Source organism: Sminthopsis crassicaudata, chromosome 2 (assembly GCF_048593235.1).
Source record: "Sminthopsis crassicaudata isolate SCR6 chromosome 2, ASM4859323v1, whole genome shotgun sequence".
In the NCBI taxonomy this organism is placed as follows: domain Eukaryota; kingdom Metazoa; phylum Chordata; class Mammalia; order Dasyuromorphia; family Dasyuridae; genus Sminthopsis; species Sminthopsis crassicaudata.
This window is the reverse complement of record NC_133618.1, coordinates 364,195,816-364,339,994: the sequence shown is the minus strand read 5'-3', so window position 1 is coordinate 364,339,994 and position 144,179 is coordinate 364,195,816. Positions and strand designations below refer to the sequence as shown.

The 144,179-nt window shown below is 34.2% G+C and overlaps 3 protein-coding genes across 5 annotated transcripts in view; 2 read left to right on the top strand and 1 right to left on the bottom strand.

The window, feature by feature from the left end:
* The window catches only part of ZCCHC10 (zinc finger CCHC-type containing 10), a 12,480-nt gene extending 3,557 nt beyond the window's left edge, over positions 1 to 8,923 (top strand). Inside the window, exons 2-4 of the mRNA XM_074291017.1 lie at positions 5,366 to 5,527; positions 6,194 to 6,235; positions 6,915 to 8,923. Coding sequence (XP_074147118.1) covers positions 5,366 to 5,527; positions 6,194 to 6,235; positions 6,915 to 7,182 — 472 coding nt within the window. The 3' untranslated portion in view covers positions 7,183 to 8,923. The remainder of the gene's footprint in view (positions 1 to 5,365; positions 5,528 to 6,193; positions 6,236 to 6,914) is intronic.
* A 23,103-nt stretch (positions 8,924 to 32,026) lies between these two features.
* Positions 32,027 to 104,331, top strand: AFF4 (ALF transcription elongation factor 4). Of its 3 annotated transcripts, none has more exons than XM_074291014.1 (22): positions 32,030 to 32,166; positions 66,639 to 66,731; positions 67,283 to 67,409; positions 69,242 to 70,051; positions 71,574 to 71,618; positions 72,551 to 72,637; positions 76,466 to 76,499; positions 78,075 to 78,123; positions 83,302 to 83,356; positions 84,815 to 84,852; positions 85,194 to 85,356; positions 86,175 to 87,092; positions 87,998 to 88,086; positions 90,550 to 90,781; positions 96,272 to 96,366; positions 97,431 to 97,494; positions 97,601 to 97,737; positions 98,015 to 98,086; positions 98,950 to 99,043; positions 99,898 to 99,941; positions 101,643 to 101,863; positions 103,100 to 104,331. In XM_074291014.1, exons 3-22 carry the CDS (start codon positions 67,287 to 67,289, stop codon positions 103,225 to 103,227), a joined length of 3,498 nt encoding a protein of 1,165 aa, XP_074147115.1. In that variant the 5' UTR covers positions 32,030 to 32,166; positions 66,639 to 66,731; positions 67,283 to 67,286; the 3' UTR covers positions 103,228 to 104,331. The 3 variants fall into 3 exon arrangements, with proteins under 3 accessions (XP_074147114.1, XP_074147115.1, XP_074147116.1); XM_074291015.1 differs by having other exon boundaries at positions 32,038 to 32,166; positions 66,623 to 66,731; XM_074291013.1 differs by lacking the exon at positions 66,639 to 66,731 and having other exon boundaries at positions 32,027 to 32,166.
* A 5,632-nt stretch (positions 104,332 to 109,963) lies between these two features.
* LEAP2 (liver enriched antimicrobial peptide 2) lies at positions 109,964 to 111,515 on the bottom strand. The gene is made up of 3 exons (XM_074291016.1): positions 111,459 to 111,515; positions 110,796 to 110,935; positions 109,964 to 110,080 (listed from the first exon to the last, which is right to left on the bottom strand). The coding sequence occupies exons 1-3, from the start codon at positions 111,513 to 111,515 to the stop codon at positions 110,044 to 110,046; spliced, it is 234 nt and encodes a 77-aa protein (XP_074147117.1). The 3' UTR covers positions 109,964 to 110,043.
* Positions 111,516 to 144,179: the final 32,664 nt, after the last annotated feature.

Sequence of the window (144,179 nt, the reverse complement as noted above, 5' to 3'; positions counted from 1 at the left end):
TAATTTGGCTAAAACATAGATTGTGAGGGGGAGTAATATTGAAAGTATGGAAAAAGTAATTTGGAGAAAGGTGGAAAGGCTTAAGTGCTAGGCTGAGATTTTTTTTTTTTATTTTTTTATTTTTTATTTTTTTTTGTTTTTTTTGTTAAAGGTGAGTTTCTGGATGTTTTTAAAAGGGATACCAATTAGTATGCTGTAATACATGTAAGAGGGTTTGAACTAGTTAGGTGACTATCAGTGAAGATGAAAATGAGGCTATGGTCATAAAACTGGGAAGACAGTAGGGTCCTAAATAGAAACTGGGAAGTCAGTTATATTGAAATGATAATTGATCTCTTGGGAAATAATGAATTTACTAAGAGAGAAAATATAGAGAACAGAGAAGGTTCAGTGAGTCCTTGAGACCAGAGATAGTTAATAGCAAAGAAAACTAAAAAGGAGGGGTCAAATGGGAGTGAGAGATCTGGGAAGGAGATGTTATATTGAAGAATGAGCTAGTCTGTTATGGGCCAGAACTCTGAAACAAGGATTCTTACAAGGTGTTAAGTCAGTGGAATTGATAAAGACAATGGTAGTTCAGTACATGTTCTATAAGATTTACACCTATGATAAAGACAGCATATAAGCTGGAACAAATTCAGCCAGAAGCAGAACTAGGGAATACTGAGCCTGTGGTGGTCCTCCTGCCTCCACCACAGAAAGCAAGACACATTCTGGAGGACCTCAAGAAAACTGGCCTGTGCCCCAGACAAAGAGATAATAAAGGTTTTGGACTTAACACTTGGCTGCACTTGTGGTGATTACTGAACTGAAACAAAGGTTGCTACCAGAGACCCCCAGAAAACCGAACCAAGAAGAACATTACACTGGCCAACAAAGTTAAAATGTCAGGTTAAATAGGAGTACTGAAAAAGAGGACATTGCATTTAACAATTTTTGTTTCTAGATGCCTGATGATGAAACTTATCTCTTTTATCCTATAAAAGGATGGTGTTTAAACAGATTATGAGTATAGAATGAAACATACTGTTCCCGATTTGACCAGTGTGGATTTGTTTTGTTTAACTATACTTTGTCACAGGATGAGGATTATTAGGAAGGGCAGCTAGGTGGCACAGTGGATAGAGCACCAGCCTTGAATTCAGGAGGACCAGAGTTCAAATCTGGTCTCAGACACTTAATACTTCCTAACTGTTGTGACCCTGGGTAAGTCACTTAACCCCATCCTCAGAAAAAAGAAAAAAAAAAAAAAAGAGGATTATTAGGAAATGAAAAAAAAAATCAGTAAAACTGATGTTCATAAAAGTGAGTTCATTGTTAACCTTGAAGAGAGCAAATTTTATCAAGTATTATGGGTAGAAGCCAGATTGTGAGAAGTTGAGAAACAAGGTGGGGATAAGTGAAAGTATTAAGTATAGATGACTTTTTCTAAGAGTATGGCACTAAAAGGGACAAAGAGATCCAGAAAATAGCTTAAGAGTATGGCACAATCAGTGAAAATTGTTTTAAGCATTGCAGAGATATGAATAGGTTTTGAGCATGTCTGTATTGGATCCATCTTAAATCTATTTCCCTTTGGGTCAACTGCATTTTTTATTCTTCATACTAGTAGAATTCCATGGCTTGAAACTGTGTATTATTATCTAGAAGATTATTAAAATTAAAAGGATAAAGTGGGATTTTTTTGGGAGGTGGGGTGGAGTTCAGGAAATTGAGATTTCTGTAAGCTCTGCACAGTTTAGATATTTTACAGTTTTCTTCAAAAGAAATTCACTACCACTTTTTTTTTTTTTTAAAGCTGGATCCATTCAGTCAATATTGTGATTGTTCAAAAGTAGACAAAGAAAAAGTACATCATATCTAGATCCTTTAGTTCATGTAAGAAACACAGAAAAGGAACTTTTCCCCCTTCCCTTTAAAAAAAATGTGATAACTTCCACTCTGCATTATTTTTTATTTTCTAAATATATTCTTGTCCTTTCCCCTCCCATTCCCAAAGAGATTCTCTTGTAACAAATAATTTTTTAAAAGAGAGAAAGAAAAAAAAAAAAGCAACCAAGTTCAACATAACTAACCAAATACTTAATAATTTGTGCAATGTTCTATACTCTTACTCCCTGCTGAAAAGGAGGATAGTGAATTTTCTTCTCTTTTCTTCAAAGCCAAACTTAATTATAATTTTTGAACATTCAATTTCAGAGTTGTTTCTTTGTTAATTTGCTTGGTTCTTTTAATTTATATTGAGCTCATCAGTCTATATATTGGTTTTTTTATTTTGCTTATCAATTAGTATGTCTTTCTGCAATTTTCATATTTGTTTCTGATAGCATAGTTATGTGCTATTACATTCCTATATCAGAATTTGTTTAGCCATTCTTCAATTGATGGGAATCTGTTTTGTTTCTAATTCTTTGTTATTTCTAAAGGCACTGTTATAAATATTTTGATGTATATGGAATCTACCTTTCTTTCACCTCCTTGGGATAAATTATTAGTGGTAGAATCTCTTGAGTCAATGGTATGGACATTTTAGTCACGTTCATAGCATAATTCCAAATTGCTTTTCAAATGATTAGGCTAATTCACAATCCTACCAACAACATTGTATTATTTGGGAGGTTTGTTAGGGAGGAGAAGTTTTAAAATAGGGTTGTGAGAGTGTTTTTTGGGGGGGGCGAAGGGGGATTGGTGTATTTAATTTTCTGACTACTTTTTGAATACTTTGCAATCCCATTCTATTTTTAAGAATCATTGATAATCTGTTTTAAATCCAGTCACCACGAGAAAAAAGAAATTGGTTTGTAGATTTCAGGCAGTTGGGGTTAGCGTGACTTACCCAGGATCACACAGCAAGTAAGTATTAAGTCTGAAGCTGTATTTGAACTTAGGTCTTCCTGATTTCAAGGTTGGTATTCTATCCACTTGTATATTTCTTTTGACTCCATATGTGTATGTGTATGTATATATGTATAATTCAGATAGATTTTTGTATATAGTTGTACGTATGTTGTTTCCGTTAGATTTCTGGTTTTTGCCTTTTTTTATATACTTAGCACAGTTCCTGGCACATAATATCTACTTAATAAATACTTATTGACTGACTTAACTCCTTAACCTTTTTTCTTTGGATGTTTTCTCTCCCCAAATTTTACTGTGTATTGTATGTATTTGTATGCATGTTGTATATTTCAGATAGACTCTTTGAAGTTGAGTAGTCTTCTTTTTACTTTATTTTTGGTCTTTGTAACCTTATCTCCTGACCCAGGGCCTATAATGTAAGTGTTTAATAAATGATGGTAGTGATTAGGTGTGTGCCTTTGAAAATGTGATATGCTGTAGAGAATCATCTGGGAAATCATTCATCCTGTTTTATATTCATCAGGTGCAATTTAGATATGTACACTAGCCATACTCATTAATATCTTATAGAAATAAGAAGACATGTAAGTCAGTAGTTAATGATGTAGTAGAAAGAGTGCTGGATTTGTAGACAAGAACACCTGTACTCATCCTGGCTAAGCTACTTCTTATTTGTATACCCTTGGACAAGTCATCTCTAAACTTTAGTTTCTTCATCTGTAAAATGAAGGATTAAATGAAGTCTGAATTCCCTTATAGTTATAGATCTATGATCTTATAAAATCTCTTTAGTCACACCTCTCCCCCCCTTTTAATTAATTAATTTATTTATGTAGTCTTTTGGTGATGCCATCTATGATCTTTTCCATTTATAAGGAATATTCATCTGAAATATTTTAAAAATCAGTCTCTGAGTGCCTTTAAAATTATGCTGCTTCTGGTAGAAATGTTTCCCTTGTGTATTTGGTCAATTGTAGCCATTCTTCCCAACTTCTATGAATATGTTCTTTTCGATGAGTATAGAGATATAAAACATAAACAAATCTGTTTCATCTCATGTCTGTTGTCCACTTAAGGTTTCCAATTAAGTATTTATAGATAATATTATTTTGGCAAGCTGGGTTTGCTTTCCACTATTGTCTTACAAAACAGTGTTAGAAACTTGTCATCTTTAATATTTTGTAAATGAGTTTGTACTTTAGTGTTTAATATAGCTACTCCAAAATGAAAAAGAATTTTTCAGTTCAAGTGTTTCTTACATTCTTTTACATTGGCTAAACTTCCATGAGAATTATGAAAACCACAAAGCTGTCTTTTGTTCATTTTTGTTCCTTTTGGAATCAATAACTTATGTATGTCAGATTAGAGACACTATAATTGGATTTTCTTCTTATTTTGATTCTTTATTCTAGTTAATAGTTTGTTGTTGTTTTTTACATATACTCTAACCAATCTGATGATCCACAAGTTGCTTATTTTGAAAAGATTCTCTTGTGACAATACAAGAAATGACAGACTTTCTAAAATATGATAGATTCCATTGTTTCTTATTTCCTATTCCTTTTGGTTCTCTTCTTGAAGAAATTCATGATATACTGGCACAAGGCTTCTGAATATTCTACGGAACTTTGACCTCTTTGATTTTTAATCCCAAACCATGTTTTTTGACATTTCTCCATCCCTCCATGGCCATGCAAATATTGAAGTCACTGAGTATCAAATTACATGTGGATTTGGTTTAGATGATCATGTCAAGTTCCTCAGCAAATTTAACTACTTCATCCTCTGTAACAGATGTTGGTATATAAGCTACAATTATCTTCATGGTCATCTTTTTGCTTATATTTAACCATAAGCACTATACAGTGAGTTGACCAGAATTGAGGTTTCTTGGTGCTTTTGGGCACCTGATGAAATCAACTCAACACACTCCTTTATTTGTCTCCAAGGAAAACCTGTGAGCCACCCTTCCATTTAGCTGCAACTTATTTTTTGTCTTCTGGTTTCATTTATAGTGAGAATGTCAATATGAATATGAACCAGATAAAAGGTAGGTTTTCCTTTAGTATTTATGAATATGTCACATTTAACTGTTTTGCTCATTGCTCATCACCTGAGACAGTCTTTAACATGGGATTCTCACATAAGCTTTTGGAAGTCTGACCAGCCTGGGAGAAATGAATAAATTAAAATCTTACCATATACTATCTGTTTTATGAAGGTAATTTAAATATTATAGGTAATTTAATGGCCTTTTTCTCCTAGAACATTTTAGTAGAAATGAAGATCAAATATTTTATTGGAATGCTTCTCCTCTCCAAAAAATTGTATTTGAAAATCTTTACTGGCCTTGTTGTGGTAATACAAATGATTGCATCAAGATGAAACTTAATTAGAATTCTAGAAATGTGTCCCTTAAAATTTCTTATTGATTAAGTTTAAGGGCAGGTCGTTTCATATTTGTAAATCCCATCTTATTGTTATCTAATATGTATTACTTTTGTAGGGAAGCAAATAAACAACATGTAAGATGTCAGAAATGTTTAGAATTTGGACATTGGACATATGAATGTACAGGAAAAAGAAAATATTTGCATAGACCTTCAAGAACAGCAGAACTTAAGAAAGCTTTAAAAGAAAAAGAAAATAGATTCTTACTACAACAAAGGTAAGTTTACTCTATCAGTTATATAATGTTAAAAAGGATACATAATAAACATATGTAATATGCTTTCTCTAGATTGAATATTCCTATAAAATAAGGAATGTATAGAGAAACTAAGATGTGAAATATAATCCTTTTTTCTATTTAGTGAAGATCATGAGTGAGATACTTGTGAGCTTTTTACCATTGCAAAATGCTATTGACCTCTAGGTTCAGATTTTAAAGAATAGAGTAGTAGGTAGTTAATCAGACTCATTAGTGGTTTTTCTTTATTGGCACAAAATGAAAAATGCCATAAAAGAAATGCTATCTTAAGAACATCAGGGATATCTTTGTATTTGGGGGCTTAATAGATAGTGGTTGCAACTTCTGATAAAATGATGAATGTATGTATTATCCCTCACTCTTAGTGACCAAGACTGATCCATTTCTTTTTTTCTGTTTGTAACTTTTTTTCTCATATTACTTTTTTCCACAACCTATAATAGAAAATTTCTGTTCAATTTTAACAAAATATCTTATTTTCTGAGTGCACAACTGTTTTTCGCTAATGTAAATCTAAGTTCTTGGAATAATAGGAGAGTGTTTGTATATGTTGTTGTAAACATTTATTAATGGAAATTTCCCCCCCCCCCCCTTCTCCCACCGCTCCATGTTTATTATTATTAGCATTGGAGAAACTAATACAGAAAAAAGGACCAAGAAAAAAAGGTATGTTGGATTTAGGAACATTGTATAGAATGTTTTAGAGTGACTGGAAGAAGATTTAGGAACATTGTATGAGATGTATTATAGTGACTGCAGGAAGAAAGAGCAAATGGCTAGAAATATTTAAATATTAAGCATTAGAATGTCTTTAGACCTGCTTTTTTCCTTATCATTTTTTTCCCCCTTTTCTTCCTTTTCTTTTTTTCTCTTTCTCTGTTTTCTGTTCCTGTTTCCTTAGGAAAGATACAAATTTTTAATTTAGAATACAAAGCTTTTAATTGTTCATGACTAGCACCCTTGTGTTCTGATATAGTTAAATCTAAGAATATTAAATATTAATTTTGGTTTTTTTTATCTATTTATATATATATATATATGTATATATATCAAACCTTATTTGGTACATTAAAATATTACTATAATATTTGACTATAGAATAAAATTCATTGTTTTGATTCCCATCCATGAAAGCTTAACTATTTTAGTACCAAGAGGAGACTTAATTAAAGAGATTTAAAATGATCCTGTATAAAGTAATCCCAAAGCATGGAATCCTGGGATAATATCTCAGTATTCTCTAATATGCTTAAGAGGGCTTATTTTTCTTGAACATATAAGAAACTACTCTTTTATGTGTTTAAATAATAGCTTTTCCCCAGTCTGATCTTTCCTTATCTAATAGGTCTAAAAGTGTTACCAGTTCCAGCAGCAGTAGCAGTGAGAGTTCAGCCAGTGATTCTTCATCAGAGAGTGAAGACTCCTCTACCTCTTCTTCCTCTGATGATAGTGATACTGAGGAAAGCTCTTCTACTTCATCATCATCACACTCCTCAACTAGTTCTTCCTCTTCCTCTGATTCTGAGTCAGATTCCAGCTCTTCTTCTAGCACCAGCTCTAGCACAGATAGCAGCTCTGATGATGAACCACCAAAGAAGAAGAAAAAGAAATAGAATTGCTTTAAGTATTTCTGATCATTTAGAACTGGTGAATTTAAAAATGCTAAAGTATTTCTCAAAAGAGGAGTTGGAATATGTTGTGGCCAAATAGATTAACTTGTCAAAATTTCTATAATTCAAAAGCTTTCTAAATGTTTCACATTTTAAGGACATAAAGGTTATTAGTAACAAAGTATGTATGTAAAAAGTATTTTTATTTTAAGACGAATTTTGTTTTTGTTTTTGTTTTTTTAATCTCAAAAACATATCTTTAAAATTTGATCAAAGCTGAAATCTAGTAAATCTGGTTTTTATGTAATAAAACGTGCAAATTTTTTCTCTTTGTGAATAAATGCCATAACTTGTTTATATGTTGATATTGTATATGCTAACACTGGTTTCACTTGTTCTCAGAATAATCCTGTAAAATAATTGGGAACAATGAGTTTCTAATGGTTTTGGCTAAATATGACTGTATTAATCACATTGAATACAGTGTTACTACTATGAAGGTATCATCCCATTGTTAACAATGTTATATTTCTAAGTTTATTCTTGGAGGGTTATTTCTGTGATATGTTTTTTTTTTAAACCTAATGTCAGAAAGGAAATGTATTAAGATCTGTATTAATCTAATCTAGTAGGTATTTTTATTTGTGGGCAACAATTTTCAACTTGCTAGGGTTTCTGTTTTATTCTGGTTGCTAAATGCTCAGAGCCATACTATTTTGGAGATAGAATGTCTGATAGGAAAACAATTATCTTGAATAAAGTAAAGGGAGAAGAAAAAGAAAACTGAAATTATTTAGTTTAAATCTTGGTGCCTTTTGCTAAAAATATATGATAATAGAAACAACTGGCTGCATGAAAGGTTGAATTAAATATTTTACTTAGGCACTTAAATAAATACACACACACATTATATAATCTGAATATGTTCATTGGGTGAGAGAGTGAGAGTGTGTTTGTATGTACACTAAATTTGAAATAAGATGCTAACAGAGTTACCATTCCAGAAGAATGACAGATGGGAGGGAAAGGGGTGATGAATGGATGAAATAGAAGTTTTTTTTTTTTTGTTTTTTTTATACAAAGTTGAAACAAAAAAGTTGCCTTTTAATTTCAAAGTACACAAAAGGAAGATTCTTTCCCTTTACTATTTTTGCAATAATGTGTTGTTGCACAATTCCCAAGGTACTGACATTATAATTATAATAAGAGTGTATTTTGGATACATCCAATATGTTTACATAAACAGAATGTGCACATTGAAACCCAGCATGAAAGATGCAGGTTAAAAATAAAATATAGAATTATACTTCTTACTAGATAACAATTTGTTGTGATGAGTTTAATCACTTGACAGTCATTTATCCTGTGATGTAATGTTTTAAGTTGATTATTGATGGTATTCCCTTTTTTTTCAGGAGGGGGGTTTCCAACATTTGTGAGGGAAATTTCAAATATCCTGATTTTTGTTTCAATATAATGTAAACTATGGATATTAAACTATTTTTATATTTTTATGAGAAAGTAGTATAGAGTTACTTTTAAATAAAATGTGCATCTATTTAAATGTTGAAAAAATAAGTATCTTGTGAGTCTTCAGGAGTCTGTAATTATTTGTGTGTTTTATAGATTCACTTGTAAAGATTGTAAATAAATTACTAGAACATTATTTAAAAGTGATGTTAAAGAATGTATCAGTTAACAGGGAAATAATAAATTATCAAACAAGCACAATTTACTAAACTAATGTTCTTTGTAGGTGCAATTATTATTAACAGCCTTAAGTCTGAAAAGAGTTGATACATTGTAAGATTTAAAATGAAATGAAGTTCCCTGCTCTTAATTGTAAATATTCTTTTAAAAGTCAACCTTTTTATTTTTATTTATTATTATTTTGGGAGGGAGTAGAAGGCTTGAAGTTTGATATGTGACTATAAGGGCTAGACCTTTAAAATTAATGTCTAGGAAAGACACTGAAATTGATTTAGGAGTTTTTAGCTTACGAAGACAAATCTGTAGAGTCAAAGGCATGAATTAACAGGCAATTCATTTTTTAAAAAATTTAATAATAATAATAATAAATAATAATAATAAAAATTTTAATTTTGAAAGCACATGCAAAAATAATTTTCAACATTCACCCCTACAAAATCCTGTGTCCCAAAATCCCTGTATTTTTCTCCCTCCCTTTCCCCCACCTGCCTTACCTAGATAGCAAGCAATCCAACATATTTCAAAATATGTGCAATTCTTCTATACATAATTCCACATTTATCATGTTGCACAAGAAAAATCAGATCAAAAAAATGAAAAAAAAGCAAACAAAATAGATGCAAATACTATGTTATGATCCACATTCAGTCCCCACAGTCTTCTTTCTGAATGGATCTCTGTCCATCATAAGTCCATTGGAATTGGCCTGAATCATCTCATTTTTGAAAAGATCCCATCCATCAGAGTTGATCATCACATAATTTTGCTACTATTGTGTACAATAGTGTAGAGAGCTGTCGTCTCCAGAAGCTGCCGGATCGCTCTCTGGGAAGAGATCTGCTGTGTCTACTCAAATCTTTCCGACAGATTCTTCTTCCTGTAACGAACCGTTGTCTCCAGGCAGTTGCTGTTAACTCTTGTCCAGAGAAGTGACTTCCCTTCCTGCAGAGAGCCCCGTCAAGCCTGATGCAATGCAGAGTCTTCTTCTATCTCTGGGTGTCCTCTCTTTTATTCTCCCAGAGAATGGGCGTGGGATAATGCAAGGGCTTCTGGGAAGAACCACTTCAGCCAATGAGCTTGCTCCTTCTATCAAGTCAACCTGAGTTCTCACCTTGTAATTGTCCAGACAACCTGAATTCTCACCTTGTCACTGTCCAGACAACCTGAGTTCTCACCTAGTAATCTTAACATCTCCCCCTTTCTTTTGATTTAGAACATAGGACAGTCATGACCTTGAAACATAAATCCATCAATATGGGAAGTATTACACATAATTACATAAATTACATAAGCACATAGTAACATAGTAACATAATACATTCTAGAAGTATATAACAAATAACATAATCAAATAATCATAAATTGAAAATTTATAAATGTCCATAAGTCCATTGTCCATTAGTCTCATCTTGTGTGAGGAAGTCCAACGATTCCTGCTGGTTTTTAAAGTTCTTTAACAGTCTTCTTATTATCCATGCTCTTTCAGTGTCAGATGTTTCTTAGATCTTCTCCTTTATTTTGAGGTCTTTCTCTTTTTCTGTCTCTCTCTGATGGACAAGGCAAATATGACTCGTTGGCACCCATCTGATTCCTTCTCCTGCTGAAGAAATACAAGCAAACCCTCTCCCCCAGGCAGCCAACCTATATAATTTCCTTCTATTTACCACTTTTTAAATCTCTTCTCATCATCTGGCAATTACATTGGAATTGTTTGCACTGAACACAGCCCTGTTGGTTTGAAAGGCCTGTATTCTCCCCAAGTGTAATCCATTTTTGCAATCGGATTGCCTTTTGGCTCACTTATCAGGTAATCCCGTTCTGCCATGTGATTGCTTTTCTGCTGGTTGATCAAATCAGAGTCCTGACCTTCTAAAGACTCTTTGGGTATAACATCAGCTGCCATCATGCCCCAAGTCTTTTTTGCCTGGGGCCCTGGACCTGGGCCCCTCATCCCATTTCCCTGAATTATTCTACACTCTGATGCCCAATGGAGTCCTCTGTTGCATTTTGGACATGGGGTTTTAGGTCTTCTTTCACCCTGTCTTCTCACTGTATCTCCATACCTACACTGAGCTCTTAGATGTCCAATTTTTCCACATTGAAAACATCGCCGAGTTTCTCTAGAAGTCCCTTGCCAGGAGGGACCCTGTCTTTCCACGTTCATCATTGTCCGGGTGTAAAAAGCATTTGTTCCCACTGTAGCACAGCGTCTTATGATCTCCTCTAAAGGAGCATCTTTGTCTAATCCCCATATAATTCTTTTGCAAATCTCATTGGCATTCTCCTTAGCCAGATGTCTGGTCATTATTTCTGTAGCTGAATTTTCTCCAATAGTTCTTTTGACAGCAGTTTGCAAACATCCCACAAAATCTGCAAAAGGTTCATTGGGACCTTGCTGTATTTTAGTGAAAGCCTCTCCACGATCTTTCTGTCCAGGAAGGACACCCCAAGCTTTTATTGCAGCCTTAGCAATTTGTTCATATATTGTCATGGTATAATTAATCTGTTCCGAATTCTCTCCATACTGACCTTCACCAGCTAAGTGCTCAAAAGTGAATTGTGTGTTAACTCCTATTTCCAAATTGCATCTGACTTGAATTTTACATAATTCATGAAATTCCGCAAGCCATAATAAATTTTCTCCAGGTTCCAGACATGTCCTTGCTATGGATTTCCAATCATTCGGGGTTAGGACTTCATAAGACAAACCATCTAGTAACATTTTGACATAAGCTGATGTAGCCCCATAAAGGGTACAACCTTTTTTCAAATCCTTAATTTTATTCAAATCTAAAGGTGCATATCTTCTCCTTTTTTTACCTACAGAGTCAATCTCTTCAATCACAGGATATGCATGTATAAAATCACTTATATCCTGTCCTTCTCTCTTAGCTTTAACCAATGCTTTTTCTAATCTTGTCATAGGCTTAGGCTGCTTCACAGGCAATTCTGTTTGTGTTTCTGCCTCTTCCCCTCTTTCTTCCTCCATCTCTGAAGGTGGGGTTGATGTGGGCCTGTCAATAATCTGTTCTCTAGGCAGGGTTGAAGCTTCTTCAAGAGAATCATACCATAATTCCTCATTTAAATCCTCTTGCTCTAGGGAAAGATCTTGATCTTTCCTTTTTTCCTCACACTTCCTCCTCTGTTCATTTTTAGAACTTTTCCTTCTCCTACAACTTGCTTGATAGTTTAAGGCTAATTGAACTATGTTGTAGATATAAAATACTTCTGCAGAAATTGAACGAGGCCCATTTTTTGCATGAAATTTTTTCATTTCATATCCCACTAGCTTCCATTTATCTACATCTATCTTTTCTTCCTCTAAGAACCAAGGGGATGTGCGTCTTAATGCAGCCAAGAGTTTAGCAATCTGTACCCAGGTTACAAGTAAACTCTGCTCCTCAATTATGTTGATTATACTCTCTATAGTACCACTCCTGAATGGGGGTGGAGCTGAGGTTGCTTCTGGGGCTGGGTTTGAGTCGGCTGAGGTCCAGGGATTGAATATAGCTAACATCTGCCCCATTTCAGCTATAAGAGATTCCTGGTTTAGCCCTTAACAAGTTAAGTTCCTTGTTTATCTATTAGCACGCTCACTTAATCTTTAACAAAGTTTCCTCGTTACTCACGGTTCTGTGTCAGAGAGACTGAGATCTGGATGGGAGGCTTTTCCACTGGAATCAGGACCGTGTCTGTCCCTGTTCGGGCGCCAAATTGCAAAGGTCTGGTCTAGCTCCTCTTGTCAGGATAAGTAAAAGTCCTTGCCCCACGTGTGGACGCCAATTGTAGCGAGCTGTCGTCTCCAGAAGCTGCCGGATCGCTCTCTGGGAAGAGATCTGCTGTGTCTACTCAAATCTTTCCGACAGATTCTTCTTCCTGTAACGAACCGTTGTCTCCAGGCAGTTGCTGTTAACTCTTGTCCAGAGAAGTGACTTCCCTTCCTGCAGAGAGCCCCGTCAAGCCTGATACAATGCAGAGTCTTCTTCTATCTCTGGGTGTCCTCTCTTTTATTCTCCCAGAGAATGGGCGTGGGATAATGCAAGGGCTTCTGGGAAGAACCACTTCAGCCAATGAGCTTGCTCCTTCTATCAAGTCAACCTGAGTTCTCACCTTGTAATTGTCCAGACAACCTGAATTCTCACCTTGTCACTGTCCAGACAACCTGAGTTCTCACCTAGTAATCCTAACACAATAGTTATATTGGTTCTACTCACTTCATTTAACATTAGTTAATGTAAGTCTCTCTAGACCTTTCTGAAATCCCTGTTAATCATTTCTTACAGAACAGTATTTCATAACATTCATATATCATAACTTAGCCATTCCCCAACAGTTGGGGATCCACTGAGTTTCTAGTTCCTTCCCCCTACAAAAAGGGCTGCTACAAACTTTTGCACAGAACAGTCCTTTCCCCTTTTTTATGATCTCTTTGGGATATAAGCCTAGTAGAGACACTGCTAAATCAAAGGGTGTGCACAGTTTGATAGCTATTTGGACATAGTTCCATATTGTTCTCCAGAATGGTTAGATCAGTTGACAACTCCAGCAGTGTATTAGTGTCCCAGTTTTTCCACATCCCCTCCAACACATTTTTTCCTTTCTTCTTAGCCAGTCTGAGAGGTGTATAGTACTACCTCATAGTTGTCTTAATTTGGATTTCTCTAATCATGATTTAGAACATTTTTTCATGTGACTAGAATTGGTTTTAATTTCATCTGAAAATTGTTCATATCCCTTGACTACTTATCAATTAGAGAATGACTTGTATTATTATAAATTTGAATCAATTCTTTATATATTTTAGAAATGAGACCTTTACAGGAGCCTTGGATATAAAAGTTTTTCCTGGTTTTCTGCTTCCCTTCTAACCTTGTCTGCATTGGCTTTGTTTGTACAAAAACTTTTACATTTAATATAATCAAAATTAACTATTTTATACTTTATAATGTTCTTTAATCCTTCTTTGGCCATAAATTCCTTCCTTCTCCACAGATCTGAGAAGTACTTTTCGCTTTGTTCTCCTAATTTGCTTATAGTATCCCCTTTTATTCCTAAATCATTAATGCATTTTGGCCTTATTTTGGTATAAGGTGTTCCATATTGGTTCATGCCTAGTTTCTACCTTATTGTTTTCCAATTTTCCCAGCAATTTTTGTCATTTAATGAGTTCCTATCCCAGAAGCTGGAGTCTTGTGAACCTAACCTAACATATTCCACTGATCAACTTTTTTTTTTTTTTTTTTTTTGCTGAGCCAATTGGGGTTAAGTGACTTGCCCAGGGTCACACAGCTGGGAAGTGATAAAGTGTCTGAGGCCAGATTTGAATTTAGGTCCTCCTGACTTCAGAGCTGGTGCTCTCTCCACTAATCAATCTAGCTGCCCCCTAAACTACTCTATTTTTTTTTTTTATTCATTTTTCCAAATTATTCCCTCCCTCCCTCCACTCCCTCCCCCCATGGCAGGTAATCCCATACATTTTACATGTGTTACAATATAACCTAGATACAATATTTGTGTGTAAATACCATTTTCTTGTTGCACATTAATTATTAGCTTCCAAAGGTATAAGTAACCTGGGTAGATAGAGAGTTAAACTACTCATTTCTTATCAGTACCAAATGATTTTGACGACTGCTGTATTGATGCTGTTTTATAATATAGTTTTAAGTCACCTTCATTTGCCTTTTATTTTCATTAATTTCCTTGAAATTCTTGACCTGTTGTTCTTTCAGATGAATTCTGTTATATTTTCTAGCTCTTAACAGGCAATTCTTTTAAAAATGAGGGAGTCATGGATACAGCTAGATGACAAGTGGATAGAGCATTAACCCTGAAGTCAGGAGGACCTGAGTTCAAATTTGACCTCAGACACTTAACACTTCCCAGCTGTGTGATCCTGGGCAAGTCATTTAACCCCAATTGCCTTCCTTTCCTATCCCCCCCAATCCTGAATTACATAATTTCTTAAATTCCTTCCAACTCAAAATTTTAAGGCCTCTCTAAGACTATGAATAGTAATAATGGGGTAAAAACAGACTTTTTGAACACAATATTGAATATCAAAACCAAAGAGCAGTATTTGAAAGCTACAGCCTTGGGATAAATTAACAACAATCATACAATAGGTAGTCAAGTAAGGAATTCATTACTAGCTCCCTCCTGACCAAGCATAACCCAAACTGAACAGGTTCAAATATGATTTTAGATAAGCACTCAGATGACAGATCTATAATGAATTACTAAGGGGAAATAGTGTTATTCAGAGGGACAATTTAAGCTAGAAGAAGACCCATCACGAATATAGTACTAGATGATGCATTTTAGGTCTGGTTTATCAACCAAAAATTCTTAACCAATCAATAATATTTGTTGAAAGAGTAGTAGGGTGTAGTACATCAGAAGCCTGCTTTGGAGTCAGTTGATCTTAGATTCAATTGCTATGTCTGTCAGGGGCTGGCTGAATAATCCTAGGCAAGTCCCTTAACTTCACAATATTCCTGGCATCTCTGAAAACTAAATTGCTGAGAAGATGCAGATATGCTTTGGTTAAAAGAAATTCCTTCCTGAGGGGCTTTGTATTACTCTGTATTAATCACTTTGCTATGTGTTGAACAGGTTTTAGAGAAAGTCTAAGTCAATCTCTGTTCTAAAGGAGCTTACAATTTAGTCGAAGATATAAAAAAGATGTGAAACAGTGAAAAATACTTGAGTCAGTATATAAGATGTCAAAAATTGAAGGAAATATAGAGATTGCTTAATCCCTTTTTATGGGATTTTATAGGTGAGGAAAGCCTAGAAAAAGTCAATTGTTTTCTATTATAACTAGTGACAAGCAAAACTTGAAGTCTGATTCCCTTGTCTAATACTTCTTCAGTAAAAACAGATTTGTGAGCTCTGGAAGATACAAGGGAAAGACAGAACTATGTAGGAAATACAATGGCTTGTATATTATTGTTGTTCAGTCAATGGACCATATTGTCCATGGAGTTTTCTTGGCAAAGATACTAGTGTATCTTTGCCAATGGATTAAGCAGGCAGAGGTTAAGTGATTTGCCAAGCTAATAAATGTTTGAATCTTCCTGACTCTGGACCTAGTATTCTTATCTACTGTGCCATCTTGCTCTCTCAGTGTATGTAACTACTACTAGCTAAATTGCAAGCACTCTCCAATGCCCTTGAAGCTATAATTCTTGAATTTCTACATGGCAACACCCAAGTTTTCAAAGTGCATCCAAATATGAATGAAGACTTCCTTTAAAAAGCAGGCTAAAATTTTGTCTATCACAAGGACAAATATATTAAAGAATGTAAGCTTAAGCTTAGTGACTGCTTTTTTGTATTTCTTTGTATCTTCAGCACTTAGCATAGTACCTGGCACATGGTAGGCACTTAATAAAACGCTTATTGATTGAGAAAATTGCTTTTTAAAAATGCTATTTAAGTGGCAAACAAATAGGAAGAACAGCAAAAGTAACATGGGGTTAATGGCAAGTATTATAGGTCAACATTTAGACTCAAAATGTATTTCTTTTTCTAGGTCCTCTTGATTTGGGGGGGTAGCCCCCTTTAAGATTCCTTTCTGATCTCCAACCCCCTTTGGGACTGACCTTTGATTTACAAGATCTGGTCAAAACCACCCTTTTGTATTCCAAAGGGAGAGATTCATATCTGAGCTAACTTGGGCTGTACCCAGCCCCCATTCTCATGATCAGCTCAAGTTTCCTAACCCCCACCTGGTGGGTTCTGGGCTTCAAGGGACTCCACCCATAGGCCCCTTCAAGCAAATAAAAGAGCCACGCTGGAATCATCTCTCTCGGCAGAGGGTCAAAACATGCAAGCACCACGCTTCATCATCACAGACTCTCTATCTGCCACTTATGGTGTATTTCTTTCTCTAACTCCTTTTAATAACCAGAGTTTAACCTTACTTCCAAACCCTACAATAAACCTTTTTTTTTTTTTTTTTTTTAAATCAATCTAAGTTTTTGGGCCTGTAAATTCCTTTACAGGGGACTCTCGCGACGCCACTAGACCTCATTTAACTCTGTATCCTTGCACTGAATCCAAAGGGGTTGCAGGGGAGCTCCATTTGACTCCCTGTACCCCAAAACTGCCACTAGACCTCAATTAATCCTAATTTTATTTAGGTATCCCTTAGCTAGACCTCGTCATTTGGCTAGACCTCATCACTCTGAAATAATTATTCTGTCCAACAATGCAGATTATGACCTTTCTGTGCTCTTTCATCTTATATAGCTATTTTATCTGAGAATTCATTCAATGTGCTGGGGACCTTCCCCTAAAATTTGATATTACATGGATAGCAATAGTACACAGACTATCCCCAATAATTCCTCTTTTTAAAATTGGCTGACATTCCTTTTCTAGCCATATATTATTTCTAGAATGACAACCCCCACTCAACTTCTCTTGAACAACTCTTCATTGGTAAAGTATTAAAATGTTAAAGATACAGTGTTACTTATACATAGAAGCATTTTTCTATTACTTCTTGGAAGGCCCTAAACTTTAATTCTTTGGAAACTTATTCCATGATTTGCAGCCAGGTAGTATGTTTTTAAAATGGGGCTTTGCTTCAGAGAGGTGGTTGAGATGATTTGTAAGAACAGTGCAGGACAATTCTCCCAGAGGCAGTCTAACTCTTTCAGTTTAATTCTTGTTCCATTGCCTACTATTTAAGTGAATTGAAGGAATAACTGTTATCATAGTCTGATCCTTGTGATTTTTTTTCCCCTATGTAGATCCTGAGACCTGAACCTTCTTGAATGATAATGATCTTTTTTTATTAGCAGGATTCCAGATATTGACATGTGCAAGTAGTAGTCTCTGGAGAAACTCATTAGGGAATTGCTTTTTGTTTGTAGTCCTTTCATTTTCATCCTAGAATGCCCTTGAGATGATTATTTAGTTAAATATCTTATCATCCCTTTAAACTGGTTCTGAATTGAATACATCAAATATACACAGGAGAAATGTGTACTAGAGTCAAGACAAGGGCCATTGAGAGAGTGTTTTCTCAAATGCTTTAAGGAGGGAAGGATATCAAAGGATTGGGGGGAAAATATTGCATGTATCTTAAAAATCCATATTGGTTAATGAGTTCCTTTTGTATTCACAATGGTCTCTTTTTTGGGCAATTCTTCCCCATTGGAATTGTTTCCTTTTGTGTCTTCAGAATTTCATTCTTGAGAGTTTCCCATTCCTCCTTGACTATATGTCTCCCATAGAAATTTAGTCGAGGATCCACTGTAGCCTTCCTCCTGAACTATTTGAACTTGGTGTGCATGTCAAATCATGTCAATTTTTTTCTCTCTAAGCAAAATCAAGGAAGGAATGGTTTCTATGTAGGAACCATAGGATTTCCATAATCATTACTGATGCAACCAATTCCTTCTTAGTAGTGAGAATCAGATACACTAATAAAATTTTCCATTGCTGATTCCCCTGTCTTTTGACGTATGAAATTAACATGGAGGCAAGAAAGACATTATTGGCTATTCTCCTTTTGACAAAGAGACAGAAAGAGAGAAACTGATTCCTATCACTACTTCATCATTCCACATTTATGATGTTTACACAACTCCTTATATGTTTCCTTTTTTTGTTGTTGCTATTTAGGTTTTCTGTAATATATTCCGGCGCAAAATTGCTTCTATTTTCCCTTCCATTAATCTTTACATAAGTGTTAATGTTTCTACTCTTGAGTTCCTGGATTTCTTCACTCAGTTATACTTTCTTAATTCACCCTCTTTCATCTCTCCTACGGATTTTGAATAAAGTATAATCATTGAGGACTATCTTCCAATCATAAGTTTCATTCCACCAAAACTGTGATATATGAGGTCAAATTGGCCTTCTTATATTGAGAAGTCCTATTTCTTCTTGTCTATTGCCTGATTTTTTTTTTAGGGGAAAGAAGAGGGCACATTTTGTATAGGCAGTTGAGAGCATGATTTTTATTACTGGCTTCTTTCTTGAGTTTTGTTTCCTGTGCCTTTTGGTGTCTCAACTATTATTATTTTTGCTTCATTGTAGCTACTTTCTGTGATATCTGGTTTGGGAACTACACACAGGCAATTTTCTTTCTCCCCTATCTTTATTATTTTGAAGCCCTTTTGGATAGATTTGCAAGACAAAAACATTTTTTACTAGCTTTTGTTAAAGTACACTCCATTCCTGGTCAGTTTGTCATATTTTAAGTTGTGGTTAGTAAATTCCAATCCCTTAAAAAAAAATTAACATTTTAAAATCTAGGCAGAATTGTCAGTAATGTATCAAAGGAAATAGCAAGAGACACATTGATAACTTACCCTCTTTAGGGTTTAATTTACTGAAAATCAGTTATTTTCCTTAAAAAAAAAAATAGCAAATCCAATTCTTTCACATCACTTTCTTATCTAGATACTTCCTAAATAAAATTTTCTCTTCTATATCCCTGCCTTCATGGTAGCAGTGTGGAAAGTACAACTTGTATCCTTACAGACTTCTTTGCTGCAATACCGTTTGTGTCTCTGTGCAGTACCAGAAATGGTTGATAATCCATGAAATCTTCTGACAAGTCTTAGGAGATTCTCTGTTATAGCTTGAACATAAGAAGACAACAGATCTTGTTCAGTAACTTAACAATGAGATACCAACTACTACTCTTTTATCACTGACTCTTGATGAATAATCTCTTACCTGATAGCTTTTTAGTTTTACTGTATCATTTATTCAACCACATTTTTTTTTTACTTCAATATTTTATATCTCCTCAATTACATGTCAAAATAAGTTAACATTTTTTAAGTCTGACTTCCAAATTCTATCCCTTCCTCTCCTCCTTTATTGAGATAATAAGCAATTTGATAAACATTTTAATATATGCAATTATGTAAAATATTTCCATATTAGTCATTTTGACCAGGAAGACTTGAAAGAGAAAAATAGTATGCATCAGTCTATTTGCACATTATCACTTCTATGGAGACAGAGTATACTTCATCATGAGTCCTTTGAGATTGTCTTATTCAACCACAATTTTATATTAAAGGTAATAGGGAATCACTGGATCTTCTTGAGCAGGGGAATGATAATCAGACTTGTGCGTTAGGAATATTAATTTGGCAGTTGTGTATTGAAAGTATTGAAGACTAGATTCAAGGAACTAATTAGTAGGCTATTGCAAAAGTACTGTTAATAGGTAATAAGAGCCCATACTGGCTGTATGAAAGAAAGGAGACTAAATAATATTATTGTGGAAGTAGAACTGATAAAGCTCATCAAAAGCCTTGGATACAGCAAAGTGAACACTTAAGAAAAGATTCCTAAATGTTTCATATCTGGTGGTGCTTTGTGCAAAAGTAGGGAAAACAGCATAGAGAACACAAGTATCATTTTTTTATTCAGTATATTTAGTTTCTTCCTTTTTAGGATGAGCCTCATTTGTATTTTTACTTCCAGATTTCAGTTCCTTTCCTTCCATTCTTCCTTTGTATAGTTTCTTAATTTACTAAAGGCTTCCTTCAAGATTCAAATTTCCTCTCTATCATGTTAGACACTTTTCCCCCCCACTGAAGTTCTACATTATGGTTTGTAATTTAGTCATTTTTAGTCCTACCCAGCTCTTTGTGACCCCATTTGAGCTTTTCTTGGGAAAGATACTGGAGTGACTTTCCATTTCCTTATCTAGCAAATTTTTACCAAGGAGAAAACTGAGGCAAACAGGATTAAGTGACTTGCCCAGGATCATATAGATAAATGTCTGAGTTCAGAATTGAATTCAAGAAAATGAGTTTTCCTTCTCCTCCTCCCCCACTTTATGGCATTTCATTTTTCCAATTACATATAAAAGATAGCGTTTAACATTCATCTTTTTATTTTTATTGAAGCTTTATTATTATTATTATAATTTTTTGGCTGAGGCAATTGGGGTTAAGTGACTTGCCCAGGGTCACACAGCTAGTAAGTATTAAATATCTGAGATTTGAACTCAGGTCCTCTTGACTTCAGGACTGGTGCTCTATCCATTTCACCACCTAGCTGCCCTGAAGCTTTTTATTTTCAAAACATAGGCAAGGATAATTTTTCACTATTGACCCTTGCAAAACCTTGTATTCCAATTTTCCCTCTTCCCATCCTCTCCCCTAGATGGCAAAGTAATCCAATATATGTTAAACATGGCAAAAAAAAATGGTAAAAAATATATGTAAATCCAAAATAGACATACATATTTATACAAATATCTTGCTGCACAAGAAAAATCAGATCAAAAAGGAAAAAAAAATGAGAAAAAATAATTTTTGTAAGATTTTGAATTCTAAGTTTTTTCTTCCTCCCTCCTCTTCCCAAGGTAGCAAGCAATCTGATATAGATTATACATATACAATCATTTTGAACATATTTCCATATTAGCCATGTGGTGAAAGAAAAATCAGTACAAAAGGAAAAAAGGAAAAAAAAGTGAAAATAATATGCTTCAATCTGTATTGTCTTCATAGTTTTTCCTCTAGATAAGGATGGCATTTTCTAACACATGTCTATTGGAAGAGCAAGATTCATCACAGTTGGTCATCATATAATCTTGTTACTGTATACAATGTTCTTTTGTTCTGCTCACTTCATTCAGTATCAGTTCATGTAAGTCTTTCCAGGTTTTTCTGAAATCTGTTTGCTCAGAAGATGAGTCTTTCTTTCTCCAGGCCTGACACTCCATCTACTTTTCCACTTAGTTGCCTTTAAGTATAAGTACTACCCTAGGATTATTGGGGTTTTAATAAGTTAACTTTATTCTTCCTAATAAGTTGATATTCAAGGAGAAGATATTCAAGAATAGACAGCAGTTATTTGACTGTGATGGGAATACATTTCTAGACTATAAATTCAAGTCATTGCAAAAATATCTTACTCCATATTGGATGAAATTTTTCAGCCTTGCTTTTTGACCTTGTGCTGAGCACAGTGTGTGGTACATAAGAGATGTTTTAAAATGCTTATTGATGGCCCTGCATAACCTATCTTTCCAGTTTCATTTGATAAGATTCCCTTTCCCACATGCTATAATCTGTCCAAATTGGTTTTCTCTCTGTCTCTTACATCTCCTGTCTTCATGCTTTCGATTGGCCATCTCCAATGCCTGGAATGTATTCTTTCATAAAGTCTCTTTTCTTTTAAGATGCAGCTCAGTCACCATCTTCTATATGAAGTCTTTCCTGATTTACTTGTACCCTTCCTCTCAAGATATCCCATATTTTATTGTATATATTACTTTATTTATATGTTTTTATTGTTTTATTAATTGTATGCTTTATATATTTTTTCTTGTTGTCCCTTCTTCCCCCCCCCCCCCATTAGAGTATCAGCTCTTTGCAAGCAGAGATTATTTCATTATTATTTATATTTGGGGGCAGCTAGGTGGCGCAGTGGATAGAGCACCAGCCTTGAATTCAGGAGCACCTGAGTTCAAAAATGGTCTCAGACACTTAACACTTCCTAGCTGTGTGACCCTGGGCAAGTCACTTAACCCCAGCCTCAGGAAAAAAGAAAAAAGAAAGAAAAAGAAAAAAAATTATTATTTATATTTGTCTCCATCACCAACATCTGTGCATCATATCTAGCAAATTGTTTAATATATACTATTTGATTGATTGATTGATTGAATCTCAATTACTTAAGCACCAAGCTAAGACCTTTGTAGTCTTTCATCACCTCTTAATTTATTTAAACCACATTCAATTTCCTTTTCCTTATTTCAAAAATAGTTCTTCAGTCACACTGTATTTCCTTTTCTATCAGTACTAATCTTTTGTTTTATTTGTTTTATTCACCAATTACTTTGTTACCTTTTTAAATTACTTTGCCAACTGCTTTCTCATCTTCCTACCTGAATTCTTTTCAGGTCCTTCCTAATGTTGTTTCTTCTCACAAAAAGCCAAGAGTAAAACTTTGAATACCCCCTACTTTTATCACAAAATTTAAGGAAAAAAAAAAAAAGGAAAACTTCACAGAACCTATTAATAAATCCAGAGTAATAGAATTATAAAGCTATCAAATTATTTATCAACCTGCCATAAATTTCAATTGCTTTATATCAATGTGAGGAGCAGTATTGGTACAAGGTCTTTCTTGGGAGAAGAGACATTTTTCATTTCTGTTTTGAGAAAGGATTCTTGCTATATTCTTTCTGACCCAATTTCAAGAAGGAGAGAGAAGCTGCGAATACATAGGTAAAACTGAAGTCATAGACTATATATATATGACTCCCTCCTCCATTTGTTTCACTTTTGAATCTGATGTATTTCTGCATCAAAATGTTCATCTATATATATGTGCACAGCTATTTTTTATGTATTTCAGATAAAAGTGAAATTCAATTAATGCCTGCTCCCTCCACTTCTTTCATGTTTGCATAACTTTTCTTATGCACTCTATGAAAAATAACAACTTCTGCCTACTTCTTCCTCCTTTAGAGACTAGTATAGTCTTCCTTTTACCCTTTCTAAGCCCTCTTCAAATCCTATGAACAGAATTCATCCCCATTATCTTAAGTTTTCATAGCTCCCTAAATATCCTTGTCTCTTATTAGAATGCAAGCATGTCACATAGCTCCTGCTAATTGCTTAAATAATTTTTTCTTCTCTAGATGTTTGTTTGCCTTCCAAAGTTTCTCTTCAGCTCTGCTCTATTATGAATATTTGAAAATCTATTAAAGGTCCTTTTCTATAGAATTATACTCAGCGTTTCAGGGCAAATTATTCTTGTTTTAAGTCTATACTTTGCCTTTTGGAATATTGTATTCCAAGATCTCTCATTTAGAAGCTCCAGGTCTTTTGTGATTTTGACTATAGTTCTTTGAAATTCAAACTATCTCTCTGCTTGCAGTTATTTTTTCTTTGATGAGGCAATGTTGGATCTTGGCTATGACTTTCCTAGGAATTTTTCTTTTTGGATTTCCTTTCAGGAGTTGATCAGTGGATTGTTTTTATCTTTCCTTTACCTCCCAGTTTGAATAGATTTGGGCAGTTTTCAACTCTTTTCTTGAAACACAGTATCTAGGTTTTGTTTTGTTTTTTAAATCATTGTTTTTGGGGGAGTCTAATGAAATTTTCTCTCCTTGACTTTTTTCCCAGGTCAATTGTTTTTTATATTAAATAGCTTACAGTTTCTTCTTTCTCAATCTCTTGTTCTAATTTTTCTTACTGCCTTCTAGAGTCATTAATATTTATTTATATATATATATTTGTTTGGTCTATTCTAATTTGGAGGAAAGTGTAATTTTTGAGTAAGGATTACCACTTTTTCTTCCAATTCTTTCCTCCAGTTTTTATTTTTTGTTTCTTGCTTCATTTTTGGATTTTTTTTTTGAGTCTGCAATTTTAAGAACATTAGACACTTATTTTGAGTCATCTGTAAATTTAAAACAATTTTTACATGTTTAGCAATGCAGATATATAAACATCAGAAGAAATTATTTTGATTTGCAAATATTTTAATTCCAAATTGCTTTCCTAAATGGTTGTACTGATTCACAGTTCCAGTAACAATGTACTAGTTCCATTATTGCACATTATTCCTTCAACCCCTTCAACATTGACCTATTGTTAATATTCAGACTATGAGGTTAAATTACTGGGTTGTTTTAATTTGTATTTCTCTTATTATTAGTGTTTTGGGACATTCCTTTGTATCGTTATTAGTAGCTTCTTTTGAAAATTTCATATTTTTGAGGACTTATTTATTTTAGTCAATTGACTGATATCTTGGTACCTAAGCACCAATTAAAACTTATGCGTCTTATTTTATTACCTGTTAACAACTTAATTAAACCACATTCAATTTCCTTTTTCAGAATTAGACTAATTCTTACTTGTTTTAATAGCTTGTTTTACTTGCTACTTAGTTTTACTTACCTTTTTTACTTTCCCAACTTCCTTCTTCATGTTAAGCAAGTTTAGTTTGAAGTGCCAATCCATGTAAAGACATTGATGATGATGTTACAGAAACTTGCAGTTGAGAAGAAAGTTTAGGGCTGGACATATACACTTATTGTTAATAAATATTGTTACAATTATGAATAATAATAATAGCTAGCATTTATGTAGCACTTTAAGATTTACAAAGTGCTTTATGAATGTTATTTCTTTTGATCTCCCTAAGAGCCCTACAAGTTGTGTACTACTATTATCTTCATTTTGCAGAAAACTGAGGCTGAAAGAGGTTAAGTGGCTTGTCATACAGCTAGTGTCTGAGGCTGGATTTGAACTCAGGTTTTTCTAACTCCAAGTATAACACTATGCAATATGTTATCTCTTCACCTTAAAGGTAGTCTGTATATTCCAATAGATTTGAATTGGCAAGAGCCATCCACATCCAAAGAGAGAACTATGGAAACTGGATGTGGATCAAAACATAGTATTTTCACCTTTTTTTTTTGATTGTTGTTGTTTGCTTGTTTTCTTTCTTGTGTTTTTTTTTCCTTTTGATCTGGTTTTTTCCTTGTGCAGTATGGCAAATGTGGAAATATGTTTAGAACTGCACAGGTTTAACCTCTTTCAGCTTGCTTACTGTCTGGGGAAGGGAGGGGGAAGGAAGAGAGGGAGAAAAATTTTGAACACAAGGTTTTGCAAAGGTGAATGCTGAAAACTATCTTTGCATGTATTTGGAATCCTGTTTTTAAAAAGTGATCTACATAGACATAATGACTAATTGAATCCATGAAATCCATGAGAACACCAAAGAAGAAAGCATAAAAAATGATGAGGACCTCACATAGAAAATGAATGATGAGCTAGCAAAGAAGTTCAGACAAGCAGAAGGATGAACATCATAGAAATTAGTGGATGAGAGAGTACTTAGTAGAAGGGGCTAGTAAATGTTGTCAAAACACTTCTTCTAGTAGTCAGCAACCAGCACCAGAGAAACTGAAGGCAAGATGAGACTTCCTGACTCTCAAAGTCAGGGCAAAAAGCCAGACCACAAATGTGAAACAGGGTTACCCAATTTGATTCCTATGCCGGAGAGTTTGTACCACAGAAATCAGAACATATCCAGGTAATCTAACCTAAAGCCTAAAAGCACTAAAAGGACCTACTCCTAGGACATTATGAGTAAATAGAAGAAAATACTAAACACAATGAATATGACAGACTAAGAGAAATATAAGAGGTAATTTCAGATGAAAAGATTATGTGATTATATATTTCAACAACAATACTATATGATGATCAATTCTGATGGACATAGCCATCTTCAACAATGAGATGAACCAAATCAGTTCCATTTGTTCAATAATGAATAGAACCAGCTACACCCAGCAAAAGAACTCTGAGAAACGAGTGTGAACCACAACATAGCATTTCCAATCCCTCTGTTTTTGTCTGCTTGCATTTTTTATTTCTCTCACAGATTAATTGTACATTATTTCAAAGTCCAATTCTTCTTGTGCAGCAAAATAACTATGGATATGTATACATATAATGTATTTAACATATACTTTAACATATTTAATATGTATTGTTCTACCTGCCATCTTGGGGAGGGAGTGGGGGAAAGGAGGAGAAAAATTGGAACAAAAGGTTTTGCGATTGTCAATGCTGAAAAATTACCCATGCATATATCTTGTAAATAAAAAGCTATAATAAAAAAAATTCACAGGAAAAAAAAATAACTAAGTTCAGGAGACATAGTTCAAACAGCATTAAAATTTATATGCTAAATTGTCCATATTTTTAAGTGTATAAGATATATTTTAGAAATTCAGAATTTGATTAAAATTCTGCTTTTTGTTCTTTTATAAATAAATGGTCATACTTAATGATAACAAATTCTTAAAAATAAAAGAATGGATTAAAAAAAGATTATGTGGGAAAAAAAGGTTTGGCCATAAGTACTATAAAAATAAATTGAAAAAATAAAGCAAGAGATAAAAATGAAATTAGGATGGAAACATGAGATTTGAAGGGAAAAAACTGGAAAGAGAAATAACAAAAGGAAGAAAGTATTCCTTGAAAAATAGAATGGAACCAAGGACTCCATGAGAGAAGAAATTTTAGAATATGTATCGGGTAATCAGGGAGTAGTGTTATATTAACAGGACTGTTGATGAAACAACCAAAAAAAAATACATAAAAGAAAGGAATTCAAAACAAGGTACAGAAAAGCATTGTAGCTACTACTGTAGAAACAACAAAATGTTGCTGTTTGTTCTTTGTTTTCAGGCGTCTGATAACATCAAAGTCAAAATGTTTTGACTTGCTTACAATTTGGATTTAAGTGAGGCAGAGTTACATAAAGTCGTCAACCTCACTCTCTCTTCAGTCTTTTAAGATGAATGGTAAAATAAAAGGATGACTAGTAATAGTCCAGGTTGCAGTGGACAAGTTTGGCATCTTTGCTGTCTGACCAAGCTCTAAGCACTCTACCAGCCACCTTCATGACTATTGGGACAAATTGTTCTCATCTACCCATTCTGCTGTGAGAAGTCTTCACCTTCTTGTGGCAGACATCCTACTAACTTATCAATGGGCCTTGAGGCCTGCCAGTTATCCTCAACCTGATTTATTTAGTCCATCTCCTGAGACAGTTTAACCAGAATGTGGCTGCTGTGCATACTATAGCTTCTTGGAGAAATAGATCAGATTTGGGTGAAGGTGGACACTAAAGGAGCAGCCCTGAAAAGGGCTAACGTAACATATGCCCCCAACTTAACGTATGCTAAAAGTCAATGTGTTCATAAAAAAAGTTTGTGTCATATACAACCCTCCCCCCTTTTTCTGTTCTTTGTACATGGAAATATTTATGCTTACAGGTGCTCATTAAAATCACCATAATTAATTTTTTAAATTTAAAATGAAGTCAGGGAAAAAAGCTGAGAAATCAAAAGAAGATAAAGACAGAAAATGTAATTGGATTTAGCATTTAAAAACTGTCAGTAACCTAGAATAGTTTCAATAGAATTATAGGATAAAAAGTCAAAACTGAATTGAGGAATTAGTGGAAGTAAGGAAATGGATATAGTTGACTCCAGGAGTTTAAAGGAGAAGAAATATAGAAATAATGGCTTGAGGGTGGAGTAAAAGTTAAAAATTGTGGGGGGGAAAAAACTCCAATGTGGACATATTTTAAGTAGTGAAGGAGCCTGTAAATAAGGAATGATTAAACTAGTAGGAGAATGGTGGAAGTGATTCCTGGAAATAGCACCCAGGAAAAATGAATTGAATTAAAAATACAAGTAAAGGAATTAGTTTTGACCAAGATTATTTCTTCCTTAGAGACTTGAAATCAAAGGAGAGAGTGTGTTCCAATTTAGAAGAGATGATGAAATTCATAATGAATAATCTTTTTAAGAGAAATCTTTTTTGAGGAATATTAAAAAGTACTATCCTTTAGGGTATAAGTGCTCACTTTTATCAAAAGAATATGATGATGGTGAATTTGTGAACAATTTAGAGAATGGTAAAATATTTAATAAAGGTACAAGGTAAAAATTATTTAGATCACTAAAAGCTGTTCTAGACACATGGAGCATGTATAGATTTTTTTTTTTTTTTTTTTTTTTTTTTTTAGGCTAGGATTAAGTGACTTGCCTAGGGTCACACAGCTAGGAAATAAATGTTCAGTATCTGAGACCACATTTGAACTCGGGTCCTCCTGAATTCAAGGCTGGTGCTCTATCCACTGCGCCACCTAGTATAGATTTTAAATTAGAATTTTTAATATGTCTGCCCTTAAATTAGCAAATAGAAAATGAGAAGTTAGGATTGAAAAACTCTTAGAAAAAGGGTTTGTGTGCTGTGTCTATTTTTGTCTACCACCATCTAGAAGCATATCTTGAATGAGGTACAAATTAAATGAGTAAGTATTTCATTAAAATGGAGCTTACTGGAGAACTTGTATGGGGGGAAAAAAGACATGATTGAAGATCAAAGGAGGAAAAAAATCTTTATAATTAAATATGAACAGCAAGTGGAAATTGAGTTTTGGGAGTTAGGAAGGCCTAGATTCAAATGATGATTCTATGATATTGAGAGTCATTTAAGCTCTCCTTGTCTTAGGCAATTCTAAGAACAAAAGACTGAGAGTAGGTTCCTCCTTTTAGAATTCCAGTTACCAATGAAATCATAGGGCTGCTAAAAAAAAGTATAGAATCATATTTTTTCCTTTCAGTGGGTCTGATCTCAACCTTCTTATAACTAGGGGGCAGCTAAGTGGAGCAGTGGATAGAGCACCAGCCTTGAATTCAGGAGGACTCGAGTTCAAATCTGGTCTCAGACACTTAACACTTCCTAGCTGTGTGACCCTGGGCAAGTCACTTAACCCCAGCCTCAGAAAAACAAAACAAAACAAAAAAACCCCCTTATAACTGCCATTCTGTCTTCCTTTATTCATCTAACCTACTGAGACAGTAATGAGACTAATTGAGGCAATACCCTCAATTCTTAAATCAGTGAAGTTCTTTTTTTTTTTTTAATTTTTAAATTAATTTATAATTATATATATATATATATATATATATATATATTTTTTTTTTTTTTTTTGACAGCACATATGCATGGGTAATTTTTTTTTTTTTTACAACATTATCCCTTGTATTCACTTCTTTTCCAAATTTTCCTCTCTCTCCCTCCACTCCCTCCCCTAGATGACAGGCAATCCCACACATGTTAAATGTGTTACCGTATATACTATATACAATATATGTGTATAAAACCAAATTTCTTGTTGCACACTAAGAATTGGATTCTGAAGGTAAAAGTAACATGGGTAGAATAACAATAGTGCAAACAGTTTATACTCAATTCCCAGCATTCCTTCTCTGGGTGTAGCTGTTTCTGTCCATCATTGATCAACTGGAACTGAATTAGATCTTCTCTTTGTCGAAGATATCCACTTCCATCAGAATACATCCTCATACAGTATTGTTGTTGAAGTGTATAATGATCTCCTGGTTCTGCTCATTTCACTCAGCATCAGATCATGTAAGTCTCTCCAAGCCCCTCTGTATTCCTCCTGCTGGTCATTTCTTACAGAACAATAGTATTCCATAATCTTCATATACCACAATTTACCCAACCATTCTCCAATTGATGGACATCCGTTCATTTTCCAGTTTCTAGCCACTACAAAAAGGGCTGCCACAAACATTTTGGCACATACAGGTCCCTTTCCTTTCTTTAGTATTTCTTTGGGATATAAGCCCAGTAGTAGCACAATCAGTGAAGTTCTTAGACTATCCACCTGTCAATTCCCCTTTTAATAAGACATTTAGAAGATTCTGATTCATGATTCATAGATTTCATACATCTAAGAACATTTCTAAAAGAAATTTAGGTCTACTTTTTAAAACTCTTTATCTTTAGTATTTTTTTTTTAAATGTTGACTTCCAAATTCTCTCTCCTCCATTTAATTTAGCAAGATATACCCATTAAGACTTCTCTCTAGAGGAGGGAACCATTTTTCATCATGGTTTAGAACTGTCATAGATCACTGTGTTAAGCATAGTAGCTTAGTCTTTCACAGTTGATTATTACAATATGCTATTATTGTGAACCATGTTTTCCTTTCTTAAATTTGCATCAATTCATGTCTTCCCAGAATTTTTTGAAACTATCCCTCTCATTATTTCTTATAGCACAAATGTATTAGGAGTATATTTTAATCACCAAAATGGCCCTCTTCTTACTACCACCTTCTTACTGCTCCTTAACTTGTTCCAAGCCCACGATTTTGCTGCTGGAGGGATAATTAAGAGGAGTTGAATTTGGTTGAAGAAAAACTTAACAAATGATATCAAAGAAAATTATTATGCGAGATAATTCAAAATCCTGCACTCACCACTATTCTCTCTATGCATCATGTGGTGATAAATATTGAAAGAAGGACGCAAGGCTAATTTTTGTATTTGATTATTTTTGTATCTGTATAGGATGGAAGGAGGAGATTTAATAATAGCTGAATCAATAGCTATTATTTGTATTGCTTTATATTTTTCTAAGCCTTTTATAATTAGGACTTGATCTTCACAATAACTCTGAGAAGTAGGTACTCTTATTATTCCCAATTTACAGATGAGAAAAAGGCCATGTGATTTGTCCAAGGTCAAATGGCTATTTGAAGGTGTCTGAGTCCACTTTTGGATTCAGATCTTCTCCAAGACCAGCTTAAACATGGGGCTCCTGGGTAGCACAACGCTCATTTCTTTTTGAGATTTTTTGGGGGGGGAGTCCCTTAGTCGCAGTCCGGCGGTAGGGGGCTGAGGAGGAAGCCAGGTCGGGCCCTGTAGGGGCGCCTGTAGGTCGTGCCAAGCCTATGACGAAGGAAGGCCTCCCTATCAGGCATGGCATCCCTCCGGGCAAAGAACAAACAGGTCCATCAGGCCAGGCCCCGTCTCTACCTTCATCCCACCCCAAGGAAAAGAGGGCGGGAAGAAGGAAGAAGGCCAGGAAGAAGGGGACCAACTCGGACGCCGGCTTGCAGTCCTCTAAAGCTGTGACCATTCAGGGCTGGGCGACGTTTCGCTTTACGAATTACACATGCGCAAGAGCCCCGCCCTCGGCCTCCAGATACCCCCACCCCCAGGCGCTCTCCAGCGGAGGGCCGTGCGCAGCACGGAGAAGGCCGCACGCCCAGAGGGCCCTGAGTTAGAGCCGGGGCGGAGGAGATTTAGGTCCGATCGCAGATCGCAACTCTCCTCCTCCACTTCCAACTCCTGGAGGGGCGGGTCGGGTCACGTGACGCTCTTTCGGGCTGGAGCCTGGGCTGCTCTTCCCCCTCCCCACACCGGTGGGAGGGTCACGTGGGCGTTCCTGCTGCTGCTAGGCTAAGTCGCTGTTCGCGACTGCGGGGAAAGAGAGTCTCCGCAGCCGCCACCACCGCCGGACGGGGCGGGGGTGGGGATTCCAGCGCTGCGGCCTCCGCCATCACCTTCCTGCCTGCGTCTTCAGGGCTCTCGCTCTGACCGCCATGGAGCAGGGCCGGGGCCCCAAGGCAACAGCCACCGCCCCCACCTTGTGAGGCGTAGCCGCTGCCGTCGTCGCCTCCTCCGAGGGCCTCTGGGACTTCCTGGGCCTTGCTTCTCTCAGCCTCCGCCGCCGCCCGTCGGCTTCTCGCCTCGGGGTTGCTCCTCGGTCCTCCAGTTCGGTCCCTCGGGGCCAGGCCTAAATGTGTGCTCGGTGAGAGGCCCAGCCGAATCGAAGGCCCGCGGCCCGGGACGCCGCTACCGACCGCCAACGCCACCGTCACCGGGACATGGTTTGGGCCTAGCGGAGCCGGGACAGGAGGTGAGAGGCTCTTAGGACCGCGGGGCAGGTCGGGCCTAAGCCGGTCGGGCCGCTTAGCAGAGCGTCGCGAGCGGGGAGGAGGAGCGGGGCTGTGGGCTTCCTCCTGCCACTCCCCGCAGGGGTCTCCTCTCCCTTCCCTTATTACCGCCCCTCCACCCCCGAACAAAACCTTTCTGCATTTCTTCTCCGCACTTGCTTGCTTGATGGGTCTCCTCATACTTTTCTTTTTTCAGACGTCCATCTTCCCTAGTTTGGCCAAGTACTCTTTAGCTAAAGAAAAAATGGATCCCGATTTCGAAGGTTTTTTTTGCCCTAGTAGTTCTTTTCTCTCTAAGGTCCCTAGACTCTCCTCCGCCATTCCTTTTTTTAAACCTGTAAAAAATTAATCTTGTAAAAATAGTACTTATGGGGGAGGGTGTGTACTTGCAGTATGTAATTGAAGACCCCCCTCCCCCATCCGTATAATCCAGAAGGGATTCTCCTGGTAACCCAAAAGCGCTGTTTCCACACATTCACTTGCCTATAGTTGGATATTAATGTTTAGCCTTTTTACTTGCTGCTAGTCGCGGGGGTTAATCTCCTCCAGTAATTGACGTCAGTGCTTTGTTCCTTCCACTTTGCTGTGTTTGAGACTCTAAGGATGGATTGTAGGCTAGATGATTTTGAGAAGAGTCTTTTACAGAAGACATTTAAAGGGAAATAGAGGTGACAAAGTGAACTTCCAATTTCTGGGTGCGAGCACGGTGAAGGGCAAGAGTTAATATTGTTTCTGTTCGGAGTGTGTGTGACTTTTTCCCCTGTATGGGGAAATTTGGGCTTATTTAAAATGCTAAGGAAAATTGAGTTACACTTTACCCGATTTTAAGCTTATGGGCAGACTTTCCCTCCCCTCCTTCAAATATTTTTGTTCTTAGGATTAAATTGCCTAAAATATCTGCTCATATTTTGCTGGTAGTTGCTAAATTCATCTGCTACTCAATTTACTTAGGGTGAAACATTTTATTTTTTGTAACTTTATAAATTAAGAAATCGAGGAAAAAAAACTTTTGTGTTTGAATGACTGTCTAGAATCATCTCTGGCTTTTTATAGACTTAAAAGAAGTCTTCAGAAGTGGGCACTTGACTCCTTGAAAAGCTGTCCCTTTAAATTTCTCACTTCCACTTCCCACCGTAAAAACGTCTGGCTATAGCACCAGATTATTTCTGCCATCTTTTTCAGTGACAACTTTTATCCAGTGTTCAAAACAAGTTAAAACAATCTTTCACATAGAAAGTTTCATATAGCTTCTGGGATTTACATTCTAAAGACTTGGGTATTGTTAGTTCTATAGGGAGCAGTAGGTTACTTTTCATAAAAATGAGAATTTGCTTGGAACTTTAAATCCTCTAGCACCTTTTGGGTGCTGAAAACACTGGGTTAATTACCGACTTGGGATGTAAATGTGGTTTTATTTTTGTAAAGTACCGTAATTAATAGGAAATAGTGAGATATTGAAAGCTATCTAGCAAATATCAAATACCATTGTTTGATTTCAGGAAGAAACATTTTTTGTTTCCTGTTTATTAAAGTTTTAAAATATTGAATAGATTAACTTTTTTTTAGCCTAACTTGACAGCAAATGTGGTGGTGGGAAATTGTGAGGAAGACAGATATTTCATAGGATGGGAATTTGGGGTGGAAATATCATCATCCTTTGTAATTTGTCAGGGAATAGAATGGTTCCAAAAATTGCGCTTCTTGTATTTTTCAGAATTTTAAGGAATTTTTTTTTGTAATTTTATGTGAATATTAATTACAGAGAAAGTGGACATTTTTCATAGCTTTATGAAGTAACTGTTCAGACTCAATTCAAAATATGAATCTCCCCGGTTTTGTGGCTCTACTCTCCACAATACTCTGGGGGGGGGAGGTAAACTATTTGGGGAGCAGAAAACCCTGAGTAACTGTGTATGTGAAATAACTCAGTATTGGATTTCTATGTTGGTGTTATTTTTCTAATATAGCAGGGAGAATCTTATGGTGGAAAAATGTTTCCTAAACTTTATAAAAGTTTCTTAGTTTTTAATCCCTTTTCAGTATTAAATTTCACTCCCTTTTTCATTTTCTTTGATAAATTAGAGGAATCACTTGGTCACTTGAAATTTGTTGGCCAGGTTTTTAGTTATTGTGAAATTGGGTGTAGTCAGTGACTAAAGAGTGTACCAGGAGCTAGCCTGACCAGTTACCCTGCTCCCTTTTTCCTCCTGTAGAAGGCTGTATTCTTCCCCTACTTTTAGTACGTGAAACTTTATAGACCCACCTTTCTTGGATGTTCAAAATGTACCTAAAGGGTTGTGAATATAACATATGGAAAACTAGCTGAAGATTATATACATAGTTATAGGATCACAGGCCTAGAGTTGTCAGGTGTACAGGAGGCTATTTAGTGTTGTCTACTCATTTTACAGATTAGGAAACTGATGTCCAAGGAGATTTTAAGTAATTTGCCCAAGGTCACATTTCAGTAAGCATTAAAAGCAGTTTTTGAAACTCAGGTCCTTTTCTCTATATGCCTTGGTTTTCAACTCAATAACTCCCTGAAAATATTTTTTTAGAGAGAGCTTCTGGCACAATATATATATAAATATAAATTAAGCAACCTTCATGTCAGTCATTTAAATAAAATTTAAAAAAATATTTTTTTGTACTGAAACTCCATCACAAAATGAGGCTTGTGAGAGAAATATAAATTTGTGTATTATCCATATCTGTTTAATTCATAAACTATACTTTCATGCTGTTTTTTAACAGAAATTATAAAGTCTACAAAAACTTCAGAAAGTAGTTAGGCTTTGTAAGTAATTTGGCCACAACTCGAATTGTTGAGTGAGCCTTCAGTGTTTTAAAAGAGATGAACTTGGCCAACATCAGGTGTGCTAAACTTTGATGGCCTATAAACTAATTTTCATGGAATCATTTTCTGAAGTAGAATAAAAGAATAACATTGTGAGCATTTTTGGTTTGGTAGAAAAGAATCAGGGGCTGATAGTTTGCCTAGAAGATAATTAAATTACACTGGGCTCTTTATCTTTGAAGACTAGTCTGGTTTTGACTGCTTTCTATAAGATTTATTTAAGATCCCTAGGCCAAGAGAACCATTTATTTGCCAGGAATTGGCATCCTTGAATTCAGCTAAAATTATTGACCTTAATTTTTGTGAGTCAAACTGGGGTATAGTGAAACAAGTGTGTATGAGGTGAGAAAGTAGGCAATAAAAAAATGTAAAAATCTACAAACGTTAATCATGGCAATGGATAAATAAGCATGAACAGTATTATTAATATTTCATACTGTATTAGATTTTTTTAAATAAGGGAATATGGCATAGAAGTTAAAAGAATTTGTTTCAGAGTCAAGAAGACCTGTATTCCAGTTCTACCTCTTAACAGGAAACCTGGGCAAGTTACTTAACCTTCCTAAGCAACTCTTGAAGATTATATACTTTGCAGAGAAAGTGCTGATTGACCTACTTTGCTAGATGGAGTTTCTTCCTTTAAAGGTGTTCCTTCTATCAGTGAAATCAAAGGTCCATCCAGTCCCTATTTCTATCCTATGAGATTCTTTAGCAAAAACTATCAATCACAGAGTCTATATCCTTGAGTCTAGATGTTCATGGAATAGAAGTCACAGAAAGCTTTTTCTCTTTTCTAAGTATCTTACTCTTGATTGTGGTGATCCATCTTTGCACAGGAGCTTTGTCAAATTATCTGAAGAAACGGATTTGAAAGCATGTTTGGTAACTAATCCTCTCTAATCCTTAATCTTGGAGAGGAAGGTAGGCCAGTCTGAATAAGTGGCAAATCTCTAAATTATAAAATTCTTTAAAAGAAATGAAAGTTTATTATTTAATGTTTCAAAAACTTATTTTCAAGTAGTTGCTGTATTTAGTGTACTTTAATGAATGTTTGAATTTGTAGGGAAATGCAAAATTTTGCTTTGTGTGTTTTCCCCCAACCCTTTTAATATTTCATTTATCTTTTGGGAACAAATTGTTATGTGAGAACTTTGTAAATTGAATCTTAGAATTTCAGAGTTGAAAGGGACTTTAGCAGCCATTTGATCTAATCCATATTATATATATATATATATATAATTATTATTTTTTTAAGTGCCAAGTAGTCATGTAGTTTTTATTTGAAGAACTTCCGAGGCAGTTTATTTCACTTTGGAAGGTTTTAATTACTTGGGAATTATTTTCTAATATTAAGCCTAAATTTTTATCTTTGCAACTTCCACCCATTGATTCTAACTATACCCAGTAAGGCAAGCAAAATAACTCTACTCCTCCTTTCACATGACAGCCCTTCCAATATTTGAAAGTACTGTTATATATTCACTGAGGCTTTTCTACTCCAGAATAAATACCTCATTTCCTTCAATTAGTCCTCTCATTTGACTTTACCTGAGGTGCTTGTTGTCCACCCCTGGGCAGTCTCCAGCTTATCAGCTTTCTCCCTAAAATGTGGTGCCAGCATAAACATAATAGAGACAAATTGGGTATGATCAGGAATAGAACTACTCTCATGTCTTTATACCTGGAAGGTATTCCTCTTTTAACACAGCTTAAATTTACCTTAACTCTTTTAGTTGTCACATTACATTGTTGACTTAATGAACTTGCATGATACCAAAATTTCAGATGTTTCCTCTATACACAGATCTCTCCCAGATTTGACTTAAAAGGTAATAGCGATCCAAGAAGGCAAAGTAAGTTGTTCATAGTTACATAATGAGTTAGTGGTGGAGCCAAGAGTAAAAACCAGTTCCCTTCACTCCTAAGGTTTCTTTCTACTATATTGTGATTCTAGTTTGTATCTTTGGATCAGAGATAAAGTAGCAGTTCTGTGTTTAGTGACAGCAATGAACCCTGCTTAACTTTATATTAATAGTTATATAGACAATGTTTGTAATTTCTATTGTATCAGTTCTAAGTTTTGATTCTGAAACAGTTTCATAGTATTTATTCCTTTGCCTGGTGCTCTGAAAGAATGCTAAGCTGAACTTTTTTTCATTTCCATATTGTCACAGGGGTCAACAAATATTAAAAAATTTCTTTGTGCTAAATGCTAGGAATGCAAAGATAAGCAAAAGCAGTTCTTGCCCTTAACTCATTTTTTAATAGAGACAACATCATGTAAAAAACCTGACACATGCAAGATACACATGGTTGTGGATTAGCATATGTTAATTTGAATACATGATTATGTGCACATAGATAATAAGGTATGTTTGTACATTCAAATTTAAGCATTTTAATTTGCCTTAAGAAGTCTCAGGTTGTTAGTTTGTCCAGAAAAGCAACATGGTATAGTGGAAAGAATATTGGATTTGAAGTTCAAGGATCTGAATTTTGAACCTTGGACAAGTCACCTTCCTTTTATGAAATTTCTTCACATGTAAAATGAGGGTTGCACCATTTAAAATTTGTAGGAATAAATATTTTCATTTAGCTTAGTCCTTTATTCCCCCATTAGAGACAAGTTGTCATAGGAAAATGAATTGGATCACAGAATTTCAGAGTTGGAGGGGACATTGACAACCATTTAATCTAGCCCATATTAAAAAGGAGCGTCCAATGTAGTACTCAGCAGTTGTGCAGTCCACACTTTGAAGACTTTCTGAGCAGCCCACTTGACATGGCCTACACAGAAAATCACATTATAAACAAATTAGAAAAACATGGAAGGAGTTTACCTATGGATAGGAGAAAATTTTGTGATAAAACAAGTAATAGAGAGGATCACAGAAGATAACATAGAAAATTCAAATTACATAAAATTTAAAAGTATTTGTACAGACAAATCCCATGTATCTAAAATTAAAAGGGAAACGGGGATCTTTGTAACAAGTTTTTCTGCTAAAAGTCTCATCTCGGAGACATGTAAAGAACTGAATTATATGTATAAGAATAGAACCCATTATTCAATTGATTAAATGATATGATCAGTTAGTTCTCAAGGGAGAAATATATGCTATTTTAGCCTTATGGAAAATGCTTCAAATCATAAAAAATATAAATTAAAGCCACTTTGAAGTTCTGTCTCATACCTGACTGGTTTGCCAAAGTTGTTGTTTTTAAAGTAAAATCCCAAATATTGAAAAGTCTATAGGAAAACAGACGTATTGAATACATTGTTGGTAGAGCTGTGAATTGGTCTAGCCTTTTTGGAAAGCAGTTTGGAACTGCACCCCAAGTTTTGTACCTTCAGAAGAGCAAATAAAGGTATTCATAGCAGCTCTTTGTATGTAAATGAAGAATTGGAAACTAAGGGGCTTTCTCCTGATTGGGAATGGTTGAACAAATTGTGGTACGTTAATATAATGGAATACTATCTAAAAAATGGAGAAAGATTGTTCCCGAGAAATCTAGAAAGACATGTATGGATTGATATAGAATGAAGTAAGAAGAATTAGGAGAACATCACCATTGTAAGAAAGAACAATTTTTAAAGAGTTAAAAATTCTGATAAATGCTGTCTACCCACCTACTAACAGATATGGTGGATTACTGTGTAGAATGAGACCATTTTTGGACATAGCCCATATGGAAATGTGTCTTCATGACTATGCATATTGGTCATAAGAGGTTTGTTCTTTTTTTTTTTTTTTTCCTAAGTGGGGATGGGCAAGAAAAAAAATAAAACCCTCACAACCTTGATTTTTAAAAAAGTTTTTAAAGGAAAAAACCCCATAAAGAAATATATAAATAAAATTTTAGTTAAATACCAAAAAGAGAGAAATTTGGGGCCAGGAAATTCATAAGTTAATAAAGTTTAAATCTAAAAGGTCCTCTAAGAATATTAATGCTAATAAATAGAATAAGAATTTTTAAAAGATTGGTAAGATAGTAAGGGACCAGGTTATGGAGAGCTTTAAATGCCAGAAGGGTTTTTTAATTTCACTCTGGATGTAATAGGCAGCCACTGGAGTTCATTGAACAGAGGAGTGACAGGATTAAACCTACTCTTTAGGAAAATCATCTTGCCAGTTGCATGAAAGATAGATTGGGATGGAGGAGATGAGACTGGGAGACCAGTAGACAGTTAATAAATTTTTGTTAATCCCTTCTATATGCCAGCTACTGTATAAGCATTGAGGATACAAAAAGAAGCAAAAGACAGTCCATGACTTCAGAGAGCTTAATGAAAACAATTCTATACAAACATGCACTGTACAGAAGAAATAGGAAGTAATTTAAAGAGGGAAGGGACTAAAAATAAGGGAGGCTAGGATTGTCCATAATGGTATTTTAATTAGGATTTAAATTAAAACAAGAGGCAGACATAAGGAGAGAGTATTCTAGATATTGGGAGGGGTAGGGGGGTTGAAGGGTTGGGGAAGACAGCCAAAGAAAATATCTGGAGCTGAGAAATGAAATATCTTGTTAATTGAACAACATGGAGGTCTATGTCACTGTACCAAATGGTGGAGTATAAGATGAAAGAAGAATGGAAATCTAGGATGTGGTAAAGTTATGAAGGACTTTGAATGCCAAACAGAACATTTTTTATTTGATCCTGGAAGTGATAGGGAACCACTGGAATTTACTGAATAGAGGATGCTGTGGCATTATAGGAAAATCACTTTTGTGGTTGAATGGAAGATGGATTGAAATAGGAGGAGACTTTAGGCAGGCAGATCCACTTGCAGGCTGTTTCAGTATTCCAGGTATGAGCTGATGAGGGCCTGTATTACAGGGGAGACAGTGTCAAAGGGAAGATGGGGACATCCATAGAGTGGAATCACAAATGACAATGAGGTTGGGGATTTGACTAGGAGAATAATGGTAATGGTAAAATTAGGAAGAGGAGAGTGGGTTGTTTTTTGTTATTAGTGGAGGCAGGAAGTATGGGGGGGGGCGAGTTCTGTTTTGGATGTTGAGTTTGATTCATTTCAAAGTGTCCAAGTTGTTGCATTAGAACTAGAGCTGGAGGCACTTGGGTTAGATAGTAGATCTTAAAAGCATCTGTATAGAGATGATTAATTAGATTATTAAGTTAGAGGATGGAGAAAAAAGAAGAGAGGTCTTATGAGATATCCAAAGTTGGTGGATGTGACATAAAGATCCAGCAAAGGAGACTACTAAAGAAAAAGCAGAGTCACAAAAGCTAATAGAAGAGAGTATCCAGGAAGAAGTATTCAGCAGTATCAGATGGAATAGAGAGGTCAAGAAGAATTTTGAAGGAAGCAGTTTCAGTAGAAAGATGGATGGATAAATGAATTTTAAAATATTTAATAAATGCTTACTATGTGCAAAGAATTGTGACAAGGTGAATATACAAATAGAAAAGCAAAACAGTTCCTGTTCCCAAGGAGTTCATATTCTTATAGGAGAAAAAATATATAAAGAGATTTCAGCTTTTAAGTCAGATATAGTCCTTGAGGGTAGAGCATCATAGCATATCATAACCCATCTTTTAAAATGTCATTTTTACTGAATTAAAAAATCAACTTCTGATGTCGAACCACTTGTCAGTGCCAAGGACTTTAGTACTAGGAACTTTATTTTCTGTCTTCAGTAGGTTTTGCCTGCTGAGCAGTTGAGACTGTAGCACCTGCAGAAGCAGTTACCAGGCTACCTATCTCCAATGGTTGCTTCCTGAGTTGAAAGCTGAAAGTGAGGATAGGCTGGAAGTAGGACCAGTGATCAGGGGAAGTACAGCTAACCCTATAACAATTGTTGTTAGAGAATGGGGTGAACCCCTCATCTATAGGAATTGTTTTACTTGATGACAGCTAGAGGGCCTGGGATAGAAGCAGAACAAGCAGTCTTCTAGGATCTTGCTTCTTCTTGTTCTTCTTCTTCTTCTTTTTTTAATTAAAGCTTTTTATTTTCAAAATATATGAAGGGATAATTTTTCAACATTGACCCTTGAATAGTCTTGTGTTCCAAATTTTCTTCTTCTTCCTTCCACCCCCCTCCCCTAGATGGCAAACAATCCAATATATGTTACACATATTATAATGTTAAATCCAATACATATAAACATATTTATACATTTATCTTGCATAAAAAAAATCTGATCGAAAAGGAAAGAAAATGGGGCAGCTAGGTGGTGCATTAGATAAAGCATCAGCTCTAAAGTCAGGAAAACTGGAGTTCAAATCTGATCTTAGACATTTCACTTCCTAGCTGTGTGACCCTGGGCAAGTCACTTAACCCCAATTACCTCAGCAAACAAACAAAAAAGGAAAGAAAATGAGTAAGAAAACAAATTGCAAATGAGCAACAACCAAAAAAAAAGAGTGAGAATGTTATGTTGTGATCCACCCTCAGTTCCCACAGTTATCTCTCTGGGTATAGATGGCTCTCTTCATCTCAACTGGCTTTGATCATCTCATTGTTGGAAAGAGTCATGTCCATTAGAATTGATAGGACCTAGCTTCTTAAACTGTGGCTTAAGACCTCTAATGGAGTCTCATAATTGAATATGGGGGTTGTGAAATTATGATTTATTATTATAAAGTGTTTGATTTGTATACCTGTTTTACATATCTATATACCTGGGGTCATATAAAAATTTCTCAGGGGAAAAGGGGTCATGAGTGGGAAATGTTTGAAAAATCCTGTCGTAGGACACTGCCTTATTCAGGGCTCTTTTAGTGGTTTAACTTGCCCAACACATGCTGATTGTTCTCTCCTTTAGGGTGCATTTCTGCTTCAAGTAGGCTGGCTTTCTTCTCCTTTAATACATATTTGAAGTTTTAGCCCTTAAATTTGAGCCTCATCTAGTCTAGATGGTAGAAATATGATTATTTCTTAATTTTCTCCCCAGCAAGATAATTGTTACTAAAATTTTTTGGAGTAAAAATGGAACATTACAAAAAACTAAATAAAAGTTTTTTTTTTATTTTGTTTTGTTTTTTTTAAGTTTTGTTCATGTCATTTGTTTTTGGACAAGTCATATGCTGTCTCCACATTTTATTTATTTTCTTTATTTAAAAAAAAAAAAAAGAAGAAGCCCAAACTATTTAGTAAAACTGGTCAAAGCATTTGTACCAGAGGATGTTTACAATAGTTTGAGTCCATCATCCCCTACCTCTCTGAGAAAAGGGAAGTTTGTTTTATTATGTTATGACACAAAGATTAATCATTCAAGCTAATTTGCGTTTAGCTTCCTTTTAGTTTTTTTCTTTTATGTTACTGTCAAAATATAGTTTTGATGACATCAAGATAAAAGTAAATATCTGTTATGTTTTAAAGTTATTGAAATAAATTTAGCATACAAATAAAGCAAAATTTGAGGGTTGACGTATCCTTTAAATGAAAAATGGCTTCTTTGTATTTAGATAGGTACTCGTTTAATAGATATATCATTATTTTGTTTTGAAAATTGAATTTTGTTTCAAAATAAGTTGAAAATTGTTACAAAGCTAAAATTTGTTTGAAAAAGTCATTTTCCCCTCCTTGATTATAGTCGCCTAATGAGTCCCAGTAAATAATATTGGGTAGTAAGGAAGGATACCAGTTCTGATCATTGGTAATTTATATTCTTAGTTGTTGGAACACTGAGGAGTTAAGTGATTTGTCTGAGTTCTTAAAGCTATTAAGTGTCAAAGGGTGAACTTGAACACAGGATCTCATGACTCCAAGCATTCTATTGCTTGGAGAAGTATAGCATTCTGTCCAATGTATGGAAGTGCCTGTCATTCACAAGCCTTATTAACTAACTCTACTTTATGCCAGTCACTAAGGATACATTGACAAAAAAAATGAAGCTGTCCCTGCCTTGTGCGTGTGCACAACTTGGTACGGGAGCAACTGGGTAGTGGGTGCTGAGGATTTAATTCTGACCAGCAGAATAGATCCCTTCATGTGAGAAGATGATAACAATACAAGGAGACTGTGAGGCAGTTGCATTCCCTAACCTTCTCTTTCCTTTTGCCTCCAATTTATTTCATTCCCAATTCACAAGCTACATCTGTGTCAGTAAAGGCTGATTCACAATTCCTTCAAGTGTGTTATGATTCACAGCTGTGGGGGCTTTAAGGGAATTGACCCACCCCTTAATGGTACAGTCTCCTTTAACTCTTTACAGGCTTTCTGGGTTTCACACTTAGGTGTGGTCTTCAACATGCATTTGCACGCATACTTAGAAAATTTTAAAAAGGTAAATTTTTATGCTTGGTACTATTGGTTGGGGGAGCCTTTTGAAGTTTGTTTAATAGTAACAGTTTTTTTTTTTTTTTTTTTTTCAAAAATTATACTTTGTACAGAAACTCAAAAGTTGATGTTAAAAAAAAAAACTTTCATTTCCTTTGTATAGATAGACCTATGTGCAAATATTCAAACCCTTGAAGATGCATAATGAAATATTTGTTTTATAGCTTTAATATTGTATAAAATTGAGTCATAAAAGAAAATAACCCTGAAAATAATGAAACTCGTGTTAATGTATCAATTACTTCTGTGGGTAAACATAAATATGAATAAAACTATCCTAGTAGGTTAGGAGAGTTTTGGAAAATTAGCATATGTTGCTAATTGGATTGCTGATTGATCATCACTGAGCTTTCATTCAATAGACATTAAGTACATGACTATGCCAAACACTGCTGCTGGGTGCTGGAGTATACAAAAACAAAGGGTTCCTGTCCTCATTGAACTTAAGGGTTTTTTTTTTTGGGGGGGGGAATGGAGGAGGATGCTAGCAGAATTGGGGAGCAACATGAACATAGATAAATAAATAGAAAATTCATATAAAGTGATTTCCCAAGAATTGCTATTATGTTTTACAACTGAAAAATCTAAACTTAGGAAAGTTATTTGCTTTTAATCACAATCCATATGCTTTGCCTATTTGAATTAATTCTTTTCCTCTTCTGAGTAAAGTAAGATTAACAGTGATAAACAGTTATATCCATGATCAAAGCCATTATTGGCTAGAATACATTTTTGTACATTGCTAACAAGTTGAAAAGATTCTGTTTCCTTTTGACTGAGAGATAAGAGACCAATAGATTAGTGGGGGGAAAGAATAATTTGCAAAAATTCTGTGATCTAATGTATGATAACTTAATTGTATACCAGAATGTTGACTTAACACTTGGTTGTGAATCTGTCTTGGACCCTATCTGAGAAGGTTTAGTGAGATAGGAAAAAAAAATCATAAAGCAGTATGAATTCTTAAATGTTAGCCTTTATTGTTATAGTATCACTAAATATAATGAATAAAAAAGATGAAAATAAAATTAAAGTTTCCTTACTGAGGGTAGTTATTAACATGTGTTACCATACTCATACTTCAGTATATGAAATCCATGACTTTATAGGTTTTGATGCTGTCTCTAGTAATAAACATTTGAGTGTTTTTGTGTGCAAATTTTCTACTAGATGTTGGAGGAATTGAATATATTAGAATTATCAAAGTAGATGAACAGTGAGGTACAAAGTCGATATAGAAGAATTTTAAAGGATGGGTTGGAACTGAAAGGCAAGAAGGATGATTGGCAACAATGAAGGGATCTAGAGGGGACCCTGACCCCTGGGAAAGACTCTGAGGAACTCTTTAGAATGCTCTGGTTGACTTCTTCACAGAGGACTGCTCCTGAGATTTGACTTACTTTTGATCTCAACTCTTTCCTAGCTAAGGGAAGCCCCCTTGCTGTTGAAGAAAGATATTTCACAAATGATTTCCTAAGGCACTAATAGGAATCAGGTGCTGCATATAGGAGACCCTAGCCAAGGTAATCTTCCACATTGTTGGGGAAGCAGATTCAGTATTGGCATACCCCCTGGAGAAATTTTTTGTAGCTTGGGACCGAAAGAAGCTTCTGTTGCATTGGGAATGACCAAAAGGCACACTATTAGATTGTGTAAATGCCAGTTCTAATAAGCTGGTGGGCACCCTTTAGGGCAGTTCTTATTAGTTTAAATCTAAGAATATTCCCATCCAAAATGGGAAGACTAAGAATAAGAGCTCTCATATTATGCAAAGATTGGCTTAGATATGAGTTTCAGTGGGTCCTAAATTTGGCCTGAAGAAGGAATTTTCTTTTTTTTTTTTTTTTTTTTTTCATTTTTTTTTTTATTATATATATATATATATATATATTATAATATTATCCCTTGTATTCATTTTTCCAAATTACCCCCCCTCCCTCCATTCCCTCCCCCCGACGACAGGCAATACCATACATTTTACATGTGTTACAATATAGTCTAGATACAATACATGTGTGTGAATATCATTTTCTTGTTGCACAACAAACATTAGAATCCGAAGGTACATGCAACCTGGGCAGACAGATATTAGTGCTAACAATTTTCATTCCCCTCCCAGTGTTTCTTCTCTGGGTGTAGCTACCTCTGTCCATCATTGATCAACTGGAAGTGAGTTGGATCTTCTTTATGTTGAAAATTTCCACTTCCATCAGAATACATCCTCATACAGTATTGTTGTTGAAGTGTACAGTGATCTTCTGGTTCTGCTCATTTCACTCAGCATCAGTTGATTTAAGTCTCTCCAGGCCTCTCTATATTCCTCCTGCTGGTCATTTCTTACAGAGCAATAATATTCCATAACCTTCATATACCACAATTTACCCAACCATTCTCCAACTGATGGACATCCATTCATCCTCCAGTTTCTAGCTACAACAAAAAGAGCTGCCACAAACATTTTGGCACATATATGTCTCTTTCCGCTCTTTAGTATTTCTTTGGGATATAATCCCAGTAGTAGCGCTGCTGGGTCAAAGGGTATGCACAGTTTGATAACTTTTTGGGCATAATTCCAGATTGCTCTCCAGAATGGCTGGATTCTTTCACAACTCCACCAGCAATGTATTAGTGTCCCAATTTCCCCACATTCCCTCCAACATTTGTCATTATTTGTTCCTGTCATCTTAGCCAATCTGACAGGTGTGTAGTGGTATCTCAGAGTGGTCTTAATTTGCATTTCTCTGATCAGTAGTGATTTGGAACACTCTTTCATGTGAGTGGATATAGTTTCAATTTCTTCCTCTGAGAATTGTCTGTTCATATCCTTTGACCATTTATCAATTGGAGAATGGTTCGGTTTCTTATAAATTATGGTCAGTTCTCTATATATTTTGGAAATGAGACCTTTGTCAGAACCTTTGTTTTTAAAAATATTTTCCCAATTTGTTACTTCCCTTCTAATCTTGTTTGCATTAGTATTATTTGTACAGAAACTTTTTAGTTTGATGTAATCAAAATCTTCTATTTTGTGATCAATAATGATCTCTAGTTCTCCTCTGGTCATAAATTCAAGAAGGAATTTTCAATGACTACAAATGAAAAGCTTTGAAACTACTTTTAAGAAAATTGTGTATACTTTCTTTTTTATTGTTAAAATTTCAGTGGAAGAGAAGGAAAAACTTTTCTACTTGATATTTTATTCTTTCCGATTATAGTTTCCTTCCTTATCTCTTTTTAAAAAATTTAGCAAGAGGTTTTTATTTTCAAAATACATGCAAAGATAGTTTTCAGCTTTCATCCTTGCAAAATCTTGTGCTCCAAATATTTCTCCCTTTCCCTGACCCTCCTTCCCTAGATAACAAGTAATCCAATATAAGTTAAATAAGTGCAATTCTTCTAAACATAGTTCCACAAATTTTCTTATTGCACAAGAAAAATCAGATCAAAAGGGAAAAAAATGAGAAAAAAAAGAAAGCAAGCAGCAACAACAAAGGTGCAAATACTACATTGTGATCCACATTCAGTCTCCATAGTCCTCTTTCTGGATGCAGATGGTTCTTTCCATCACAACTCTATTGGAATTGCCCTGTATCACCTTATTGTTGAAAAGTATCAAGTCTATCAGAGTTGATCATCACACAATCTTTTTTGTTACTGTGTATAATGTTCTCTTGGTTCTAATCATTTCACTTAAGATCGATTCATGTAAGTCTCTCCAGAACTTTCAGAAATCATCTACTGATTGTTTCTTATAGAACAATAATATTCCATAGCATTCATATACCATAACTTACAAAGCCATTTTCCACCTTTTCCAATTGTCCAATGGACATCCACTCAGTTTCCACTTTCTTGCCACTTACAAAAAGAGCTGCTACAAACATCATTGCATATGTGAGTCCTTTTTCCTTTTTTATGATCTCTTTGGGATGCAGACCAAGTAGAGACATTGCTGGATCCTTTATTTCATTTAATTAGATATATTTTTGCTTTATCCGATTACTCCTGTTTTTTGTTTGTTTGTTGGTTGGTTTTGTTTTGTTTTGTTTTGTTTTGTTTTGTTTTTAACTTTAGCTGAAGTGCAGTAGATTCTGCTCCAGCCTTTTACCTTTACTCTGTATGTATCTCTGCTTCAAATGTGTTTCTTGTAAACAGCATATCTTAGGAGTCTGGCTTTTGATCCAGTTTGCTATTTACTTCTGTTTTATAGAAGAATTTATCCTATTCACATTCACACTTAAAATGACTAAGTCTGCATTTCCCATTATGTTATTTTTCCCAGGTTAACTTTTCTCTTTTCTTTACCTCTTTCCCTCCTCATCATTGTTTTGCTTCTGACCATCACCTCCCTCAATTTGCCTTCTCTTTTTTTTTTTTTAGCTCTTCCCCCTTCTACTTCTGCCTTCTCTTCTATTAGTTTCTTCCTTTCCTTTCCCCTTTCCTCTACTACTTACCTGTAGGATGAGACATATATATTATAGAGTTCTATACCAAACTAAGTATTTCTGATGTTTTCTCCTTGAGCCAAATCTGATTAGATTAAGGTTCAAACAATGTTCATCTCTCTTCCTTCTTTCCCTCAATTGTGATAGATCTTTTTTTCTCTTCATGTGATGTAATTTACCTCCCCTTTCTTTTTCTTACAGTTTCATCCCTTTTCGACCCTTAGTTTTATTTTTATTTATTTATTTATTTTTTTTATTGTCACTTTAACGTCAACTTATATCTACACCCTCTAAGTATATCCCTGACAGAGTTTTCAAGAGTTACATCTTCCCATGTAGGGTTACAAACATTTTAATCTTTTAAAAAACATAGGTTTTTCTTCCCTTTTTATTTTCTTAAGCTTGTCTTGAGTTCTGTATTTGAAGATGAATTTTTCTGGTCAGCTCTGATCTTTTCATCAAAAATTGAAAACCCTCTATTTCATTGAATGTCTAATCTTTTCCCCTGAAAAATAATGTTTAGTTTTGCTGGGTAATTGATTCTTAGCTGCAGTTCAAGCTCCTCTGCCCACTGGAATATCATATTTCAGGTCCTCCGATCCTTTAAAGTAGAAACTACTAAGTTTTGGGTAATCCTGATTGTGGCTTCTTAATAGTTACATAGTTTCTTTTTGGCTGCTTGTAGTATTTTCTCCTTGATTTGATAATTTTGGAATTTAGCTACAATATTTCTTGGAGATTTGATTTTGGGGTCTCTTTCAGGAGGTGATTGGTGGATTCTTTTAATGATTTTTATCCTCTGGTTCTGGGATATTAGGGCATTTAATCTTGATGATTTCTTGAAAGATGTTGTCCAGCTTCTTTTTTTCATCATGATTTTTAGATAGTCTAATAATTCTTAAGATTATCTCTACTGGATCTGTTTTCCATATCAGTTGCTTTTCCAGTGATGTATTTTACATATTCCTCTTTTTTTCTTTCTTTCTTTTTTTTTTTTGGACTAATTATTGATGTCTCATTGAGTCATCTATTTCAGTTCATTTTCTTTAATACCTTTTTTTTTTTTAGCCTCCGAATTGGCATTTGGCCAATTGTACTTTTAATGGAGTTGTTGTTTTGTTTTGTTTTTCCCCCCATTTTACTGATTGTATTTTTAAAGGAGTTGTTCTTTTTCCATTTCACCAAATCTATTTTTTTAAAGCTGCCCCAATAAATGCATTTTTTAAGGAGTTGTTTTTTGTTTGTTTGTTTGTTTTTCTGAGGCTGGGGTTAAATGACTTGCCCAGGGTCACATAGCTAGGAAGTGTTAAGTGTCTGAACACAGATTTGAACTTGGGTCCTCCTGAATTCAGGGCTGGTGCTCTATTCACTATGCCACCTAGCTGCCCCAAGGAGTTGGTTTTTTTCAGACAATTCGTTTCCTTTTCCAAATACTGCAAAGCCTGCATTTCCTTTCCCCATTTTTCTTCTAATTTTTTTTTTTTTTTTTAAAGAACCTTTTTGAATTCTTCCAAGAGAGCTTTTAAGTTGGAGAGCAATTCATATCCCACTTTGAGGCTTTATCTGGAGGCATTTTGCCTTTAATGTTCTCGCTTTATTCTTCCTTGTTTCCATAATAACTCTTTTTGATTTTTAAAGGTTGAAGTCTGCTCCTAGGGCACAGGACAGATTATCCCAAGCTTCCTTTACAAGTTGAAAGGGGCTTCTCATTGAGAAGCTGGGGCTAGTGGTGCTGCAAGCTTCCTTTCTGCCCTGGATGGGCCTGGCTAAGTCCCACCTGTTATGCTGGAGTACAGGGATTCATTTGCCCTCTGCAGTTACATTGGAAGTCTCACAGCTAGTCTGATCCACTGGCCTTCTGAATCAGGACAGAGTAGTCATTGCCACTGTATTGTGACTAAGAGATTCCCAGTAGATTCCCTGTGAGGGGCCTCTTCGCACTGTGCCTGTGCCAGGCTTCATTCTTCCTCTCTCCCCAATTGAAACAGACCTTTCCTGAAGTCTTTCCAAGATATCTTCTGCTGGAAATTTGTTACACTCCAAATATTTGTTGGTTCTGTTACTCAAAAATCTATTCAGAGATTTGATCTAGTTTGATTCTAAGGGAAGCTAGGAAGAGCTTAGATAAATTCATTTTACCTCTAACATCTTGGCTCTGCCCCTCTATTCTTTTCATTTATACATAGATAGTTTTCAACATTTCCTCTTTTTTTTTTTTTGTTTTTGTTTTTGTTTTTGTAAGTCAATTGGGGTGGTTTGCCCAGAGTCACACAGTTAGAAAATATTAAGTGTCCCAGGGCCAGTGTTCAATCCACTATACCATCTAGCTGTTATTGTTTTTTCCTTTCAAACATTTAAGAGCCTCCAGAAATTCTCTTTTTCTGTCCCTTTAATTCTGGCCAATCTGGGAAGATAGACTAGAGGCTTGCTGATTAGAAGAAAAGGAATATTTCTTCCTAGTCTGCAGGGTTTTATGGCATTGTAAACTAATTAGAGACTAAATCCCTGATGGAAATGTAAGGTTTCTATAATAAACTTTGCAAATTTAATTTGAAACATTTGCATTTTTTAATAATTTTGATAATTTTTTAAATAAGTTTTTGGTAATGCTATAGAATTTATTTTAAGGAAAAACAAAAAACTGGAAGAAACTGTGTTTAAGCCTTTATTATTTTTTTCACTGAAGAATGTAATGCCGGTAAAGAAGGTGATTGAGAAGCTTGTTTAAATTAGGAAATAACTAAAGAGTAAATAAAATTTGGAAGAATGTCTTGGTGTTATTGCTGTATTTTTTTCTTTAAATGATAAAACAGAATTTAATTGTTTAGGTAAACCAGAAATAAAGTCTTTCTAAAAAATAAACCCCAAATAGCATTATCATTAAGTGTATTCTGAAATAAATCATCCTAAATTAGAAAGGAAAATTTTGTAGAATGAAACTATGTTCTATAAATAGTCTGGAATATGATTGAGAAATAAAGACTTGAGTAAGAAAGTAAGAGAAGCATAAGATCAGAATATGAAAAGAACAAGAAAATGGAGGGCTCTCTGGAGAAATGAGAGAAAATTCAAGCACGTAGGGTTTGAGTGTAAAAGGGTTTTGGAAAGAAGTTTGAAGGAGGTTTTGTTTTCTTGAGTTAAGGTTATGAGAAATATTATGTGGTTATTCTTTATTATATGGAAACTATAGTAATAAATTTGCAGCATGGACTTATTTGAAATATACTTATTTGAAGTATATAAAAATTCTGCCTTTAAAGACCATATTTTATTGGGAAAAAAAAGTAACAAAGTCCTCTAAAGTTATCTTTATCTGTAGGATTACTTAAGGCTATTTGCTTGGGCTAGGTCTTAAATTCTTATCTGTATTTTGAAAGAACCTGGTAAATGTTTTGAAATTCTGAATAATGAATTGGTTCACTGAGAAAATGGGATCCCTTTTTCTCACACTCTTTCCCAAAAGGAGGATATTATAAATTTGCTTATGATATGATAGTGGTTTATGTGATGATTCATGATTATGAAAATTTTGAAAGTAGGCAGTGGTTTATTTTTGTTTTTTCATATATTCAGCATCAATGTGGAATTCTAGAACGTGATTATTCTCTTAATTTCTAATAAATGATTTTTATACCAGGTTGAATTTAAATTGAAAAAAAAAAAAGAGAGGGAGAGAAAGCAAAAGATGTTGAGTGAATTTTTTTCAAAATTCGGGGTAAACTTTTATAATTAACTGTTATTGCAACATAAGAGAAATTATAACCCTAATGAAAGTAATATCCCGGTGAATAGTGAAATTTTGCTATTCAAGGTAAAAGTTTTTGGGACTATAATTTGATATTGTTCTCAATTTTGATTTCAGACATGATAATATTAAGTTAATAAGTCATTTGAAGGAAATACCATGTGCTTCCTGAGAGCCGTTGAAGGGATGTCCCTGGCTGATATAGGATCCTTTTGACTCAGTTTCTCCTTCATGCTATTTTATTTATGAATAAGAAATTTTCCCACCTGGTTAATTCTGCATCTGGCTATATAATAACCCATAAATAATGTGGGACTTTGCTCTATGAGCCTGGAATTAAGGGAATTTTTTTTCCCTTCTCATGACATATGTTGTCTTCTCTTAAGGGGGGATACTTTTGATATTGTTATAACCATGTCCCTCCTTTTTCCTTTCATAACAAATTTCTGTTATCAGGATAGGTAGGCAGCAGAAGTTGTTACAATACTAAATCTGTTAATTAATATAAAAAAATCTGAATTAGTATAATAGAATGAAAGTAAGAAAATCTTACTTTTTAAAAAATTATTTATAGTATTTTATTTTTCCAAATACATGCAAAGTTAGTTTTCAACATTTACCTTCGCAAAACCTTGTGTTCCAAATTTTTGGAACAGTTTAAAGTAAGCAATCCAAATAAGTTAAACATGTGCAATTTTTCTAAACATATTTCCACACTTGTCATACTGTATAAGAAAAATCTACTCAAAAGAGAAAAAAATTTTTTTGTGGGGGAGGAGAAAACCAAACAACAAAAAAAAGGTGAAATATTGTGTTTTGAACTACATTCAATTTCCATACTCTTGTATTCAGCTGGCAGACACCTCTGTTGCAGACACCTCTGTTACAGCCATCCTGATTGAGAGCTCAAAGTATAAGAGCCCTTTGATGTCAGAGGCTAAATGAATGAGGTAGGAGACTCAGAGTGTGAAAAGAGCTCCAATTTATTATGCCACACAACCTTGTTGATATACATTTTTGCAAGTGTGATCAACACACCAACAGTATACAATCCCCAGTCACCATTCAAAGAAGCAGTTCATGGGCTTTGTGTATGCATGGTATCTACCAATGGGAGGAGAGCCAATCCAGCCATTGCAGCAACCTGCTCACAAGCAAGAGACCCTGTTAAGTCATCCCTGCTTTCGAGCAACTGCGCTGTGACCCTCAGATAGATCCCTTTCCCATGTAGCACATCACTGCTCCTTGTTTAACAAGGGTGTTTCTGCAATGTGGCAGACAACTTATTGTGCATCAGGAGTCGAGGTGGCCTCTATGCTCCCTTACCTTAGCACACTCAAGTCTAATCTAATTTTTTTTTTTAAAACTGAATTTGTAGTCAGTTCTATATCCTAAACAACTCAATAAATGAATTTTGAGATTTGCCAATAACTATGTATTTGTGTATATGAGATTAATTATATATTTGGTATAAGATTAGGTCCTAGGAGCGTGTGTATATGTGAGAGAGTAAGTGTGTGTGTGTGTGTGTGTGTGTGTGTGTGTGTGTGTGTGAGAGAGAGAGAGAGAGAGAGAGAGAGAGAGAGAGAGAGAGAGAGAGAGAGAGAGAGAGAGAGAGAGTGTGTGAGTGTGTCAGAGTCCTTTCTGCCTGTAATGGGATATATAGGCCATGAGTATGTTTTAGATAGAAATAGAAATTCTCAAATTCGGGATCATTTTTCCAAATCAGGCCTTCTTCCTTTAGCCTGTTAATGGTTTAGATAAAAATAAAATAGGTAAGTGGCATATTAAAAGCAAAATTTTCCCCACCTGAACTGGTTATTTTCTTGGAAAAGCAAATTTAGGATGTTGTATTAAGTTGTATTGATTCTTGTTACTAGTAGATTTTAGCAAAGTTACCTAGGAATCTCTACAAATGAATTGGAACCAAAGAGCCCCTTTCAGAGTTGCTCAGAAAATGAGCCAATTCTAGAATGTCCAAGATATTTCCAGGGAACAGATGATTACATGTGATATCTGTAACTCAAGATGAAATATTCTGATTAAATGGACGTTGGAAGTGGATTACTAGTTTACAAGAATATTTGATATTATTTATTGTTGGTGGTCATTATTGTATTATCTTTGTTTTGATGCATTTGACCAGAGTTTTGTGGCTTTTTCATGTTACTTTTATTTACATTGTTTTTTAGTCCCTTTTTGACCTTGCATTTTTAATCCTTCATCACTTCATAAGTCTTCTCATATTTCTATTAATTACTAAGATAAAAGGATCATAGAATTAGAACCAGAAGGAACCTTAGCGTCTATATAGACTTTATAGCGTCTCCTCGCTTAAGTTAGGAAAATTGAGATATAAGGAGGTAAAATTATTTGATCAGGACAACACAGAACTTCATTAGAGATAGGATTTGAACCCAAGTCATTTGAACCCAGTGCACTGTACCATGCTGCCTCTTAACAATCATCATTCTTTAGGTTCAGTACATTCATATACCATAATTTATTCAGGCATTTTCTTTTTAATTTTTATTATTACAAATCATGAACATTTTTGTATATATGGATCTTGCTTTCATTAACTTCTTTTGAACATAATGGAATCTCTAAGTCAATCTAGATTCACATTTTTTCCCAGAAAAGTTGTACCAATTCATATCTCCACAATTAATGAGTTGGCATATGTACTACAACATTAAATCTTGTGCCAACTAAAATGGAAAGGACATGGTGAAAAATTATTTTTCTCTACAAATATGCAATAAATAGTATTAGAAATAGTGGCTGATAATTTGAGAGCCCACAATGTAGGAAGGAATCTGAAATCTTACCTCAGGATCAAATTATGCGAGTGTTATATGTCTTTTATAATACAGTATATAATATAATACAAATTTTGTATCTTATATAATAGCTCTTTGATAACAGCATTAGTAACAGATAAGTAACAGATCATGTTTCAGTCATAATATTCTGGTATTAGAGACCTGATTAAAAGCATAGTAATGAGTTTGGATTCTTAAGTTTATAATACTTGCCATTGTGTGGTATGCAACTTACTCGGAGATCTTTCAAGGTGTAAGGAGAGAGTTTATGCAGTTCTCATGAGAAGTGGGCAGTCACAGTAATTTGGGAAATCATTTTTACATTTAAAGATTCTGATAAAGCCCTCATTTCTAAAACATATAGAGAATTTAATCAAATTTATAAGACTTCAAGCCATTCTCCAAATGGTCAAAGGATATGAACAATTTTCAGATAAAGACATTACAATTATTTCTAATCATATGAGAAGGTAGTACTCTAAATCACTACTGATCAGAGAAATGCAAATTAAGATAACTCTGAGGTACTATTACACACTTCTCAGATTAGCTAAGATGGCAAGAAAAAACAAGGATGAATGTTGGAGGGGATGTGGGAAATCTGGGACAGTAATATGTTGGTGTATCTGTGAATGGATCCAGCCATTCTGGAGAGCAATTTGGAATTATGTTCAAAAAGTTATCAAACTGTGCATACTCTTTGACCCAACAATATTTCTATTGGGCCTATATCCCAAAGAGATCTTGAAGGAAAGGAACCCACATGTGCAAAAATATTTGTGGTAGCATAGTGTCAAGAAACTGGAAACTGAGTGGATGCCCATCAATTGGAAAATGGCTGAATAGGTTTATGCATGTTATGGAATATTATTATTCTATAAGAAATGATCAGGAAGATGTTTTTAGAGAGGCCTGGAGAGAGTTATATGAACTGATGTTAAGTGAAATGAGCAGAACCAGGAGATCATTGTACACAACAACATCATTATCATACGATGATCACTTCTGACGAATGTAACTCTTTCCAACAATGAGATGATTGATGCCAGTTCCAGTGATCTTGTATTAAAGAGAGCCATCTATACCCAGAGAGAGGACTGTGGGAACTGAATGTGAATCACAACATAACATTCTTACTTTTTTTGTTGTTTGTTCACTTGCATTTTGTTTTCTACTCATTTACATTCTTTTTTGTTATTTGATTTTTTCCTGTACAGCAAGATAATGGTATAAATATGTTTATGCATGTTGGATTTAACATATATTTTAACATGTTTAATCATCTATTGGATTACCTGCCATCTAGGGGAGAGGTTGGGGGGAAGGAAGAGAAAAATCTGAAATACGAGGCTATGCAAGGGTCAGTGTTGTCAAATTATCCATGCATATGTTTTGAAAAAAAAAAACACAAAAACTTTACATATATATATACAGAGAGAGAGAGAGAGAGAGAGAGAAGGAAGAGGGTGGAACGGAGGGGGAGAAGTGGGCAGTCATTCACCATGTGGAGAGGTGAAAGTGAGGGCTTTCAGCACAGACAGAAGGGGCAATAAATAATATTGACCTTCCCCCACCATTGACTCATTCTAATTGATTGAGAATGTGACTATATTCTAGCACTGGAATTACATTTCTGGAGAAAAGAGAGGAGGGATCCCTCAGAAAAAGATATGGTCTCTTCATGAATAGAGAAACTAAACACAAACAAAATCAGCAGTGAGGACTACAAGGATTGAACACCTCCTTCTTGGGAATTTCTAACCATTATTCCTCATGAGTAAGGAGCCTGATCAGTAGGATGTTTTAGCTGAAGATGTAATTTCAGTTTACCTCAGGCCTCAGATGTCCATTTGGGCTTCAAGGAAGGAATAGGTTCTTTTACACAAGTGTGGTGAGTCTAACCACGTTCCTGAGTGCGTATGGCTGTCTGAAATCAATAAAATCTGAAAGGGACCATCCCAGCTCGGGTTAATTTTTCTTCTTTTCATACTTTTATATATACCCAATCACTAACTTGAAATTTGTGTATGGAAAAACCCAAAGGGGGAGTTTGGGCAATCTATTCTTTCTGCTATAGTTCTTGTAGGTGAATTATTAAGGTCTTAAGATACTTTTCAGGAATAAATTTTTGATATCAAATATAGGATCCCAGGTTTGTTGTGGAGAGAGAGGAGAGGTGAGGAAGGGATAGCTGTATAATAATTCATAAGGTGGTAACCTAATATCCCACTGGGGGTTTGGTTCTGATTCTTATTAAAGCCAGGGGCAGACATTTAATGCATAGTAGTGGATTTCCATCCCCAGTTTAGTTAATTGTCTTTTGATTTCCTGATTCATCCGTTCAACCTTACCAGTAGACAGCGAGTGCCAGGGAGGTATGAAAATTCCAAGTGATTTCTAGTGCTTTGGCTAAGTCTCTGAGTCTTCCGTTGTGAAATTAGTTCCCTAGTCTGAGTCTGTCCTCTCCACTATTCCATATCTAGGGATGATTTGCTCTAAAAAAGTCTTTTTTTTTTTTTTTTTTTTTTTAAATTAAAGCTTTTTATTTACAAAGCATATGCACAGGTAATTTTTCCAACATTGATCCTTGCAAACCCTTTTGTTTCAAATTTTTCCCTCCTTCTCCCCACCCTCTCCCCTAGCTGGCAGGTAGTCCAATACATGTTAAATATGTTGAAATACATGTTAAATCCAATAAATGTACACATATTTATACAATTATCTTGCTACACAAGAAAAATCAAATCAAGAAGGAAAAGAAAAACTGAGAGAGAAAACAAAATGCAAGCAAATAACAGAGAAAGTGAGAATACTATGTTGTGTTCCACACTCTGTTCCCATGGTTCTCTCTCTGGGTGTAGATGGCTCTCTTCATCACTGAACAAGTGAAAGTAATTTGAATCATCTCGATGTTGAAGAGAGCCACATCCATCAGAATTGATCATCGTCTAGTCTTTCTGTTGCCATGTATCTGCTAGTTCTGCTCATTTCATTTAGTATCAATTCATGTAAGCCTCTCCAAGCCTTTCTGAAATCATCCTGCTGGTCAATACTTAGAGAACATAATTTATTAAGCCATTCTCCAATTGATGGGCATCCACTCAGTTTCCAGTTACTTGCCACTACAAGGAGGGCTGCCACAAACATTTTGGCATATACAGGTTCCTTTCCCTTGTTTAGTATTTCCTTGGGATATAATCTTAGTACAAACACTGCTGGGTAAAAGTGTATGCACAGTTTGATAAATTTTTGAGCATAGTTCCAAACTGCTCTCCACAATGATTGGATCTTTTCACAGTTCTACCAACAATGTGTCAGTAGCCCACATCCCCTCCAAAATTTGTCTTTATCCTTTCATGTCATTTTAGCAATCTAAGAGGTGTGTAGTGGTATCTCAAGAGTTATCTTAATTTGCATTTCTCTGTTCCATAGTGATTTGGAGCATCTTTTCATGTGGTTACAAATAATTTCAATTTCTTCATCTGAAAATTGTCTGTCCATATCCTTTGACCATTTATCAATTCTCCAATTGAGGAAAAGAAAAACTGAGAGAGAAAACAAAATGCAAGCAAATAACAGAGAAAGTGAGAATACTATGTTGTGTTCCACACTCTGTTCCCATGGTTCTCTCTCTGGGTGTAGATGGCTCTCTTCATCACTGAACAAGTGAAAGTAATTTGAATCATCTCGATGTTGAAGAGAGCCACATCCATCAGATTCACAAATTCCTTACTCTTCCATAGGTTTGAGAGGTAAACTATCCTATATCCTGCTAATTTGTTTATAATATTTTTTTATGTTTAGATCATGAACCCATTTTGACATTATCTTGGTATATGGTGTTAGGTGGGAGTCTATGCCTACTTTCCAATTTTTCCAGCAGTTTTTGTCAAACCCTGAATTCTTAATCCCAAAAGCTGGGTCCTTTAGGTTTGTCAAATACTCCAAAGAGTGATAATTTGGTTTCTTCATTACCTACTTTCTTCCTTTAATTCCTTTCATCTCTTTTTCTTCTCTTACTGCAAAAGCTAACATTTCTAATACAATATTGAATAGCAGTAGTGACAGTTGGGAACCTTGTTTTGCCCCTAATCTTATTGGGAATGGTTCCAGTTTAGCCATATTACATATGATACTTGTTGATGGTTTAAATAGATGCTACTGACTGTTTTAAGGAAAAATACATTTATTCCTATACTCGCTGGTGTTTTTATTGGGAATGGGGGTTGGATTTTATCAAATGCTTTTTTCTGCATCTATTAAGATAATATGGTTTTTATTAATTTGGTTATTGATATAGTTAGTTATGCTAATAGTTTTCTTAATATTGAACCAGTCCTGCATTCCTAGTATTAAATCCTGCTTGGTCATGGTGTATTATCGTGGGGATGATTATCTGTAATCTCTTTGCTAATATTGTATGTAAGATTTTTGCATCAATATTCATTAGGGAAATTGGTCTATAATTTTTTTTCTCTGATTTTGTCCTATCTGGTTTAGGTATCAATACCATCTCTGTGTCAAAAAAGGAATTTGGTAGGAGTCTTTCATTCCCTATTTTTTCAAATAGTATGTGTGTGTGTGTGAATATATATATATATGTAATATAGTAATATAGGAGTTAATTGTTCTTTAAATGTTTGGTAGAATTCACATGTAAATCCATCTTCTTAGGGAGTTGATTAATAGATTGTTCTATTTCTTTTTCTAAAATGGGACTATTTGAGTAATTTATTTCCTCTTCTGTTAATCTGGACAATCTATTTTTGTAGGTATTCCTCCATTTCACTTAGGTTGTCAAATTTCTTGGCATAAAGTTGGGCAAAGTAACGCCTAATAATTGCTCTAATTTCCTCTTCATTGGTGGATAGTTTTTCCATTTCATTTTTGAGACTAATAATTTGATTTTCCATTTTCTAATCAAATTAACTAAAGGTTTATTTTGTTGGTTTTCATAAAACCAAGTCTTAGTTTTATTTATTCATTTAATAGTTTTTTTTTTGCTTTCAATTTTATTGAGTTCTCCTTTTATTTTTAGAATTTCAAGTTTGGTATTTGGGTGTTTTTAAATTTTTTTTTCTAGTTTTTTTAGTTGCAAGCCCAATTTATTGATGTCTTTCTCTATTTTATGCAAGTAAGTATCTAGAGATATAAATTTTTTCCCTTTGCTTTGGCTGAATTCCACAAATTTTGGTATGTTGTCTCCATTCAATTTTCTCCAAAGATCTATCATATTTAGTTTTTCCAGTATTCTATTTATCTCTTTAACATCTTTTAAAAAATTTATTTTGTGTTTTGATTTCTCTAATTCTGAGAGAACAAGGTTGAGATCTCCTACTGTTATAGTTTTGCTATCTATTTCTTCTTACAACTCTCTTAACTTCTCCTTTTGGAATTTAGATGCTACACCACTTAGTGCATATATGTTTAATATTGATATTGCCTCATTATCTAGCAAGATATAGTTTCCTTCCTCATCTTTTTTAATTAGATCAATTTTGCTTTTGCTTTTGCTTGATCTGAGATCAGGATGGCTATCCCTGCTTTTTTTTTACTTCACTTGAAGCGTAATAGATTCTGCTCTAGCCTTTTGCCTTTACTCTGTATGTATCGCTCTGCTTTAAATGTGTTTCTTGTAAACAACATATTATAGGATTCTGGCTTTTAATCCAGTCTACTATCCACTTATGTTTTATGGGAGAGTTCACCCCATTCACATTTACAGTCACATTTACAGTTAAAACTACTAATTCTGTATTTCCTGCCATCTTATTAACCCCAAATTATACTTTTCTCTTTCCTTTTCCCCTTTCCCTCCTCCCCAGTATTTTGCTTATGAGCACTACTTGTCTCAAGCAGTCCTTCCCCTTTAGAGACCTTTCCCCTTTCTTATACCTTTCCTCTACTGTTTCTGTTTTCCCTTCTATTTAGCCTACTCCTTCCCTTTTTGCCTTTGCCTTCCCCATTTTCTATAAGGTGAGTGAAATTTTTCAGTGAGACCAAACATATATTCTTTTTTTGAGCCAAATCTGATGAGAATAAGATTCATACAATATTTGTCACCTTCTCTTTCCCCCAGTTATCATAGGTTTTCTTTGCCTCTTCCTGAGATCTTCCTGAGATTTCCTCATTCACTTTTCCCTTTTTTTCTGTTGCAAACCCCTTTTCACCTCTAGTCTCTTTTTATAATAGTAAAATCAGATTATACGTATATATATATTTTTTTTCTTTTTGCTGAGGCAGTTAGGGTTAAGTGACTTGCCCAGAGTCACACAGCTAGGAAGTGTTAAGAGTCTGATGTCACATTTGAACTCAGGTCTTCCTGCCCCTATACATATATTCTTTATGTATACCCATAACAGAAATAGTTCTCAAGAGTTGTTGTTTTTTTTTTTTTTTTCTTTTTACCTTTTTATACTTCTTTTGAGTTCTATATTTGGAGGTCAAATGTTTTGTTAAACTCTGGTCTTTTTGTCAAAAATAAATGGAATTCACCAGTTTCATTGAATGTCCATCTTCTACCCTGAAAGTAAATGGTCAGTTTAGCAGAGTAATTTATTCTTGGCTGCATTCCAAGTTCCTTTGCCTTTCTGAATATCAGATTCCAGACTCTTCCTTTAAAGTGGAAGCTGCTAGGTTCTGAGTAATCCTTATTGTGGTATCTTGCATTTGAATTGTTTCTTTCTGGCTGTTTGTAATTTTTTTTTCTTAGTCCTATAGTTCTGAAATTTAGCCACACTATTCCTTGGGGTTTTAATTTTGGGGTCTCTTTCAGAAGGTGTTCAGTGAATTCTTTCAGTGGTCATTTTACCTTCTGATTCTATGACATACACCTTTGATGATTTCCTGAAAAATACTGTCTAAGCTCTTTTTTTCATCATGGATTTCAGGGAGTCCAATAATCCTTAGATCTGCTTTCCTAGATCTATTTTCTAGGTAAGTTGTTTTCTCAATTAGGTAATTTACATTTTGTTTTGTTTTGTTTTGCTTGACTGATTCTTATCTCATTGTCATTCATTTCTATTTGTTTAGTTCTGAATTTTAGTGAATTATTTTCTTCATTTATTTATTTATTTTACTTTTTGTGTTTTTTCTATGGAATTTTTTCCCCCCATTTCACAAATTCTGTTTTTCTGGAAGTTATTTTCTTTTTCCATTTTTATCAAATCTAACTTTTAATAAGTTATATGCATTTTCTATACTCTCTTGCAAAGTGTTCGTTTCCTTTCCCCATTTTTCTTTTAACTCTCTTTTAAGATCCTTTTTAGTTCCTTCTAGAAGAGCTTTGTGTGATGGAGGGACCAGGTTATATCATCTTTTGGTGCTTCATCTGGAGATAATTTGCCTTTAGTCTCTAGGGTTTGAAATCTCTTCTTTTTCATCGTAAAAGCTGTCTATCATCAGAGTTCTCTTTACTTTTTTACTCAGTTTTTTAAGAAAAATGTTAAAGTCTGCTTTTAGGGCAGGGGAGGTTTTCCAAGCAGTGGCTTTAGCTGCGTACTGGGTCAGTGCTGACTCACTCCCGGTGATGGCTGGGCCTGACCAGGTCCCATGAGATTCTGGCAGTTCTGGGTTCATTATTTACCTTTTGTGTTGGATATTTTCTAACTATTCTAACTTCTCTGCTGATCTACTGGCTTGCAGCCAAGGCAGAGTAGCCAGCACTGCTGCTGTAGATTCTGCCTTGTGGAGACTGCACCACTCCAGGACTCTGCACTGTCTGTGCTGACATTTGTGCTTAACTGCTTGTGCTAGCTGCCTCCTTCCCATTTTCAATTGAAACAGACCTTTTCTGGCCATCTTCTAAATTATCTTCTGCTGGTAATTTGTTGTATTCCCAATATTTGTAGGTTTTGCCATCAGAGCTAATTCAGAGGCTGGATTTGCTAATTAGTCTGAGGGTTGTAAAAGAAGGTCAGAAAGAAACTTGTGTTGTCTCTGCCATCTTGGCTCTACTCCTGGAAGTCAGTTTTTTTTTTTTTTAAAGAGCATATAGCTTTTAAAAACTTCCCAGTATAGGTTTTGTTTTATTTGGGGCTTTCCCTTATATTTTGTTATTTGTATTAAGAATATTGTAAAATAATTTCTTAAATTTTTTTTCTTAAAATCTTCCTGATGACAGTGAATAGTTAGGGTATAGTAATAATGATGTTATTTTATATTAGATATTCTAACAAAGAACCTCAATATTTTGATGACCAACTGGTTACAAACACAATAGACCTTTCTCTAATCTTGATAGACTTGTTAGTTGCCCATGAAAAAAAAAGCTCCTGACTCAAAATCAAAGTAGTAGACTGAACATGTCTTTACCAGTTAGACTAGTCTACTGAAAAGATGATCTTTCAAAAGGTGTTTTGGACATAATTGATGATTTAATTTTGTGCCAATAAATCCTAGAAAAAACTGAGCTCTCAAGTAATTTCTTTTGTAGGAAATTATGTCAGCTTCTTAAATTAGGTCTGACTAATATGTTAGAATGAATTAATAATTAATGTAATGAGGTATTGCTAGAAAATGTCATCTATGACCAGTGGTATAATGCTGAGGATTTGCCTTATTCTCATTGAAAGAACATTCATGTTAAGATTATCTACTATTGAAGTTACACATGGTATATTGGCACATTATTGCTTTTTTTTGTTTGTTTTAAGTGTCTATGTGATTTCCAGAAATGCATTGTTTTCCATTTCTCAGTGTACTGTGGAAACTTACTGAAATAAACCCCTCTCAGGGTCCACCTTGTATTTGACAGTTAGTAGATTCCCTTCCCATTTCTGACAGGTACTACAGAGAGATAGCTTAAGAGGGAAATCTTGCTTGCATTCTTTGCTTTCTCTTTATGTTCTTCTAGCCTTTCCCTCCCCCGTATAAAAATTAATTTATGGTCTCATTCTTGCTCCTGATTTGATTAGTAGGGGAAAGAAGAGGGGCATATTTTTATAAAATATGTCAGAGTAGAGTTAAGTGAAGATTTATTCCATAAGAAATGACAAGGATACAAAGAAATATAGGAAGACTTATATGAAATAATCTAAAACAAAGTTTGGGATGAAGGATATACAGGGAGTACAGGGGAACTGTCGATAAGAAGATAGAATCAAGCATTGGAGAAGCTCTGACATCAAAATTTTCAATAAATCCCTACACAATTTCTTCAAAAGATAACTTTTCTGTGCTAATGTATAAATAATTTTAGGCAATACACCTGTAAATGTCATGAAACTTTCAACTAAAAGGGTATTTTAAAATCTGGAACTTTAATTCTTGAAGTATCTCATCTCCCAAACTGACATGATAAAACCAGTCAGCTCTAGACACCTTAAAGTTAAAAAAATAGAAAATGCTAAGATTATCATTTGAGCAATGGCAGAGGGAAGGTGAACAAGTCTTGATTAAGTTTCTATTGTGTGTTAAACAGTTTATAAATATTATCTCATTTGATCTTTACAACACTATTTTACAGTTGTGGAAACTGAGGCAAACAGGCCTAAAAAAACCTTTTCTGATATTTTTACCTTATATATAGCAACCAAATTGAACATTGTATATACCCTGGCTCCCTGTAACAAAAAACAGGTTTCACTCTTTAAGAGTCTTGTATTAAGAAGAATTGCTTAGTGTCAGTTTTTCCCCCCGCTGGTTTGCTGTTTTCATATAATATTTTTGTCACTCTTGATCAAATGAATTAATAAAACATCCTCATCTTTGCCTGTTAAAATCTTCCTTGAGGTCAGGTGTTAGTTGCTCCATGAAGCTTTCCTTGATTTCTCCTGATTTAAGTGTTACCTTAAGTTTTATTATAGTCCTTTGGATCACTCCATTTTATTCTAATTTTGTACATGTCTTATCTCTCTCTTTACTAGCAGATTGTAAATCTCTTGAGATGAGCAAAGTAGTTTTCAGCTTCCTTTTGATTCTGAGTGCCTTGCACTGTCCTTTCCCTATAGTAGATATCTTAATCCTTTAAGTTTAATGGAATCCTAAATTTTAGGATTACTGGGGAACTTTAGCCCCTCCTTGTTAATAGGAGTAAGAAAAGTAAACTTCATATTTCCTTGTGTTATTTTCAAACATAGCTTTTAAAAACCTCACCATAAATTTAAAGGGAAGAGTAGAGTTTGGAGGTTCCCAAAGATGCATAGATGACTTAAAAGCTACACAATATGTAGCTGATTTTAAATGTCCCTAAAGAGATGGTTGTTTGGGTAAATTGAGGAACAATAACAGCTTCTTCTATAAGAGTATTGGCAATATGGGACATAATTAGGGGAGGCAGCTCTTGCTATTATTTATATATGTATGTATGTATGTATGTATTATATAGTTATAATAATTATGCACTATTACTCATTGGCCTTGAAACATTAGCCAAGTCATTTCTCCTTTTGAATCTCAAGTTCTTCATATGTGTGTGTGTGTAAGTAAACAGACTTATTAATGCTTCTTCTATTGGTTATATTTATATCTGAATTATTGAAGAAGTTAAATAGTAATATATATACTCATTAAGTACCTTTTCTGGTTAGACTAGGGAAAATGAGTGGGTAAGAATTATGTGAGCTCTTTATAATTACTTTTGATCTTCTGCCAAGTAGGAGCTATACTTCTACTTGTTCCCACTCTAGACATTTTAAAAATCTCAAAATAAATTCATCTCATCTTCTAAATTACTCATGAAAAATATCATAAGGAAAATTCTGCCAGGATAAAGAAGAGATATAGGTAGGGCATAGGGCACAAGGAGTTTATTTATACTTCTCCTTCCATCCCCTATGAAATTTTGACCAATTGTTTTTTACTTGCTCATTCCAGGGAAGCTATTTTCTATCTAGACTTAGTGGGTTCGGATTGCAATTTCATCAAAGACGGTCATGTGTAGATAAGTTTTTAGTATATAACATATTCCATGGAATTTGTTTTCAAAGGATATATTTTTTAACTTTTATCTAGTTCCTGCTAGAATTACTGTAGATTTTCAAGGAAGAATTCAAATTAATTAGATAAATATATTGGTGTTTTAAGAAATTAAGAGAAAATTTCACTTCTTTTATTGAATTAACTATTCAAAAATAACAAATTAGCTTCTCCTTATTAATTTCTTAGAAAATACCAATAATTCTCATTCCCCTTCTCCAAAAGAAGATAATAAAAATTTTCACAAATAACTTTGAAACTTTAAAAATGAAATTTAGTGTAAATAAAATGCTGGATTGCATATTAGCATACATTTCAACAAAAGAAAGATAATCACATGTAGAAATTTTACTTTGGATTTTATTCATACTAAAGCAAAATAAGATAAACTAATCTTTTAACTTGTTTCCTGCTCATCTGCTATTTTAAGAAAGTTATAAAAGGTAGCAGTATTTTTTTTAAGTTTGATAAGACAACTTTTAGTAAAGCTTCATAATGTAAAGGAATCAGATAATCAGCAAGTATTTATTAAAGCTGCTTTTTGCTTGGCATTGTGCTAAGAACTGGGGAGACCAAAGAAGTAAAAGATATTTTCTCTGCTTTCAAGAAGTTTATAAACTTTATTTTTGTACAATATCCTAACAGTGTGACAAAATTTTTGGCTTAAGTATTCACTCAGAAGTTGTTGTTTTTTTTTAAAGGGCATTCTTAATAAATAGTTACATGAAATGGATATATGTGAATAGGATCAAATATTTTGAAATTAATATTTTTGTTTTCAGATATTGGTCCTCTGAGCATTCAATTGAATGGTCTTTAACTCCCTTATTTTAAGTTTTTTACTCAAGTCTTAATATATTCTAATAAAACAAAATAGTCATAATTTTCTTAATAAGTACATAGCACAAGACTAGAATTGCCTGGTCTATCTCTTTGCCATTAGCAGGGCTATTCTTAATGAAACCAGGACAAATGGTCTAGGATTTTCAGAGAAGTAGGTTGTGCATAGCCTCCCTTGGTAACCCATTCCATTTACTCTTTTTAATTATCTCTTTTACCTAAATCCTTTCTGCTGGCTCGCCTTGTTCTGCTCTTAGAAGAAACAGAACATGTCAAACAGCTTTTTAAAGAAATAAAAATGCCCCTTTCCCCTTGAAAGCAAAATTTTTTTGTTTTTCAATACATTCTAATGACATTAATCCAAGATAATTTTGAATAAAATTGTTACATTGTCTCCCATTCCCCCAACCCACCCCCAACATGCCTGGATTAGATGTTCCAGTTTTGCCCTTTATTGAAATATTAATTTATTTAGAGCAGAAATGTCGTTTTTTAGGGAATCTAGAACAACAGCAAAGCTGAGGTCAAACTGCCATACAGGATGGACACCAAGGAAGCTGTGTTGGGAACAAAAAGAAATCAAAATAAGGTAGATGAAAAGTAGAGAACAAGCACTGACCTGTTGGGGACATGGGAAAAAGGGAAGGGGGAGGAGGGAGGAGTATGGGTATAATAATTCAAGTTAGGAGAATATTAAAATGAGGAAATTTCTTAAGAAGAAAACCTAGAAGCATAATAGTAAGTGGTGGTAAGTTGGGTTTCACTGGTACCTTCTTTCAGAACTTAGAGAAATCACATTTACAAATTTCCCTTGCTTGATTTGTAGTAAACTCCTTTTAACAAATTTATATTAAGTTAAAAGTGTGTTGTGGAAGGGATTGGACAATTTTGGTTATGATTTAATGTGTAAAGTATTGCATAAAATTCACTAGTGGAACATGTTGCAGTAGTGACTAGATAGAAATAACATTCAACAATTCATAATCATACTTAGGTAGTGTCCTTTGTTATTTGGGAAAGAAGTTGCAATAAGGAACTCTCCAATTTTACGTTCTCAATGGACATATTCAATATAACAGATGTTATTTTATCTTTTCTTCCTCTTCTGTCCATGATAGAATATTATGTTTTTGTTCATAGCAACATGAACCGTGAAGACCGGAATGTGCTTCGTATGAAAGAAAGGGAAAGGCGAAATCAGGAAATTCATCAGGGTGAAGAAGCCTTCCCACCCAACTCTCCTCTCTTTGCTGAACCATACAAAGTTGTGAGTTTGCCTAATTTTAAACTTAATTTTTCTAATTTCTAAACTAGTTTTCTAAATTTCAAGGTTCAGTGACTTAAGAAACTTACTAAGAAAACAGTAAATTTATTAAAGGTATGAATGGGAACATGACAAATTTTCATCTTGTTCTAAGTAGTTGCGCCTCTTAATTTTTCTGCTGAATTTCTTAGATCAAAATTAACAGTTCTTTTTGGCATTTTTCTTATAATATATACAACATTAATTAATGCTATCCTTGCTAAAATTCTGTCTTTTTAAAATTTGAGAAACTTGAAATATCCTTTATTGTTTTTTAGAGATCCTTTAATTGCTTTTGGTCTATTTTGTGACTGATTTCCACTCTATGAAACTGTATACATTCATTGTATAATGGCAATAGTAATACTAAGATGACAAGCATTTCTTTTCTTGATTTCTGTAGCAAACAGAGCAGAAAATTTGGCATTTAAAAATCCAAAAGCAATATACTTGACCACAGGAGTTCTTTGTAGGTTTTTCTAAATTTCATCTACATTTATTGGTATAACCATTTATATTGCATAAATAAAATTTTTTCCCCACAAAATGATGTATGTGGGCAAGGGCCAGGGAGAGGAAAAGGCAGGAGAATAAAATTTTTTAAAGTATTAAACTAAAATGAAAAGGTCTAAGACAGCAATTTATCAAACAAACAGTTTAAAGAGATATGCATTTGTTTCTCTCAAATGTTACTTAATGGTAATTATTTTTTAAAAAATTCTGAAATCATTATTGATGAGTGTCAGTACTTTGTGTTCCTTTTGGTGGTGAGATAGTGTTAATTCTGTTTGGACAGTAAATTAAAAAAAATTAAACTTTCTATGAAGTATATCAGAGATACAAATGTATTAGACTGACCAATTCCCTTTTGTTTTTGTTTTGTTACCGTAAGTACATTCATACATTATTGATACTAAAACTTTACTGCATTTTAAAATTAAACTTAGGATGACCAGAATTAATATTTCAAATTATCTTTATATTTTCTTAAATTTGTAGTTTTTTAAGGTAACTGTTACTATTGCAGGGTTTGAATAAGAAATATAGATTGATACCACTAAATTTTATTCATAATTATAGTCATAATTGGGGTATCAGGGAACATGACATTCTTAGGGCTCTTTTCATTGGCATTCAGAATATGAACATTGACCAACTGACTAACCTGAAGCTTTGTTGAATTGGGAAAATATTCGTTTTAACTTGAACTAGAATATTGGATATTAAGGAACATTATTGGAAATATTTTCCTAAGGTATTGGAATATAAGCATGGGCTATTTGATTGGCCTACAGCTTTGATAAGTTAGGGAATATTAAAGTTTGATGTTTCTGGCTCCCTAATACACATTTTTCCCCCAACTAGTTTGCCAGCAAATGATTAAAGGAAGAGACGAAGCTAGCTTATGTTTGAAAATATCATATGGTATTTTCATTAATTTTCCAAACTGCTTGCTGCCACTAAAACTACCTCTTTAACCACCAAGGTTTTCTAGCCCCAGCAAAAAAAAAATTCTTATCACTGAAATTATTTTTATCCTCTTCTAATCTTCCTTTCTATTAAATTTTAGAGCTTTTAAAGTCTTAGTGACATAAAATATTTGAATGTAAAAGTATATTCTTAGAAGAGTGAATTTTTCTTTATGTAATGGAATTGGGGTTTGCTTTTATAGCCTGGCTTTTGTCAAAGTTAGATTAATCAGGTTTAAAATTTTTCAAAATTTTTTCTGTTTAGTTGGAAAATAATTTTAATTATACACTTTATTATAATTTCATGTCATTTTATTCTTTGTATAGACTAGCAAAGAAGACAAATTATCTAGTCGTATTCAGAGCATGCTTGGAAACTACGATGACTCCTACGAAATGAAGGATTTTATAGGAGACAGATCTCTTCAAAAGCTTGTTGCAATCCCCAAACCTACTATACCATCAACAGCAGATGAAAAACCAAATCCAAGTTTCTTTAGTGAACATAGACATGGTAGCTCTCATCAGAGCAGCAAATGGACACCTGTAGGACCAGCACCTAGCACTTCTTCACAGTCACAGAAACGGTCTTCAGGTTTACAGAGTGGTCACACTAGCCAACGGACCAGTGGAAGTGGCAGTAACAGCACTAGTGGTGTTGGTCAGAGGCATGATCGTGAATCATACAGTAGTAGTGGTGGTGGTAGCCGTAAAAAAAGCCAGCACGGAACAGAACACTCCAAATCTCGTTCTTCCAGTCCTGGAAAACCACCTGCTGTTTCTTCATTAAGCTCTAGTCATTCCAGAGCTCATGGGAATGATCATCACAGCAAGGAGCAGCGTTCCAAATCACCGCGGGACCCAGATGCAACTTGGGACTCACCTTCTCGTGTTCCTTCATTTTCAAGTGGGCAGCACTCCAGCCAGTCTTTTCCACCTTCATTAATGTCAAAGTCAAATTCAATGTTACAGAAACCTACTGCCTATGTAAGACCCATGGATGGACAAGAGTCCATGGAACCAAAGCTAACCTCTGAGCACTACAGCAGCCAATCTCATAACAACAACATGAGTGAGCTGAAGCCTAGTAGTAAAGCACATCTTACCAAACTGAAAATACCTTCTCAACCATTAGATGTAAGTTTATTATTTACTTAAAATAAATTTGATTTAAGGTAGATGATAGAAGTATATTTTTAGAACTGGAAGGTCCATACCTTTCGTTTTTGAGTTGAGGTAAAGGGATCTTATGCAAAAAGTTTAGCTACTCTTTTTGGGAATACAACTGATCCTAAACTAGCTATTTGGGTTTTTGGCAGCAAGAAGTGTTGCATTTTGTTGAATTCTATAGGAAATAGCCCTGTCTAGCTGGAAAACTAAGATGAAATGGTAACCATGATTCATTAATAACAGGCTTTTTTTCCCTTTTGAATTATGTAGAATATTATATTTGTACCTGTTCTCATTTATATGCTAGATTTATATATTTTAAAAATAAATATCAGAGTTCTCACTACATACCTCAAAACTATTTTAAGACACATATAAAACCTTTTTTTTAACAAAATTTTTCTTATATTTTTTCCAAATACATGCAAAGATAGTTTTCAACATTCATCTTTGCAAAATCTTGTGTTCCAAATTTTTCTCCCTTTCTCTTCCCCTCCCACCAACCCAAGAAAACAAGCAATCTGATAAAGGAGACATTTTAAATTGGAAGTTGTTTGTATAGTAATGACAGTTTCTAAATATTCTTCAGAGTTGTTACAGGGATGAACCATATTATTAATAAAATGGTCAATTTTTAGGTTTTCAGGAAAGTTTTAGTACCCAGAAATTTAAAGTATAAAAATTAATTAAATTTGTAACAACTATTTATTAAGTAATTGTAAAGATTAAGATCAAAAGAGATGAAAGAATATGCCTTCTCTTTAATAAAGAGGTGGGTTACTATGAGTATACAACATTGCATATATTAGGTTTCCTCAGAAAAGGCTTTTGGAACATACTTCATTATCAGATTCACTTGCTTTGTTGATTAGTTTTTCTAAATAATATTTTCACTTCATTTGCAAAGAGGTGTTTCTCTGGGTAAAAGGAATTCAAAGGGAGGTATTCAGAACTGAAAGTGATCTTAAAACAAAAAAGAGCAGGTTTTGTTTGTTCATTAAATACTACTTTAAAAGTAAAGCTCCATTTATAATTTTAGTGATCTCTTTCCTGGTTGATAACCATTTATTTTTCAACTGCCATTTTTACTGTTCTCCTCTAAAATAATGTTTGTTAATTTATATGTAATGACATTAAAATTTGCAAAGATTAAAATTATTTTGCTTTTGTAATCTATATCTCTTGTTAGTTACAAATTTTCCCTAAAACCATAGATCCAAAAAGTACTTTATTTCATTCTGTATGGTTGGGTTTTTTTTAAATGTGCCTTTTTACATCAAGATGAACTTTACTTTTGGAGCTTATTTTGCTTATGCTGTACATTGTGGTAGCTAAGGCTTATGTTATCCAAAAAAGTATTTTCCTCAAGATGAAAATGTTAAATGGTGTTTTATTTGAGTGTGTTTTTGTCTTGTTCTTTTCCTCACTTGTTTAATATTATTTAATATGTTGACATGAAAAATCATCAGCAATCTTCCTTTTTTTTTAGGCATCTGCATCTGGTGATGTAAGCTGTGTGGATGAAATTCTTAAAGTAAGTCATCTGATTATTTTGGCTTATGAAAATTATTTATGATTTTGGCTAAAATCAATTACAGTAATAGATTTTTGTCAAACTTGACATCTTTGTTCTCCATCAGATGGTTTGTTTTAATTACACAGTTAGGAGTACTTTACTCCTAACAATAAGTGGAAACTTTACATTTTTCTAAAGAAACCTTCAAATTGACAGTTTTGAGAGCAGGAATAAACACAAATTGTCACTTGACAGGTACAGCAAACAATGTTTTTGAGATGTAGATCTGGTCCTAATGAAGTTTGCTAATCATTTAGTTTGAGAATAGCATTAAAATCTAATCAAAATAAATTCATGGCCAGGAATTACATTCCTGGGCTGTGAGCACTAGAAAGAGAATTTAGTTGTTACTTAGCTTCCTTTTTTTTTCTCCTGAGGCAATTGGGATTGACTTGCCCAGAGTCACAGAGCTAGGAAGTGTTAAGTGTCTGAGGCCAGACTTGAACTCAGGTCCTTCTGACTTCAGGGCTGGTGCTTTATCCATGGCACCACCTAGTTGCCTCATTACTTGACTTCTTTTATTAATTAGCAAGTAAAGTCTTTCTTGATTAGTCCACAGTGAGGAGGACTTTTTGCCTATACCACTCATTTGACCTTGGACTTCCATATAAACATTAGTCTCATTTAAAATCTTTATTTGCTTGACCTCTTGAACTAGGCTATAGATATAAGGTTGTAGACTTTATTACTGTTCATTTTTGTAATAATATGTTTTGCACATTAATAAAGAGATATTTGTTGGATAACTAGATGTAGTTTCTAGTTTGGGCTTATGCAAGTACACACAACAATTATAGAAAAAGTTATGACAAATAAAAATACTGCTTTTGGTGTGGTTGGCTTTTTTAATATTTGAATTGATGTAAATTAATTATAATAATTCATTTTAGGAGATGACCCATTCATGGCCACCCCCCTTAACTGCAATTCATACACCATGCAAAACAGAGCCTTCTAAATTTCCTTTTCCAACTAAAGTGAGTAAACAAAATTACTTTCATGCTATAAATAATTTCTTAATGACTTTTGTAAAGTTATGAAGATGTACAAATGTGACACTCATTTCCAAAAATGAATTTTGGACTCATAAGTTGTTATTAATGACTCCTGCATGCTTAGTTTTCTTAATAATTGCTTTTTATAGAACACAATTCTATTTCTTTTCTTTGTCTTCACTTTTATCTATTCCATTTTTTTGCCCTTTACTGAAATTGAAAGTTCTAAAAATCAAGCATTTTTCCTGTGCTGCTAATAACATTGCCATTTTTTTTTTTTATCCCAAATACATTTCTTTAGAGAGCTGTGTATTTAGGATAATTTAATGTTTGGGACCATTCAAGGAATTAGAAATAAAACATATACAAAATTCCATATCACATATCAACTTTTCTGAAATGTGTCTTGCCATTCAAATTCATTTGTTTTGCTGAGCACAAACTACAGGAATGGTGGGAAATGAAGGTAAGATTTTGGGTTAGACCAAGGCCTTGGACAGAGCTTTATGTGCCATGCTGAGGAATTTGTATTTTGCCCTAGAGGAAGAAAGAAGCTAGAGCTACTGAAGATTTTTGAGCAGGAAAGTAACATGGATCCAAACAGTATTTTAAGATTATTTTAGCAGCTATAATTAGAAACAGGGCAACAGTGGGTTGTAGAGAGAAGGGAATATTTATTAATCCCCTTCCTTGTTCCAGGCACTATGCTCAGTACCTTATTATTTCATTTGATCCTTACAACAGTCCATACTAGATTCACATTGTATATTTGAGAAAACTGAAGAAGATAGAGATTAAGTTACTTTCTCAACGTCACAGATAGCTTATGAGGTTAAATTTGAACTCAAATCTTCCAGGCCTAGAGCTCTACCCACCGAGCCACCTAGTGCCACTATGGGAAGAGTTAAGGGAGAGGAAATAGGATAAATTGCAATGAGTTTACAGACTTGGAAAGGAATAGTGCCCTCTACAGGAGAGACATTTTAAAAGGGAGAAGTGGAAAGGCAAAGTATGGTGAAATGATTTTAATTTTTGACGGGTCGAGTTTTGAGACTTTAAAGGGGTGCCCAATATGCAGTTAGAAATTCAAGATTCAAGCTCAGGAGAGAGATTTAGGACTTTACACATATAGCTTTAAAAATCATTTGAAAAATACTGCTTAGTGATGAGAGAAAATACGGAAGAAAAAAAGCCTCCTAGAATTGAGCTTCAGCAAAAACAATCCCAAAAAACAAAACATAGTAGATACTTAGTAAATGCTGGTTAACTTGGGAATATGAACAAAAGATGTATGCCTATAAAGAATTTTTTGTTACTGTATCAAATAGAACTAGCAAAATAGAGTATGCATGAGATTTACAACTGAAAGAACAAAAATAAATTGAAAATATATACTATGTATTTATAATATCCAAACTTGCCCCCAAAGAAGAGAAATAAAATATATTCTTGTTTCTTAATTTCTTTTTTAGAAATTAATTAATTTAGAAATTTTTTATTTCTTTTATAGAAATAGGATATTAAAGGGTTGTGAAAATGCATATACTTGTAAGCTAGGTTGATGTATTGGTTAGTTATACTGAACTTTTTTCTTTTTAAAGGGACAGATTTCTGAAGGGTGGAGAAAAATATTAGGGAAAATAAGTTAATTTAAAAACAAAAGACAATTTAAAAAATTTTAAATACTTGCCAAAAATTGAGAGCAATGACCACTTGAGAAAAATTTTAAAATTATATCACAGATAACGAAGGCAATACTATAACATTTTTGACATGTGGTTAAAGTAGTCAGATTTATATTTTTGTACATTTATATTAATGAAAGAGAATACTAAATTGGGCTAAGTTCCACTGGTCTTCTGGTGAAGAGAGTCATCTGTACCCAGAGAAAGGACTGTGGGGACTGAGTGTGGATCACAACATAGTATTTTCATTTTTTTCCTTTTTGATCTGATTTTTCTTGCGTAGCATGATAATTGTGGAAATAAGTGTGGGAAAATTGAATATGTTTAACATATTGGATTACTTGATCTCTGGAAAAGAGGATTTGGGGGAAGGGAGGGAAAAATTTTTTTGGAACACAAGATTTTGCAAGAGTGAATGTTGAAAATTATGCATATGTTTTGAAAATAAAAAGCTTTAAACAAAAAAAAAATTAGGCTAAAAAGAAATCAACTTCAAAAATCAAAACAACCATAGATTTGATTTTTTTAATTGAAATAATAAAGTAAAAATTGAGTTTTTGAAAATATATAAATTGATTAAATGTAAATTAATCAAAAGAACAAATTAATGAGAAAAGAGCAATTATAGTAATTGGAGAATAAAAGTATAGGCTATTACTGGAAATCTAAGTGACATAGATGAATATCTACAAAATATAAAATTAGAACAAAATTTAAAAACAACCCAAATAACTTGCCACTTTGAGCAAATCACTTAACTTTTTTAGACCATGATATTGTCATCTGTAAAATAAAGGAATTGGACTAGATGACCTGAAGATCCAAGACTTCCAAGACTAATACTGCAAATTAACTGTTACAGAAGAAACAGCTTGTATGACTAGTATTGAACTTATTAGCAAATTCTATCAAGAGGACAAAAACTAATTAGTTTTTAAAAATAGAAAAAAGCCAGACTTTAAAAAGAAATTTCAAACCACAGCACCTCAGAGAACAGTACTTTGTACTAATGTCATTAATAATTATTGATGTAAAATGGAGTTTTTATATATCAATTTAAATAGAATATTGGCAGATTTTAGCAATCTGTTCCAGAAGTTGTTTTTGTTTGTTTGTTTGTTTTTTAATTTTATCATCTGTTTAATTTATCATTTCCTACTTCTACTTTCAAAAACAAAATCTTAGAACACAAAAGCTTCTTATATCTAAAAAATTCACTTCCTAACTATATTTCACGTTTCAATCCATTAGTTTGGCACCCAATTCCACCATCCTACTGAAGTTATTCTCTCTAAAGTGAAAAATGATCTCTTCAATCCCAGTCAAATCAGGGCTAATGGTATTTTCTAATTCCTCATTCTTCTTGTCCTTTTTTGCAGCTTTAAAACTCATTGAGTAGCCTTTCCTCCTGAATACTCTCTCTTCTCTTGAATTCCAAGATACTACTTGTATTTTTCTTACTGCTATTCTAACTGCTGCTTCTTAGTTTCAATTGCTGTTTCATCTGTGTTACTCTTTAATCATAAGTATACCTAAAAGATCTTTTTCTATTTCCTCATCCCTCAAATGATGTTATATGGAGCTGGGTTTATGGAAATACAGGGATTTGGAGGGAACCCTTTACACTAAAAGCTATGGAGATATTCTTGATGGTGGGAGACACAGTGTTGCAAAACACCATGTTAAATTATTTTTGGTGACAACAGTCAAACTTCTGTGAATTCTATAAATATTTAGACCAATATATTTTGCTGTAATGGTTTTAATTAAGAAAATATGTTTTGAGTATATTAGTGTAAGGAAACCATTTTTTTCATTGGACAGGAGCAACATTATAATATGGAATGTTAGTGACTAGTAAAGAAAGAAGAGCACATTTAAATGATTCAGAATGGCAAAGGAAAAGTTCATTATTGGCTAATAGTCTGTAATAGCTGGGTGAACAGAATATTAAATTATAAGTGATTAAATTTTTTTACCTTATTATATAACTATAAAAAACATAATAGTACTCCAAGATAAATTATTTGGAACAAGGCAGTTTGATTTGAAGTCATCTTCTCAAATGAATATTTCAGTTTTCTTTTGAGATCACTGAAATATAATTTTCTTTTTGTATTTTTAGGAATCTCAGTCCAATTTTGGCCCTGGAGAACAGAGTAAGTATTTCTGATACTTTGGTTCTCAAATTAAACAGAGAACAAGTGTGTATTTTGTGCTTGGAGTTGGTGACACATAAGACCTAGCTAAGCCTTCCCCTAATATAATAATATTTTAATCTTGTAAGAGTGTTAAACATATATACAGAAAAAATATAATGCAAGTTAAATTATAAGGGAGTTAGAGTAGTATGAAAGATATGGGGATGGCATGGAGGAATCAAGAATGAGTTTGTACCTAGAAAGTTACTCCTTGAATAAGCTGTCTAGTTAGTTTCCTTTGTAAAATCAAGTACCCTTTAAGATATACCTATTTTGTTTTTTGCCTTTTAGTTGATGAGTTGCTTTATAGTAAGATATTTGGAATACTTATTTTTACTTACAAAGCTAAGTTTCTTAGGTCACTGTTGACCTCAATTAACATATTCATCATGTTAAAATAAATTTCTGACCCATAAATGAAAATGAAAGATTTCCAAGCTATGCTTAACAGAAAATACTAAGTGGATTTTGTGTATCTCTAATCATCTTTTCCTAACTATGAAAACAACATAAACCTTTGCTGGAAAATTCCCAGAAGTTTCTAGTACCCTTTTTCCTGCTTCCACCTTAGGCTTTTTCCCAGCCTTTTCCTGTATCTGCCCAAATTTCAAAACTATTCTTAGGATTCTAAATTACACTAGCAATTGCCACTACCAACATTAGATTTTTACTTATTGTTGAGGAAAAAGAGATTTATTTACACTCAGACCAAGATCTTTAGGTGGACCTAAAAACCATTGCATGGCAATTGCATTTGTTAAGCAAAATATATAAAAGATTTGTAGCTGAGGATACTATCAGTGAGTAAAGATTTTAGATCACAAAATGTCAGAGTTGAAAGGAATCTCAGCCATTTAATTTGATCCTTCTTATTTTGACAAATGAGAATACTGAAGACCACAGTACAGAAGAGACTTGCCCATATTCATAGAGCTTGTAATTAGAGAAACAGGGTCTTGAACTGGGGTGCTCTCATTCTATGTATAGTGAGCTCCCTAAAATGAACTACCTTCCAGATATTGATCTTTTTGTTTAGGATTAACCCTCACAAGGGCAAAACATGGAATTGGTGTGAATGACTAGGTTTTTGCTAAGTGAATTCCATTGTGGTCTGATACCATGAGCAATAACTATTCCATTAAGTACAATTAATGATTACTTTGGGGTTGTATTTTCAGGCATGGAATTACATAACTATAACACTGATTCAGGCTTAATTCTTACATCTTCAGTACTCATTTTAAACTTTCCAGTTAAACATTGCAAACTAATCTCATGTTATATTCATAGTTAAGGATGCTTTTCTTGATATTGAAAGTTAGTGATATTATGCCAGTCAAAAAGGATCTTTTTCTGTTACTTTTGCTATTCAATGATATAGCACAACAGACAGGGTGGTCTAAGAAAACTGAGGTTGTCTCGAGTCAGCTGTATTACCATTTAAATCCTCTCAGTTTATCTCATTAAATGTTACTACAGTTTGATTGTTTCTCAAACTGTCAGTTACTCATTTGACCCATTTCTTTATTCTAGAAAGATACAATCCTTCATCTAAAACTTCAAATGGGCATCAGTCCAAATCGTAAGTTAATTTCATAATTACTTTTAGTTTTTAGAGTTCCTTTATTTAGAGCTTATTAATCTATATAGTTAGAGAATTTAGGACAAAATTTTAGAAATGTTATCTTTTTAGATTTGAAATACTTTTTCTTAATTTTATTTGTGGTTGTATAGTAAGTATTAAAATGTCCTTTAAAGTATGATCAATGCCTATAAGATCTATGAGTCAACTGATGATGTTTTTATATACAACAGAGAAAGAGAGAGGGAGACTGAATAAAAATGTGTTCTATTGATCATTTATTGAACCTGATTCAGACAGGAGAGACTATAAATCAGTGTAACTCAACATTGCTGCAGAAGAACAGCTCATAATAATATTTGTATTTATCATAAGTCCTTTTTAATCATTTTCATGTATGAAGAGCTTTGAGTTCTATCATATGCATAACATGCTGTATATATATATATATGTATATAAATATATACATATATATATTAAGCATTTGATATACAGGCATGGAGAAAATTGATACTGAATATAATTATATAACATGATCTATACCAAATGTTTAGGGAACTTGGATGAAGAAGTCATGAAATTTTCTTAAAGCTCTCTTGGAACTCAAAGCAATATAGTATACTAAGAAGAAAGTCATTCAGACAATTTGTCTCATTTTTATGTTCAAAACTAGCCATCAAGGAAGTACTGTGATGAATAAGGCTCTGAACTGAGATTAGATTTACCAAAGAGGTGTGAATAGAAGTGTAAGTAATCATAATAAAAGAATTATTTTCCCATTGACTGTTTATTGAAATATAATCCCAGGAACAGAAACCATTACAAAATGAGAATTCTGGTAAATGAAGCCTTCAATTCAGTAAACATTTATTGAGGAACTATACTATATGCTAGGTTTACAAAGACATAAATGAAATGTGAATGAGGGAGAATAGAAACAACTAGAGAGATTTAGATAGAGGTAAAAAAGGAAGTATTCCACTTAAGTAGGACGGGCCATGTAAAGACCAAGAACAGCAAGTGTTATGTTGTATTGGAACATAAAATATATGTTTAGGAATTAATTGGAAATCATTTTGGAAAGATAGTGTGGATCCATGTTATGAAGGGCTTTAAATGCTAAAGACAGGAAGTTGCATTTTATTTTAGGGAGATACTGACATGATCATATCTGTGTTTTAGAAATATACTTTGGCAGCTGTGAGAAGACAAACTAGAAAAGAGGAAATATGCAGACCAGTTAAGAAGCTATTGCAATAGTCCAAGTAGAGAGGTTGTGAAGATGTGAACTTGCAGCATAAATGTATAAGAGGAAAGAAGGGGATAGATATCAGAGGTAGTATCTAGAAGATTTGACAGTAGATTGATTATGAATGGTGAAGGATAGAGAAGAGTTGACAATTGTTCTCATGGTTGCCTACTTGGGTGATAAAAATAATTATTTGAGATTCCCTTAGTTTTGGAACCCTGTTCTTCACAACTGCAATGGCCACTCTGCTATCTTTGCTTCCCTTAAATTTTAAATGTTGAAAGAGTTTAAATATTTGACTAATCTTTTCGTTTTTCCTCATACACTTGAGTATGGAAGTACTTTTGTTTTATTGGTTGTCATGGCCAGCCTACTAGTTTTCTATATTTAATTAAGCTGTGTTGGACCTTGGACAGCAGAAATATTACAGAAACATACATCAGCAATGACAGTGGCAGAACAGGGAAATGGAGGGGGGGGGGAGTACTATAAATTGTGTGGCTTTTTTGCATGGTCTACAAACATTAATTTATCCCTTATTTTTCTAAATGTTAGATCTTTATCAAATAACCAACCATTTCTGTTTTTTTTTTTTTTTTTTTTTTAACATTGTTGCTATAAATGAAACCAGAAAATATAAAAATGTTACAGCTAAATAAAAGGATTCTCCTTGGAGACATTCTTTGTTACCAAAAAATCCCTTGTTATATGTCAAGAATACATATTTTAGCAAATGTGAAAATCAAATCCACTATTTACTTCCTGAAAGAAACCCTGGAATGAAAACTTCCAAGAATGCTATTTCCAAAATCCAAAACTAAAATTTAAAAAATAATATAAGCAACCAGAAAAAGAACCACAATCTAGATTGTTCAAAATTTATCAGCTTTCACTGAATGGAGTGTTAAATATGAAATTAGATATTCTCAAAGACAAAAGTCTACAATCAGGAATAACTTATCCAGGAAAATTTCGTTGCTCTACAAAGAAATAAGAAGCAATTTCAGTAAAATAGAGGATTTTTCAAATATTGCTGGTGAGAAGGAAAAAACAACAAAGTAGAGCTGAAAAGGAAGTTGGAAGTGTAAATCTGGAAGTCAAGGGGGAAAAATGGCTACAAATAAATAGAAGGCATTTCATAAAAACTTTATATTCTAGATGTTAAAAATATTCTTTAAGAATCTTATTATCGGTAACTAGGTAGCACAGTGGATAGAGCACCAGCCCTGAAGTCAGGAGGACCTGAGTTCAAATCAGGTCTCAGGCACTTAACACTTCCTAGCTGTGTGACCCTGGGCAAGTTAATTAACCCCAATTGCCTCAGAAAAAGAAAAGAAAAGAATCTGAACATCAAGAAAAGCTATATAGGTAGTCATTTGAGACAGACAACCTATAAATAGTATTGTTGAGTTTTGAAGATGCTGTGAGACAAAAAAAAATGGGAAATGCTCCATTTGTTCAGGTCCATATCACTTTTTGCTTTGATTATTACAGGAGCTTCACCCTACTCCTGATACTTAGTCATCCCTTTTTAAATGTCCTTTTATATATGTTTTATAATATGCATTCTTAGTATAATAGCACATGGATGTAATTTATAGGGATAGGGACTAGATCTGGGATTTCATTGGTATGAAAAAATACTAGAAGAAATTCCTCACAATGAAGGTGCCAGTTTATCAATAATTAAATATATTCATTTTAGGAATTCATACTCAAATTTTTTTTTTACTGATACTAACCACCATTCTAAATCATAGCAGTATGTATACATGTATATTTAGCTGCAAGAAATCTAAGATGAAATAGAGTGCAGTGCAGGTATGTCACTTCTTCCTGACCTCAGTTTCAAAAATTCAAGGAGGTTAGAGTCATCCCTGAGGTCACAGAGGTGAGTGACAAAGCCTATGTTGAAGTAGACATTTATTCTAAGTATATGGGAAAATTTAGTTTAGAAAGAAGAAAAGGATTATAAGACTGCTTACTTGTAAGTGTTTTGCCTGGAGTTAGTGAATGCCTTTTTTTCCCCCAGGAAGAGTTAAATAACATCGATGTAAACAGTGATCATCACCCACCCACCCCACCCCCCAAAAAAAAGAAAGAAAGAAATTGTGGCTGAATTTTACCATATAGGAAATGATTTATTAATATGTTTTTTCTGAATCACTCATTTATATGCAGTGATACCATCAACTAATTAGAGCAAAAGTCAATACCAGTGCCAAGTTAAAAGAAAAAAGAAAAGAAAACCCTAAATGGAATCCAAACTTATAAATGTTTTGATAACAGTAAATATCATGCTTTCTTATAGAAGCATGATCTTATATAATAAAACATTGTGAATAAAAGAGGGCAAAACAAAACAAAAACCGAGGAAACTTCCTTAGCCAGAAAACTTTGCTATGTAAAAGATACAGTAGGTATAGGTCTTTTATAATTATAGACTCATTTGCAATACAAGCTGAAAATGAAAAAAATCACAAAGTGTATTACTTCCTCAGTGTGCTGTTATATTCAGTAAGGAAGTGGAAATGAGACGTAAGAAAATGAAGTTAAGAGCTATTAGATCAAACCAAGTGCCATGTAAGAAAACTCATTGCTGGATACAGCATAATTTTGAAAACATTGTTAGAACTGAAAGACTAACAGTCAAAAGGATTGGGGAAAATAATCACTCAAAAGATAGCTTTCTAATAACCCATACAGGAAATGAAGTGATTATTATAATTAACAAATAACAGTTTGCATATAATTGAGGGAAAACAAAATATTACTAAAAAAAAAAATAGCTAACACTCATATAGCACTGATGGACAATGTGCTCTATATTTACAGTGTTTTCAGTCATTCTATACTGCTCTTAGAAACATCTGTATTTTAATACTATCAGTCTCCAGTGCTGCTTTCTGGCTGTAATTCACAGAATGCCATAGTATCCAAAAAAATCATTATTGCAATGGAGAGATCATTGGTATTACTATGATATATTACCAACAGTGATTTGTAAGAAACATAAAAGGTATTTTCCAAGAAATAAGTGTCCAGAAAAGGAATTGGACTGGTCATTTAGCAGAAATAAGGAATAATAGATGGATAGTCAAAGCACTTTACTTTGGTACCCTTTAAATGTTAATAAGACCTGTAAGGAAATCTCTAGTATGTGGGGGGTAGGATGAGTACTTGATAATGTACTATCAAATGGAAAGAAATTGCACAGAATGGGGGACTGTTTAGTGGATTACATATGGTTAGAGGAAGTACCCATATTAAAGAGAAGTATTGAAGTTTAGAACTATTCAGGAGAATAATTACCAGCTATTGAATATACACCCCTGGGTAAATAGTCAGGGATTCTTACCTTCATATGTAATTCATCTACAATATGGAACAAAATCCCATGTTCTTTGTTATGGGTTAGATAAGTTAGAATGTTGATTGGTGAGAAGTTTGAACCGTGATTTTTACAAATGAACATATCTGCCTCCAGATTTGAGGGGAAGGAGAAAGAAATCATAGCTAGATGTTTTTCTCTATATATGTAATGGTTTTGGGGAAGACTCCCAGTAAGCAATTATGGATGATTCTTGCAAATTGTGGGTATAATTGGATCAAATAATCTTAAAGGTCTCTTCTAATATCAAGTTTATGAGTTTATGAGTATTGTTTTGTATAATACTTTTAACAATTTTACTTCATTGATATTAAGAAGTTCTTGTAGAAAAAATTAATGATTATAAAAAATGATTGAAATTATTCCTTCTTTCTTAGTTCTTAATTCCAGATGTGAAACAAACCAGCCAGAATAAGACTTACTTAAATCATTGGTTTCATCAGTGATTAAGTCTAGTATAATTGGGAGATATTAAATGTCTAGCATGCTATTATAAAATATTTTGAAAAACCCTAACCTCTTTTTTTTTTCCCTCTAGTATGTTAAAGGATGATTTAAAACTTAGCAGCAGCGAAGATAGTGATGGAGAGCAGGTAGGTAATCTTGCCAGTATTAAAAAGTTAAATGACAGAGTTTGGTTGTCAATTGTTATAGTAGAAGTGGTAATAAAGAAGAATTCTTAATGTTTGTATATCAGTTAACAAGCATTTTTTAAGTACTCACTTTGTGGCAAGATCAGAAAATAAGCATTTATATAGTGTCTGCCATATGCCTAGCACTGTGTAGTGCTCTTACTTTTGACGGATAAGGTTATCATTCTATGCTGAGGACTTTTATCTCCTATTATCACTCTCTGTTAAGAACTTTACCCAAATATTACCTCATCTGACCAGCTATGTGACAGGCAACTGTGCTAGGAGATAGAGAGACAAAAATGAAATATTCTATGCTTATAGCAGTCAATTCTTTTCTTTTTTAATTATTTTTTTGCTGAGGCAATTGGGATTAAGTGACTTGCCCAGGGTCACACAGCTAGGAAGTGTTAAGTGCATGAGACCAGATTTGAACTCAGGTTCTCCTGACTTCAGGGCTGGTACTCTAACCACTGTGCCACCTAATTGTCTCATAATAGTTAATTCTTAATTGTCAAACTAAAGATTCGGGTTTTGTTTGTTTGTTTGTTTTGTTTGTTTGTTTTTTGTTTTAATTTTTAACTTGCATTCTGAGGGAAATTCTTGGTTTCTTGTCCCTTAACTGGACAAGAATAGCTTGTCTTAAAACGAAATATGGTTTTCTTGACGTTACATTCAAAATAATATGTGAGAATGCATGAATTAGGAGAATTTTTCAGGAAAGAATTAAGTGGCCTCTCTTGGTTGTAGTGAACATTTCCCTGCTTTTTTATTCTTTGTCAATATTGGACAAATATCTTCTGGAATTCCTTTTCCTTTCTTCTTATCACCTCCCTCCCCAAACAAACAAACAAGGAGAGCTTAGGGTAATTTGGTTTTCCCTTTACTTTATTAATATATTTTAGTCTCTTATAAAGTTTCCTGTATAGTAAGAGCATCTAATTTTTTTCCCCCCTTAGAATGGGACAAGTCTATCCTGAAGAGTTGGGGGTAACACTTTTAGATCTAACAAAAATGGCAATTTATGATTTTAAAATCAAAAACTCACCATTCCCTTTAGGGATACCAACAGTCCAAATCTTCACTGTCATTGTCTGTTTTTTATTTATTTTGCGTCCAGTGGAGTCCAGCCCCTCCTTTTTAGTAGAGATAGTTCTCAGCATGAGAAATACACTACTATATTTATGACAAAATATTCATACAGATGAGTTTAATTTTTTGAAGAAGCCTTTTTCTACACTGAATCTGTACCAATTAGGAAGATGATAATTATGATACAGATTCCTCAGTGAAAGGAAGTATTGGGAATTTATTGCAAAGATAAATTGATAATGCATTTCGTCATGATTTAGCATGTTGATCACATTCAGTTTGTAGAATAATAAATGTGTTTCATGAATTATTGTACTTTAATTATAGGATTGTGATAAAACTGTGCCAAGAAGTACACCGGGAAGGTAGGCATTGATGTGTGTTTGGGATGAAAGTGTGATATGATAATACCTATATGTTTATGTAATTGCTTGTATGTATAATATGTACATTCTGGGTGTGTGTACATTATGAAATAGTTTCAGAAACCTTTGGATATAAGGAAATAAGTTATGGTGAAGTAGCTTTTGGGCATGGCAGCTTTGCACAAAAATGTTTTATTTGATATTTTCGGGCAGAAATACTTTACAAAATAGTTAATAATTAGGAAGTGTTCGAACTTTAATGAAATTGTGTTAGTTTAAGAATATATTCATTTCTTCATTGAGATAAAGTTTAAATTTTATCTTTTTTTTTTTTTTTAAAGTAATTCTGAACCTTCACACCACAATAGCGAAGGAGCAGATAATTCCAGGGATGACTCAAGTAGCCATAGTGGATCTGAAAGCAGTTCTGGATCTGACTCAGAGAGTGAAAGTAGTTCCAGTGACAGTGAAGCCAATGAGCCATCACAGAGTGCATCTCCTGAGGTAAGGTGAAGGCAATTCTTACTCTGAGCTGATCTTCATGGGCTACTGAGAGTTAGGATTAATTGGAAGTAGTAAATCTGAAATTAAGAGTATGAAGAGAAATACTCTATGCATTCTTGATTTATCCAAGCTGGAATTGTCCATCATAATTACAGGAAAGCTGCATGACAAGGGAAGTAGGAAAATTTTGTAGGTAAAAAAGATAATTACTTTTCCTGTTTCTTGCTATCCTTGTTTCTGGTCTAATTTGCTTTATCTACAGCATCCTTGGTTTTTTGAATTGATATTGTAAATCACTTAAAACATAATTTTTTTTTAGGCTTATAACTTCAGTTTGTATAATTTCAGTTTTAAATCCTCAGGGATATTAGGGCAGGAAATAAGAAAATCTAAGTAAGTATAATTTTGTTACTAAATTTTATTGAATATGCAGGTGAAGTCTCATCCATTGTGTACAACTTTGATCATGGGATTTTCCACTACTTGAGGCTATTAAATATTAATTATTTGTATTCAGTTCAATATTGGTTTTGGATTTGATGATTAATGGGAATATTGGCCACTTAGAAGGCATATATGGCATTTAGCTTTTCACTAAAGTTGTAAGAATTCCAAATCAAGATATTGAATTTTTGGGATTGGGGATTGAAAAAGGGAGAAGGGGGAGGTGAAGGGATAGTGTCCTTTCTTAAAACTGCCAATTAATTTCTGAGTAGGACTGAACATTTATACCATACTCTTAATTTAAATCTAATCTCTTTAGGAAGATAAAGAGGAGTAAATTTAAGATAGAAATAACATCCTGTTTTCTTTTTCAGCCTGAACCACCACCAACAAATAAATGGCAACTTGATAATTGGTTGAATAAAGTGAATCCACATAAAGTGTCACCAGCTTCTTCTGTAGATAGTAATATTCCATCTTCTCAAGGTTATAAAAAGGAAGGTCGGGAACAAGGGCCAGGAAGTGGCTATATTGAACAAAATGGACCTAAAGAATCCAATTCTTCTACTCCTGGACGAGATTCCAAAACTATTCAAAAAGGATCAGAGAGTGGTCGTGGGAGACAAAAGTCCCCAGCACAGAGTGATAACACTACACAGCGAAGAACTGTAGGAAAAAAACAACCCAAAAAAACAGAGAAGGCAGGTGTAGAAGAGCCTCGAGGGGGCTTAAAAATAGAAAGTGAAACCCCTGTAGACATGACAACAAGTATGCCCTCTAACAGGCATAAGGCAGCCACAAAAGGCTCAAGAAAGCCCAATATAAAAAAGGAGCCCAAATCTTCCCCTAGGTCAACAACAGAAAAAAAGAAGTACAAGTCAACAAATAAACCTTCGCAAAAATCTAGAGAAATCATAGAAACAGATACTTCATCCTCTGATTCTGATGAAAGTGAGGGCCTTTTTCCTTCTTCACAAACTCCCAAGTATCCTGAAAGCAACAGAACTCCTGTTAAACCCTCCTCCGTAGAGGAGGAAGATAGCTTTTTTCGGCCAAGAATGTTCTCTCCTATGGAAGAGAAGGAACTTCTTTCCCCACTTAGTGATCCTGATGACAGGTATCCACTTATTGTCAAGATTGACCTGAATCTCTTGTCAAGAATACCAGGGAAGCCTTATAAAGAAATGGAGCCCCCCAAAGTAGAAAAGAAAAATGTGCCTGAGAAGCACACAAGAGAACCTCAAAAACAAGTCTCAGATAAAGGTTCCACCAAGGGAAAGAGGAAACATAAGGTTTGTAAAACTTATAAGAAAGGCTTTTTCAATCTCAAATAATTAAACTAATATGTATTATCAATGGCTAAGCTAATATCCATGTGATTAAAGTAGTAGGTTTAAGTTTCAGTAGGAAGAATTTCTAAAAGCCGAACTTTGCTATTAAGCATGATATTCGCTTGCACTGAAAGGTCATTTATGTCTGCCTGGCTGTAGTTGGAGTGACAGAGTAAAAAAGAGTAAATGGAATTATTAGTTTGCAGGCACATATTTTTGTGTTCCTAGGACCACATTGCTTACTCAGTATATGTTAAATGGATTTTCACTAGACTCCCTTCCTTTTTCAGTTATATATACTACTTTGCTCTCCGTCACTAATATCATACTTGAAAACACTGTAAGAGCCTTCAGCTATATGCTCTTGAGTTTGTTCATATAATTGGAAATTGGTGATCACCAAGCTCCTGTAATGGCTTAAAATTTATTAGTCAGTCGTTCTCAGTTGTGTCCAATTCTTCATGACCCCATTTGAAGTTTTCTTGGCACAATGCTAGAATGATTTGCCATTTCCTATTCTAGCTCTTTTTACAAATGAAGAACTGAGGCAAATAGGATTAAGTGATTTGCCCAGAGTTGTACAACTGGTAAGTAGCAGAGGCCAGATTTGAACTCAGGGAGGTGAACGTTCCCTGACTCCAGACCTGGTACTATTCTATCCATTGTGGCACCTACCTACCTCACCTTAGATTTGGATGACTCAATGAAATTTGAAACTTGTGATTTGGGGGAATTTTTGATCATGGTGTGTATTTCTTGCTAGTGTCTGCTAAATATAAACCACTTCAGGGATACTAGGAAATTGAAGTTAAAAGGAGCGTGATTGAATTTATTCCCAAAAGACTTTATGTTCTTGTTTCATCTAGAATGAAGATGATAACCGAGTCTCTGAGAGCAAGAAACCTAAGATTGAGGAGAAGAGTTCATCAGGCCATAAGACATCCAGCAATAGAGAGTGAGTTTCAATGTTTGTTGAAAATTGATGTAATTGTTACATAGTATTTGTCACTGCATACAACTACTGATGTTAGACTCTGCCTAATAATATGTGATTCAGGCAGTTAATGAGTGTTACAACATAAGGGAAATACATGTTTCTCCACATGAATTTCCAAGGCAATATCATATTTGCTGTATTGTATTAAAACTAGACTTTTAATTCCTGTTGTACTTTTAATACCAATTTTGCTTTTTTTCTTATTATTAGGACCTTTAACATAGTTGAAAAGTAAATGAAGATAAAGATGATGTCATTTCTTTTTTTCTGGGAGCATTGTTTCATGTATTCTACAAAGAATACAATGATATCATATAAGAATCTGCAGATAAAAGCCACATGCCATCCTTCTCTTCCTGGATTATAAACTCATAATTAGAAAGTGAAGAAACCAGTTCCAAATGTATATGCAATCTAAATTTTAAAAGCCGCATTAATATTTCAAAGAGAATAGAAGGGGGCTAGCTTTCACAGATGTGAATAGGGAGAGAATTCCTAATCAAACAACAGATAGAGGTCATCATAAAAGAGCATATAAAATTTTTGATTATGTAAAATCAAAAAATCTTTTTGCATACAAAATGCAGATAAAATAAAAGAAACTTTGAATGGGATAATCTTTGCAAAAATTCCTCATTAAGTATTAAAGATCTATATCTGTTGCTCCTGGGATCAGTAGGATCTGAATTCAATTCCATCATCAGATACTAGCTGTGTGACCCTGAGCAAATCACTTAATCCCAATTGCCTATAGAAATTACACACTATCAGGGGCCATACGCAAAAATGCTTTTAAGTGAACAGTTGTAAAGAAAACGTAGATTGTCAGTTTTTTCATCTCACATTCTAAAAATTGTCAAAAATAACTCCCCCCCCCCCCAATATACTCTTCATGAAGATGTACTTTGGTACAACTGTCCCAGAAAACAATTTTGGAATTATGCAAAAATAGTTAAAGAATTTTTGCTCTTGGGCCCAGTTATCCTACTACCTGGTACATACTCCTAAGAGATAAAAAAAGAAAATGTCCAATATATATATGAATATGCTCATTAGGAGCAATTGTAATGATATCAAAGAATTGGAAATAAAATGAGTAACTATTAATTGGGGAATGAATCTATGATCTTATATATTTTGGATCAAGTGTATAGCTGAGTGATAATATAGCTAGCATTTAACATAACACTTTCAAGTTTGCAAAATACTTTGCAAATATTTGTTTTATCCTCATAGCAGTCATGGGAACTGTTCCTGTTTTACAGAGGAGGAAATTGAGGCAGGCAATATTTAAGTGAAGCTTCATATCACATAAGAATTAATTAGTGCTTATGATCAGATTTAAATTCAGATCTTTCTGATTCCAGACTCAATCCCCTATTCACTATGCCACCTAATTGCCTCTGGTAATAGGAATGTAGCAAAATTTTGCACACAGGGGCAGCTAGGTGGCACAGTGGATTGAGCACCAGCCTTGAATTCAGGAGGACCCGAGTTCAAATCTGGTCTCAGACACTTAACACGTCCTAGCTGTGTGACCCTGGGCAAGTCACTTAACCCCAGCCTCAGGGGGGGGGAATTTTTTTTTTCACATTAAAAAATTAACAAATATGAGGAATTCATAGAAAAAAATAAGCAGAACAGTATATACAGGTATGACAACAGTTGAAATGAATATATTATTGCAAAGGAAGCCAAACTCTGAGTAATTTGAAAAAACTGGAAATGAATTTGAAGAATAGATCATGGAACTCTCTTCCTCACTTCTCAGCAGAGAAGCAGGGGGACTACAGGGGTAGAATAGGGCCTTCACTGTCAGATGCAGATGTAGCTCTTATTTTTGCTTATCTCTTTTTCTTTATTATGAAAAAGAATTCATTTGGAAGGGGGGACAGGGAATGACTGTCAATGAATGATCTTCAGAAATGACTGATATAAAAGCAAAAGATATCAGTAAATTTAAAAAGTTTATTGATAATCAGTGAACATCTATCTTTCATTAGGAAGAAACCATTTATGTTGTATGCCTTTAAAATAATACTTATTTTTATTAATAGCTTTTGTTTTTGTATCTTCATGTCTGAACACATCCCTCTCCTGACTACTCATATTGAGCTGTATGAAAAGCTTTGACAAAGCCTTAAGAAGTAGGAAAAAAGTTGACATAATGAACCAACACATTGACTGTGTCTGACAACATATGAAATATTCAATAAATACGTCATAAAAAGTGGAGGGGAACATTTTCATGACATTTCTTCAGAGCCAATCTTAGCCATTATTTGTTTAATTTTTATGGAACAAAGTTGATTTTCCTTTAAGAGGATATATGAGGGAGGAAATAAAAATATTCATGTTATCTACAGTCTTCCTATTCCTTTCTCCATTTGGAGAATTAAATTGCATTTATTTGATTTGCAGGTCATCCAAACAGAGTGCCGTGAAAGAGAAGGATCCATTGCCCTCTCCTGCTGGGTCTATTCCTCTGAAAGACTCAAAAACTGAGCATGGATCGAGGAAGAGAACAGTTAGCCAGTCATCTTCCTTAAAATCTACTAATAGCAGCAGCAAGGAAAGTAGTGGTAAAAATAGTTCTACTTCCAAGCAGAAAAAGACAGAAGGGAAAGTTTTTAGTAGTTCCAAGGAAGCCAAGGTAAGATTTTAGAGGCCTTCTCAAAGGGTTAACACTTTGGAAATTTATTTGCTTTTAATTTTGGTTTACATGTAACTTTTCCATTGTGTATTTCTGATTGGCATTTTTTTTTAAAATCTTGTTAAAAATGTACTTTATTTAAAATATGTATATATTCTATAGACTCCGGACATCAGTAACAAAACCCATCATTTTGATAGAAAACAATTGAAACTCATCTTTTAGCAGACAAGAATCAGAATGTTGCATATATTGTCAAATTCACTTTAGGTATATTTTGTAATTATGCGCCCAAAACAAAAGGTGTCATTAAAACATGAAAAGAGAAAGAGATTATGAAAACAGCCTAATAAATGGTTAGCTACATGTTAATTAACATTAACCCCATGGTTGAAGATGCTTATTGATTGTAAAAATTTAGTCTGCTAAGTAAATAACTGGCTTAAAGTTTTGGTATGAGATTTGAGGCTTAGATTTCTTTAAATTTCTAGCTGAATAATTAAGGTGACAAATATAAAATTAACTCAGTCATTCAGCTTTTTGAGAGCCAAGGAGGCTTTTTGCTGAGCCAGCCTTGATTCAATTTAAAGCTTTTCATAATTGTAAAGAGATACCAGTCAAAATTTTCATCTAATTTATAAAGCAGAACATTTTGAAAAATAAATTTTCAAAATTTTGAATTTTCCTAGGTAAAAATTTTAACCTTTTATATGAATCTCTCTTCACACTATCATGGTAATTAAGGAAACTCCTTAAAGGCTGAATTAAAAAAGTAGAATTGTATTATTGTCCTAGGATACTGGGACCTCATATTAACGTTATTGAGTTTAGATTCCATAAGTTAGCAAAATTTTGAAAGTAGTGTTTAATTCATTAATTTTGCTGTCTTACCAGAAATTCTTCCCAATTTATTTTACTTTATTTTTCCAAATGCCTGTAGATAGTTTTCAGCATTCATTTTTGTAAGACTTAGTGTATTAAGTTTTTTTCCTCCCTTTCTTACTCCCCCCTACACACACACCAAGATAGCAAACAATCCAATAAAGGTTAAATATGTGCAGTCCTTTTAAAACATATTTCCATATTTGTCATTGTGCAAGAAAAATCAGACCAAAAGGGTAAAAAAAACCACAAGAAAGAATAAACAAGCAAACAGACAAATAAAAAGGTGAAAATTATTATGCTTTGATCACACTCAATCTCCATGGTTCTCTGGATGCGAATGGCATTTTCCTTTCCAAGTCTTCTGGAATTGTCTTGAATCGTGGCATTGTTAAACACTAATTTATGAATGCTAAGCTTAAGCGTGTGTTCAATGTGTTTGGGCTCTATTAGACAATAGCTAAGTAACTAGCTACTAAACTCTACTCAGTCAGAATGAAGGAGCATACATGAATGAGCAGAGACTCAGACGTTACAGTGATAGATGTATCTGATGAGAATGGAATAAGGGTGGGGGCATTAGGGAGGGTGCTTACATCAGAATTTGATCTGCTTGACAATTTGAGGTGACTCAGGCAGCTATGACCACTGGGCATAGCAGTTTCCTTTAAATGATTATTATAGAACATCATTAGTGGTACTGTGCTGTGTCTTATGTTACTTTTGACAACCTATACAATTGAAATCTAGACTGGCAGATAAATGTGTTGGGAGTTAGGTACAAAGGTCTGAGGACAGGTTGAGCAAGTAAGACACAGCTCGGAGCTGGCCAGCGTGGTGTACTAGGGCAAGAAGTAGTCCCAGATCCAGCACAGAGTGTTCTGAACCTTGTACAGGAAGCAGAAACAGGTGTGAACTGGTGGTTCTGTCACTCATCCTTCAGAGCTCAATTCTTTAGTTAGTGTGCACTGAAGAGAGGACCTCAGTCACTCAGCTAGGAGTGGTGATCTGGGGGAAAGAGTAGTGTGATACAAGGCTAGGTTCTCTAAAAACTGAGCAGCAAGTGTGTGATTGACTGTTCAACTGAAGTGCATAGGATCTTAGATCCAGCCTCCATTCGGGCCTCAAGCTTGCAGCAGAATAACAAGTTCAGGGAACTTAAGTCAAAGAGAAGCTTACAATTTTGTCATTTAGAACCTTAGAGCTTTCTGTGTGTTTGACAATATTTGAGTCCAGCAGCTTAGTAGAATTTCAATAAGGAGTAAGTCCATAGTTGTGTTAATTGAGACCTAGATCCAGGACAGGGACTTACAGAGTTTAGACCTTGAAACAGGTCTCTCTATATCAGATTGTTTTAGCTCACTGAAAACTTGCATCCTAAGCTATTCCTGAGATCCTTGAAATACTTAGAATCTGGAGAAAATGGCAGGATCCAAGAGAATACAAAACAGGACCAAGCATGGTCTAAATATTCACTTCAAACATGGTAAGAGTCTTCTAGCTTTAAAATGAAATCCAAATTTAGAAAATAAATCAGGAAAAAAATGACATAATAATATGCATTAAACATCAACAAAGAATCTAGCATTAAAGACAAGGATGCCCAAGTCACACACATTAGGAAAGAATGATTGCCCAAAAAAACCACAGATTAACCACAAGATCAACTAACATTCCTGGAAGAAATAAATTGAATGTTTTTAAAAAGTTAAGTTACTTTGTAAATAAAATGAGAGCCCGTCAGGAAAGAATTAACAAAATAAATAAGAGCTGTGGAGGAAAGGGTTAGAGAATTAGCATTTTACCATAAGGTATAAAACCTGACCCAAGCAACAGAAAAATATGAAAAATTAGAAGATTGATTAGAAGTTAATGATTCCCTAAGATTACAAGAAATATTATAACAAAAGTTAAAGGATTAAAAAAAAAAAAAGGTATCACAATGAAAACAACTGACCTGAAAAATAAATAAAAGAATCATTGGATTTATCTGAAAGTCATGACCCAAAAAATAGTCTAGCCATTATATTTCAAGAAATGTTGAAAGAAAACAACCTGAGTCTATTATAATTAGAAAATAAAATAAAAATAGAAAGATCCATTTTTTCATTATTTGGTATATGTTTCTGTTTCTTACATAGCACAGTATTATTCCAAGACATTTGGATTAGAATTTATTTACCAATTCCCCAATCAGTAAGCATCTACTTGGTTTATAATTCTTTGATAAATCAAAAAAGTGCTCTTATAAATATTTTGGTATATGTGAAATCTTTTTGTCAGTGACAAGCTTGGGAAGCATATATCTAACAATGGCAGCTCCATGTCACAGGATATGGACAACTCAGCCACTTTCTTTACTAACATAATTTGAAATTGCTTTCCAGAATGGTTGTATTAATTCACAGTGCATTGATGTGACCATTTCTACAACCTCTTTACAATTTACTAGCTGGTCTCTTGTTATTTTATTTAATAATTATTTATTGTTTATTTTAACAGTTTGTTAAAGGTATTATGTAAAATCTCAGGGTTGTTTTGATTTGTATTTTTCTTATTAGAGATTTGTAGCAATATTCCACAGCAAATTCAAAATGGCTATGTAATCTGAACACATAAGAGAAGCAGATCATAAGACTTTTTACAGCTATGGGTCAGAGGTGAATTCTTAACAAGAGATATAGCAATTAAAGAACATATAACAGATAATTCTGATGACAATAAATTGAAAAGCTTTACGTAAACAGAATTAATGCATCTAAGATAAAGGATATAGTAAACTGAAGGAAAAATATTTTTTAATTATATATTGTACCAAGTTACATGTTACAAATCCCTAATAAGAAAAATACAAATATCTCCCAACTGCCTATAGTATACCTCCCTTTATCCCATTGATATTTCAAATTTACCATATTCAAGACCATCTCTCATGATCAGTTTCTAAGTTCTTTCAGTTCTAGGACATTTCTTGAATTAATCTCCTATTTCTCTGTTTTTGCTATCATTACTCTGATACATAGATTCTTATTATCACCTGTCTGAACTCTTGTTAAAAATCTTCTTTACTAGTATTCCTACTTTCTAATCTTTCACTATCTAATCCATTTCTCATATCTATATCTTGAATGATCTGTCTTGGGCATACCTCTGATCATGTCATTCTTTTGCTCAGAAATTTAGTAATTTCCTTTTGCTTATTAAAAAAGACTCTCTCCTAGAATGCAAGGACCTTCACAACGTGCTGCCACACTAAATTTCTTATATTACTTCCTTCTGCCTTTGATTGTTTTATTGCTGTTTTGTTTTGGGGACTGAATCTCCCTATCTTACCTAGGCTGAACCAGGTGCAATGGCCACTCACAGTACCAATCCCAATACTGATCAGCAAGAAAGCTTTAGATAGCTCCATTTTTTTGATTTGGGACATTTTGCCCCTCCTATGATAGCCTAGTGGCTCACCCATGCCATACTGTTGCTAGACTTAAACTTTAACTCTGCTATAGCTCAAAACTCTACAATTCAAACAATCCATCAGCTTCAGCCTCCCCAGAAGCAGATTTAAAGTATGTGCCTCCAAATCTGGTCATATTGTTAATTATGCTGGAAATGTTTTCCTTTTCCTTTTCCTGTGGAAGTCTTACCTATCCTTTAGAGCCCAACTCAGTGACATCTTAAAAAATAGATTAGAGCTAGAAAGAATTTCAGCCTACTCTCCTCATTTTGCAGATGTGAAAACTGACATCCATGAAGATAAAATGATTTGTCTACGCTCTTATAGTAACAGTCAGAATTTGAATCTGTCTTCTAATTCCAAATCCTTTTTATATATTATTTTCCCCTGTCAATAGCAACCTCTTTCTTCAGACCTCACATAGTACTTGTTTTGCCATTTTCTAAAGCATTTGAGTATTGAGTATTTTTGCGTTTTTTTCCATCAACTAGAGTGTGAGTTTCAAGAAGGCGAGGACCATGTCTAAATTTTATGCTTCCTCCATTCTACCATGAATAGAGTTCTTTATATAGGCACATAATCTAGGAATGAGTAAGAGTTAATATCAATATCAAAAAAACAGGGGCAGCTAGGTAGCTCAGTGGATAGAGCACCAACCCTGAATTCAGGAGGACCTGAGTTCAAATCTGGTCTCAGACACTTAGCACTTCCTAGCTGTGTGACCCTGGGCAAGACACTTAACCCCAGCCTCAGGGGGAAAAAAAAAAAAAAAAAAAAAAACAGAAGTGCTAGTCCATGCATGAAAATAATGCCTATTAGGGTTACTGATTTAGTACGTTATTTACTATTAATTCTAAGAAGTAATATGATTTTGACCATAGATCCATGTGCTTCTTATGTTTTCACTGATATTGAATAAAATGAACTATATTCATGTAAAATGAAAAATACCTTTCTGAGCATTTTGAGAAATTCTTAAATCATGGAAAATTTTGGTTTATGAAACATTATCAATTGAAATGAATTGCAAAAATATAAGGAGCTGATTCATATGTTATCTTGAAGTAGAAAATAATTTTTGTGTTATTTATATATCTTATTAACTCTTTAGCTGGCAATTGTTTGTTTCAAGTGTGCTAATTATCTTTTTTTAGGAAAAGGTTCCAAGTAGTTCTTCAAACTATCCCCCAGCTTCACAAATTCCTGATAGCTCTAAAGCACGAAGAGCAAAGCTGGCCTTTGATGACAGGTAAAGTGAATGGAAATGTGTCTGTGTATAGAGTTTCCCATCATTAAACTAGGGATGGATTGTAGATATGAATGTCTTGTCATGATAAGAGTTCCTGACATAGTGTGGGTAAAAATATTAAAACTTTAGAAAATACATTCTTACCTTTCTTGTGATAGCATAATATACTTCAATATGAATACAAAGTCCTTCTCAAGGCGTTAAAGTGTACTTCAAGTTATATTCACTCTTAATAACAGAATAATATCTGGAACAAATAAATGACTTTTTCTGAGATTGAATGGAATGAAGATCATTCCATTGTGATTTTTATAACAGCTAATTCAAAAAGTTATCTCTTGGATTTATACTCAATCTCAGGAGTAAATTAGGTTACCAGAAAGAGTGGAAAAGAGTTTCTTCCTGGTATCTCATTTTGCTTTCTGAAATGTTGAGTATATTTATTTGAATCCAATCCGGCAATTCAGTGGCTGGTGGTAGATGCTGAGATATAAGAACAAAACAAAAATTGGTGATTAGCCTCACAAAGCTTATGTATTATTGAAAGAAATATAACATATAAACAGAAGTGAGCACAAGATCATTTGAGGAAGAAGAAAGCACTAACCACAAGGGCATTGCAAAAATATTCCTTAGGATGTGGCTCATAAAATGAACCTTCAAAGAATTAGGGATTCTAATAAGTAAATGTGAGAAAGGAGTACATTCCAGGCATAAGGAATGCTGAGTTTGCAAATAGACCAATTTGAATGGGAATGTAGATTGTGTGAAAAGAAAGTAATACAAGTCAGCTTGAAAACAGAGCTGGTGCCATAATGACAAAGAGTTTTAAATGCCAAATTTTAGCATTTGTACTATATCCTAGGGACAATAGGAAATAATGAAATAATCAAAACTATGTCTGATTTATATTTTGCTTGCAACAATTTGTATGTTTGCAAAATAAAGTAACTTTGGATTACATACTGTATTTCCTGTAACTTTGAATATTGAACTAGAACACAAACTAGAATGTTATCTTATGAAAGGTTTTTTTTTTTTTTTCTCCCCCATTTCTGTTGCAGGAATTATTCAGCAGATCATTATTTACAAGAAGCTAAAAAGTTAAAGCACAATGCAGATGCTTTGGTATGTTGGCCTTTATATATAGTTTTTTGGAATTAATGGTAATTTTTGCTTTGATTTTTAACCTTTGCAGACTAATATTTCCTTGTTGTATGTACCTTCTCTTTAGTCTGATAGATTTGAGAAAGCTGTCTATTATCTTGATGCTGTGGTATCTTTCATTGAATGTGGGAATGCTTTGGAGAAAAATGCTCAGGAATTCAAATCTCCATTCCTTATGTATTCAGAAACTGTGGAGCTAATTAAGTAAGTACATGGAAATGTCTGCATCAGCAAGGTCATTAATGCTGATTAACTAACCTGGATGTGAAGGATGCAGCTGATAACAAAAATTTAATCATGGATTGACATAGAGCGACTAAATGACTTCTGAATTAAATGATTTCCTAGGTTTTTTTTATTTTGAATTTGTTTGATTCTAATATGTTGGAGGGTGGGAGGAAAGAAGTAATTAGATTAAATGAAGTATTTGATTTTGCTTACATTTTGTGGTCATTGATCTGTTCCTTACTTTATGTTACAGATATACTATGAAGCTGAAGAATTACTTGGCACCAGATGCTACAGCTGCAGATAAAAGACTGGCCATTCTTTGGTGTGTAGATTTGTAAAGTACTACATTTGCATCAGGTTGTGATAAACACAGAATGCTTTCTAATTTGAATATGCATTGTAACTGGTGTTTTTTGTTTTGTTTGAGATTTGTTTTTGTTGATTTTGGGATCTTTGTTGTAATACAAGGAGTTAAGGGGAAAAAATGAGATTTCTATCTTTCAAATTATAAGACATTATGGAGGGAGATTGTCTGCCAGATAGATCTCTTCATCTTACTTTGGGTAGAGTCTTGGTAGAGTACAGGAACTTTTCTTGGAATATATCTGATGTCTCATGTATATAGGGAGTGTAATGGGCTGACTTTCTATATTTTTCTGGCTTGTTTTGAGGGTAGGAAGTCATTAAAAAAAAGCCAGTCTCAGAAATAGAATGATAATCATGATAATATCAATGATAATAAATTGTTCAATATATGTAGTTTCCATTTAGTAATATTAGTAATAATGTTACTCCTTAATTCTATTTTAGTATTTTAATAATTCATTAAATTATGAGCTTCTTGAGGCAAGGAACTTTTTCTTCTTTTTATATCCCATTATATCCTCAGCACTTATCCTTAGCACATTTATGGACAGTGCCTGACACTTACATAATCTTAGGCTCTTAATAAATTTTTATTGATAGTAATTTTGTTTCCTCTGGTAATATTTATTAGTAGTTGAATTATTTTACCTATGACTTAAATCTAATGTCATTGTCAATTTAGATAACCATTTATTTCATATAAACTTGAAAAAACAAAAAGTGACTTTTTTTCCCCCTGAACTGTCAATTATTGACATTGTAAACAAATCTTTCTTCTCTTTCTCTCTCTGTCTCTCTCTCTCTTTTTTTTTTTTTAAGTCTTCGGTGCCAGTCCTTATTGTACCTGAGGTTATTTAAGCTGAAGAAGGAGAATGCTTTGAAATACTCAAAAACATTAACTGAACATTTAAAGGTAAATGTAGCTGATAGAAATAGAAATTCAGGTTTTCAGATCTAATTTTGTGAAGGGTTTTTATTTTCCACCGCTGCTAGAAATGTCCTTATTATATTTTTGGATATTGGGAAACAGGAGTAGTGGGGAGGACATTACAAGCCATCTGAGTATTGGAGGACTTCTGAGAAGAAGGAGGTAGTTAATGACTGTGTTGAATGTTCATTTTGAGGATTGTTGGGACTTAGGTAGGATTTCCAACAATACGGTTTTTGGTGAACTGCTCGTTAAAATCCCATTTAGACCATCTTCAACAGTTTAGTTACTCATATATAAATCATATTTCAGTATATAAATACCATTTTCATTAAACTTTAGAATATACTCTTTACTCCTGGCATTTCTTTTTTTCTGTTCCTACTTCTTTTGTTGTCATTCAAGACTCATCTACAATCCACTCCCACCCTTCCTTTTTTGAGCTTTATTCATCAAAGCTACCCACTATCCACAACCAAGCTACAGAGCTACATCCCTACCTCTGTAGCTTTATTTTATCAGTCCCTTTGCCTGAGATGCCCTTCCTGCTTTTCTGAATCCTTCTAGGTGACAGCTCTTTCATAAAACCTTTTTTCACAACCTACTTTCTATCTCCCCAAAACTCACAGTAACATCTCACTCTTTTGTATTCATATATTTCTTTATTATGTCTTTCATCTGTGCTGTATGCACATGTGACTTCTCTTTATAAAGGATTGTAAGTTCTTTTTGAGGGTAAAAAAAACTATGCTTTTTGCTTGTTTTGCAAATACAAAGTTTGTACATAGTAGACATTTGATATTTGTTGATGTACATTTGTGTGTATGTTTTGTCTCTAGAATTCCTATAATAATTCTCAAGCTCCATCACCTGGCATGGGAAGGTAGGTAATGTCATTCTTATCCTGTGAAAGAAAAATTATTTCCTAGTAGTCTTTTGGTGTTTGTTGAATACATAAATTTATGTTATAGTTGGTAATAAGAACAGTTAATATGTACAGTACTTCCTTATCATTCAGAAAGCACATATATTGACATTGGAAAATTTTATAGATTGAACCTAAAGAATTGCCATACTTTTATCCTAAAAATTTGGGACATTCTTAGCTAAATTACCAGATATAATTTGTCTCCTTTGAAACTGGAACTTTTAGGATATTTGACCTTGAAACTGCTCCTCAGAAACCCTCAAGTGAGCAAGGCAGAAGTTTACTTTTCTACTCTTAAAAACTGCTGTAGCCAGACCTACCTATAACACAGGAACTAGGGAGAAAAATTTTGAGGAGTGGTCTTCCCACCTCCAAATACCAACATCTTAATTGATATTAGAGGACACTTCCAATGATCAATTTGGTTTCAGACCTATTGAATTTGAGGACATCACTTAAGTACAGATGTAAAAAAGGCATTTGGAAATGTGGGTAGAGCTTGAGAGAAGTCAGAACTACAGATAAAAATCTGGGAATCCACAGAAGTAAAAGCCCAAGAGTGACAAGTATTAGAGACAGGGGGAAAAAAAACTGAGCAGATTGATGAGGGAAGATCACTGATCTTCCTGATCTAGGAAAGACATTTCAGAAGAACAAACATATTTGTATCCCCAGAATTCTTAGATGCATTCATTTATACCATCACCTCTAAATAGAGTTATTTTTGCCACATTGTGACTTTTCCTCATTGTGGTTTCAATATATTAAGAGTTAGCCCAAGAAATTAAATGGGAATTTGGGAAGAGTTTTGTGAAAGTCGGAGATAACATGCAAAGCCAGCAGATGACACAAAAACAAAAAATTTAGAAATTCAGAAATGTGTTTTGTGTGTGTGTGTGTGTGTATGTAATTGACACCCAAACTTTACAGTAACATGCTCTAAATATCCCTATAAAAGAAAAAATTCAGATTTCTTCTGTGGTATGGAGAGCCTAAAAATTTTATTCAGATTGGAAGAGATTGCTATAATAATAGAAGGATCCTATAGTAATTTTGTCTATTTGATTTCCCTACACTATATGTAGATTTTTATTATTATGGGCTTTTTTATTCCAATTTTTGTTTAAAAATTATATCCCAAGGTTAAAACATTAGTATTTTTAATACTTCAGATTGAAATTGAAATGCCTATATATTGTGCGTTCATTTGTTTGCTTTGAGATTAAATTTTCACTGACTTCTAGTTTCAGATGTGTTTTTGATGTATATTCTGCATATAAAATTACACATGTGTAACTATGTAAAATTGTTTTTCCTAAATGGATATCCTGTTAATTACTTAGCATGTCATCATATATTAGTATCCATTGGCAAGATAATGAATTTCGGAACTTTTTCTGAATTAGTCTTATACAAGTCAAAGTAGTATGTAGCTACTATCATGACTAGCACTTGACCATAAGAAACTGGACTGTTAGAGTACTGAAGATAGTTGAAAGCTATGCCTGTCATTGTTAAATAATCTTGTTAAATAATTTGTATAACACATTATAGTGGTCAAAGTAAAATACTGTGCTCTTTCATTGCCTATTTTAAGAAACGATTTTACATTATAAAATACATTTATTGTTGTCTTTTCTGTCCATGTACATATAGCAAAGCTGTTGGAATGCCTTCTCCAGTTTCTCCAAAACTGTCTCCTGGCAATTCAGGAAATTACACTTCAGGAGCAAGCAGTACTTCAGGGAGCAGTTCTTCAGTAACAATTCCACAGAGAATCCACCAGATGGCAGCCAGCTATGTTCAGGTCACTTCCAACTTCCTTTATGCGACGGAAATCTGGGACCAAGCTGAACAGCTTTCTAAGGAGCAAAAAGGTAGATCTCAGGAAATCAGTGTATTCAGAGGATAATAGATGGATTTTTAAAAAACCAAACAAGTTAATTTTTTTTTAAAGTATTGATATTCATTTTGTATAATCTGTTTTAGGGTTAATGACATTCATTAATTTGTAGATTTCTAGCTTTTAATAAGGATACTTATAAGACTAATATTAAAGTACAAAAATTTGTTCTACTAATACCTTTCCTTTATTGTGGTAGGAAATTAGCTCTGGATATACATGCCTGCAAAGAATAAGAGTCAGTAGCTCCTACCAAGTTAAAAAAGAAAGATTTTTATCCTAGACCTGATAAGAGACAATATAGATAATGTGTTCATAGCCTTCTTCTCTAAGGATCATACTTAACTGAATCAGGAGAAGCTGGTTATCAGGGTGACCACAAAGTGATGAAATTTTTAGCTATGGTAACTTTCAGAGACTTAATAGATTATAGAGAGAGTACACTCTCATTTGGTAACAAAGTTACAGCTCTTTGGGAGGAAAAAGAAAACCCAAAGCTTTTTTAAGTCAGCCTCAGTGATATTTTTTGAACTCTTCTAAAAGATGTGTGTGTAAGTGTGTGTATCCACTGTTCTAACATTTAAAATAAGATATATCTTTAATTCATTTAAAATTAATTTAATTTGTTGTTGTTGTTGTTGGTTTTTTTTTTTTTTTTGGTAATGAAAACTAACTAGTTAGAGGAATTTGTGAAAATATCTATTAGATATTGTAGTTTAAAAGGATCTTCTAAAATTGGCTTGTATCATCTTAATTCATTAAGAATCCTCTATATTCTAAACACCAGTCTTTATGTTCCAAGTAAAAGGAAGAATAAAATGATGCTAAATTGAATTGGAAAATAGAAGATTTCCTAAGGCAGTGTAGTACAATTCTGATTTAAAAAACCAAGCATAAGTAGAATTGGATGCTTCAAAAGAGTAGATTCTTTTCTTACCAAAGGTCTTCATCTGGAAGTTTTAGTGATCACTTGCCTAGGATGTGGTAGAAAGGGTTTCTGTACAGCTAAGGTTTGTCCTAGAAAACTTTGGAATATCTTCTGATGCTGAAATTTAGTGAGTCTATGCATGAAGTATAGAATGTTCCATAGGAAAATAGCTATTTTAAATATAGTTTGCTTAATTTTTCTCAGAGAAGGAAAGAAAAATCTTATTTGTTTTCTTATAAATTATAGATATCTTGATTTAATTGATGTTTTTCCTCATTTTAGAGTTCTTTGCTGAACTGGATAAAGTAATGGGTCCTCTCATCTTTAATTCAAGCATCATGACAGACCTAGTTCGTTACACCCGGCAGGGACTTCACTGGCTTCGTCTGGATGCCAAGTTGATATCTTGAACTGAAGGATTCTTACCCAGAACATATTCTCGTTGCCTCTGATTTTTCTCCACAACACTGTGTCATATCAATAAGGAAGACTGCCATAACACTGCTTAGTCAACACTAAGAGCAAGGAATGCTTCTGCCTCACTGTCTCATGTAAAAGTTGTGTTTTTTGGTTTTTGTTGTTGTTATTTTTTTGTTTTGTTTTGATTTTTTTTTTTTTTTTTCTTTAAACCCAAAGCCATCATGTTAATGGACTCCTAAGGTATTCCCTATTTGGAAAGTTATTTAAGTATTTTTACATCTGCAGCATATTGATAAGATGCAGTTTTAGCTGATCTGAAATGGGATTGGAATTCTAGTTGTAATGCATAAGTAATCAATTTAAATCATATTTATTTTAATTTTTTAACTGCCCAGTTTGGTGGGACTATTTTAATAATTATTTCTACCTATAAATTTATCCTACCAAATACTTAGCAGAAATTTCATGCAGACACTTTTATTTATGTACTTTAAACTTTGTTCTCAGTAAAGTCTCCATGTGGTAAAGCTTGTAAAAGAGGATTATTATATTCTCAAATGTAAAGACATGTATTTAACATGTCTGTTGCCTCTTACTCAAATCTTAAATGACAACTACAGTTTTAATATTGCAGAATTTGTACTTAAGGAAAAGGACCCAAAAAGGTTTCTTGAACATGTGAAAAGAAATTTAAATATTAGAATATAACATTCTAGATTGGGGGAAAATCATGTTTGATTCAAGATGGTTTATTATTTTAAAAATCATGATCACACTTAATACCATAGCAGTCTCACAGTGTTAGAGTTGCTTACATTTAATGAATTATTAAAGAGATCAAGAACATGGATTCTAGGAGATATGCATCATACAGAAGTCTTATGTTGTTGTTGGTTTTTTGTTTTTGTTTTTTTTTTAATGAAAGGACAATCTTGAACTTTTAAAAAAGTTTTGTTGTAATTTTATTCTCATTGTTTTTTGTCACTTGATACTTCATTGAAAACAGTATGTTTAACCATTTGAAAAAATGGGTTAGCAAATTCCTTAGTCATTACCTCTGTCTCTTCCAATGAATAATTTTGTTCAAAAATTCACATCCATCTTCAGAATTCTTTTTATTTTCTCTTTGTCAATTCATTTGTGATATTCTGATATGCACATACATTGATTGCTGTGGAAATGAGCTGGAGTTCAGGTGTGTCCTATTTTACCTTACAACTTAGAGCAAAGTTGTAAAACTATTCTAATCTGGAGACATAGAACTTGTTTTAATCATGTATTTACCCCATTGTATTATGAAGGCCCCCAATGAGTGATGATTATTTCTGTTGGGAGCAGAATATTCACTTTAGAGAAGTATCTTACTGTAAGTAACAGGAGAGCCCTCCATGGGTTTGAAGTGGCTGCTTTTGTAAAAGTTGTGCACCAAAGTACCTTTCCATACAAGGTGCTTATTGGAATACAAGGTGAGAACTGTACTGTTTGTACTTTTGCTTAGTGCCCCTATCATGTCTGGTGTGCCTTAAATCTTAACATTTAGATGAAGACTTGATGGACTGTTTACAGACGAAGCGTCACAGGAGGACCAGGTCTACTGTGTACAGCTGGTTTTGTGCAGTAGTTTAGGTAAAATTTCGTTTTCTTTAAGACTAACCATGTAAAATAATTGCTTTTATAAATGGTAACCCTTTAGTATAGCGACTTAGTCTAAAACTAGTGAGTCTGGATTATATAAGGCTGCTGAAAGAAGCAGATTTTCTTCCCAGTACCAGAAATGAATATATGCTTTCAGGAAAAAAAAAAAAAAAAAAAAAAAAAAAAAGATTGCACTCAATTTCTGGGTTATCATCACGTGCCAAAAGGATGGCAAGTGCAAAAAAAAAAAAGGAATTGAATGTTGAGTTGTAAACATAGTACAACATCAAGTACTGCAATTTATCCTCTTGAGTTTGGTCTTTTAAACTCATGTTTTACAAACTAGCAAGCTTTTATTGTATTATAGTTGCATATTTATAGGGCTTCCTTGATTGTTTTGTACTTCCAAAAAAAAGAGATGGTTTTCTACTGTCAGAAGGGAAAGTTAGCAGACCAATGTTGAATTGAAAACTTTTCCTCTGGTGTAGATTTCTATCAGTTTAGCACCCTTCTGAATTTAATCTGTGTGTATGTGTGAATGTGAGTAAGTGAATGAGTGACAGATAGACAAAGAGGAAGGAGAGACTTGACTGTTAGGGGCTATATTCAAAGAATGACCTTCTTGTAAAGTCTGTAATGATTTTTTTAGTAAAAAGTTTTTCAGCTAGTATCAAAGCAGATACGGTCTTTCCCTTTTAGCTCCACAGTGTCTTGGGGGACCTTAAGGCCCTGTGTATTTTATATACCTTTGTATGGCCTGATGGTCAGCAGAAACTGCGCACACATATGTGCGTGTGTGTGTGTGTGTGTGTGTGTGTGTGTGTGTGTGTGTGTGTGTGTAGAAATTCTTATGTATGGTGAATGGTGCTGCACTAAAATATTTTTCCTTAAAAATAAATTGTATTCATACTGGGATGATAAATTCTTTTCAGTTGAAAAGTATTTCCTTCCAGTTAGTAATAGGCAATAGAAAGTTTGGGTCTGAGTAATTGTATTTCAAATGCCATGGTTTCTTGCAGAAACCCCAGTAGCAATGTGTAGAATATGGCCTCCCTTACTCTGTGTCTGTAGTCATCTGGATATTTGGCTCTTTTTTGTAGGTGACCTTTCCACCTCAAGTTTCTTGTGATTTTTTTATTTAACTTTTAAAACTGAACATAGCTAATGACAAAAAGTTGATCTGACCTTTAATGTATCGATCATCTTGGAAATACAGCTCTTTAAACAGATCACATAGTTTCATTAAAGACTAATTTTTTTCTGCTTCCTATCATACATACATGATTTAGCTAACATTTTATCCTTTATATACAACCAAAGTATGGAATATTGTCATGTCCAGCAATGCTTTTTTCATCCTGGGAGCCTCAACATAGCCTGGCTGAGCTAGGTCGTAAGGACCCCAACCTCTTGAGATGATGTAACTTTTCTTCACGGCCATTATTATCATCTGTCAAGATCTTTTTTTCTTTCATCCCCTTCAATCCTGCTTCAAGAAGCAGACCTGTAGTTTCCACCTAGTGAGGTGGCTTATCCGTGATTTTTGTTGACAGCATCAATATTACCTCCTTTAAAGCAAACCTTGAAGAAGGTGGCCTTTTTAGGAGTTTTATGCTGTGACACAGGATGAGATTTGTACATAAGTCTGCCAAAGAAGGTGTTTGAAAAACTCTGGCCTAAGCCAACAATGCAAACCAGTCTCAAATAATGAACATTTGGGGAAAAGGCCACTTCTTATTATACCAAGAGGGTTCCTATTATTGTGGATCGATATATATTTATATATCAGTGTTGCACTTTGAACCACTTGTAGTTTGACTAAATTCTTTTCTCCACATCCATTTCTTCTTTTAATTAAAGAAACATCATAATCAGATCAGGCTGGCTCAGACAGCATTATTTTATATTGGCTGAAAGTTTAAAATATTATGGAATTTATTTGATTTATAGCAACTGGGTTTCTCCTTGTGAAGCAAGATTACAGAAAACAAATCTTTAAAGCTCAAGGTTTTGACATTCATTTTTAGTGGATTATTAATAATAATAATCCATGTGAATCCAGTATAGTCCCAGTCATTTTGGTTGAAGATAATTTAGCCATAAAAGGAGTACATTCTGCACTCTTCTTGGTGTGATAGTGAGCAGTTTGAATCTTTAGAATTATGTACACATACTCACTTTATATATAATGTATTTTTTAAAAACCATGGAATCAGTTTGTCTAAAGTATATATGTGTAGTATTTTAGCTTAGTGCACCCGTTTCCACATTATTTATTAAATTGACCTAAGTCACTTTCTCAGTGACATTTCTGTCACTTACTCAGTGACATTTGTTGCATAGTAATGTACAAGAGTGCAATGTGTATTCCTTTAGATTAAGAGTTTATTTGCAGTAAGCTCATTCTAAAATGTATCTGTGCCCTTTATTAATATGTCAGGGCTTTGTAAGGGGGGAGGGGGGATCAGGTGAAGAGGAGTCTTAATTTTCCAATTGCTATTTGGATAAAAATGGCCTCATTGTGTGTTTTATTTATATAATATTTTGCTTTGTCACAGGTGCACTTAGTGGGATTTTTGTATGAAGTAGGTTATGTTAAGCCTGAGCAAGTCCAAGTTTTAAACTCACCCCACTGGGGAGTAACCATTGTACAACCTTATAGAGTCTATGACTAGAATTCCTCAATTCTTTGAAACACAAATCTCATTATCTTTAGCTTTAGTATAAGGTATGGTGGAGAAATGGGTTTTCCCCCCTAGTAATAAGTAATATGGACCCAGATTAATTCTGCATTAAAGATACATAAGTTAACATACTTCCAGATGACTTGAGTAAATTGTCACCAACAGTTTACGTTAGTTTGCCAGGGTTGGTGATTTCTAAAAGAGCTTATTTCTTAAGCTAATGGAGCAACTTTTGGCTCTCTAGAGACTAGAACTAAACAGAAGTCACCTATTAGAATATTATCATTAAGACTGATTTAAAAGGTAAAGCACTTCTTACTAAGTTCCATTAAGTCTCTAGACCAATAGTTCAGTTGAAGAAACTTTGATACTTCTACCACAAGAAGTCAAGCTGGGAGTTTTAGAGCTGTATGTAAGCAGATTTTGCCCTGTGAAAATCTTAAGGTTGCAGATTGGTTCTCATGCTTTTAAATAGCCTTTGGAGAATAAGCCCATTAATCTTCCTTATGCCATTATTCAGTATGTCTTAAAATAAGCAAGAAAAGGCTATTCAGAAATGTGGTTTAATTATAACTATTCACCTTTGAAATTCTCTACCTGTTTTATTTCATCAGGAAAAAGTGACCGGAAATGCTGCCTTTCAAGTCTATGCCATGAGGGCCCATATTTATTCCACTAGCTGGTGATGTAGACTTTCAAAAAATGTCCCTGTTTTTGTGACTTTATGTGTAACCCTAGCAAATTATTCAACTGAGCATTCATCGGTATTGTAGTACTCACTAATTGAGTTGACTGCATTGATATGAATGCCTGAAAGTTCACCTAAGACCAGACATGGTGTTAGCAAGCACAGGTCCTAGAATTTGTATCTGGTCTCCCTTTTGAATGATTTTAAGCAGTTTTATATATGGAGGATGAAGTGCTTATATATTTATTTAAAATCCTTTATCTTATTTGAAATGATAATTATTTGGTGAATAAGGGTTTAAGGTTTTGTTGTTGTTTTGTTTTTGTTTGTTGGGGGGGGATATTGAAGGGAAGCTGGGGAGACTAGCTAACTTGTAAGCCCTGGTTGATCCTAAAGAAAAGATATTGTTTGGTGACTGACAAGATGTCTTTATTTGTATATGACTTAAGTCCCTGTTTTGCATTTATTTTATCCAAATTATTTAGGCATCTGACATTTTCAACCAAAACTTAAAATATATACTGTGAGTTTTATTTGTTGCAATACACTTAAATTTCAAGGGATAGTTTGGGGCTCAGAAGTTAGGATTTTAAAGTCAATATGTGCATTTCACGTAATAAAGCTGTTAATGGTGAGCAAAGTATTATATACTAACTAGATTTTTCCATATCTGTATAGTATATTCTATGTATTTTGTGGTATTGAGATTATAGAAAGTTTAGAGTGTCTGAAACATGCATTTAATGTGTATTTTTAAACAAATTTATGGCAATTAAAATATTTGGAGAAAAGGGTATCACATTTCAATTTGTAAAGATCTTTTTAACTACTGTGTCATTAAATGCTTTGTATAATGCAAAACCATAACTGGAAAAACCTAAGTTTAATAAATATCAAATAGATTTTTCTGTATTAAACTTTATAATTAATGTGTTCTTTACACTTCTATTTTTTTTCTTCTAGTTGGGATTCTTATTTTATATTTTTGCACTGGATCCATATTCTTTGAAAACATGTTTTGGTAGATGTATTTTTATTTTATCACAAATCTTATGCCTGTTTCATAATTGATCAGTAGGATTATAATGTGATCCATGTGCATAGAAATAAGATTATTGAAATGATATTGTATGAAAATTTTAGCTCTTATTCTGACCTTTGTTTTTATGTTAGGAGTTGTCTCTGATAAATTTATAAGATTTTTCAGTTCCCTTGAGGATAATTTAAAGCATGATGTATTTTTTGGAAGGGTGGTAGATGGGTGTTAGAATTACTGATCATAACTTTGTCACTGGAAACATAAGTGAAGATCAGTGTTATACATATAGGTTTTGAAATTATAGACTTTTGTCTTAAATTTTAATATTCTACTATATTATTCCTATTCTTTAACATGTTATTGACCTCCTTCCTCAACTTTTCCAGACTGAAAATTTTTCTAACCTGTTATATAAAATAATAGATGTATTTTTCTACATTCCATACACAAAAAGCTTGAATTCCAGATTTGTTTGGTTGTTAGGAAAAGATTTTTTAAAAAGTTTAATTTTTCAATTTTTAACAAAAATACATGCATATAAAAATACATACTCTTAAATTCGAAAGTTTGAAGGTCTTTATCCATGTGTTCATGCTCTTTAAGAATGGTACTGAGTAAAGGTATGCATCTGCCTTTAAATATTAAATAGAAAAACAGCTTCACAGATAATTCCAGGAGTTATGCAGCTAATAATCAATATTCCATAGAACGGAGCATTGTTAGAAGCAGCTGTTTTCTTCTCTTTTTTTCAGTACATATATTATTCTTGGTTCATGTTGAGGGAACAGCGTCTTTTCCTAAGTGAATAAAAAGGCATGTTACATGGCAGAGACAGGGCTCTGATTATTCATATATACATACACAGGTGCACGTGTGTGTGTAAATTAAAATTTCTATTGTTTTGCCCTTTGGAATTTTATATGGTAGAGAAAGTGCAATTTGTCTTTTTAAACAGTCCTGATTACCTGAATTGTTGCTAAACTGACTGACTGAAAAAAGAAGCAAGCCTCAATCCCTGTACCCTTAATATCTATCACTGTCCCAGAATACAGTCCCAGTTTTGTTCCAGTCATGAAGAAACAAGGGTGCATATGCACTTGCTCTCTGTCTCTTTCTCTCTCTTTATCTCAATAAATAAAGTGTCCTTGTGTCTTAAAACCTTCTATCTCCTAAACCTAATAGGCATTCTTTTCCTTCTGTACCCTCTCTGGTAGGTAGGTGATGTGGCCTGTAGTCCAGAAGGTCAGAGTTCAAAAATCAGCCTCTAATACTTTCTAACTGTGTGATCCTCTGTTTTCCTCAGTTTTCTCATCTGCTAAATGGGGATAATCATAGTTGTGTAGGGAATTAATGAGATAATAGTAAAATGTTTAGCAAAGTGCCAATCACATACCTGGTGCTATATAAATCTTAGCAGTTTTCATTAGCTATTATTTCTTTTCCATTCATACTCTCCCTTTTCTCCAAATTGTCCCTGACACACACACACAACAGCCTCCAAATTGTAAGTACCTGCATAGTCTTGTGATGCATTCAGAGTCATCATGACAAGATGCCCCAATGGGCCTAAGGGAGACACCTCGCCAGAAGGGGGTCATTCTTCTAAGTCTTCTCTGAGTTGAGCTCTGCTGGGGCAAGGGAGATGATCCCACCTAAGGAATAGAGTGGAAAGTGATGATCATTATAGATATCAGTTAAGTAATGCCACTAGCTTTCCTTACAGCAGCCCTGTGAGATTAAGAGAAAAAGGAAAGCCTTTGTTTAGCCCACTCTCAGGGGCAACTAGATAGTGCAGTAAGTTGAGTACCAATCCTGGAGTCAAGAAAACTCATCTTCATGATTTCAAATCTTTGGACAATAGCTCTGTGTGGACAAATTATTTAGCCCTGTTTGCTTCCGTTTCCTCATCTGTAAGATTAGCTAAAGAAATGACAAATCACATCAGTAATCCAGTATCTTTGCTAAGAAAACTCCAGGTAGGATCATGAAGAGTTAGAAACAGCTAAACAACAAAAAAAAAAGCCCTGTCTTATGGAGAAAGGGAAAGAGTAAAGGTTGAGCTTCAAAAGTGAAACAGGCCCATCTTTCCTTATTTTGCAATCTGCCCCAAAAGGCTGTGTCATGTTACAAGCATATTTGCCCAGAATTATGGTAAGGCCTTACCCTCATCCTTACCTGATTCAGGAGCAGCAGGCACACCATGAACAAGGCTAAGAGTTTAAGATACCCCATGGCAGTGTGTAGGAAGCTGGAGATGTGACTGCCAACACAGACCTCTTGCTTTTTATAGGTCGAAATCACCCTAGTGATTAGTGGCTGCGTGTAGCAGGAGGCAAAGGTTGGATCAAAGATCAGAGAAACTTTAATAAGTTAATGTCTACTAGAGTAATCTGCTCAAGGTCTGTCCCTTAGGCTAATTCTGTTTGCTGATTCCTCTGTTGACCTTTGAAATGGTTATTAACTGGCCTAGTTTGCATTTTACCCACATTAATAAAAATCACATCTTTATAGTTCCCACCTTTTTCTCCTTCCCTCTGGATTCAAGTCAAGCCATAGATTTAAGGAACCTGACCATAATCCATTGCTGTAACTAATCAAAAATGTTCTGGTAATTAGCTCTTTTAAAAATAACATTAATAGTCACATTCCTATCTGAGAAAGGACAATTTGTGTGTTTATGTCTCAAACTCGATGTGAATAACTATTTCTTTAACAAAATGTTGATTTTTAATTTTAATAATACTGTCATTTCCCAATGACTTCCTCACCAATCCTCAATAGAACCCTCCCTCAGAACAGAGAGAAAGAGATACTCAGAACACATCAATACACTGGCCATATCTAATGATCTCTCTCATCATCTCTCCACCACTTCTTATTTCATTTGGTGTTCTTTTTATGAGTATAATTGTTTTGTAAATTGTTCTAGTATTTATCTCACTTCAATTCATACACAATGAAATTACAAACATAATCATATTAAGAAAATAATTGTATCTTGACAAATCATAACATTCATCTTTGTTTAAAATGTAAGTAGATCTTTTTTTAATCTGAACAATGATATCTAAAACCAAGAGCCAGTATTTGTAAATGGAGAAGTGTTGATGATATAAACAGTCAAAGAGAAAGCAAATTTATCAACTTTTGCTTATAATAATCTTAGAGAACCTAGAGGCTCAATTAAATTAATTGAAACAATAATTTAGCATAGTAGCAAGATACAAAATAAACCCACCAACTAGCTAATCTTTCTTGGATATTACTAACAAATAGAGAAATTCCATTTAGTGTAACTAGAAGGTATGAAGGGAGTGTACCAAGATACACAGGAATTACATGAAGACAACCATAAATACTTATCAGAAAATACCTGAATAATTGGAAAGATCATAAATTGTACATGGTCGGATCATATCTTATTTGGGTTCATACCAATAAAATTATCAGAGGTTTACTCTCAAAAGAAAAAAAGCAGTCTGTGTTGGGGAAAATATGCTCCAATTCACTAATAAGAGAATGAAAAGTCAAACAGAAAATTCAGACAGTTTCAATATTGTACACATTAAATTGACAAGGTGACAAAAAGAAAATTTTGAGGCTGTGGATGGACAAATACACTGATGCAGAGCTCTGAATTGGTCTGGCCATTCTGGAAAACCAATTTGGAGCTTTCCCCTTAAAGTCACTAAATTATATATACATTTTGATCCAGCAATATCAGTACTAAGCATTTATCCTCAGAGATACAGTAAAAGAAAAAAAAAAAAAGACTAGTAGAAAATTATTTGTGGCATATGCTTTTGTAGTGAAAACTGGAGTCTAAGGAAGCACCCATTAACTGAGCTGAACAAATCCTAGAACCTTAAGAAATGGTGGAAAGGACACATTCAGAAAAATCTGTGAAGTAAACAGATCCAAAACAACTTATATACAATCATTCAATTATAAAGAAATACAATGAAAGACCTAAGAACTCAGATCAAATGACTAAGAATACAGAGGATCAATGATAAAATATGCTTTCCGTCATTAACAGAGGTAATAAACTAGAAGTGCAGAATGAGATTCATTTTTGGTTAAAATCTATGTGTAGATTTGTTTTGCTTGACTTTTTTTCTTTAATTACTACAAAAGAGAGTGGTGGGTTCCCCTTCCCCCCAGATGTGTGAAGAATGGGTTTGATGATAATAAATATAGATATAAAATTTATAAATAAAAATGATAAATTGCAAATAAAAGTAGAAAGGTGTCATTGCAGTATCTTAAAATATCATGTGGGCCAACAATATGAAGTAGATATTTTCCTTCATTCCTCACAACCTTTCAGTGTTCTCTAAAATGATAATTATTCATCATGGATGTAGCAATTTCAGCTGTCTCCAGTTGTCTTCACAATCTAAGACATCAAGAATCCAGCAAAATAATGTAATAAGCAGCTGAGTAAATCAATAATCCCTAAACCATAACCAGGTGCTCATCCACACCACTTCCCCAACAACCCACCATGCATTCAGTAGTGGCACATTCCTTCTAACTTGACAATCAAATCACTAAAAACTGTTCTTTAAAACTAGTCAAAAAAACTAAAAGTACCATTATTGTCTAGTTTGTGTTTTATTCATTTTTCCATAAGAATGACATACCAGACTTTGTCATACTTTTTGTAGATGATATTTTACTTAGGCCAAATTCTTCATCTGTTTTTGTACTTGTTGCTATTGTGTCAGACTTTGCATGATGCCATGGATGATACTAAAATCCATGGTATCTTCTTGGTAAAGGTATTGCATTGGTTTGCCTTTTTTTCTCCAGTGAATTAAGGCAAGCAAAGGTTTAAGTATTTTCCCAGAGTGACACAGCTAGTACCTGAGGGTAAATTTGAACTTATATCTCTTAACTTCAGACCTAGTGGTCTATCCACTGAGTTATGCAGCTGCCTCATCATATTTTGTACTAACTATAACCTAGTTGTAGTTTAAAATTTTTTAATAGTTTAAATAGTTTTTATTGTATTTTAAAATGCAAGAAACTATTCTTGGCTCACAAGGCTGAATTTGGTGACCTAAAAATTAATTGAAATAATAACCAGCAAGATTGTTTTTGTTTGTTTACAAAACATGCATGTGTAATTTTTCAACATTGACCCTTGCAAAGTCTTCTGTTCCAAATTTTTCCCTCCCATAAATGGCAGGTAGTCCAGTATATGTTAAATATGTTCAAATATATGTTAAATCATATATATGTATATATATATTTATACAGTTATCTTGCTGCACAAGAAAAATCAGATCAAGAAGGAAAATAACCTAAGAAAAAACAAAATGCAAGCAAACAACAGAAAGGGTAAAAATGCTATGTTGTGGGCCACACTCAGTTCCCATAGTCCTCTCTTTGGGTGTAAATAGCTCTCTTCATTATTGAACAATTGGAACTGGTTTGAATCATCTCAGTTTCCAGTTTCTTGCCACTACAAAAAGGACTGCCACAAACATTTTTGCACATGTGGGTTCCTTTCCCTCCTTTAAGATCTCTTTGGGATATAATAATCCCAGTAGAAACATTGCTGGATCAAAGAATATACATAGTTTGATAACTTTTTGAGCATAGTTCCAAATTGCTCTCTAGAATGGTTGGGTGCCATTCACAGTTGCACCAACAATGTATCAGTGTCCCAGTTTTCCCATATCCCCTCCAACATTCATCATTATCTTTTCCTGTCAGCCAATCTGAGAGGTGTGTACTTAACCAGTAAAACTGTAAGAAATAAAATAAATCCACACAAACACAAAAATTATTAGCATTCTGAGTATTGGGGGGAAAATTAGCAGGAAGAAAAAAATTTCATTTGAAATAATCACAAAAGCATAAGGTATTCCTCATTTTTGGCTCTTTCATTTTTTAGTTTCATCATAAACTGAGTATGTCTGCCCCACTTAAAAAAGAAATCCCAAATATATATGATAATATTAGTCTCTCAGGTATAGGAGGGAACACTGACCCTCCACAATTGCAACTTCTAGGATCCCCAGTTAAGAATCTGAAGCCCTTGTACTTTTGGAGAAATTAGTTTGGAACCTGATTACAAAGAGATTATTGGTAATTTTTGAGAGAGCAGTTTTAGTTGAGTGATAAGGTTGGAGGGAATGACAAGGGTGAAGTGAGGAAGTAGAGGCAACCAGCAGAGATAGCTTTTTCTAGGTATTCAACTAGGAAAGAGTGGAGAATTAGAGAATAATCTCTGGGGATGGGCAAGGATGAAGGGGAAAATGAAGAGAGTGAGAAAAAGAAAGAGAAAGGTTGAAAATATAAGCATACTAGCCTAGGCAATAAGAGTCGAAAAAGAGATTAAAGGAATAAGAGTAGGTAATGAGGAAATCAAACTGTCACTCTTTGCAGATGACATGATGGTATACTTAGAGAACCCCAGAGATTTTACTAAAAAGCTATTAGCAACTTTGCTAAAGTTGTGTGAATTATTTCTAGGTACAAAATAAATCCTCAGCATTTTTATATATCACCAATAAATTGCAACAGCAAGAGATATAAAGAGAAATTCCATTCCAAACAAATGTCGAGAGCATAAAATATTTGGGAATCCATCTACCAAAGAAAAGTCAGGAATTATATGAACAAAATTACAAGGCACTAGCCACAAAAAAAAAGTCAGATTTAAATTGGAAAGACATCCAGTGCACATGGATAGGCCGAGCGAATATAATAAAGATGACAATACTCCCCAAACTAATTTATTTATTTAGTGCTATACCAATCAGATTCCCAAGAAACTATATTAGTGATCTAGAAAAAAATAACAAAGTTCATATGGAAGAATAAAAGGTTGAGAATTTCAAGGGATTTAATTTAAAAAAAGGTCAGATGAAGGTGGTCTAGGTATACCTGATCTAAAGCTATATTATATAGCAGCAGTCATCAAAGCCATTTGGTATTGGCTAAGAAATAGACCGGTCGATCAGTAGAACAGATTAGATACAAAGGACAAAAAAGGATACAACTATAGAAATCTAGTGTTTGACAAACCCAAAGATACCAATATTAGGAATAAAAATTCATTATTTGAAAAAAACTGTTGGGAAACCTGGAAATTAGTATGCCAGAAATTAGATATGGATCCACACTTAACACCATATACCAAGATAAGACCAAAATGGGTCCATGACTTAGGCATAAAGAATGAGATAATAAATAGATTAGAGGAACAGAGGATAGTCTACCTCTCAGACTTGTGGAGGAGGAAGGAATTTATGACCAGAGGAGAATTAGAGATCATTATTGATCACAAAATAGAAGAGTTTGATTACATCAAACTAAAAAGTTTCTGTACAAACAATACTAACGCAAACAAGATTAGAAGGGAAGTAACAAATTGGGAAAATATTTTTACAGTTAAAGGTTCTGATAAAGATCTCATTTCCAAAATATATAGAGAATTGATCCTAATTTATAAGAAATCAAACCATTCTCCAATTGATAAATGGTCAAAGGATATGAACAGACAATTCTCAAATAATGAAATTGAAATTATATCCACTCATATGAAAGAGTGTTCCAAATCACTACTGATCAGAGAAATGCAAATTAAGACAACTCTGAGATATCACTACACCTCTGTCAGATTGGCTAAGATGATAGGAACAAATAGTGATGAATGTTGGAGGGGATGTGGGAAAACTGGGACACTAATACATTGTTGGTGGAATTGTGAACGGATCCAACCATTCTGGAGAGTAATCTGGAAACTATGCCCAAAAAGTTATCAAACTGGGCATACCCTTTGATCCAGCAGTGCTACTATTGGGCTTATATCCCAAAGAAATACTAAAGAGCGGAAAGGGACCTGTATGTGCCAAAATGTTTGTAGCAGCTCTTTTTGTAATGTCTAGAAACTGGAAGATGAATGGATGTCCATCAATTGGAGAATGATTGGGTAAATTATGGTATATGAAGGCTATGGAATATTATTGCTCTGTAAGAAATGACCAGCAGGATGAAAAGAGAGAGGTTTGAAAGACTTACATGAACTGATGCTGAGTGAAATGAATAGAACCAGAAGATCGCTGTACACTTCAATGCTGTATGAAGATGTATGCTGATGGAAGTGGATATCTTCAACATAAAGAAGATCCAACTCACTTCCAGCTGATCAATGATGGACAGAAACAACTACACCCAGAGAAGGAACACTGGGAATTGAATGTGAAATATTAACACTTCTGTCTATCTACCCAGGTTACTTATGCCTTCCGAATCCAATACTTAATGTGCAACAAGAAAATTGGATTTACACACATATGTTATATCTAGGTTATACTGTAACACATGTAAAATGTATGAGATTGTCTGTCATCTAGGGGAGGGAGTAAAGGGAGGGAGGGGAAAATCTGGAAAAATGAATACAAGGGATAATGTTATAAAAAAATTACTCATGCGTATATACTGTCAAAAATTTATAATTATAAAATTAATAAAAAAAGAAAAGATAAGCATACAACAATATGTTAAGATTATATAATACAAATTTATGGTGGACTCTTAGAAAAGATCTGTGACTTCCTCCTTTGGTATGCAGAAGTTCATGTGTAAAAAGGAAGAAAACATGAGTAGGGCTGCAGTTCAGGTTGGATGAAATGATAACTGAAAACCTAGAGGAGGTGAAGTTAATCAACTCTTAATTCACTTCTCTTTTACTTACTCTCTTATCCTGTCAGGAAGAAGCCTATCTGTCTATTATCCGGTATAGCCAATTCCCAAACTATCCTATTTTTATAGAGTGTTTGTATGGATAAAACTCTTTATTCACTTCCACTATCTATTCCCCAACTTCTGTGCATCTTTAAACAAACTTTGAGATATTGATTAGCATATCTTTAGACCCTAGACAGGTCTAAAGGGACCTGATCTGCCAGGTATTATATCTGGCTCCCCCTCTGAGCTTCCAGGTACTTTCCCTCCTCCTTGATCCCTCCCTCTGAGTTCTTGCCTTTAATTCCCTGATTTCCCTGAGAAACCCCAAAGCCTGTATTTTCCCTATAAAACATATGCTCATGATGAAGATTTTTTGTTAAGTCCTTTTCTGGACTAAGCTCACAATGAGGTTATTTTCTTTCCCTCCTCATAGTGCCTTCCCTTTAATGGCATCTTCTTATTATAACTAATTCTGGTTAGTCTAAAAAACTCCACTATGGATCTAATGGCATACCCAGACCTCATTGCATATTCCTTTAATGGAATCTTACAAATTCCTTTCCTTGGCAACCCTATTGTTCTCCCAACTGTTTCATATTTGCCATTCCTGGTGCCTGTTTTACCTCTTATTTTGTCTGTAACCACTCCCTAAATAAACTTACTTTTTGGCAGAGAGAATTGTGAATTTGTCACATATTTATTTGAAGGAGGTAGTGCTATCCTGATCTCATCAATAGCTCTCCTTTTGCCCAATTCTAGTTTCTAAGGAATTATTTTATTCCTTAAGTTTTTTGTTTGGTTGGCTTTCTTTTCATAATTTACTTGATTTTCTGGGATTGTTCTTATATGTTTTTAAATTTTTTCCTTGATCTCTCTTATTTGATTTTTAAAAGACTTTTTAAGTTCTTCTAAGAAATATTTTTGTCCTTGGCACCATTTGATGTTTCTCATTGAAAAAGGAGAGGCTTTTTTTTTTTTTTTAAGCTTCATTATCTTCCTCTATGAACCCAAAATTTCAATATCCCCATAGAAGCTATTTATGGTTGGGTTCTTTCTCCTTTACTTGCTCATTTATATTTTTTTGTTTTATTTTATTTTTACATGCTATTAATATGAGCAAATTTTAGTCTGGAAGTATGGGGAATAATGCATCAAAACTTTTATTTTCTGATGTCTATCTAGGACTTTCCTCTCTACTACTAAGCTATAGCTAGAACCCCTTACTTTCTGAGGTACCTTCAGTGACTGCAAGCTACACCTGTGACAGCTGCAGGGTCTCTGCCCTACTACTACTGCACTCAACAGGTATGTGATAGCTCCTTTCCCCAGGCAATGGCAGACCAACTGAGGACATATCTGGTTAGCACAGCTGTGCTTGGCATCCTTTGACACTGGAATGTCCTTCAAATCTCCTACTCGGTCTTTAGATCCTTCTCACACACACACACACACACACACACGTTTCTAAGGCAGAAGCTGCCTCTCAATCCAGACTATATCCTGGGCTTCTTTGATGATTCCACAGAATTGATCTGGAGGTGTTTATACTTCGATTAGACCTAATCATTGTATCTGAAAGGTCAGGTCTTTCCTAGGGTCTTCTTAGGTCTAGAGAGTAAGGGGAAAAGTGTAGGAAGAGTTGGGGAGAGGCCAAGAAGAGATCAAGGAGGAGCCAAGTGTGACCAGGACTAATCAAGACAGTCTAAGAGGTTGGAGACAAAATGGATGGCTAAAGTTTCTAACAACCGAGGCTAGATGAGTTAAGATTAAGAGTTCCTGTTTTATATATGCTTACAAGAGACTCTGAGAAAATTGACCTCTAGCATTTCCTGACAAGGGGAACAGAATGGGCTGATTTAGAGTTCATACCAAGCCCTCTATTTCTTGTTCTGTTAACCTGATCATTATATATTTTTATAAATATTTATTTCATGCTGATAGTTCAGTTTTATTGGCATATAATTAGACAAAATAGTTTATAATTATTTTCCATTGATTGTGAATTCTTTTTTCCCATTTTAAAAAATGATAATTTGGTTTTCTTTTTTTAAAAAAAATCAAATTAACAAATGGTTTATTTATTGATTTAATTAAGCAATACCTAATTTTATTTATTAAATTCATTTTTTACTTTAAATTTTGTTAATCTGTTATTTGTTAATCTGTTAAACTGGGGACTTAAAATTTGTTGGTTTTTAAATTTTTTTACTTGCATGCCCTATTCACTGACTTACTTTATCTTTTTGCCTTTTAAAATATTATTAAGGAAGATAGCTAGAAACATAAAATTTCTGTTAGTGGATGCTTTAGTTGTATTCCCAAAATTTTTTATGTTGTCTTATTATCATTATCCTTAATGAAATTAATGATTGTTTCTATGGTTTGTTTTTTGACTCACCTATTCTTTGGTATCATGCTTCTTATTTGTCATTTTACAACATTCAGTTATATTGTTTTGTGATTGTTAATTTGATTTTCATTTTTGTAATTAGTGTGTATATATATTTACATATACAAGAGAAATTGGAGATAGTCTCAAAAGAAAAGCACTAAGATTAAGTTTACTCCACGCAGAATAAAGGAAGGCAAAGGAATTCAGGATGGAGAGATAAGTTCCAAACATGGGGGAAAATCAGTGAAAGTTCTGAGTGGAAGATGGAGTGTCATTATCAAAGAGGCTAGTGTCATTGGACCCATAGGACATGGAAGGGAATAAGATGTAAGTTGATTGAAAAGATAGGAAGCAAGCAAATTATAAAGGGCTTTAATAATAATGGCAAATATTTATATAGTACCTTACTATGTGTCCAACATTGTGCTAAATGCTTTATAATTATTATCTCAGGTGATTCTCACAATAGTTCTGGAAAGTAGGTTCTCATTTTACAGATAAGGAAACTGAGGTAGCTATGTTAAGTGGTTAAATCCATGGTATCGTAACAGTGTTTCAGGTTGGATTTGAACTTAGATTTTCCTGATGCCAAGCCTGGTGCTCTATCCACTGAACAGCCTAACTATTTCTTGTTTAAAAACCAATCAGATTTTAACTTTTATCCTGAGAGAGTCAGGGAGCCATTACAATTTAATGAATGGGAGATGAGTATGACATGGTCAGATTTGTGCTTTAGGAAGATAAATTTGGCAGTTAGAGTGGAGAATGAACTGGAGTGGGGAGACTGATTAAGCAGGGAGACTACCCCAGAACTATTACAATAGTCTAAGCATGAAGTGATGGGCTCTGCACCAGGACTGTGGTGGTGTCTGAGAAGAGAAGAAAGCATATTCAAGAGATGCTTCAAAAGCAGAAACAACAGGTTTTGATAGTGTATTGAATAAGGGAGGGTAAAAGGGAATGAGGAGTGAGGGAAGTTACCTGGGTTAGGAGACTGGGAGGATAGTTGTGGCTTCAATAGGAATAGGGAAGTTAGGAAGAAAGGATGGGGTGGGGAAGGCAGCAATAAATTTAAGTTCTGGAATTTTGAAATATGTTGTTGTAAGATTTTGGTGTAAGCTTGATTTCTGCCAAACTGCTTTGTATTCTTCTCAGCACATCTTATCAAATAGGGAGTTATTTCCTAAGTAATTTGCATTTACAATTTTATTAAACCCTGAGTACTGTTTCATTATTTCTGATTCCCCTCTATATAAAATGTTCTGTTGACCTGCTCAAAATTGAATGGTTTGCATAACAGTTTGAAGTTTAGAAGAAATTGCCAATTCCTATCAATTCTACCTCCATAATATATCTCTGTTCCCTTCTATCCAATCGCGTAGCAACCACCTTAAGTTATATCCTTGAGACTTTTTACTTGGACATCACCAAACAACCTCTTACTAGGTCCCAGTTTCTACTCACTTTAATTCATCTTATGTATAGCTGCAAATCGATTTTCCTAAAGCACAGATCTGATCGTGTCACTTCCCTGCTTAAGCAGTTCCAATGGCTTCCTCTTGCCTCTAGGATAAAATAGAAGTATTGCTATAAGACTCATACCTTTCACAATCTGCCTTCTATGGAGGATGACATGAGTCACGCAGAATATTTGCTTGCATTATGAGCTGTTGGAGATAACACACACAGTGATAAAATCATATTGTTTGAATTATTATGACATTTTCTAGGCTTACTACTATACCTTGTTCCTTCACATGCTCTACATTCAGCCAAAATGGCCAACCATCTGACTTTTGAGCCCCCCAAATCCCATTTTTTCCTAGGCTAGCTCCCATTCTGATGTTGCTGGGTCTCCAATCATTGCTCAATTGAGTTAGAGAAGGGAAAAAGGAAGAAGAAGAAAAGGAGAAGGAAAATAGCATTTACATAATGTTTCCCCCCCACACTATTTTTAAAAAATTTAATGGTATTTTATTTTTCCAGATATATGTAAAGATAGTTTTCAACATTTGTTTTGGCAAAACCTTGTATACCAGATTTTTCTTTCTCCTCCCTTCTTCCTCCTCCCCAACACAGCAAGTGATTTATATAGATTAAATAGGCACAATTCTTCTAAACATATTTCCATATTCATCATACTGAGCCAAAAAAAAAAATCAAATCAAAATCAGGGAAAAAAAAAACAACAAAAAAACAAGAAAAAGGGAAAAAAACCCAAACAACCAACAACAACAAAAATGGTAAAAATACCATGTTTTAATCCACATTCAGTCTCCATAGTTCTTTCTCTGGATATGGTTTCCATCCCAAATCTATTAGAATTGTCTTAGATCACTATATTATCGAGAAGAGCCACATCCATTAGAATTGATCATTACATAATTTTGTTGTTGTGTACAATGTTCTGATTCTACTCACTTCACTTAGCATCAGTTCATGCAAGTCTCTCCAGGCCTTTCTGAAATTAAGCTGCTGATCATTTCTTACAGAACAATAATATTCCATTATATTCATATACCATAATTATTTAGCCATTCCCCCATTGATGGGCATCCACTCAATTTCCAGTTCCTTGCCACTACAAAAAGGGCTGCTACATTTTTGCTCATCTGGATCTTTTTACTTCTTCTTACATAGTACTTTAAGATTTGCAAAGTATTCTCCAAATATTACTTCATTTGATCCTCTGAACAACTCTGAGAGGTAGGTGTTATTATCATCCCTATTTTTTAGCTGAGGAAACTTAAGCATACAGTTATCCAGTCACCTAGTTAGTAAAGATCTAAAGTAGAATTTGAATTTAGGTCTTTCTGACTCTAGTAAGATTTACTATATTATCTCAATGTCTATGGAGTGGTGCAAGAAGTAGGGACTTGGGGATTCTGTTTATAGTTGTACACTTTGGCCCTTTCCTTTTTTGACCTAGGGGAAAGATGGCTAATGGATCATTCCATTAGAGTCTTTGCATGAGGCCCCATTGCTCTTTCCCACTTGGGTGCTACTTTGAGCTCCAGAAAACTGGAGGTGGGGGAGGGTGGGATGGCCCTGAAGTACCAATCATTACCCTGCTTGGGTCAGCTGTAACAAAATTTGTTACACTCTCTGCTATGACTAAGACCAGCTACAACTGAGATCTAGACCTAGTATGGAGTTTCAAGCTGCTGGACAAGATTGGGGAATGGGCAGGAAGGTACTATAGACAAGGGAAGTTCCAGAGTACTAGTGATGTCCCTACAGCCAAAAGGAACAAGAGAGGCAGGGAGGACAAGAGACCTTTCTTTCTTCCTTTTTTTCTCCATAGAATTTTTTTTCCAAATACATGTAAAGATAGTTTTCAATATCCATTTTTGTAAGACTTTATGTTCTAAAATTTTCTTCCTCCTTTACCACCCCTCCTCCCCAAGAGAGCAAGTAATCTGATATAGATTAAATACACGTGCAATGCTTTTTTAAAAAAGCTTTTTATTTTTAAAACATATGTATAGTTTTCAACATTCACCCTTGTAAAACCTTATGTTCCAATTTTTTCTCTCTCCTTTCCCCCATTCCCTCCTTTAGACAGCAAGTAATCCAATATTATATCCAATATCCAACATGTTCTGCAATGCTTTTAAACATATTTTCATATGTTATATTGTGCAAAAAAAAAATCAGACCAAAAGGGAAAAAATGCATGCAAAAAAGCAAACAAACAAAAAGTGAAATACTATGTTTTGATCCATATTCAGTCTCCTTTGTTCTCTCTGAATATGGATGGCATTTTCCATTCCCAAGTCTGTTGGAATTGTCTTGAATCACACCTCATTGCTGAGAAGGGCCAAGTTTTGCAGTTGATCATCACATAATCTTGCATTATCAGACCTTTCTAATGACATCCTACCCTTGCTTCCTAATTTCAAGTCCTGGATCCCACACATGTAACACTCCTCCTCAATATTTCCTTCCTACCTTCTCCATGGAAGTAGTGAGGGTGACTGAAAAAAATCAATGGAAGGCAATGGCACCGTGTTATGGGCCAGAACTCTGAAACAAGGATTCTTACAAAGAGTTAAGTCAATGGAATTGATGAGACAATGGTTATCTAGTTTAGCATGGTGATTAATAGTTCTCTAAGTTCAGTATGATTGATTTAATCTTACAACAAATAATGGTTTTCTAGTGATGTAATGATTGGTTTATACTCATTGTAGAGCATATAAGCTGGGAGCCTCAGCCAGATTCAGAGCTAGAGAAGACAAAGGACTGGAGTCTGAAGCTCAAGCTCTCGGACTCAGAGAGATTCATTCCATCTTCAGTCAGGCTCCTGGTGGCTGGCCTGGCCTCCTGCACTTCTCCACTGAAACCAAGACTCCAGAAGAAAACTAGCCGAGCCCCAAATAAAGGAGATAGGACTTTGAAGGAGATAATAAAGAATTTGGACTTTAACACCTGGCTATTCTTGTGGTGATTACTCTACTGAAATGAAGGCTGCCCAAAGACCTTCAGAAAACCACCAAGAACACTACAGCACTGAACACTTCTTAGTGGAGGTCTTAATCAGACTCTTATATGTTCTCTGTGAGTCCATAGGGTGACTTATTTGTATGATAACAATGCATATGATAATGATAAATGCATTTAGAGATCCATGAATGACAAGACATCCCAAAACACAAAATTTTCCTGCTTTTCTAATTTATAACATGTTCCCAGTTCTAATCCTAGATCTACATTGAATTCAGGCTATGAAGGATCTCTTGTCACTCATTTATTAATGAATGAAGAGTCTGCTTTCTCTAGATAGACAAAACAGGAAGAAGAGTCTAGTGAGGGCTGCACACATCAATTGTACACTTAGTCCACACCAATGACCTATCAAGAGTGTATTCCATCCTCATTTTCTACATAGCAAAAACCATAGGTAATGAGGAACCCAAATTATCACTCTTTGCAGATGATATGATGGTATATTTAGAGAACTCCAGAGATTCTAATAAAAAGCTATTAGAAATAATTCACAACTTTAGCAAAATTTCAAGATACAAAATAAATCCACATAAATCCTCAGCATCTTTATACATCACCAACAAAATCCAACAGCAAGAGATACAAAGAGAAATTCCATTCAAAATAACTGTCGATAGCATAAAATATTTGGGAATCTATCTACCAAAGGAGAGTCAGGAATTATATGAGCAAAATTATAAAACACTTTCCACACAAATAAAGTCAGATTTAAATAATTGGAAAAAATATTAAGTGCCCTTGGATAGGCTGAGCAAATTTAATAAAGATAACAATACTCCTTTAATTAATCTATTTATTTAGTGCCATACAGACTCCCAAGAAACTATTTTAATGACCTAGAAAAAATAACCACAAAATTCATATGGAAGAACAAAAGGTTGAGAATTTTAAGGGAACTAATGAAAAAAAAAATCAAATGAAGGTAGTCTAGCTGTACCTGATCTAAAACTATATTATAAAGCAGAAGTCACCAAAATCATTTGGTATTGTCTAAGAAATAGATTAGCTTATCAGTGGAATAGGTTAGGTTCATAGGACAAAATAGTCAATAACTATAGCAATCTAGTGTTTGACAAACCCAAAGATCCCAACTTTTGGGATAAGAATTCGTTATTTGATAAAAACTGCTGGAAAAACTGGAAATTAGTATGGCAGAAATTAGACATGGACCCACACTTAACACCGTATACCTAGATAAGATCAAAATGGGCCCATGATTTAGGCATAAAGAACGAGATCATAAATAAATTAGAGGAACATAGGATAGTTTACCTCTCAGACTTGTGTAGGAGGAAGGAATTTGTGACCAAAGGAAAACTAGAGATCATTATTGATCACAAAATAGAAGATTTTGATTACATCAAATTAAAAAGCCTTTGTACAAACAAAACTAATGCAAACAAGATTAGAAGGGAAGCAATAAACTGGAAAAACATTTTTACATTCAAAGGTTCTGATAAAGGCCTCATTTACAAAATATATGGAGAATTGACTCAAATTTATAAGAAATTAAGTCATTCTCCAATTGATAAATGGTCAAAGAATATGAACAGAATTTTCAGTTGAATAAATTGAAACTATTTGTGAAAAGATGCTCCAAAGCACTATTGATCAGAGAAATGCAAATTAAGACAACTCTGAGGTATCACTACACACCTGTCAGATTGGCTAAAATGACAGGAAAAGATAATGAAGAATGTTGGTGGGGATGTGGGAAAACTGGGGCACTGATACATTGTTGGTGGAACTGTGAATGAATCCAACCATTCTGGAGAACAGTTTGGAACTATCCTCAAAAAGTTATCAAACTGTGATACCTTTGACCCAGCAGTGCTACTACTGGGCTTATATCCCAAAAAGATACTAAAGAAGGGAAAGGGACCTGTATGTGCAAAAATGCTTGTGGCAGTTCTTTTTATAGTGGCTTGAAACTGGAAAATGAATGGATGCCCATCAATTGGAGAATGGTTGGGTAAATTGTATATGAATGTTATGGAATATTATTGTTCTGTAAGAGATGACCAGTAGGATGAATAGAGAGAGGCTTGGAAACATTTATATGAACTGATGCTGAGTGAAATAAGCAAAACCAGGAAATCATTATACACTTCAACAACAATACTGTATGAAGATGTATTCTGATGGAAGTGGATATCTTAATTCCAATTGATCAATTGGATCAATTGACAGAATTAACACCCAGTGAAGGAACAATGAGAAATGAATGTGAACTGTTCGCAGTTTTGTTTTTCTTCCCAGGTTACTTTTACCTTCTGAATCCAATTTTTCTTGTGCAACAGAGAACTGTTGTATCTAGGATAAACTATAACATATTTAACATGTATAAGACTGCCTGCCATCTAGGGGAGTGGGTGGAGGGAGGGAAGGGAAAAGTCGGAACAGAAGTGAGTGCAAGGGATAATGTTGTATATAATATACTCTGTGCTACCTGGCTGTTCATTTTATTTCCCTGTTTGTATCAAATCACACTGGCTATGGTAAGTATTTGCAGAACTCTCCTTCAGATAGAAAAGAAGATGAAAAGAAAACTGAGATAAGAAAACTTTTCAATCTTCCTTCATTGTGCTCTTTGCTCTATACAAATCATGATAGTTAAGTTGATCAGAGGAGATGCTGTTTCCCTGGAAACAAATCTGATCTTTCTCTACCATAATAATAGGAGTTATGACTGCTCCAAAGCAAAGGATCAAATGGGCACAAGGACCTGGCAAATCATTCTTATCATTCTACGTGGGTCTCATGGATATTAATGAATAGGGCAATGTGGTATGATACTAAACACAGTGGGTATAGTATAGCAGCAAAGGATTTGGGAGAGGAGGGGACAGAGGAAAGTAACTGTTCTGTTGCCTTTGTTACTCTGAAATGAATGTGTGACTTGAAGGTTACGTGACAGCTCTTCAGAGGCCTCAAGCCTGCCTTCCTAGGGAAGGGTAAAGGAGTCCATCCACCGAAGTGGCAGCACTCTAACTTAGGAAGTCATGTTGATGCATGCCATATGTCCATTTGCCACACCCTTAGGACAGCTGGGCCTTTCTATCTACCCTGAAGTTGAACCTTCTTCCTATTATTCCCTATTATTTCTCTGTGTGTGTCTCTGTCTCTCTCTGTCTCTCTGTCTCTGTCTCTGTCTCTCTCTATCTCTGTGTCTCTATCTCTGTCTCTCTGTCTCTCTTTCTCTCTGTGTCCCTTACTCTGTCTCTCTCTGTCTCTCTGTCTCTGTCTCTCCCTGTATCTCTATCTCTTTTTCCCCTCTTTCCCTCTCTCTCTGTCTCTGTCTCTTTCTCTTTTATTATTTGTATCCCTAGCAATTAATATAGGACTTGTCACATAGTTAATACTTAATAGTTGTTTTGTCATTCATTTATCCTATATTAATAATCACACCCCCAAAAGGCTTTTTACACATTTGATTCTCCTTAAGAATCTGCTTAGTTTCCATGAGATTTAGAGCTGCTCTCCCTTTCCCTGTGATCAGTTGCCCTTTTTCTCTATGGTGACAGAGCTCACATGCCTGAGCAGCAGGGGTCACCTGAAACTACCAAGGACAAGGTCAGTCACTGCTGAAACATGGGGAGCAGAGAAAGGAGTCAGTGATCTCTGTTATAAAGGAAAATCTGGGCCCCTCTCTTGCCCCAAGAAAAGCTGCAAATGATTAGACTGGTTTTTAGAATCTGGAGACTATGTGATCACTACCCTAATCCCTGAACATAATCAACAAGCTCCTTCTGACTTGAGCTTCCCATCAGAGTTCCCATCCAAAAAACCCAGCTCAGTTCTCGGGTATGTAAAACTGTTTGGCAGTAAATGCTGCTGTCTGTGGAAAGATAAAAATAGACAGTTCCCATACCCTTATGTCTGAGCTCTGACTATGGGGGAGGAAGGGAAATTCTTTGGCAACTAAGTAAATACTGGACAAGCAAACAAATAGGACTAGATAAGCAAAAAGTATAATAACATGATGTACAGGAAGGAATGGGAAATTAGTGGTAATTCTAGTATATGAGCCTACTAAACTAAGCTATTTGATTATTTCATAACTAAAAAAATAGGATGATTCCAAAAGGAGATTGCAAAGGGAGCTCTCTCATTTCACATTGAGGGACTTTTTCTTCCAGGATTCCCTGACTGCCCCCCCACCTTTCAATTCCCAGTGACCTCAAACTGTCTATGTGGATTAAGATGAGGAACAATGTCATGATACATCTGACAAAGGCCTTAGAGAGCACAGGTAGGCCTGGGGCTTCCTCCCTGCCTTTCACATAGATGCTGTTTGTGACCTTCCCTATCTGCAATTGTGCTTTAGCAAATAACACTATTCAAATGGAATTAGTAGTGGAGCTCAATTCCTTGCTTCTATCTAGCTGCTACCTCCTACCTGAAGCTTTCCCTAAACTGGTTATTAACCATCTTTCCCTCCTTGAATTATGTTGTATTTACTTGTCTGTGCACATGTGGCATCAGGCTTGAGGCATATAGTTTCATTCTGGCATATAATAGATAAAAAGTTGGCCTTGGAGTTTAAAATTTAAAATTTGTATTTTTAATACAAAACATATGATGGCCGAATTAGATGGCCTAATCTCTTAATTTTTCAGTATGCCAGGAAATTCTAAGATTATAAATTTTAGTAGAGTTGCTGAATTACATTATTTGTGGTTGGTGGTTTCCCAAGTGGAGTTTCTGCTATACCCATGAAATCAAATACTAAACAAACAAAACAATTTCCAGTGCTTACCACATTTGTGTGTAGTAAGCACTTATAAATGTTGAAATCCCACTAGCTCTCCAGGGGTTCTAAACTCAGATGAGTTATTGGAGCAGAATATTCCATGAAAATACAGTCTACCTCAGGAGCCATCTTATAGGAACAGTTTTCAAATGAAAAACTTCAGTGTTTTAAAATTTAGCATGAAATCTGTATAGGAAAAGCACTTGTATACTTAACCCCTCCCACACAGGCAACAACAACAAAAATTCCATTTTATGATTCACACTTTAGACTATCCCCCTCACTAAAAACAGTGATTTAATTAGTTCTTGATAATTCACGATTATGGAAAAAGTGAAAAGAAACCTGAGAGACGGCTTATGTGGGCATCAAAATTATCCAAAATACAATAAAAAAGACTTAGACAGAGCTTTGAGCCAATGATACTTTATTAAAGGGTCCAAGATTCCTCTTTAATGAAGTGGACCTCTCAAGATCTGAGATGTTCCCTTCTTCTAGGACCTTATATTTATAAAGCTTAATATCCAAGTTTGCAAAAGAGGAATGGTAAAATACAGAATCCCATTGGTTGACAGATCTTGTTACTGAAAGCCAAAAATAACATATTATCATGAGGGGGGAAGTCTTAAGTTGGATGAAGAATGGGGCAGCTCCACTAACTAGATGGTCATAAGAGAGATGGGCAGGAGGAGATAATAGAAGATATATATATATGCTCTAAGAACATAGTGGGGGGGGGCATTCTATACCAAGCCACCACTCATACTGAATTTGGTTATGGAATTTGAGCAAAACAGGATGGAGCTATCTTTGTCAGCATTCTTGTGGTTGTATAAGTGAGCTCCATAGCTACTAATGTTACATTAAAGTTTGAGGCCTATTATAAGGCCCTTCTCTTAGAAATCTATATTCCTATGTGACTTACACAAAGTATGGATAAATACTTTGCTTATTCTTACTAGGTGATTGACGAGATATGTATTACTAGTTGAATACATTAAAATAATCGTTTATAATAATTACCCCTTTAAAGTCATAATGAATTGACTAATAATGATTAGAGTTTGATTAGGAGGTGTTCAGTGAAACATTTCTCTTATCTAATCTGGTGAGGATCTGTGTAGAATCCCCTTTTTTTCTCTGCAAATGGCTATAAAGACCTCCAATAAAGAGGAACCTTTGAGATACCTCTGAATGATGACTTATTTTGGACAATTCTGATCACTGAATTTTTCCTTCCTTCCTTCCTTCCTTCCTTCCTTCCTTCCTTCCTTCCTTCCTTCCTTCCTTCCTTCCTTCCTTCCTTCCTTCCTTCCTTCCTTCCTTCCTTCCTTCCTTCCTTCCTTCCTTCCTTCTTTCCTTCCTTCCTTCCTTCCTTCCTTCCTTCCTTCCTTCCTTCCTTCCTTCCTTCCTTCCTTCCTTCCTTCCTTCCTTCCTTCCTTCCTTCCTTCCTTCCTTCCTTCCTTCCTTCCTATTTTCCTTCTTTCCTTCCTTCCTTCCTTCTTTCCTTCCTTCCTTCCTTCCTTCCTATTTTCCTTCTTTCCTTCCTTCCTTCCTTCCTTCCTTCCTTCCTTCCTTCCTTCCTTCTTTCCTTCCTTCCTTCCTTCCTTCCTTCCTTCCTTCCTTCCTTCCTTCCTTCCTTCCTTCCTTCCTTCCTTCCTTCCTTCCTTCCTTCCTTCCTTCCTTCCTTCCTTCCTTCCTTCCTTCCTTCCTTCCTTCCTTCCTTCCTTCCTTCCTTCCTTCCTTCCTTCCTTCCTTCCTGCCTTCCTGCCTTTCTGCCTTCCTTCCTTCCTGCCTGCCTTCCTGCCTTCCTTCCTGCCTGCCTGCTTTCCTGCCTTCCTGCCTTCCTTCCTGCCCTCCTGCCTTCTTTTCCAAACCACATACAGAATAGGGAGTGGGTTGAGTATTTTAGTCCCTTGTAAGTGAAGCAGATGCTCTTCAAAATTAGACTATGTCCAATCAGTATAGTGTGTTGGAAAGAGCCTTGAACCTCTATCCAGGAGACTTGGATTCTACCCTTAGCTTGCCTCTAACTTGATGTTTGATATTGGGCATATTATTTAAATCCTTATCTACAAAATAGGAATTGGGAACTATATAGTCATTAGATTGATATCTTTTGGAATTAAGATTCTATGAAGTCTCTTTGCAAAGGAAGATTAATAAGGTTTGGCAAGCAGGGTATCATTTAACCATTTAAAATGTATTTCTGCTTATTAAGTGATAACAATAGATGAAAATGGAAAAAGTAGAATGACAAAGTATATGATTGAAAAGTTTTTTTTCCTCCCCATAAGCAGGAAAGGATTGATGAAAGATGAAAGTCCCCAAAATAGAAAAAAATTTCCAAGGAAAGCTTAATCAAAGGTCAAAATGTATTTACTTATTACTGACTATAATTGGCCCAGAGCACCTGAACCTGAACATGCTTCACAATATTAAACAATGTTTGTAAAATTAGAAAATAGAATTCATTTCAGAAATCAGCAGCTTGACCCAAGAATGGAATGGGATAAACTTTTCCCAGAGTGGCAATGGGGTAGGGTAGGGAAAGTAAGATATGAGTCCCACCCAGGAAAATTTTCCTGCTTCATATCTAGGTCATTGATTAACTGATTTGTCCAATCTTTTTTCTAGATTTATAGATATCCAAAATTGTGACTAAGAAACATTGGATTTATTTTTATATTTTAATTTGCTTTAACATTTAAAAAAAATTGAGTTCCAAAATCTCTCCCTTTCTCTGGGCCCTTCCAGACCCATTGAAAAGGCAAGCAATATGATATCCATTATATATGTGGTCATACAAAGCATATTTTTGTAATACTCATATTGAAAAAAAAAAGGAAAAGCAAAAAATGAAAAAATATGTTTCAATCTGCACTCAGAGCTCATCAATTCTCTCTTAGGATATGAATAGCATTTTTCATCATGAGTCCTTTGAATTTTCGTGCTAAATTTTAAAACACTGAAGATGGCTCCTGAGGTAGACTATGTTTTCTACACACAAGTTTGTTTTCCTTCTTAGGTAAACTTGTAAGTAAAATAATGCGAAAGACTTAATTACTCTAATCAATACAGTTGATTATCTTTATAATATTGATTTTACTGTATAAATTTTTCCCTGGTTCTGCTCACTTAATTTCATGTCAGTTCCTATAAGCTTTCCTTAGCTTTTCTGAAATCATCTCCTTCATCAATTCTGATAGCATACTAGCATTCTTTTTATTATTATTATAGCTTTTTATTTACAAAACGTATGAATGGGTAATTTTTCAACATTGACCCTTGCAAAACCTTCTGTTCCAAATTTTCCCCTCCTTTCTGCCACCCCCTCCCATAGATGGCAGGTAGTCCAATGCATGTTAAATATGTTAAAATATATGTTGAATCCAATATATGTATACATATTTATACAGTTATCTTGGTACACAAGAAAAATCAGATCTAGAAGGAAAGGAAAAAACCTGAGTAGGAAAATAAAAAATGCAAGCAAACAACAGAAAGAGTGGAAATGCTATGTTGTGGTCCACACTCAGTTCCCATAGTTCTCTCTCTAGGTGTAAATGGCTTTCTTCATTACTGAACAATTGGAACTGGTTTGAATCATCTCAATGTTGAAGAGAGCCACGTCCATCAGAATTGATCATCATATAGTCTTGTTGTTGCCATGTATAATGATCTCCTGGTCCTGCTCATTTCACTCAGCATCAGTTCATGTAAGTCTTTCCAGGCCTCTCTGAAGTCATCCTGCTGATCATTTCTTACAGAACAATAATATTCCATAACATACATATACCATAATTTATTCAGCCATTCTCTAATTGATGGACATCCATTCGGTTCCCAGTTTCTAGCCATGACAAAAAGGGCTGCCATAAACATTTTTGCACATGTGGGTCCCCTTCCCTCCTTTAAGATCTCGTTGGGATATAAGCCCAGTAGTAACACTGCTGGGCCAAAGGGTATGCAGAGTTTGATAAATTTTTGAGCATAGTTCCAAATTGCTCCCCAGAATGGTTAAATTAGTTCACAGTTCCACCAACAATGTATCAATGTCCCAGTTTTCCCACATCCCCACCAACATTCTTCATTATCTTTTCCTGTCATCTTAGCCAATCTGACAGGTGTGTGGTGATATCTCAGTTGTCTTAATTTGCATTTCTCTGATCAATAGTGCTTTGGAGCATCTTTTCACAAATAGTTTCAATTTCTTCAATTGAAAATTCTGTTCATATTCTTTGACCATTTATCAATTGGAGAATGACTTAATTTCTTATAAATTTGAGTCAATTCTCCATATATTTTGTAAATGAGGCCTTTATCAGAACCTTTGAATGTAAAAATGTTTTCCTAGTTTATTGCTTCCCTTCTAATCTTGTCTGCATTAGTTTTATTTGTACTAAAATTTTTCCAGTGTCACTCTCTCTTTACCCTCACCTATTTCCCTATCCAGCCTTTATGCCTCTCTATCATGATTTCTATTCTTACTTCCTAATCCCCATAATAAACCTCTTTTATTAATCTAGGTTTTCAGGTCTGTAAATTCCTTTACAGAGAATTTCTGCATTGCCAGAAGGGAGTCCCCAAAACTCCCTACCCTTGCACCAAATCCCAAGGGGGTGCAGGGGAGTTGGTTTCCTGAACCTCGAACCTGCCACTAGACCTTATCATTTTCCTGACCACAAGAAATCCTAATCTCATTTTGTTCCCTAAATCTAGACCTTATCATTTGGTTCCCTCCTTATCATTAGACCCAAAACCTAAACCTCATCAGTAACATGACATTGTAACATCCCATAAGAGTCCTAAATGATCCCATTCCCAAACAGATGGGCAGCAAAAATGTTTGAGTTCAGGAGGAAGTCAGAGATAGTCACATATAATTGCTGACAAAGTTCTTGTCCAATTTCTTGAAATTTAGCCAGATGCACTGATATGGGAATTAGTAACTCCAGACTCTAGTTCCAGATCTGTCATTAAATGATTATGTGCTATGTCAGATTGCTTGCTGTCCTGGGAAATGAATGTAAACTGTTATTTTTACCTTCTGAATCCAATTCTTCCTGTGCAACAAAAAATTCGGTTCTACACACATATATTGTATCTAGAATATACTGTAATATATTTAACATATATAAGACTGCTTGCCATCTGGGGGAGGGGGTTGGGGGAGGAAGGGAAAAAATCTGAATAGAAGTAAGTGCAAGGGATAATGTTGTAAAAAATTACCCATGCATATGTACTGTCAAAAAAATGTTATAATTATAAAATAAAATAAAAATTTAAATGAAAAAAAAAAAAGATTGCTTGCTGTCTTGAGAAGTGGGGAAATAAGGGAAGGAGGGAGATATTTTTAGAACACGAAGTCTTACAAAAATGAATCTTTACATGATTTGGAAAAATAAAATTCTATTAAGAAAAAAAGATTTTTGAAAAGTTACTTCATTTCTCCAGACCATCTGAAAAATAAAGTATATTATGTAATACATGCAATGTATTGTAATGCTGGAGAAACTGAGGCAAGATAGAGATTAGAGAGTTATAATTATTTAATTTATTGGAGAGTAAATCAATTGACTGGATCGGACTCTTGTCTCCAAGTATCCAGTCTCGAATGTGGGATATAGAGATTCTTTCTTTATAGAGAGACAGAAACAATGACATGATGGGGAGGCACTGGAGATGGGAAGATTATCTGATATTCTGATGGGGAAAAGTATCTGATATTCTAATAGATTGGGATGGGGAACAGCATCTGATATTTTAAAATATAATATATATATAAAATATAAGATCTTTTATCCTTATCAATTATTCTGATGATCAAGAGGGAAGGGTGGTATGATAGCCTGAGGTTTAGAGCAGAATGACTGAAGTAGGGCAGTTCAAGGAGACTGTGACATTACATTAAGACTTCACCAAGTTCTAAAATTATGTGATTTTATGGCATTGTAGAAGAAACTGAAAAGGCTCTTTCCCCACTTCATAAAAACTTGCAGACTGGGTGGATCTAGGGATTGATCCATTCATTCTGGAAAACAGTTTGGAATTATGCAAAAATAAAAAGGTTATATAGTGTTCATATCTTTGACCTAGAGATTCCATTCTTGAGTATATTCTTTAAAGAGATTAATCACAGAAAGATAACATGTCAAAATATGAATAAAAACACTTGTTGCCACGGCAAAAAAAGAAAACCAAAACCAACTCATCAACTCAATCTGTACACATTTATTTATATGTACAAATGTATATATGTGTGTATATATATATATATATGCAAAACATTACATATGAGAAGTTTTACTCAAAGTTCCAAAGCTTTTTACTCATTTCCTCACACAGTATTGTGGTTATTATGTAAATTGTTCACATGTTTCTGCTCACTTCACTCTGCATCAGCTCATAAGTCTTTTCTATATTTCTCTGAATCTGATATTTTATGATGCAATAAAATTCCATTACATTCTTATGTCACAAATTGGCTATTCCCCAATTCATGGATACCTATTTTATTTACAATTCTTCAATAAAAAATATTGTATAAATATTCTAATACAAATAGAGCTTTTTCCTCTGCCTCTGACCTCCTCAGAGTATATATCTAAAAATAGTATTACTGTGTCAGAGGTTATATACTTTTAATGACTTGTTGGATAGTGGTCCATTTTTTTTACAGAACAATTGAACCAATTCACACCTTCACCATGTGCAGACATGCGTTTGCCCTACCAAAATCCCTTTGAAAAATATTATTTCATCTTTTGTCATTTTTATTAAAATGATAAGTATAAGGTAAAATTTCTGAATCACTTTGAATTGTATTTTTCTAACTACTGGCAAGGAGTGTTTTTTATTTTTGTTTTTGTTTTTGTTTTTTTCCCCATTTTGATGTGGTAGATTGCATTTTTCTGAGAACTACCTGTTCTTATACTTTGATCACTTATTGTTTGGGGTATGGAACATAAATGATTATTTTATGGAGAATTTATATAAGGCAAGTGCTCATATGGTGGTCAGAAGGGATACAAGGACATTGTCAAGGTTTCTCTGAAGAATTTAGAATTGAATGTGTGACAGAGATACTTGTACAGATCTATCCACATGGCATGCCTTTCTCAAAGAAGGTGCTCTTTAAGCAAAGCAGAATTGAATTAGCTCAAAAGAAACAGGAGATACACAAATTTAAAAGAATTCATCCCAAATCTTCACATGGATTATTTGTGCCCAACCTGTGGTAAAGCATTCTGACCTTGTACTAATCTGATCAGCCACAGGTAGACACACTGTAACTTGACTCTAACATAGTGTTGTCATTTTGGTACTTTCCTTAACTCAATTTGCATCAAATTTTATCATGTAATGGATATCAGACATTTAACATAGAAATTGGATTTACTTTTTCCAAATTATTTCCCTTCTGACTCAAGTTGCATTTATTTTGCTTGTGTAAAACCTTTCAGGTAACTACAATTGTTCATTTTCTTTTTTATGATCACCTCTATTCCATTTGTTTTTATCCATTGAGATTGCGAATGATAGCTTCTTTTTTCTTTCTTTGTCTATCAATTTTTAAAAGATATTACTTTTTATATTTAGGTCACATGTCATTTGTAAAGTTATCATAGAATATGGCATAAAGTGGTGATCAGATTGCCTTCTGATTTTCCCAGCAAATTTTATCACATTATTTCAGTAATTAATGTCCTTGGGTTTATCAAACACTATACAACTATGTTCAATTATTCTTTTAACCAATACCAAATTGCTTTAATGATTTATGATTAATAATTTGATATTTGATATTATTTGACTCCATTTTTACTTGTTTCTAATATTTCCTTTCAGATTTATGAATTTTTGTTTCTCCAGATAATTTTTTTATAAACATTTTTGTCTAGATATATAAAATAACCCTTTGGTAGTTTATTTGAGATCAAATAACTTAATTTAAGTAATGTACCATATTTGTTATATTGTTATGGACCAACAAGATACAATTAGTATCTTCCCAATTTTTTGTTTTTATTTCTTTTTTTTTAAAAGGGTTTTGTAGTTATATTAAAATAAATCCAAGAGGTATCATCCTAGATATACTCTCAATTATTTAATAAATCCTATAATTATTTTCAAGAGGATTTCTTTTTCCATATTTTCCTATTGGATTTACAGACAGGCTATTAATTTTGTGGGCTTTTTTTACTGGTTATCTTTTTCAATTAACTTTTAGTTGAATTTCTAGTGTTCTCTCAGTAAACATCATATCATTTATATATATATATTCCCTGAATTTCTTTTTCTTGTTTTATTGATGTAGCTAGCATTTCTAAAATTATATTAAATAGTGTTGATGACAGGCATCCTTGCTTTGATTCTTGATCTTTGAATCTGCTTCTAGTGTTCTGTTATTATGGATAATGCTAGTTCTTAGTGTCTAATAGCTTCTGCTTACCATTTGGAGGAAATATCCTTTTATTCCTATTTTTTGGGGTATTTTTTCAACATAAAGTAAGATTGTATTATTTGAAAACTTATTCTGTATTGACATAAAATGATTTTTAATGTGTTTTTCCCCCCTAATGTTGAAGCATCCCTATATTCTAGGCAAAAATCTCACCTGATTATAGTGGATAATCTTTTTATATTGCTATAGCTTCTTTACTAATATTTTGTTCAATATTCTTTCCACCAGTATTCATTAAAATTATTGGCCAATAATGTTTTCTCTATGATTTATCTTTTCCTGGTTTAAGTATCAGGGCTATACTTGTTTCTTTAAAAGAATTTGCTATTTTTTCAAAATAATTTATGAATACTAGAGTTAATTTGAAAATATTTGATAGAATTCACTAGTAAATCCATTTGGGCCCCAGGATTTTTTCTTTGGGAGTTCATTTATATCTTGTAAATTTTTTTTTTTCTAACACTGGACTATATGTCTCTATTTCTTGTTCTGTTAATCTGGGTTTTAGTAAATACACATCTATTTCTTTTACTATTAGGTCTTTTTAGTATATTACTAGTTAACATAATCTCTAATGTTCTTTGTCTTCACTTATCCTGAGTTCTTCTTTTGGATTTTTTACATCATTGATTTGCTTTTCTTTTTAACACCAAATTTGCTAATGGTTTATCTTGTTAAAAAAAAAAAAACCTATTTATATTTAATAATTCAATACATTTTAATTTTCAATTTTATTTATCTCTTTTATTACCTAAATTTTTATTTTCATTTGAACCTCTTTGATTTGTTGCTTTTTTTGTTTTGTTTTGCTTAAGCAATTAGAGTTCAGTGACTTAACCAGGATCACACAGCTAAGAAGTATTAAGTGTCTGGGTCAGACTTGACTCAAGTCCTTGTGACTTCAGGGCTGGTGCTCTCTCCACTGTGCCACCTAGCTGCCCCGATTTGTTAATTTTTTAAGTTTTCTTACTTGCACACCTAATTCATCCAGTTCTTGAATGGAATGAGATGGGACCATATAACAGTACAATGTCTTCAATCTAGTACAATGTGCTAGTAATATTACTAGCTAACATTTATATAGTGTTCTAAATTTTGCAAAGAGAATTATAAATATCTAATTTTATTCTTTATTGTTACACAACCCTATGAGGTGGATGTTAGTTTCATCTCAGAAGAAAAAAAGACAAATATAGACTAAGTGCTCTGCCCAAGGTCATATAGCTAGAGTTCTAGAAAGGATTTGAATTGAGGTCTTCCTTTCTGCCACCTAGTGGCATATGTACATGTTTAACAATTTCTGGAGGAAAAATATATGTACAACATACTTTTGGATTTAACGTGCATTATCATTTTCTCCATTACTTTCTTATATCTAGAAATCAATAGGACTCTGAATTGTAGCATTTGCCAATTTCTAAGATGCACACAATGAAATTTTGACAATTGGCTCTTGTAAGGCTCGCCTTTGCATACTCCTGGTTTTAATCATCCCAAGAGACAGTCACAAAACTCTCAAGTTCTCCCTTTTGTTGACGAACATATAAACTTTGATGTAAGAATTGCTTTGGATACATTCCAACATTTTACATTCCAAAAATTTTGGTATGTTGTCTCTTTTTTTTTGACAAAATTATCTGTAACAGAAAGGATATTTCTATAATTTCTTCACCCCTGGAAAGGCCCAATTCACGTCACTGTGGGTCTGGGTCTTCAGGGGTCAGGGTCCTGAGACATCATGTACATATCTTCCTGTAAATCCGTGATATTCAGGTTTTGCCCGGAATTTCAGACACTGGAATAGCCACACCTGAGCTCTTCTTGCAAATGTTAAGCTGATCTGCTGGGCTTCCACAGACATATGGTATGGCACTTGCCTGGTTTCCTGGCTTCACATAATGAAGCCCTATTGAGTTCTTTGTCTACTTACCTAGCAAAAGTCCCTGACTGAATTCAGTCCTAAGTCCCTGGGACAGTCCAGTCTTCCTGGCTTTAGCATGGTCTACTGGGGTTTCCCAGATCCTCCTCTGGTTCTGATGCCATGGCCCATACATAGGCTGACTGTTCCAACTCACTCCTTTTACAGATGAAAAAACTGAAGGAAGCATATTAAGAGCCCAGGGTATGGCAGATAAGTGTCAGAGGTGGGATTTGAACTCAGGCACTTGACTAAAACTACTGCTCTTTCTACTGCGTCATGATGTTGTGCCTGTGTGTGACTGCAATTAGAATGATTGAAAGTGGTCTACATGTTCCTAAATTTTAACCAGTCTGATCTTATCTTCAACCTAGCTCATTAACTATCTTCAACACCTGTCTAAGAAATGCATATTGATAAGCTAACTCAACAAGGTTTCCATCCATCCAACTGAATGCCATGGTTTGGGCAATGTATTTTTCAAGTGCTTTGATTTTCCCATTTAAATGGTTAGATAAATCTCCATACTGCCACAGAGGCTTCTTTTTTAGGGATAGTAAACATCTTAAGACTATTTAAATAAATACAACAACATATCAAGGAAATACATAAGGCATTCAAGATGGAAACCATGTTATGTGAGAACAAAGTAGAGGCATTCAGAGTATTTAAACCTGCAGAAGATTCAAGGGAGAACATGTTCACTGTGACTGGGGCATTTGGGTGGCACAGTGGATAAACAGATGGATCTAGAGTAAGGAAGTTCATATCTAGCCTCAGACACTTTCCAGCTGTGTGATCCTGGCAAGTCATTTAACTCTGTTCGACTCAGTTTTCTCATCCCATTAGTAGAATGAACTAGAATTGGCAAACAACTCCAATATCTTTGCCAAGAAAACCTTAAATGGAGTCAAGAAGAGTAAGATAACACTGAACAAATGTTCACTGTCTTCAAATAGACTATTAGATCAGGTACCGATATGACAACAGAAGCTTAAACCCAGGAGGATCAGTTTGAAACTATGACATTTTGTCAAATCTCCCATGACAAAGATTTTTTCCTACCTATACCCTTTGTAGTAATATAAAAATCTCCTAGAAGGCACAACAAAAGAAAAAAAGACATAGAAATGTGATTCTGCATGCTTTCATTGAGGCCACAGAATAATTCAAGGTAGTGTCATTAACAAATTGTCAACATAATTAATTCTCCATTAAAAGTTATATGGAGTAATCTAGTTTTCCTGTTAGTGGTAGACTTAACATAAATAAATATTTATACGAGTTAAGCCTAAATTCATAAGAATAGTGTAAGGCATCTGACCATTTAAATGCAGTTTCAGCATAAATTTTAACTAATTTTATCCACGTATATAAATTTTTTTATTCATTTTAAACTTAAAATACAAAACAAGAAAAGGAAAGAGAACATTTCCTTGTACACAGCAGAACAGAGAGGATGCAATATAAAACTATAAATTTCCATTGCAAGAAAAACTAGATAATAAATAGTACATTGTTTTCGAAGCTAGCCAGATTTTTTGTTTCCTTCTAAATTTTTTTGTTGTTGTTGTTCTCTATGGCGTACTTAACGATCTTATTTTAAAACTCCATTTTGTAATTCAACCTTTGTACTCAATTTTATATGATCAATAAAAGGAGAAAGCAGCAGCCCCGCCCCCTCTTTGGCGTCTCCTTCGCTTCTTGCCCCCGCTACTTCTTCTCCATTATTTCCCTTCCTCGCCCTCACAGCCTCCTGACACAAGGTCTTCCCGGGCGCACCCATTAGACATGTTATCCCCTCACCTGCCTCTCAATATCGTATTCCGCTTTCCAGAACCTCCTATCTTTTTACCCCTTTACTGATGTGACTTACTCCCGGCAAGGATGGAAGATTACATTCATATAAGTATCCAACAGAAAGACATTGACTACTGTTCAGGGAGTTGCAGGTGATTATGACAAAAAGAAACGAAATTTGCTTGTAATGGTACTGTGATGAACGTCCTGAGGTTATCCGGCTTCAAGGTGACCAGAGAAAGAACATTTGCCAGTTCCTCTTGGAGTTTGGCGTTGTCAAGAAGACGCTTAGGGTTCATGGTTTCTAAAATGAGCAAAAACACATGGAGTATTTCTTGAATAGCTTTGTTCTCTAACACAAATTGACTACCTTGTGAAATGAGTCTCTGCAGCAAATGGACTTTTCATTTATTTAATCATTCAAAGTTCCATTCACATCTGCATGATTATATGTCTTTGGGCTAGTAACACCTAAGAACATTGCAGTAGGGGCAGCTAGGCGGCGCAGTGGGTAGAGCACCAGCTCTGAAGTCAGGAGGACGAGTGTTCAAACTGATCTCACTTTAACACTTCTTAGCTGTGTGACCCTGGGCAAAGTCACTTAATCCCAAATGCCTCAGCAAAAAAAAAATCATAATAATAAAAAAAAAAGATTGCAGCTTTACAATTAAAAAGCTCATTAACACTTTTGTGAGCAATTATGCTCCTAAGTTTAAAACAAGACCCAAGTTACAAACACTTGTTTCTAATATATAAATTTTCTCAAGTAAATGAATTCGTCCTTCAAAAAATAAAAATAAAAATGTTGAATATATAGTAAAAAGAAAAATAGACAATTAGAGGAGACTTTAGAGATCAAGCAAGGATAAGATGATCACCTGAAATCTCATTACTATGCAAATTGATTCTTAAGAGTTTTTGATATTTAACATCTTCTAAACTCTTTTAGGTGCTCCTCTTTTCTGGTTTCTTTCTTTCTTTTTTTTTTTTTTCCTCTCTGAGGCTGGGGTTAAGTGACTTGCCCCGGGTCACACAGCTAGGAAGTGTTAAGTGTCTGAGAGCAGATTTGAACTGGGTCCTTCTGAATTAAGGGCTGGTGCTCTATCCATTGCACCACCTAGCTGCCCCCAGGTGCTCCTCTTTTCTGACTGGAGGGTTAGAAGAGGGAGCAAAAAACTTCCAAAGTCTTTTATGGAAGGTTCAGAATTTTCCAAGGAACTTTCCATTTTCTATTAGCAGCTCTGCTTGGTTTCCTTTCCATGGAATATCATATATATCTCTAGAATTTAGCATATTGGCTAGCACATATTGTTCACTGAAGTGTTGTCATATTGGAATTACTCTAATTTCAAATGGCAGAACCAAGATCAACGTAGAAACGAAACATATATCCATAAGGAGGCAAATTTCTTTCTTTCTTTCTTTTTTTTTTTTTTTAAAGAAGCAGTTGGGGTTAAATGACTGGCCCAGGATAAATACAGCTAGTAGAAAGTATTAAGTGTCTGAGACCAAAGGAGGCAAATTTCAATTCAACATAAAGTGAGCCTATCAGAATTGTTCCAAAATGGAACAGGTTGCTTTGGAAGGTAGTGAACTTTGTCAGTGGAAGGAATGGATGGCAAATGATGAGAATGCTATAAATAGGATTTCTGCACTAGGTGGTTTGTTTGATTAGATCGCTTCTGAAGTCTAAAAAGATAAGTTCTGTGATCCCATTATCTTAATTCTAACAATCAGTGAGTCTTCGAGGTAGAGGGAAAATAAACTTGATTTGGCATCCAAATATGCAAATCCTGTCAATGTCATTATCTGTGAGTCTCCAGGCCTTAGTCTATTCATCTGCAAAGTAAGAAGGTTGGTCTCAAGCTCTAATGCTTCTTCTAGCTCAAAGTTTATGATCCTAAGAAATCAATGTTTGGTATTGGGTCATTTTCAGACATGTCCGACTCCTCATGACTCCATTTGGAGTTTTCTTGGCAAAGCTGAAGGAATTTGCCTTTTCTTTTTCCAGTTCATTTTACAGATAAGGAACTGAGGCAAATAGAGTTAAGTGACACAGCTAGTAAATATCTGAGGGCAGATTTGAATTCCCAAAGAAGTCTTTTTGATTCTAGGCTCAGCGCTTTACACCTAGCTGTCCCAGTCCGTGATTATCTGTCGGGGGAAAAATACTTTGAAGTAAGAGTTTGTATACCATTCAAAATGCTTTTTTGCTTTTTAAAGGAAGTTCTTTGGCCAAATGTCAAATAGCCATCATAGTAATGTAGAAGAAAGCAACCTAACAATCCAGATTGGAAGAAAAAAAAAGATAGTAAACATTTTGTCGATTATGACAAATAGCTAGACAGACA

Excerpts from the sequence above, each read along its gene's own strand:
- AFF4 (XM_074291015.1), top strand. The coding sequence starts at position 66,625 with ATGTCGTTTTTTAGGGAATCTAGAACAACAGCAAAGCTGAGGTCAAAC. Across the intron at positions 84,853-85,193 it reads CCAAGAAGTACACCGGGAAG|TAATTCTGAACCTTCACACC; the intron begins GTAGGCATTGAT and ends TTTTTTTTAAAG. Across the intron at positions 85,357-86,174 it reads CACAGAGTGCATCTCCTGAG|CCTGAACCACCACCAACAAA; the intron begins GTAAGGTGAAGG and ends TTTCTTTTTCAG.
- LEAP2 (XM_074291016.1), bottom strand. The coding sequence starts at position 111,515 with ATGGGGTATCTTAAACTCTTAGCCTTGTTCATGGTGTGCCTGCTGCTC. Across the intron at positions 110,936-111,458 it reads GCCTGCTGCTCCTGAATCAG|GTGGGATCATCTCCCTTGCC; the intron begins GTAAGGATGAGG and ends TCTATTCCTTAG. Across the intron at positions 110,081-110,795 it reads TGCATCACAAGACTATGCAG|GAAAAGACGCTGTTCCCTCA; the intron begins GTACTTACAATT and ends TTATTCACTTAG.